Source organism: Garra rufa, chromosome 4, assembly GCF_049309525.1.
Source record: "Garra rufa chromosome 4, GarRuf1.0, whole genome shotgun sequence".
NCBI lineage: Eukaryota > Metazoa > Chordata > Actinopteri > Cypriniformes > Cyprinidae > Garra > Garra rufa.
In genome coordinates, this window is record NC_133364.1 from 48,277,043 (window position 1) to 48,402,867 (window position 125,825).

The window sequence follows — 125,825 nt, forward strand, 5'->3', positions numbered from 1 at the left end:
TAGTTAAACTAAATAAAGTGCATTGCTTTAACAGTTATCAGATATAAAATCAATAACACAAATAGATCACCTTAAAACAAAAGTTGCACACCTATTACTTGAAATTAGACCTTAATTCAAGAATCTAGGATGAATAATATAACCAAAGAATTATGCAAAGAAGGCATCGCAGTTGTCAAAATAGCAAAAACCATAAAACCACTGTAGAACAGAAAGTGCACTTGAATAAAGGTAAATAATGGTATGCTGAAAAGGGTTCTTAAGTTATCATAGTTTCGTAGGCCTACCTAAAAGCCAAAATGTCCTTTCTGTATTTCACCATATCATTGTCACGGTATGAAGAGTTATTCAGGTGTAGCAAACCGTTGATCGTAAAAGTGCTGCGCTTCCTCCGGCGTGTTGAAAAGGAATGTTTCGTCGTTATGACGAACTCGTAGCCTTGCGGGATGAAGCAGCTGGAATCGCACATTCTTTTGATACAGCAGCTGTTTGATATTTTTAAACGTAGCGCGTTTCCTGGCGAGATCGGCGGAGATGTCTGGATAAATCCTCAAAGTCGAGCCCTTGTATTTTGCTTCATTCTGTCTGGCCCATCTTAGCGCTTTTTCTTTCTCCTGGAATCTGTGAAAGCATATAACCAGTGGCCGCGGAGGTCTACCTTCCTGTGGCTTTGGACCAAGCGATCGGTGCGCTCGTTCTAGTTCGGGAGGCTTTTCAAAAACGTCCTGACCCATAACTTCCATTAGCATCTCGGACACGAATTTGACAGTGGATTGGCCTTTCTCACTGTTTTCTGGAACGTTTAGGATCCTGAGATTTGCTCTCCGTGACCGGTTTTCCAGGTCATCAAGTCGATCCATAAGCGTCGCGTTTTGTTCTTTTAGAGTTTTGATCGTTTTTTTCGGCCGCAACCAGCGCCGAGAAGTTATCGCTCGCGAGTGTCTCCGTGGCACACAGGCGGGTCTGGAAGCCTGCCAACGATTCCGTTAAAGCATTCACCGATGCCTGAAGCGGCACCTTTGTTAACTTGTTTACCAGTTGGTTCATTGAGACACCGTCGTTATCTGCTGGGGTTTCTTCAGATTTCCCTGCGCTAGCCATCGTAGCTAATTTGCTAGCTATGCTGGTTCTCGTTGTTGGCGGGGCATTTACTGCTGCTTTGTGCTTGCTCATCTTGCTGTATCAGTATATTTGTACTAAGCACTTATTTTACACTTATAGAAGTTTTTAGATTACTTAAATTGGATTGTCAATTTATGTATAATCAGAAAATATCGGGAGCTCTGTCAACACGCGTCTTCACCTCACATTGCCAAACCGGAAGTCCTTTTTATATATATTTTTTGTCTATTTATATTTACATATGTGTATTTTCTTGTTCTCATCTTATTTTTATGGTCTGTGTTTTTGTTGTTGTCTCTGTGTACTGAAAGCTAATGACACTGAAACAAATGCCTTGTATGTGCAAGCATAATTCACCATAAAGCTCTTTCTGATTCTGAATCAGGCCAGAGAGGTGTTTGTTTGTTCAGTGTGGCAGGCAGAATGCAGGATGAATGCAAGTAGAGTAAGGTCTAGCACTGTTTCAAGGTGTATGCTGGCAAAGATGTCGTCTCTTTAAAATGACTTGTTAATGATGATCACATGAACCCCAACAGCAAAATGACAGAAAGCCCAATCCCTGCCTGTTTGCAATAAGGGACATCAGTCAAGGGGAAGGAACAAGGTATTTACAGATAGATTTCCACATGTGATTTGCATCTGCATAACCTGGATCTGCTAATTGTTCATCTATCAATTCACCTGTATAATCTGTTGTATTGGAAGCACAAATGTGCAGCACATTTTAGATTTGGTTTACAAAATTAATGTTCAGTCATTAAAACTTATTTTTTTGTTCCTAAAAAATGTAACTTTCTGACCCTCAGAAGACACTTCATAACACTGCTAAACAGACTTCTCACAGGGAAAGAGAAAGCAGACACTTATTGAATGTTATTTTATTTTTTATTTTTTTTATGGATGAGGAAGCAAATATTAAAAAAATATTTAAAGATTTAGTTTTAATAAAAATTTTGTAGAAAGGGTTTAAGTATTTGTAATTGTTTAATGATTTTAATAATTTTTTGCTCATGTAATTTTTGAATCTGTGCTGTGGATTTAAACTATAGTTTTTGCTGACATACCAGCTTTGAGTTGAGGATTATTATCTGCTTCACGAAGCCAATGCTGAGTCTGACACGTCTCACCTTTATGACGCGGTCAATAGTGTCCTCCAGCGTTAAATGATGTTGGATCATCAGATACGCCAGAAAGAGTGCTGGAGAGCGTCTGGTATCATCTGTGCAGTACAGTAACACCTTATCTGAGGAAATAAAGACAAGACACTCAAACTCATTCCTAGACACTTTGTCACTATAGCACACTTGATGAAGTGATAGATGATAAATAGTGTGTTTCAGCTCTTACTCTCTGGGTTACTGAGGGCCTTGTGGATGAATTTCGCAGCTGGGACGAAGTGTTCGTCCATTACAGACTCACCATAGTAAGTGACGTTCATGCCTTCGTAATATTTCGCCCCAGTATTAGCCTTTTCTAGCAGGTCTTCCTTGCTTGGCTTTCCTAACGATATCTTCAGACTCTTCTTTACAGCCGCAGCGTTCAGGATGTGAGTAACACCCATCTCCTTCAGTCGGACTCGGTCCATTGCTGACAGAGCGGCTGACACCTTGAAGGCAGTGGACCAGCACCTTATCTGAGGAAACAAACAGAACGACACTCAAAACTAAATCATTCATAGACAGTTTTCTCTGTAAAACACTTGATAAATGGCCATCATTGAGTCTGTCCTGTGTACGTCCATAACTGTCTGGTTTGGTTCAGCTACTAAATCTGACATCAATACTGCCCTCCAAAGGCAAAGCGCAGTAACTACACATTTGGTCAAAACTGAGTTAAGGCTTAAAATGGACTATGTGACAACTGTTTTGTCTTGTGGCAAATTCTCCTGGTTAAATTGTGTCCCGTCTCAGAGAAATGAGTTTCAACATGTTTGACTAGCTGGTGTAAAAACTTTAAAGGCATTTTTCTCAGATTCAGTGTTGGCGTAGTTACTGCACTTTGCCTTTGGAGGGCAGAATAGACTACAACGGACAGTTAGGACTGCTGAGAGGATTATTTGTGCTCCCCTGCCCAATCTCCAAGATCTTCACATCTCCAGAATGAGGAAACTTCACACTCAGCCCATTCTCGCTTCAAACAAAGCACAGTTTTTCTCGCCACTATATTTCTACTTCTGTATATAATGCAATGTTTAATGTCAACACTGTGTCTGTACTGGAAACTCCTGTCTTAAAGTCCAATTCCTTGTGTGTGACCCACAAACCAACAACAACTGAAGTCAGCTGCAGTAAAGGCCTGGCAAAGCACCACAAAGAAGGAAACCCAGTCTCTGGTGATGTCCATGAGTTACAGACTTAAGACAGTCATTGCCTTCAAAGGATTCTCAACAAAACATTAAAATAGAACATTTTATTCATGATTATATTTATTTGTCCAATTACTTTTGAGCCCCTGAAAATGGGGGTCTGTGTATAAAAATGGTTGTAATTCCTTAGCATTTTATGTTATATTTTTGTTCAACCCCTTGAATTAATACTTAAAGTCTGCACTTTAATTTCATCTTGATTGTATCATTTTTAAACTATTCTAGTGGCATACAGAGCCGAAATTATGAAAAGTGTGTCAGTGTCCAAATATATATGGACCTGACTGTATAAACAAATTAGGGGTACAGCAATGGGTGCTTGTTTTGCCCCTAATTATGCAAATTTATGTCCAGGACTTTGGGAAAAAAGATTTGTATTTTCGGATTCCAATCCATATCTTGTGAAGATTTATAGATGATGTCATTTTGATTTGGTCAGGCTCAGAAGTAGATTTGTTAGCTTTTCATTCATACTTAAATACTACCAATGTACATTTGAAGCTGAGTTTGGATTTTTCATTTACTCAATTTTTTTGGATTTAAATATAATTAAGGATAACAAAGGAAAATTGCATAACTATTTTTTTAGAAAAGAAACTGATAGAAATACTATCTTAAGAGCAGATAGCTTCCATCCCCCATGGTTGACAGATAACATCCCTTTTGGCCAATTTCAGAGGTTAAAAAGAATTTGTGATAAAGAAGGAGATTTTGAAATCAAGGCCCAAGATATGGTCCAAAGATTTTAAGAACGAGGATATACAAATAGTGTCATATATAAAGCATAGCATACAATAAATAAAAATATGTCAGTAGAGAAGAATTATTGGTGCAAAGGCAAAAATCAAGTAATTCTGAGAATTCTGTATGTTTTGTTACACAATATAGTACGGACAATATTTGTTTTAATTAAATTCCAATTTTTATTATATACTGAGTTTATTTGTATTATCTTATTAGATAAAATTTTTGTATATTTTTAAATAATTTTTCTATACATTATTTATTTCATTACTTCCTAATAAAACATTTATTTAAAAAAAAAAGCTACAACATGCTTTTAAAACTAATTATTTGTTTATTGGGAAGTAACAAAACATTAAAAAAATCTAAATAAAAAAATATATATAAAAAGTATATCTGATAGAAATATATAAAAAATACAAATAAACTAAGTATATAATAAAAATTGGAATTTAATAAAGTTATTCGTTTTAAAAGTCTGGTAGGAAGCAATAAAAATATGAAGAATGCATAAATTATATATAAAAATATATAAAAACAATACAAATAAACAGAGTATGTAATATAAATTTGAATTAAAAAATTGTTTTAAAAGCATGGTTTTAGCCTAGTTTTAAAATAAATGTTTTATTAGAAAGCATTAAAAATATAAAAAAAGTATAAAAAAAACAAAAACAAAATCTGTACACAAATGATATCTAATAAAAAAAAAAACTATATATAAAAATTATGGCCGGGACTTTAATTTAGATTAATTAATTACATAAAACTAACGCGTAAATTTTTTTTAAAGCATTTTAATCGCACTAAGTTTTGCACCGTGGAACGTTTCTCACTGGATGAGATTCGGCTATGAAGGTAAAACAGTAGCAAAACTCGAGAGCTTGCTTATTTGAATGTGAGAACTTGTAAAATTAATATTTGTATTTGTAAGTTGAAATTTATACTCACAGCTCTGATGTGAAAAGCTGCATCTATCGATTTGCACACACAGATAATACTCAGAACACCTGTGTTTTGAATTCGAAGTTGCAGATTAATAGTTACAAATGTGTAAAGTGTCATTCACATAAACAAAATGACAGGCACAAATGTGTACTACACATTTATCTTTGCGCTTTACTTCAGTTTCGCCATACAACCACAAGTCGGCACTCACAACCTCTCAGATCTGGCAGTACAACTTCAAATCCTAGCGCTTTGACTTTTGCTACTCTTTTTGCGATATTCCTGTAGCAAAACTCACTCGTGCACTTGTAAATGCAGACTTGAGAGAGCAGAGTCGGGGGCGGGGCGGGGCTGGGGTGGGAATGAAGTCATTTTATTGGTCGATGCCTCACCAATGAACAACGCCAGCCACAATGCAAACATTTGTATGCATATGTATCAGCTATTTTTTTAAACGCTTGGAAAATATTTTTATGAAATATCATTAGTTTTACTGGTTTTTATATATCAGCAAAAGCGCAGCAATGTCGTTTAATTAGTTGGAGCCAGCCAACGAAGTGGGACGTTTTGTGCGCGATGACGTCACTACACAGAGCAGCTCGCGCCGTTTTGGTGGTGGTGGTCGTCATCGTCGTGGTCCATGGCTGAATCGAACAATCCGAGGGTAAAGCCCCGCTCACACTACAGGAGTTTTAGCCCGATTTTGCCCCGATTTTCCCCTCCCGAGAATCGGATCAAAAATCTTGTCAAGCACCTCGATCGGCCCCGATGTTCGGCGCAGATTATCTTGTAATGTGAGGCTTTCAAAGATCGAATCTTGTACCTCCCGATCTGCTAGCACACAGATCGGGGCTGCTCCGATCAAATCAAACATGTTTGATATTTAAGATTTTAAAACGCGATGATGACGCTATGTGCTTAAATCAGTACTTTCACAACAGCCAATGCGTGACCGCAAAACACATGTCGTTCGATAGTGGAGATGGAGGAAACTGCTTCTTTGGTTTTTTTTTTTACACTGTCTTGTCTGTATAATGTGTCGTAAACGTACCACAACCGAGAAAGAGGAGCTCTGCTGAGGTGAAATTGTTTTGAATAGGGCTGTGACGGTGGTTGCGCAGTGTTTTATATATATATATATTATAACGTTCGTCTATATAGGCCTATATATAAATACATTATGTATATAATTTTGAAACGCACAATAAATGAGGCTCAAACATTATTTTTAGAACTAAAGACGTGCCTGTTTATCTTAGCACTTTAGTCAGTGAACAAGAAGCCTAAAAAACGTTGAAATAAATCGAAGAAATAATACATTTAAATAAGAAAGTAGCCTAAATACGAATGATAAATAGGCTATTAAACAAACATTCGTTGCAAAAATGTCGGACAGCTCATGAGAACTACTGGCCCGAGTCCGACTGGAACCTGTCTTTTTCCCTCTTTCTCTTCCCCATTACACAGATGCTGTCTTTAATAGCAAAGTGATTGCATTTATTTTCGTTTCTTTAGTTTATAAAGATAATTTAGAGATATATTTGGAACACTTTTTGTTTGTTCAATTCAAGTATTTGTATTTTTAATGTAACCACTAAGCGACCAGAAGCAGTCAGATCAATTTAGCCTTCTCAAGTCATCACGATTTAAATTAAAATCCATAGGCTATATATAAAAAACTTAAAGCATATCAGAATATTTATTAAATCCTTTAACCTAGAAAAATGTGTGCTAACAGGCACATATCCAATCGTTTGCGGAGATTGAAAGCTGGAGCGCGCTTTAAGACATGGATTCGCCATTGCAAGGTGAAACTTAATTTTTGCTCATAAAGGCAAGAGTAATATATCATCCAGGCTTTCTACGCTTTCTGATGTCTTGGTGTTAAACATGAGCGCTTCACAATAATTAACCGAAACCTATGTAATTGCCTCACAGACACGATTAATTTATCTATAGAAAGCTTTAAATTATTACTTCACTACTATAAAACGAAATAATTAAAATCGAAAACAAAACTCTTTCATTATAGGCCTAATCCATAAGAATGCATTTAGGATGGCGAGTCAGGATCTCAACTTCATTTTTGCGACACTGACTATTAATTACTTGAAACATTTATTAATGTTTGAGCTTCATTTATTTTGTATTTCAAAATTATATACATATGCCTATTTATATAAAGACCTATATAAACAAACGTGTAATAAATAAATAAATTATTATTATTAATTCGAATATCTCCTTAATTTTTGCCCCGACACATTCATGGTAATTACTTTTTCTGGAGCCATTGAGACCATCACATACCAGGTGAGTGCAGAAAGCTGCTTGCACAAGCTAACCTATATGTAGGCTAAACATTAGTTGCTGAAATGACGATTGGCTGTGTGAGATCAGGAGAGGCGCTTTCTCCGGCATGATAATCCTAATAATATCTTGTAGTGTGTGATGCGCCACGATTTTCAAATCTTGTAGTGTGTGCATGTTTAAGAATTCTGGTAAAATAATCTGCGAAGATTCTCCTTATGTGTGCGCTGCAACCAGATTTCATAATCGGTTAGGATTTTAAAACTCCTGTAGTGTGAGCGGGGCTTAAGTTTATCTTTTAAATATATATATATTTTTTTACCGTTCTAAAGAATAAAATACTTATTACGTTTTCCTTGAGTGATATTCTGTATATTAGGCTACTAATGAATACCACTTTGGGTAGGTTTAAGGGTGGGTTAGTGTGTAAGGGATGGGTCAACAGTGGTAATTACAGACATTAATTACAAATGTAATTACATATAGTTTAAAAAAAAATAAGTACAATGTAAAAACATAATAAGTACATTGTACAAAATGATTAATTTAAATCTACGTAACTTACATAGTTAAGGCCACCTAATATAAAGTGAGACCCCACTTAAAGTTAACGTTTTGCCACAGGTAGTTCTAAATGCTCAACATAATTCATAATTCTAGGCGTTTTCTCTGATAATATAAAATATTCAATATAAAATGTAAAGTGAAAATTTTTAAATAATCCACAAGGTTTTTAGCTCCAAAGATTTTTTTTTACCTCAAGGTGTTATCACATAAATGGCCGATTTACTGTACAGTAGCCTGTTTATTACCACCACTGTTGACAAAAAAAAAAAAAAAACTGCATATGCTGGTTAGGTAGGTTTTGAAACCTGGTTTATGCTGGTAATGTGCTGGTCATAAGATGGTTTAGGATGCTCATGTGCTGGTCCTTAGCTGTTTTAAACTGGCCATGTGCTGGTCCTAAGATGGCCCTTAGCAACTAGCTCCTGCTCAGGACCAGCACATTACAAGTTTAAACCATACTTCAAAATCTACCTAGCCAGCATATGCTGTTTTTTAAAGGGACATCCCATGCCTTTACCTGTTTAAAATTCTACAGCTTAATAATACAAATTGTTTTAGATGTATAGTTAAAATGTATGTATAACTTTAATATTATTGAATTGTAAAATAATTGTAATGTAATTGTTTCAATTAATATATTAATATTATTATCTTTCAGGAACTGTTGTTGAACCATTTATTACAACGGCTTCATACTCGTATGTCACTTTGGCTGGAACGTGTTCCTCTTGACCTTGACTTCTTGGAATTTACATGTTCTCAGGAGCTGGTCATTTTTAGTGCCATCTCAAATCAGGTACCCATTCCACATGAACTGTATGATGCACTTTATCAGGTACACCAGATGGTTGTAAACAGCACTAACATGGATGCACACGTCATGGTTTCCCAGGAGAAAGGAAACAATGGTCGTCCACGGATTGTAATTTCTAAGGACTCTGTATCCCAACTAATTACTTTAGGATTGCCTGTGACATGTATTGCAAGGTAGCTAGGGGTGTCCAAGTTCACAATTCATAGACGCATGGTGGAATGGGGATTGTCTGTGAAGGCAACCTACAGCAACTTAACAGATGCAGAGCTAGACTCACTCGTGGCAACAATCCACACAAGGAATCCGAATGCAGGTTACAGAATGATGATGGGTCTGCTGAGAGCACAAGGTCATCGGGTACAATGGGACAGAGTTCGTTCTTCGATGCATCGAGTTGACACTGCAAGCATTGTGTTCAGGATGTCACAGTTAGGATGTGTGGTTAGGAGGACATACTCTGTCCCCAGCCCAAAGTCCCTGATGCACATTGACACAAACCACAAGCTGATACGGTAAGTTAAACATAAACACTGCATTTATTATATACTGTTTGCGCAATTCAGTATTTGTGACAGAAATGTACTTTTTCAAGGTATAACATCGTGATATTTGGAGGTATCGATGGCTTCTCCAGGAAGGTAAAGATAAAGAGACTGCTTAATTAAACTAGAAGAGTGATGAATTAGTGAATGGTAGTTAATTTTGATTCATAAACTTCTTAAAACACATACCAACAGAAGAAGCATTGAAATAACTTGCCTTTTAGGCAACAATTTTTTGTACTTATCATAATACTTTCTAACAATGTAAATGAAAATGGAAAACAGGTATGATGTTTTTTAAAGATATGTTTATTAATGTAGATAATGTATCTTGGTGTGTCAAACAACAATCTGGCTTCTATGAGCCCTCCTGGATCGGCTTCAAATTAGCCCTCTGCAGATCTATGTTGTATAACTTCCTCATTGATGCATTTATTGTGAATAATGTGTAGGTTTAAGTATGTGAGTATACAGATGGATATGTATAAACTGTATAGACTACTTAGATATATAAATGAAAAGAAACTGACAACCATACAAGGGAAGAGGGTGGGGGGTGGGATGGGAAATGTTTGTGTAATATTTGTTTTTGTTTAGTTTTGATTTTGTTTATTTTATTTATTTTTATTTATTTTCTGATGTTCAAAATTTGAAAATTTTCATTCTTTGTACTTAGGATGTAAGTAATGTAACAAACTGTAGATCCTTTGTACACTCTATTTACATCTTGTAAGTAATTATGTTAATAAAAACAAATCTTTAAAAAAAAAAACAATCTGGCTTCTACAACACTGTCTTTCTTCCGTGAGGCAGTTCAGAAGTTTGGATTTCCACTGAGGTAAAAATTGACTTTTTTGTATGAAATAAGTGGAATATAGTTTTAAAGTACTGAGCTGATGTAAAAATAAATACATAAATACATATAACCCTGGAAGGTTATGTAAACATTGTATGCTGACACATTATTTGTAATCAACATATTTTTTGCCAGGGTTCGGGGCGATCATGGAGGGGAGAATGTAGATGTGGCCTGCCTTATGTTCTCTGTCCGGGGAACAGGGAGAAGTAGCTTTATTGCGGGTAAAAGTGTTCATAATCAAAGGTAAATTTTAATATTATATGATATATTTAACCTATGTGCACTGTTCATTTAGGGTGTAATACTATGACTGTTTAGGGTCACTAGAAATACAGACAGTAATCAGTTTTTGTTGATTTAAACATCATTCACCTTTTTGTACTGAAACTTGTGCAATAGAAATTTCACAACTTAATAGTGAATAGACATTGTAAAATCAGCATTATAACAATAAAAAAATCCCTTTAAACATTAAGCTTGTTTTAGTACATGAATATCTGTTTTTGCAATTATGCCACATTGTTGTGTTATCAAATTATTATTTGAAAATAGTATTCATTAAAACTTTAAGGTGTAGTCTTCCTCTCATAAAGATTATAAGATAATTTACCTGGGCTTCTGTTATAGAGCTGACCATGTTGAAACATTTTTCTCCCCTCACTCCTTTGTTTAAAACAGAATTGAGCGATTGTGGCGGGATGTGTTCACTGCGGTTACCTCCCACTTTTACCACGTTCTGCACCAACTAGAAGAGAATGGGCATCTTGATCTGTCCAGCAGTCTTCACATCTTCTGCTGTCACTATGCCTTCATCCCACGGCTCCAAGCCCATCTCAATATATTTAGAGATGGATGGGACAACCACCCTCTTTCATCAGAGGGCAACCTCTCTCCTAATCAGCTGTGGCAACTGGGGCAGCAGTACCACTCTGAAGAATGTGATGAGGTAGGCATGTGGTTTATTTATTTATTTTTTATCTATTCATTTGTTTTTTTTTGTTTTTTGCTAATTTATAATTTCTTAGATTCTACAGATTCCACAAATAGACTGGGAAAGCAGCGGTCTTATTCCCAGTGACACAAGTTCTGCCATCCAGGTTCCTGAAATCGAATGTCCACTGAGTTCAGAGGAACTTAATGAACTAAAGGCTGCTGTGGACCCAGTGCAGCCATCAGAAAATTTTGGGGCAGATGTTTACATTGCTACACTGCAGTACATGCATAGCATTGGCTACATGTAAGATAGTTGAAGTATCAGTAATTGAGATAAAACGACAAGAAAAAACACAAAGAACAAGTCAGTCTTGATATTTTATTTTTCTTGAACTGGATCAGACAATAAATGTATTCATTTTAAGCAGTCTTTTGTCTTACTGCAACTGAAGCTCCCTCAAAAAAGCTCTCTAAAGTTTAAATGTTGAACTAGTAAATGACAGAACAATTACAAGTATCACTTTAACACAATGTAAACAGTTTGAGTCATTTAATATTACATATCTAAAACAGTTTCTTTGAACAATTTCAACATTTTAAGTAAAACAGAAACATAACGTAATGCCTGAAATAACCATTTAAGATTTGGAACTGAAAGTAGTTCATGCAATTTTATACAAGGCCAAATCCAAAGTCACTAGTGGCAATACAGCTTTCCAGGTGTTTTTTGAATTGGTCATAGGTTGTGTAATGAGCTGGAAGACGGAGAATGCAAAAACAGGTAGAGGATGTAGGGTGTTCTGCCTGTACCACCTTCACCTGCATGTCCTTCATGGGCAACTCCCAGGCCACCCAGAATTTGACCAGCTGCTTCAATTTACATTGATCCGCTAAAATGGAGCAGACGTATTAGTGTTTTGATAGTTGTCTTGTTCTCTATGTTACAATACACATGCAAGTTAGTGTTAAGATCTGTAAAATATTAATCAATAACATAAACAGAAAAGGTTTGTCTGTATATGGATTTGTATCAGCACCAGGCAGTTTGATGGCCAGTTTTGCTATCAGGAAAAGTACAAAACATACCAGTTTCCACAAACTGCCTTAGGTACCCTGAAATTCTGCATTGGGTGGTAAATGGGGGTGCATTATCCTCCTCTTCTTCTGCCATGGGCCAGATGATGTTGTTTAAGAGAACCTAATTATAATTTTAGTATTCAATAAGGGCATACTTTAAATGTATAAAACTACACTGGAATTAACATTCTGATAATTAACGTGGGTAGTATAATTAAATAAATCACCTGTGTACTGCACTCAGCCATTGATTGTCTTGGAAAAACCACAGATGCCACATCCGGTCGGGCCTCCAGTAACTGTCATACCATTGAGTCTTTCAATCCTTCTCTGAGCTGTTTTACTTGTCGCCAAGTTCGTGTCAGCACCTGATTATGACAATCATTTGATGAATCCTATTTGACTGACCATTAATGTAATTAGGAAACAAAGGTTGTGTTAATGGATTATTGTGGTTTGTTTTGCTTTCTGTTTTTACAGTTTTTCATATAAACACATACAATTCTAACTTACTGCTAGACTGCTGAACCCTTGCATGAGGAGAAAAAAAACACTTACTGCATGCTGAAGAAGATTGTGTAACAGCCAAGTGCGGTTGGTTGTCGTCAACACTGGAAGGTCCCAAGATATTGCCAGCTGGTTAATGGTTGCCTTCTCATCTTCAGTAAAATCATTCTTTGAATCACCTGCAGCAAGCTTTATAAATAGTGAAAGAATACAATGAAATATACAAACTCATTTACCTCTATCAATTTGGCATCTACCAACTTACCATCTGTATTGTCTCCCTGATGTCAATGTCAGCCACATCTTCAATTGTGATGGTTGCTGTCTGTGGGGAGCCACCTACTAACACATGTATAATGGCTGGGCTCACACCTGCTAATGAAGGCCCACCATGGAGGAAAGAATGGCCAATAATCCTGCCTGCCATCACAAACAAGTCACTCTGCAAAAGGACTTGGGAAGTAGATGGAATAAGGTGGTCTGCTTGGCCTTCAAATAATGCAGTGCCACTTCCATTTCCTGTTTGTAAAGCAGAAAAGCCCAAAACATTTGAGAAAAATGGACACCAATGTTTACAAAATAGTAACTGACATCTTTTTATAAAGTTTTTTTTTTCTTTCTAAACCTGTATGGCTGTCCTTTGCAGATCACAAAAGAAGATATTTGTCAAAATCGTATATTTTGTTTTCTATACAATGGCTCCAGAAAGATACTGTGGCTTTAAATTGATTGTTCCTTCTGATTGACAATGCAGTAGAAAAGACCAACATTCAAACTATCCAAAACATGGAGAAAGACAGCCATACAGGTTTTGAACAACATAAGGGTGAGTATAACATGAGACATTTTGTGGCAAACTTGCTCTTTAAAGTTGTTGCATAGATAAGAGGAATCCATTCTGCAGCTTGTGCATTGCCATGCTTAAAAAATGGCGCTGAACACCATCCCCAGAGGCAACATCCCCTAAAAAAATAGTAAACTTTAAAATTACAGGTAAACAAGGTATATCATAAAAGGTATAAATAATTAAAGCAATATAGTGTATGGCATAAATGAGACAGTCTGTTATTAAAGTCCCCCTGAAATCAAAATTAAAGTTTTTTGGCTTTTAGTATGAATATATTATCCTTAAGATTATCTATAGTCTAGTGTGCTTCAAAACAACGACAAAATTCGCGTTTACAAGATATGGGCATTCAAAACTTACAGTCTCGTCACTTCCGCCAATATGAATCAAGGATTTGGATGATATCACCGTGCACTTCAGTTTCTCATCAAACGTTCTGTCCAATCAAATGCTCTCTAGAGTCCGTAGTGTCCCGCCCCCTACACAGAGACGCGGAGCAGATCATAAGCGCTCATATGTGCGGTCGGCATGTATTAAACTACACAGCCTCAGGAGGATAATGATCACTATTTCATTTTAGCAAGTTTCATATTGAATTTGTGGGGTAATTTATTAGTCTGTGGCGGTCATAAGCTTACAAATGCGGCTTTACCGAGCTCAACGGCTCTGGCCCGAGCAGATAGAAATGGAACGCTATTGGCTATTCAAAATTAGTGGGCGGGGCTGGGTGATATGTTTTTGTTTCAGTTAAAAGCACGTAAACGCATAGAATAACGCTGCGTGTTTCAAGGCACTTCAGTGGACCTTTAAGCATTTTAAACATTAGTATTACTGTTACAGTACCTTCCAGTCTGCATTGGAGAGGTCTAGCCCAATCAATTTTGGGGACCTTGTAAAAATTTATTATTCTCCCTTCCTGGTCCTCCATGTCTTCTCTAATATCAATTCTTACTTTCAGTGGGGGCTCATCTTCTTTTTGTCGAAGTGTATACCGCCTGTAGAGTTTTGCTGCCCTTTCTGGAACCTCAATCCCCTTCCAATCTGCAGCCCCCAAAAAATCTCATGGTATAGTATCATGGAAAGAACTTTAATATCAACTTTTTACATTATGAGAAAATAAAATACAAAATCCATACCATCACACACTGAAGGTACACTTTCAGCTGAAACAGATGCTCCCGGTGTTAAATGATTAGGATCAAGATGGAGAGTAGTGCTTTGTTGTCTGCTACTGCTTTGGGATGGTGTTGAGGCACTTTCATCAACAGAATGTCCAACCATAATCGAGGTAAAACTTTCAGGGAAGCTACAACAAAATACATAATCATCCATTGCCCATGTAGGCTTTAAGGAAAGTTTTAAACCTAAACAACAGAATATCTTTAAAAGATGTAACATAAGCCTAACGTGAATTGGTCACAGTCTAAAATGATCTCAAGTTTGAGATTTTACCAATTTTCTTCAAACCTGAACTTTCATAATTTTTATATTTTCTAGATATAGCAGTAGATCTATTTCATATTTGTTGTGAACAGAAAAAAACATCCTCTCCCTACACAGCTATAATTTCTACAGTACCTTTCTCCACATGTGCTTGCATGATAAGGCATCACTTCTGCAGAAAATTCTTCTCCACATATCGGGCAGGCATCCTAAAGAATGAGAGAGACTCAATATGACATCAGACAGGTGTACATAACTGGTACGGACTGCAACTTTATGTTTTGTCTTGACCTCACTTTCAACGTAGATAACCTCTTACCAGACAAATTACATCTGAATCATGACTCAGTCCTTGTGCCTCTTCATTTTCTTTTTCAGATTCAGATTCTACCTGGAAAACAAAACAAAACCAAAAAAATTCAGATTCTATTTATATTCAATATAAAAAGGAGGATCATTAAAACTATGGCAAAGGCCAAATAATAGATATACTTAAAAAATAATAGATGGCTATATTAAAAAAAAAAATCCATGCAATAAGTGTGACTGAAGGTAGCAGCTGAGACCAACATATATACAGTAAACATCTATATAGCTCAAGAAACCGAACAATACACCTGACCCTGGGACATAAAATAGATAACTAACCTCTTGTAGTGGACTCTAAAGACACTTTTGATCTGTTTTAACATATATACTTTTTCAGTTTTTGTGAATGACACTGAAAAATAACTTACAGTATTATTACTCTGACAATCCTCAAGGTGACATGGCAGCAACTGTAATGGGACTGATGAACCACAGGTCATGCAGATGTTTTTGGGCATGTTCTGAAATTCAGGTGCATCATATGGCAACGGGGTTATATCAATTTCTTCTTGGAGGGGGACGATATAGATGACATTCTTCCCATTGTTAGAGGAAGCTTTCAATATTTTTGCTGTGTAGCCCTGGGAACCTTGGGGCAGAGAAGTAGTTTTCCTTTGTCCACTGCCCCCTTTTAAACATACACATAAATAAACAATAACAATACTGGTAAAAGGATTAAACATGAAAATGCGTTTTGTTTCATAAACTTACCTGAGGCTTTTTGGAGCAGCCAACCACCCCTTAAATTGTGTAACTTTGGATACTCCTGACAGAGTACTTTGGTTATCTGGATATTAAAAGGCATAGATGTAAGTAAAATACTTAATGCAAAAAAAAAAAAAAAAGTGCATGTACATTGTAGTACATAATGTAAAAATATAGGAACAAAAACTTAATATCTTTTATGTTTCCAAAAACATGTGACCCTGGACCACAAAACCAGTCATAAGTCTGGTCATAAATCAAGTTTTTATATATTTATGGTAGAAAATTTACAAAATATCTTCATGGAACATGATCTTTACTTAATCTGCTAATGGTTTTTGGCATAAAAGAAAAATCGATCATTTTGACCCATACAATGTATTTTGTATTGTATGTTTTGTGGTCCAGGGTCACATATTTAAACATGAAGTTTTGCACCATGGCTCACCTCAGTATGATCAGCATCATCTGGAATATTTACAGTTCTTCTGCCTAGGCCTGCTTGTAAGAGGGCTATTTCATCTTTGGGAGTCTTTTGGGAGATTTTTGACATCAAGCAGAACTGGAGTTCTAAAAACTTCACTGATGTAACTCTCGCAGGTTCAGGTGCCATTTTCTTCATTCGTTTACGGCCTCCATTGTAAAGTGCTGGAAAAGCTCTTTAATAAAACAACAAAATATGTGCAAATGAGTAAAGTTATTATTAAATTAACACTTGCAGGAACAGACCATTTGCAGTGTAGGCTAAAATAGGAGACAATCAAACATTCAATTGACAATTAATGGACACCTTCAACCAAAACAACTCTTAGTTCACTACTCAGTGGTACAATTCCCCTTTAGCAACCTGGATTTATGAGCCTTGCTTAAGGCTGTATAGACCAATTTGGAGTAGACGTCACAGTTGCATCATTTGCAGCTGTGTGCACATTGTGGTGGCAGAAAAACAATGGTAACAAGTGAAGGGAAACAAGTAAAATCCATGGAATAAGAGAAAAAAAATGTATTGCTGTGCCTTTGGATATCAGAATCAGAATGCAAATAATCTTTATAGAATACTATCATCAAAGAGGCCATTTGAAGCTAAATGCAGACGTTTAAACAGACATACTATGGATGAAACCCTATTGTATTAGCCCTACAATTACAGGATATAATATTATTTAAACCTATATCATTTTACATAACATTCACCTACTTTATCTCACAATTTAGTTTTTTTTTTCCTCTGTATAACCTAACAATAGTGAGTTTGTAAATTTAGTGCAAAAGAGAGAATGATGAGTAGTTTTTCCTTTTCAGAATTGTCAGATAAAATCATGTAATTGCGCAAATAGTTAGAATTTTTTAATTTAAAGTCAAATTAATCTTTTTATTTAATAATTATTTTATTATTTTATTATTTATTTTACTGTCATTTTCTGCCACCAGGGGGGTGTTCCATAAAACAAGTTTACCAAATAAGCCAGGCTTATTTCAGTTAGTCTGACTTATTGTCACTTGATTTGGCACAAAATAAGTCAGACTAACTGAAATAAGCCTGACTTATTTGGTAAACTTGTTTTATGGAAACCCCCAGATAGGCTCTGCCCATTAAAAAAACTCCCCATAATTAAAAAAAATAAAATAAATATGAACACTTGACTACGAAGGGGGCTTTGGGTACACAATTCCTTACCTTTGCATTTCTCGTTGAACTGTGTTTGGCCTACTGACAGCCTGGCCAACCCCAAAGGAAGCACTGGTACCAGGTTGAGGTGCCACGGTGGGAGAACTGTTGGAATTCTCCTGTGCTTGAGGGCTGCTATGCTTTTGGATGCAGCTAAGCAGATTCCTTACAGCACTTTCTATTTCTGAATTCTGCTCCTGTTAAAAGAAAACATAAGTGCATTCACATGATTAAATGCAACAACAACAATAATAATAACAATAATTTAATTATTAGCAAGAAGTGACCCACCCCACACGAATGGTATTGATTCTATTACAAAGAGGTTGGTCACGAAGTATCTTGTTTTTTTATCAGTAAGTTACTCATGGTGGGATGTTTAAAAACACTGATCATAAAATGCAGATATTTTTCAGAATCTTTCATGTTAGCTTAAAAAACATGCTTAATGCATTGTAAAAACTGTCATTTTTATAAACATAATAAACATTTAGGCAATTATTGTACTATGTACATTTATTTAACAATTTAATTAACTAAAAATACATGACAAGGCACTTATATGTTTTAACTTTGCAGTTATATATAACAGTCTATAACTAACAATACTAAATGTATAAAAAAAATATAAAAAAATAAAAACTTACCCTCAGATTGTTTGATGCCGCCATCGCAATCCATCGACCACCACCACCAAAACGGCGCGAGCTGCTCTGTGTAGTGACGTCATCGCGCACAAAACGTCCCACTTCGTTGGCTGGCTCCAACTAATTAAACGACATTGCTGCGCTTTTGCTGATATATGAAAACCAGTAAAACTAATGATATTTCATAAAAATATTTTCCAAGCGTTTAAAAAAATAGCTGATACATATGCATACAAATGTTTGCATTGTGGCTGGCGTTGTTCATTGGTGAGGCATCGACCAATAAAATGACTTCATTCCCACCCCAGCCCCGCCCCGCCCCCGACTCTGCTCTCTCAAGTCTGCATTTACAAGTGCACGAGTGTACGGAGCCCCTTACGTCACCTGTAGAAGAAAAATAATTAATCCGTGGGGACGGTTTTGCAATTCGTTCCCTCAGTTTATAAACCGTTCTCACGAATTCTTAAACTGTTCCCTCAGTTTAACAATTCGTGCCCACGGATTAACAAACCGTGCCCACGAATTTCCAATCCGTGCGCTCAGATTTTGTAAACCGTACCCTCGGATTTTGAATCCGTACCCACAAATTCATAATCCGTGCGCACGCCTTCGCAATCCGTTCCCACAGTTTGTAAACTGCTCTCACGGATTTGTGGCCCCGCCCCCAAATTCAACCAGGACACCTGTTTATATGCTGGATGCATTGTTTTGCATTTATTAAACTTTATTTCTCAGTAGGCTATATGAGACTATGCAACACTGACAAAACAGAGTTTTTAGCTTTATTTTATATTAATCACCAATAGATTAGCTGCCAAAACATCATGTGTTTTAACCTATTGGTTATTAATAATAAACGATAAAAAGAAGCCTGTTTTGTAAGTGCGGTCATGGTACCAAAATAAAAGAATAAGTGAAGAGCGCTGTTCAAACGGCTTTGTTTTATATAATATTTTTCAAAATATAAAATTACCTGAATTTAAAAAAAAAAACGAGTTTTGGAGAGGAGAAGGTAAAAAGCAATACAAAACAAATAATGTACATGTTACCATTCCTTTGCTCTCAAACTAAATGCAATGTAATAATAGGCCTTATTTAATAATAACATTAATAGTGCAGCATGCATCTAACTCTGGGTGAAAAGCTTATCATAATCACAAATCCGTGAGAGCAGTTTACAAACTGTGGGAACGGATTGCGAAAGCGTGCGCACGGATTATGATTTTGTGGGTACGGATTCAAAATCCGAGGGTACGGTTTACAAAATCTGAGCGCACGGATTGGAAATTCGTGGGCACGGTTTGTTAATCCGTGGGCATGAATTGTTAAACCGAGGGAACAGTTTAAGAATTCGTGAGTACGGTTTATAAACTGAGGGAACGAATTGCAAAACCGTCCCCACGGATTAATTATTTTTCTTCTACAGGTGACGTAAGGGGCTCCGTACGTACGAGTGAGTTTTGCTACAGGAATATCGCAAAAAGAGTAGCAAAAGTCAAAGCGCTAGGATTTGAAGTTGTACTGCCAGATCTGAGAGGTTGTGAGTGCCGACTTGTGGTTGTATGGCGAAACTGAAGTAAAGCGCAAAGATAAATGTGTAGTACACATTTGTGCCTGTCATTTTGTTTATGTGAATGACACTTTACACATTTCGTCACCTTAGAATTATAAGGTTCTATCTGACATTTTTGTCAAAAATGAGTTATTCACATATTCTTATTCTGTGATAATGTATTTACATTATTTGATGTTTCTTTTGTAAGCTATGTACATTTGGGGCCTTTTTTTAGAAAACAAAAATGGTTTTATCTACAGAAGTCTATGGAACACAAAAACTTTGAAGCTCAATATCTCGAAAGTGCTCAGAATGCAGATAGAACCTTATAATTCTAAGGTGACGATTTGTAACTATTAATCTGCAACTTCGAATTCAAAACACAGGTGTTCTGAGTATTATCTGTGTGTGCAAATCGATAGATGCAGCTTTTCACATCAGAGCTGTGAGTATAAATTTCAACTTACAAATACAAATATTAATTTTACAAGTTCTCACATTCAAATAAGCAAGCTCTCGAGTTTTGCTACTGTTTTACCTTCATAGCCACATACCTACAAACCAAGAAAAACCACGTAAAACTTAAAGACCTGCTGTCAGTGAAGAACAAATGGACATGTGGCACAGTCTTTCTGACAATGATGAGGCACCACTCATCTTTGCACCTAAGCGGCCTCCTGGACCACAGCTGAAATTCGATGAGCTGCTTTCTTCAATCCAGCTTTTTCAGATGTTTTTCAGCAGAAGTGTGGTCTTGGAGATAAAAAAAAAAAAAAAAATTCAACTTTGGGAAAAAATACAAATGGTTTAACAAATTGAGGGTTATGACAAAATTTGGGTGAGTGAACCTTTAAAGCTCAGAAACATTGCAAGTGTAAGATGCATATTTATGAGCTCATTTGTAAATGTTTACATTTTTAATATCTGAAGTAGATGCAGCTTCATGAGCTTTGAGAACCTCTTATTTTTTTCAGTGTTTTGTAAACATTTGTAAAGGTTTCATATTTTAAGTGTAGAATGCACTTTCGTAAGCTCAAGGTATCTTGTGAGAATAGTTAAATTCCAGTGAAATGACACTAAACAACGGGTAAAGTAGCCTTTAACCACAGTTAACTTACATTTTGTTTTTGACACTTAAAAATTTGTTTCACATTTAAACTGTTAAAATGCAGTTTCATGAGCTCAAAGTATGAGCTCTTGTATTTTTGCACCTTACATTTGTAAATATGTTTACATGTTTAATATTTAAAGTGGATGCAGCTTCATGAGCTCTACCTCTTGAAGGTTTTTCACTCAAACATTTGTAATTGTTTAACATTTTAAGTGTATGATGCAGTTTGGTGAAGTACTACTTGTTTTTGCATCTCTGTAGAGGTTTGTAAAAAATCTTTACATGTTTATTATTTGAAGTGTAAGATGAAGTTGCATGAGCTTAAATGTGAAATTACTCTAAATACTGGAAAAGTAACCCCATTACTTAAATTGAGTTTGAATGTATTATATATTTAACCTTGGAATGGCTAAGAGACAGTCTTTGAGTTCTGAGTACCTTTAGTGAGAATAGTAATATTCAGATGACATTAAAGACTGGTTTTAGTAACTTCAGTTAAATTACATTTCATGGTGTTTTTTACGGTGTTGCACTTTTATGAATGTTTATTATACAGAGGTTCATCAGTTTGTATCTTATGAGAATTAAAGGTGTAAGGTATGTGAAAGTGTTTTCACAATATTGTAGATTTAATTTAATTTAAATATACATTTTTAGATAAAACAAAAAAGTATGTTTCTACTATTAGGCCAATAACATGGTTTGGTAGACTTTTTTTTTTTTTGAGTCCAGTTGGTTGAACAAATTATTTCTCATTGAGCCAATGTTAACACTGTTGCCACAATTGATCAATTTCATTTGCAGAAAGTGTGTTGGGCCAATTAAACATTTTAGATGTGATGCATTACTACAAATTTGGGGAGTTGGGGAGGTCTGCATTTTTTATGTAGATAAAGATAAATTCAATCATAGAAAAATAAGATACTCAAAAATTTAATTATAAGCACAAGAAGACAAGACAAGGAGACAAGGGTTGGGGAAAAAATCTGGCCGTTGTGGTGTTCACCCAAGGATTCAGGAGTCTGTTTTCCTCTTTTGTAGTGATTCTTTAAGATTCTGCTGAAAGGGATTATACGAGAAGGAAACTAAAATACATGGTCTTCAGCAGAAATTGCAAAACCACACTGCATGTGGTAAACTCACCAGTAAGACTGAATGTCAACATCCAGGGTGCTCAGCTGTGTTGTACTGTTGGCATTCAACGAAACGGACCCCACTTCAGAGGTAGGCCTGCCTCATAGAGGGAGCCCTAGCCTGAGTGATAGTGTCTATCACAGCCTGGGGAAGGCCAGAGAGGTCTACCTGACATGCGGGTTCCACAGATCGAGACACAGAGCCAGATTGTGGCCATCCCTATGTGCAAGGTGAGTGTGATTGTAGTAAAATCATGGTTATTTTGTAGTTACCATGGTTTTACTCCAAATCCTATAGTAAAACCATAGTTAATTTGCGGTAAATCAATGGTTACTTCTGTGGTTACTATGGTTTTACTACAGAAATGATAATTAAACCATGATTCTTGTACTAAAACTATTGTTAATTTAGTATTTACAATGGTTTTTCTACAAATCCTTTCATTTATTTTGTGGTTACTATGGTTCCACTACAAAAAATATAGTTAAACTGTAGTTACTATAGTAAAATCATTAATTTTCACAAAGGTGCATTAATTAGGTCAACCAGAACCAAGACAAACCCGCAAAGACTTCCAGAAGAGTTCTTGCTCAAATTGCATTATCTCAGATTCTAAAAGAACCACTGACTGACCATGTTCGAGTCCAGCCCTGGCGTAGAACTGCCTTGAGAAGTTAGGTGGGTCACTGTGTGAAGCCTTAGACTCCGTCCACATGAAGCCGGTGCGTTCCCTATCCGATCTTTTTTTTCCTCGTTTTTAAAAAATTTCGTAAACACGGCGTTGTCTCCAGAAATATCTGCGTACACACGAAACCACTGAAAACGGTGTAGTATATATGCCAGACCAGTATGGGGCGCTGTAATTCTGCCATAGAGATACACTATATAAGGAGAAGAAGACTTTGAGCATGCTCATAACCTTGCATGCTGTATACGAAGCAAGAAGAAGAATCGCTTGTTGCTCATAACAGTTGCATAGAAGCAATAGATTTTGCTGTAATAAAGTTAGTAGGCTTAGTAGCAACACGAACACAATCATGTAGTCCGCCATTATTGTTGTTGCTGTTACATGTGACGCAGCTGACACGTGATGTGATGACATCATTGTTTCACAAAATATACGGATTGGCTGTACACACGAAACCGCAAGGGTGTCATTGTCAGATTTATCCACTTTGGGACCCGGTTTCAAAAACACCGGATCCGTGTGGATGAAACGCCAATACGATAAAAAAATTATATGTATAAAGCGAAACGCGTCTCCATGTGGACAGGCCCTTAATCTTCTATGGAGTTCACACCTCTGGGAGGTCAGAGAGCCAATGGTAAAATTCAATGTAAAGTTTATAACCAAGGTCTTTTGTATGTGTACCAGGATTGGGTGTTTATGCAAAACTACTAAAGGTTCTTAAAGGGGTCATTGAATGCAAAACTAACTTTTAGATGTTGTTTGAACATTAAAGTGTGTTGGCAGTTAGTGTACATAACCACTAGCCTAGAATCTAGACGCGCCCCTAGCGGCAGCAAATTACATTTGCTTCCAAGGGCAGTCTAGTTACTCCCAGTTCACTTGAGATTTCGACAAAATCCAAGATGGACCAGGCCAATCACGAGTCAGTGGGCGGGCTTAACATGATGATGACTGACCTGCGACCATAAGTTCTGACAGACATTCTCTGGTTTCGTGAATTACGCGTGGGGATAGAGCGATGGCTGCTGCTAGCGAACAACTTTCTTTTGAATCGGCTTTGGACTTGAAGTTAAGCTTTTCTCTGAGAAAAGAACAAGAAACTGCACTGAGGTCGTTCTTACAAAAGAAGGATGTATTTGGAGTTTTGCCAACAGGATACAGCAAAAGTTTGATCTACCAGCTAGCTCCGCTTCTTTGTTGCTCTGATTGGTTGTAGCGCTATCCTATTGCTTGGAGAGGGAGTTTGAAAGACAACCGTTTACCCCACCCCTCCGGTTGAGCCCTGTCTATGGAGAGTGCCCAGACCCTACATTTATGTGGGGCTGGCTTGTCAGGCTACACAACCACACTACAATGATAAAAGTCCACCAGTGGTATTTTTTCATCTTTAAAGTAATACCCCCTTTTTTTAAAATCGGGTCATTCTCAGCTTCTTGTCGTTGTGACGAAACACAGTTGATTGACATGAGCATCTAACCTTAGACCCGCCCTCACCGAGCTGAAAAAGTCCTAATACAATTGCCATTGTGTGCAGATGAAGACTCTAATTGAGCGATTGAGGTGTTCTGTTGTTGGATGTCATAATGAACATAGCAGTAGTCATTTACTCCCGACATCTGAGCCACTGAAGACACAGAGGTCAACATTGGGGAGGGGGGGGGGATAAGCAGAGCTCGGTGGCATTTAAAGGGGCCATGTCTTAAAATGAGCTGATATTTCGCAGAGCTGATTTTGACAAGGTAAAAGACTGTTTTTTTACACTACTATTGAGAATTTTTAACCAAAAATGAGTATCTTTTTAGCAAGTCGACATGCGAACTTTCGCAAATTAAACTGAAAGTAAGATCCAGATGCTTAACACAACATCATCTTCATTAAACGTAGTGAGAATAACTTATGTTTCTAGTGCTGATGCTGCACTCTCTTCATATTGCGATCTTATTGAATTTAGCTGATGATGAATAGAATTCAGCCCTTATTTATGTCGCTCGACCGTAAATTGCTTATTTGACCTGATCTCCGTTAAATTTATTTATGGCATGAGACATATGGTCAAGTGTGAATAGAAACTTTGTAACAAATCAGATAGATAGCCTATCTTCTTTATGCGACTGTTTTAAAAATTGGATAAAAAGCTTGCTGTGACACAAATGTGTTACAAATGTCTCAATCAAGACCTTGCTATTTTGATAAACGAGGTCTAATAAATTGTGAGTTTTTTTTTTTTAAACAGTTGCGGCGGGTTGATTTTTGAAAGTTTGAAATATTGCATACATTCCATTTGGCTGAAATGCTTGTATTGAAACATTTTGCATTCTGTGATAAAACTGTGGTAGATATTAGTTTTGTGAAGGATGGCCACTGTGGTACACTCTTAAAAATAAAGATGCTTTAAAAGGTTCTTCAGCGATGCCATGAAGAACCATTCAGTCAAAGGTTCTTTAAAGAACCATCTCTTTCTTACATTTTTATAATCTGAAGAACCTTCTTACGTCAATAAAATTCACAAATAAATTTATGGAACCATTTTAACAAAAAAGGTTCTTCTATGGCATTGTGAAGCACCTTTATTTTTAAGAGTGTAGGAAGCTTTTTAGCTGTGTTTATGATCAATCTCTATAACAGTGACTGTAAAATATGTAGTTTTGGTATGGAAATGACATATTTTGATACCAAAACTAGGACCCCACCCCCCACCCCTCGTCCTACGTCCTCTTTTTTGAAAACTAAAATATGGTCACCCTAGTCTTATGTATGAAATAGAGTGCAGTATGCAGGACCAAGTGTGTTGCATAAAAGAGTAAGTGTGTTTCATAATTGCAACTAGAGTGCAAAGCAGCGCTTTTGTTTAAGGTATGGGGACATGTGTTTGAGGTATGGTAACAAAAGCTTCAAGTTGTGTTACTTTAGTCTTAGCATGGCTCTATAGTGTTCAAGCAACGGGCAAAAACTGTAGTAACTTAATAATATTTGTGGAATTGAATAGTCAGAAGCTGTTATATCTTCTGAAATTTTAGCATGAAATGTCAAACAGTTCTGCAAAATTAAATAAAAAATAAATTAAATATTTGATGAATAAATGCATGACCATAAATGGCCCCTGCATAAGACTTGCATAAGCTTGTGTAATATATACATTTACCTAAAGCAAAGCTTAAAAGGTTTGTTGATTTTCTATCTAAACTTTGAACCTTGTTCAGTCACAGATTACATCAGTAATGTTATCTGTGACTAAACAAGGTCCAAAGTTCAGAGCTGTTGTCAGTTTTTATTAAGTATATGCAACATCCTTCTCTTTATGAAAAGGGGAAGTTCCTCTTTTACTGAACGTGCAGAAATTCACTAGACTGAATGTAATGTAATGCTGCGTTCCAGGCAGGTTTTTCAACTGGTAAATCACCACTTCAAACCACGACTCACAACTTTGTTGCGTTCCAGGCAAGTCTCTATTTTTCCACCGTGTACTACTTTCATAAACACTGCACCCATTAGGGCTTACATTGTTGTTTCGCGGGCTATGTTACGTCAGAACTCGTAACTGGGAGTACATCGATCTAGTACGAGTTCACGAGTGGGAAGTCACGGGTTTGACTGCCATTCCAGTGCACTTTCACTGGTAGAAGGTTGGAAAAACATGGGTTACGGGTTGCCTGGAACGCGGCATAAGATATAAGTACAGTCAACAAGTCATTATTGCAAAATAAACGCCAGACACGATGAGGAGTCGAGTTATCTTGCATAGAAGCATGTAGCATTAAAAATGTAAAAGCAACTGACAATTCAGTAGCCTATTTGAGCTTCATAGTTGCAGATTAAAGTGCCCTTTTACAGAGAAAAGAAGTGATGCATTACTGGTGGAGAATGCGAACACATGATCATAATTTTTGTCTACAAACCAATTTTCAAAAAAGTTGGGCCATTTTTCTTTTGATGAGAATTGGTGACTGTGGATGTCATTCGAATATAGTGAACTTACTGTCATGTTCAAGAAACCAGTTTGAGACGATTTGAGCTTTCTGATGTGGTGCATTATTCTGGTGGAATAGTATCACAAGGACAACACTGGTCATAAGGGGATAAATATGATTAGCAATATAATTTTATTATTTTAATCTTTAAAATGTAATTGATTGTGTTACTTGTTTCTTTGTAATTAGTTGAGCTATGTAGCAATTTCATTGTACATATTAATTTATTAATTTAGTAAATTAATGTTTACTATAGCCTTTATATCATAAATAATTACAAAATGAGTTTTTTTGTAGTGTGTTAGTATAGCTTTTTATGTTTGTTTTATAACATATATATTAAAATGTGTCTATCAAAAATAGCAAACCAAACTTGCATTTATGATCATCCTTACTTCACCCCTCTGATGGTCAAAAATATGACAGATGAGCAGGAAAAGTGAGGCAGTAACAGATGTATCTGTATCTGCACTGACAGAATGGTTATTCTCATAGTCCTGTATTCATTTTGTTCTCTTCTTGCTTGTAATAGTGTGATTTATTTTTTTTACTTAAGACAAAGTTTATGTTTCTAATAAAACATGTTTCAAGTCACTATTTCACTATAAATTTGTATATACAGTAATGGTATGCAAATATATCTGTGGAGCTTTTAGTGGAAAGGAGTTATTGACACGTCAAAGCTATAAAGAAACATGGATAAATGAGTAGTAAACAGCTTTCTCTGTTTGTGTTTACCTCAAGACAGAGATAACAATAATACTAATAATATTTTCACATACTGTATTTTTATTTAAATACATTATTCCACACAGTATTTTGTATTTTTTATTTTACACACACTTTCATGTATTTTTTGCCTCTGCAATTAGGTCATTCAACTGTGCCCTGAGTTACAGATTATTTGCAAAGAGCCTTTGAGTCGTCTCCCACCACAGGGAATCCGTTTTGAGTCACTCTCCCATTCTTTACTGTAATATAATTTTTATTTCATATAATTGATAAGCGATTATGTCTCCAACAAGACAGTATATTGATTGACAGGTTTCCATCACCTGACCCTGTTTTGTTTTACTGAACTTGTGCCATTAAGGGGAAAATGCATTGCAGTGCACATCGTTTTTATATAATTAATACTTAGCATGTTTTCAAATGCAAAAGAAATTGCATTGACCAAACAAAAATATATATAAAAAACCAAGATGCTTCCAAAATTTTGTTCACTCGCCTAATGTTTTTTCTCTGGCCCAGTCTGATCAAACGAAGCCCAGTTGGATGGAAACATGCCCAATCTGGCAACACTGTTCCTGGTTTTGTGTTTTGAGTGTCATGTGAAAACCAGGTTTGTCTGTAAAGTCACAGATAATAAAATGTCCACTAGATGTCAGTGTCAGACAGACATTCTGAGACACTCTTACAGACAAGCAGTAAATAATGTACAGTAATAAACTGCAACCTAATTATTAATACACTTGTACTGTAAAATTGAAAACTGTGTTCAGATTTACAGTTCCTTAACCCTCTGGGGCCCGGGGGTGTTTTGGGGCCCTGAAGAAGTTTTGACATGCCTTGACATTTGTGCTTTTTTCAGTATGTTAAAAACATATTAATATCCTAAATCTAAATACATTGTATTTAGCACAAATTGGACTACAAAAATATGTAAGCAACATGAATGTACACTTTTAAGTTTTTGAGAAAACAATGTTTATGCGTGCATTTTGAAAAACTAAATTTTTGAAGTCACTGAAATAAGGTCATCTAACACATACAGAATATTTATTCTCGGGACTTTCGAGAATTGGATGTGGTAGGCTTGGTTTTTTTCTACCAAATGATGTGAAAATCATCTAGTTCACTTGTTTTCACAAAACAGTATATAGATTTAAATTTTTGAAGACACTTTTTGTTTAGAGTGGCTGTATGCGAGAAGGCGTGAATCATCATGAATAATGCTGTGATTTACACCTGAGAAGACAAAGACCTGCATAATGAGCCGCATAATGAGCCATTCAGTCGGATGTTGACTGAGAGGAAACAACAGAAAGAATAAAGGAAAAATGAAAGGACAAAATACATATATTTAGTTTGAAGCGTATTTTGAATATATTTAACTATCACACAAAATAACTTGTCTTTCACTTGTGAGTGCAGTTAAACTTTTTATTAGGAACAAAAGTAATAAACACAGAAGTCAAGATGTCGAGGGTGCAATATCCAAATCACTTGCAGGAAACTTGAACACAGGAAAACGGGGAACAGCAGAAACTGCAAAGAAAACAAGTAGATGTGAGCAACACAATGATCTGACAAAGACAGAGCTAACATGGAGAAAACACATACACTACCAGCCAAACTTTTTATTATTAAAAGTTTTTTTTTTTTTTTAAGTGAGCAGTTTTTTTTACATAGTAAACCTATTTCACAAAATTAGATAATTATTTTTCTTTAAAAAAGTACCTTTGACTGGTAGTGTATAGCATAGGCGTATAACAGTTAGGTGCAAATAAAACAGTGTGAGATAAATACAGGTGTAAGGTTTGTAATGAAGTGATACAGGAGAAACCATACATCTTCTACCTTTCATACAGATTACTTAAAAAGAGAATAGTAGTTTTTTATTTGAATTGGTTTATGTAAAAGTAAACATTTCAAGCTTTCTACAAGTAAATGCATTATGTCTGTGAGGCACGTAATCACTTAGATTTAGGTTTCATGCACGTTAGTTTCATTTATGTGTCTGTGTAAAGATATAACAGACAGTGAAGGCAGAGCGCGTGCCCTGACTGTTTTCTTATTTTCATAAAAGCACAGTGTATACAAATAAAAATATACCCTCTACAGTTTCGAATGATGTATTGGTTGTATTTGTACGATCAAAACTGACGGAGAATTTTACATTCTTTTCGGAGTTATTACAAAAGCATGCCTCAAATGCGCCAGCACGTTTTTCGACCAAAGTTGAAACATCCTGTCATCCTGAGACATTTAGATGCAGTGAAATGAAACATAATTTATAATGTTTCACTTGCTGTAGTCAGGAAATACAGTTGGCAAAAAGTCTTAACTGGTAAAATGTGTGCACATTCTGTCACAGTAACAACTTACAAATATAAAAGAAAAAAACTTACTTGTGTAAATATCTCATCTGCTGGTTCACGCCATGTCTCATTTAATGTTCATCTTCTGAAGTAAGTTTTATTCCTGACAGCCCGTCTTCTTCCAGAAAGGACTAACTTGAAAGAAAAGAAACTGCTTTCTCCTTTGTTTACTGTGATGTGGGCGTCTACTTTTGGCGCGGCGCCCTCACGTGGACGATTTGAATATGAAAGACTGGAATCGCTCCTGGGCGTGATCTAATTAAAACTAATGAAGCAGACAAGAGAGACTGGACATCGTGTTGGTTTCATACGGATTACTTTATCACAGAATATTTGATTTCAATAAACATTACTTTATTTGAAAGTATAGATATCAAACTTTCTCTAGACATATTGCTCATGTCTCTGTGTTGTGTATTGGCTGAGTTATAGTCTATTTTAATGACGCGTTTCTGAATGAAGATCACGGAGATCAACGCGGCAGACAGCACACCCTTTTTGTTTTCTTTATTTTGTAAAATCACAATATTTTTTTGGTTTTGTGAGTATATACAAATAAAAGTAGACCCTTTACAGATTCGATTGATGTACTGCTTTTATCTGTACAATCAGAAATGACCGAGTAATTGAAGTTCCTTTTGGGAAACTGCCACAAAACGCGTATACGCGTGTTTGGACCCCAGGGGGTTAATTCCCCATCAATATCTTCACTTGCGTATCAAGAAATATGTCGTAATTTCAATGATGAATAGGGAATCCTTTTTTTCTAACAGAATCAATAAGAGCTTTATTGTCAAATGTGTTTACATACAAGGAATTTGTCTTGGTGTCAGGATCCTCCAGAGCTGAAAATGCAGACATGGCGCAGACATACTTATTATTTGGTTCCTGAAGTCCGGTAACACTTTACAATAAGGTTGTATGAATTAGCATTAGTTAATGCATTAATTAACATGAACTAAGCAAGAACAACAACTCTGTTCAGCATTAGTTAGCATTAGTTAACGTTAATTTACACGTTTATAAATGCATTTATTAATGTTAACAACTAAATTAATTAATGTTAGTTAATGCATTAGTTAACATGAACTAAGCGTGAACAACAACTCTGTTCAGCATTAGTTAATCCTAGTTTACGTTAACTTACACCTATAGTAATGCATTTATTCATGTTAACAACTTAATTAATTAATGTTAGTTAATGCATTAGTAAACATGAACTAACAATGAACAAGGCATCTGTTCAGCATAACTTAATCTTTGTTCAAGTTAACTTATTGATAAATTAATGTGTTTGTTCATGCATTATGCCTATGCCTGTAAATAACTGTATTTAATTAGACTACATACAGTATATACACATATGTTTATGTAGAAGCTAACACACAAACAATGGATAAACAATACTACCTCCCCATTTGGGCTATTGGTAAACTTGGAAACCATCTCATCAGATAATGTTTCTCATGTTTGTGGACTGTTTATTAACATGACTTACCATTAACAACGTTTTTATTAAGGGAATTTGTGAACCTCATTGTAAAGTGTACACTAGTCCAAAATTAAATAACATTTAACTAACATTTGTTAACTAACTAATGTTAACTAATGCTAAACAGAGTTGTTGTTCATGCTTAGTTAATGTTAACTAATGCATTAACAAATGCTAATTCATACAACCTTATTGTAAAGTGTTACCAGTTTGGGTACTCATTTTGTGGTTGCATGGAGCTGCACATTAACTTGTGTTTAAAAATGTCAATTATGAAAACAGGCAAAACATTCTGATTACAGAAGTGATGATAATTATTTTTTTAGATAAAATGAATAATCATTTGTTGTCTGGGCTATTGCTGGAACAGATACTGTCTGTAATGATTGTAATGTGAAATGTTACCTTTCAAAACAATTAAACTGGTCAATTTATAAGACTTTCAGCCAATATTTATTTTTTCTGCACATCCTGAGAGTTTGTGCAGCTCAGATCTGCAGCTCTCTGACACTATTTATTCATTCACATTATTTATTTATTTTTTTATTTCACACTATATATATATATATATATATATACATACATACATACATTTTCAAACCATTTTTAATCAATTTTATAATATATAATTTTAATAATATATATTTCAAATAATTATGAATCATTTACTAATGATATGATTATTTACAAAAAGATACGATTTACAAAAACATATTTTTGGATGACATGTTACTATCACTTATTAATAATATACAAATGTATATTAATGTTTAAATGATTAGTTATTCATTAACAAAACACTTTAAATTACTTATACCTGATCATTATTGTAAAGTGTTACCAGAAATTTGATCAAAATGGTCTGAAGTCACTGTCACAATAAAGCTGTAAAAACTGTGCCGATCATGAAGTGCTTTTTCCAGACAGATTTGGCAACCTTGCTGACAAAACAGAAGTGAGAGAAGATTGTTACATGCGGTGTTTTCACTTGACCGTTTGAGATTTTTCATTGTTAAAAACTGATCATCAAACTGTCTTTGTTATTTGCTGATGTGGGAATTTACATGTAAATAATGGGAAACCAAGGACACTTTGAGAACTTGTCTAGTTGCCAAACATTTTGATCAAAGCAAGTCTTCTGGTGTGGAGCACAAAGGCACTTCCTTATTTATGTAAGTAAGCATAAAACATTAACTTAATCATGAAACACTCAAGAAACATGATTAAATATAGACAAATAGGGAATGTAAGACTATAACATGTTTCACTCTGATGTTCTGTAATCAATGTTTTAAAACTTTTATTGAGATAATGATCATTTTAAAGTAGCATACTGTTGTTACCCTATAGGTTGTGTTTTACATTGTAAGTAATATGAATTGTACAATTTCATTTGCATCAAAAAGCTTTTTTTTCTTACATAAAAAAATGTGTGTGACATGTAACATGAAGTGAGGACTCTATCTTCTCAATTTAAATAACTCTAATATAGCAGTTTTATAATTTCTGTTGAACTTGACTTTATATAAACTAAGCAATTTTACAGCTATTTTGCAATGCTTAAAACTAAAGTAAAACTAGAATGGTACTGATGTTAATCACTTTCAATTGTAAATTATGTTTAAACTTAAACAGCTACAAAATATATGACATGATAAAACAAATACAGTTAGATGCACCCAGCATGTATGTAGAAGATTATCTGAGAGAGAATCGGACAGAGAATGTTTAGCTTCATAAAGGAAGAAAAGAAAAGAGAGATGCCAGAGGTTGACTTGTCAGGACTTGAGTTTCACCTATGGCTCATGTAGAAAGGAAGAAAAAAAGTAAAGAGCAAAGCAAAGAGCCAAAAAAAAAAAAAAAATAGACAAGAGCGAGAGAATCAGGGTATAATCAGGGTATCGTTTTTTTTATTTAATATTAAAAACAGAAAAAAAAAAATCATTTTTTGAAAAAGCAAGAATCATGGTTTGAATGACTGATTTTGTGACTGATTCATAAATACTTGTTTCATTACTGGAGGAATCAACGTTTTTTGAAGGAATCTCTTGAATGAATGATTCAATGACAAATACATTTTTAACAGTCACGTGTTGCCACCTAGTGGCGAAACAATGCAATTGACACAAACATTATTTGAAGCACCAGCTACTTTCAAAAGATGACTTGTTGCTACCATAGACATCAGTGTTTATATCTGAATTGTTATTTAGAAATTAGAGCGTGGGTGTTTGAATCGAGATTGCAATCTTTTAACGCTTAATCATGCAGCTCTAGTAACAACTGTTTATGATCAAACTTCATATCCATATGCAGATCGCACTGTATTTTGTAAGTGTTAGCATGCTGTATGGCTAATATGGCTAAAGTTCCCATTGTTTCTGACTGTATTCACAGAGAGCAGAGCTATGTCATTATTTATTTTTAAGTAGCAATAAATGTGCATTTATGAATTAAACAGACGGTGAGCATTTTAAGGTTAAAAATGACAACATAGCTCTGGTCTCTGTGAATACAGTAAGATAACACAAAATTAAAATTCTAATGAATGTTAAAATTTATTACTTTATTGACAACAACATAACCTGCTATTGTAACTATTTACATGTACATATTCGAAGAGGATCAATATTCTGTTAATTTCTTTGTAAAATAAAAATAAAAAATGTTAGGACATAACAACTAATAAACATATAACCAATATGCATTTCAATGCAAAGTAAAATATGGAAATGTATGAAACATATAGGCCTAAATCAAAATCGCCAAAGTAGTCATGCTGTAAAATCATAACAAATGCATTTTCCACTTGGGCTACACTTAAACAAGGCATGTGGCATAATTTACTGATGCTAGAGGATCGTTTATTTCCTCGCTATTTGATCTAGCACATCTACTCCAACCTTGGTTCGATTATAGTATGTGACTGTCTTTGGGTCAGCCTTTGGCCCACTTGTGATGGCAACATCTGTGTGGATAATGCTAAGAATGCAGACATTTTTCCTTTTTTTTTGCATAGAAAGACTGTGAGCATTGCATTGGTGTTTTTAAGCACCACTGTGGTAAATAGCGGCCTTTGTTCTTTTATGGACGGCGGGAGCTCTCATCTGCTTCTTATTCACTGTGCTGATGAGGCCTGTAGTGCCTTGGCCAGTTAAAAGGAAAGTAAAAATTGTCAGTGGTGATGTTCCTTCCCTTCCCCAGGTAGGGCTCAACTATTTTCAACACCACACCGTCTCTGAGTCAGTCCCTGTGTCTCGTCCTTGCAAAGATATGGTGCACTGTTTACCATATATTTGGTATCGATATCAGCATAGAGCCAGAACTTTACAGAATTTATCAGGTTTGCTTGCTATATACTGAATGAAGCTACACCTTGCTTTTGTTGGAAAGAGCTGCTCATCAACAGTTTTGCTGACACTGGGCTTGTAACAAGCGATGCTGTTCTGGATAAATTTCTCCCAAACTTCGACCACTAGTGCAAACTTGTTCACTTGCACCCATGTGTGTCTGGTCTCCTTTTTTATCAGAATTCAGGAATCAGAATTTATTTCATGGAATCTATTTCAGGACATGGTCTTTTTGAAAAATGCATAGCCCCAGTCGACCGATCACATGCTCGCCAAGTCCATGCCTTTTCCACCTTGTGCGCCATGAACATAGATGACAGCAATAAAGGCCTTTAGATTATCAACTGTCAAATCCCATGACCTGTCCTCCTTGACTCTGTGTGCCTCAGCAACAGCGCAATCCCTGATATTCTTCAACATGCCATCATAAACCAATCCGAGAAAAGTGGTGAGGGCATCTTCAATGTTGCACTTTGTGTACGCAGTTGGGCCTGCAGTTTCTGTCATGATATTTTGACTTTGTAGCCATCCTCTGTTTTTCCACTGTATAACAGTCCACATGGTACTGTCTTTCACCATTTCATTTATCTCTGCTAATAGTGGATTTAGTGTGACAGCTTCTTCATCCAGTGGTGAGCTGAGTGTTCTTGTGGTTGGTACAGCAGGTACAGCTGATGATTCGGGATTTTGCACTGTCGCCAAAAATTATAGCCTAATTAGTTTGTTTTATTTCTTGAAATAGCAGTCTTATCTTGATGCGTATAGGCTAATAATAGTTATAATGTTAACGCTAGCATAATAATTATAATAATAATAATAAAGGCTATTTTATTGTAATATTACTATTGATAACAGCCAGGCTATATAGTCTTCCTAGAATCAGCGTAACATACCTGAAACAGTAGGAGATGGAAAGGCAGCAGTTGTCGAATTGTATGTTTTCATTCTTTTTTTTTTATGAGCGGAAATTAAGAATCACCTAAGAATCCCTCTCAGAGTCAGTGTCAGATAAACTTTCAATTGACTTCCAAGAGACATCACTATCTGAGCCAGCTCCTCCGTCAAACTCAGCACCATCTACACTCTGGAGCCAAGGTTACAACCTCTGTTGCAATTAATCTCTTTAATGCTGACATTTCTGAGGTAAATCTAAGTTCTTAGCGTACCAGTGGCATAAAACGACAAAAAAGTTGCTAGGCAACAGTAACGCACATCTTCAAGTAGCAAGCACTGTAATGTATGTGGTTAATTTGACCGTTATGGCCATTCAAGGTAGAAACACTTAGAATTTTAATAAAATAGGAATAGTATAAGGAAATATACACACATTTAAGAAAAATCTGAGTATTATAGTTGGGTTTTATTTCAGCAAAGTTATTACATTACACATTTTTAAAATGGTAGTTGTAGTGTTAAGAGTGAAAGAACTTCAGATCATTTTTTTTTTTTTTTATGGACCTGCAGCTGTGAGTCAGTAAAGGATGATGGCATCTCTTAAAGAGCTGCTTGTGGACTCACTGAAGGAGCTGGTAGAAGCTGAACTGAAGGAGTTTCATTGGCGCTTAATGAATGCAGAACATAAGCAAATATCAAAGTCTGAAATGGAAAAGGCAGATGTATTTGACACAGTGGATAAGATGGTGGTGTGTTTTGGACCAGAAGAAGCCGTAAATATCATGGTGGACATTCTAAGAAAGATGAGCAAAAATGATCTGGCCAAACAGTTGGAGAATGAACACAAGCAAGGTAACATTTAATTGTGTTGTTAAAACTGTAATGTGATTAAATATTCACCAGTGTGAAGGTTTGACATAAACCTTTTTTCTCTTTGCTCTGCTAATGTGTTTGTGGGATATTTTTTTTTCTTAGTGAGTAATTCTCTCTTCCTCTCTCTCACAGCTCAGGCTGAGGGCAATATAAAGACATTTGTCCCTTTTGGAGGTGATTCACAACAGATCTGGAGTAAATAACAAATACTGCCTGTAAATGGAAACAAGAGAAAATATAACAGCAAGCAGCAATTACAGGGCCAATAACATCAGTATATAGAACAGAACAGTGTTTCTCCAGTGATATCCAGTTCGCAATAGTATTAAAGCCTTAATTAAATGTCTTTTAATGTGATACAGTTTATTAAAGTTGACCAATAGGTGGCACTGTCACCAAAGTGATTTAGTATCATCAATTCATGATTGCAATCACACATGCAAAGATTCATTAAAGTAGGTTATTTGATGTGCCAGAAGATATGGAAACCATTCTTCAGCTTTTAGTAACATTAGTCAGCATGGCCTAAATTAAAAAAAATATATATATTTTTTCTCAGTCTTATTTTTTTATTACAGAGCTGCAAAACTTCTTGAAAACTCACAAAAACAACATGAAGAAAGCAAAATATATTTTTGAGGGCAACAAAGAAAATGACACGGATCTCAAGACTATTTACACAGAACTGTTTATCACAGAGGGCGATATGAAAGATGTCAATCACGAACATGAGATTCTGAAGATTGATGATGCTTTCAAGGACAAAAAAACACAGGACAAACCTATCAAATGCAGTGACATATTTACTGAGCTGAAAAAACACAATGAGCAGAAGATTGTGCTAACCAAGGGAGTCGCTGGCATTGGAAAAACTGTCTGTGTGCACAAGTTCATCCTGGACTGGGCAGAAGGAGAATCCAATCAGGATATAGACTGTATATTCCTGCTTTTATTCAGAGAAATCAACTTGATTAAAGACAAAGAGGTCAATCTCCATGAGTTTCTGCTGAAATTTTGTCCTGAATTGAAAGACCTGGAGAAATCAAAGTTATATAAGGACTTTAAGCTAGCATTTATATTTGATGGGCTTGATGAGAGTCGATTGCCATTGAACATTAATGGCACTTTAAAAACACTGAACACTGTTGAGGAAAGATCATCTGTAGATGTGCTGTTTACAAGTCTGGTCAAAGGAAATCTGCTTCCATCAGCTCTTGTCTGGGTGACATCACGACCAGCAGCAGCCAATCAGATACCTCCTCAGTATGTAGGTTTGTTCACAGAGGTGCGAGGATTCACTGACCAACAGAAGGAGGAGTACTTCAGAAAGAGAATCACAGATGAGGCTCAGGCCTCCAGAATCATCTCACACATTAAGACGTCTCGTAGTCTTTACATCATGTGCCACATTCCCGTGTTCTGCTGGATCACAGCCACAGTACTTCAGGATCTCATTGAAAACAATGCAGAGAACATCAGCACAACACTCACTGAAATGTACATTCACTTCCTGCGGATACAGATGAACATGAAGAGTCAGAAGTACGATGAACAAGAAGAAACTGAATGTGCAAAGCACTTACAGTTAAATAGAAAGATGATTTTGAAGTTAGCCAAGTTAGCATTTGAACAGCTGAAGAAGGAAAACATTGTGTTCTATGACAAAGATCTGAAGGCATGTGGTATTAATGTAAGTAAAGACACTGAATTCACAGGAATGATTGCTGAGATCTTTAAGAAGGAACTTGGACTTTATAAGACAAAAGTCTACTGCTTTGTGCATCTGAGTGTTCAAGAGTTCCTCGCTGCAGTGCATGTGTTCCTCTGCTACCTGAACAAGAACAAGCGAGAACTTCAATTTTTCTTTGAAGATTCACAAACAACAGTCATACAAAAGCTTAAATTCTTTTTTAGAAAAGTTAAATTTCATGACTTAACAAAGAGAGCCACTGATAAAGCAATGCAGAGTAAGAGAGGACATCTGGACCTATTCCTGCGGTTTCTCATGGGAATATCATTGGAATCCAGTCAAAATCTGCTCAAAGGCCTGATCAAACAGACTAAAGACACGAGTGTGAGCATCAGAAAAATAAGTGCACACGTTAAACAATTACAAAAACATGACATCTCAGATGAAACTTCAGTCAACCTATTTTACTGCTTACTTGAGCTCCATGATCATTCATTATATGAGGAAATCCAGAGTATTTTCAGTTCAGATGAACCAGGAAGAGACCTCTCATCTTCAATGTGCACAGTGCTGACCTACATACTGCTGATGTCAGAGAAGGTGCTGGATGAGTTCAACCCAAAGATGTTTACGTCATCATCTTCAAACTACTCAAGACTCGTCCCAGCTGTAAGATGCTGCAGAAAAGCCCTGTAAGTAATTTCGCTGACTGCTGTTCAATTAAATGTTTTGTTCTATATCATTAAAAAATTAAATATCAGAATACCATGTGAAATATTTCCCCTGACTATGAAGAGTAGAATTTGTGTTTGGAGAAAAACTGAACATCAGAAAATAATATGGCTAAAATAATTGTTTTGGCAGATTTGACAGCTGTGGTTTTGATGAAGCATGCTGTGAAACTGTGTCTTCTGCTCTACAATCATCAAACTCCCATCTGACAGAGCTGGACCTGAGTAGCAACTACCTGCAGGATTCAGGAGTGAATCTGATTTATGATGGTTTGAATAGTTCAGACTGTCGACTAGAGATGCTGAGGTTTGACATTCACTTTCACTGAATGACTATGTTGAAATATGTGGATAAATTGGTGTTTCATAACTATAGCTAGCAAAAATTTTTCCTCTCTGTATTGTATTTTGATTATATAACTGCCATTTTCTCCAAGAACAAAAGGCAGGCAATGCCTACTCAAAAAACTAATGAGAAAATAATCAGGGTTCCCAACTAGTGTTGCTTTTGTCAATGAAACTTATGACTAAATATCGTCGTCAACAAACCTTTATCACGTGACGAAAACGAGACGAATAAAGATGAGACTAAATGTGGTTCACAAAATAAAATCTATGCTAAAATGTCTATTTTTTTGTTGACGAAAAAGAGATGAAATGAAATGTTATAAAATTTGATTGATATGCACATATCCAGTAGCCAGAGCTGTATCCCTTCTAGCCTAAACCGTGCAGATGCAGGCGACGTCACTTCCTCAAGCCCCACTCGCAGAATTATCTAGAATACGACTACAAACAAAGTTAAGTCTGACACAGATGAAGGGACCGATGGCCAGCCAGCCTGGGTTCATCTTTGGGAGAAAAAGAAGAAACGACACAAACATTTTATTTGCACTTTTAGTAGTGATGGGAAAATGAAGCTTTTCGAAGCACCGAGGCTTTCCCCTCAACTGTATGGTAAAAAGGTACATTACTTGAAGCTTTTCCACATGTTGCACACTAATGACATCTTATGGTCAAAGTTGGAAAAAGTTGCTTTTGCGTCTCAGATGTCCAAGCAATTTTTGGTCAGTTTCATAAAATAAATCAACTTGTGCTACAAAAACCATAAGAAATAAAAAAATTAAAATCTAATTTTACTTACACAAGGTATAAATTAATTGATGTGTAAATAAACTTATAAAATAGAAAAAAAGAGACTAAAATACCATTTTCATTTACTAAAACTAGACTAAATTTCATCAGTTTTTGTAGACTAAAACAAAAGACATTTAGTTGACTAAAACTTGACTAGACTAAAAAGAGTATGAACGTGACTAAAACTAATAAAAACCGGCCGCCATAAACTGCACTATTCCCAACCATCTGTCACGGATTGGCCAGGTTCCACACCCTCAGTCACACCCAGATCACCGTCACCTGAATTCTAATCACCATCACCTGCACGCCATCATCACAGTCACCCTTAAATACTCACGCCACACACCACTCAATGTCCGGGCTCGTTCCAACGAAAGCGGACTGTAGTGTCTCTCTTCCCAAGAGTTTCGCTATCTAATCGTTACCTGAAATTACTTACCTGAACTCTGTCTCGTTCCAGTCTTCCAAGTTCCAGTCTTCCAAGTTCCAGTCTTCCAAGTTCCAGTCCTCCGAGTTACCGTCTTCCGAGTGTCCCAAACATCAGCTCAAAGTGGTGTGTGCCGTAAGCCATCATCCTCTCCGCCCAAGGGATCAGCCTTCCATTCCCCGCTGCACGAATCCTATAAGGAAGGACAGATTCATATTCAGCACCAGTTCACTCGACTCCAACCTCTCCACGTCTGCCATACTCACCAGCTATTGGATCTTCTCACATCACCGGCATTGCTGCTTTCAATAAACTAATATCATTGTTTCACTTACCTTGTTGTCCCGTCTGCTTCCTAACAGAAGCCCGGACCCGAAAACAGTCAGCAGCATGAACGTACAAGACCCATTTCAAGAGTTGGTGGATTCACTCCGAAAAGTCCTTCTGGCTTCACCATCTGTCACCCCTTCCGCACCGCCGCTAGTCACGCCTCCCAGCACTTCTTCGGATCCGCTACCATCCAGTCCCATGGACCCGACCAGCGCCATACGATGGCGGGGCGGAGGAGTGCAATGGATTTCTTCTGCAGTGTTCTCTAGTTTTTACAATGCAACCTGCGCTCTACCACACTGATCAATCTAAAATTGCATTTATCACCTCTCTCCTCACAGGACCAGCGCTAAAATGGGCAGACTCAATTTGGCAGCAGAATGGACCGATCACTCGTTCCATCCAGACCTTTATTACTCACTTCAAGGAGGTCTTCAGTCGCACGGATGGAGAAATATCAGCGGGTGAGCAACTGTATCATTTATCTCAAGGATCTATGTCTACTCAGGAGTATGCCCTACGATTCCGCACCCTCGCTGCGGCCAATGGATGGAACGAGCGGTCACTGCTGACCACTTACCGCCTTGGTCTCGAGCCTCGCCTTTGTCTCCAACTCGCTGCCCTAGATGACGCTATGGGGTTAGAGCGCTTCATCCAACAGTCCATCCGATGTTCAGATCGCATGCAATCATATCACTCAGAAACCTCGACTACTGCACTCCTCCGCCCAGCGGACATCGCCAGCCCTCCAGAACCAGAACCCATGATACTGGAGTCTGGTAGACTATCTCCCGCTGAGCGACAGAGGAGGCTGACCCGGGGTTTATGCCTCTATTGTGGTGCTAGTGGGCATATCAGACTGACGTGCCCCCTTCGTCCTGTTACTGCTGCGGTGAGTGTCATCCAGTCAGACGTTGAAAAAATTTATCCCTTGTCTACATGTGTGCAGTTAACCACTTCCACGTCTTCCATCGTAGCCCACGCCCTCATCGACTCCGGGTCAGCGGGCAATTTCATCTCGGGGAACCTCTGTCGCCAGCTCCAGCTCCGAACCGAAGCTTCGTCAAGCGTCTACCAGATCCAGCCCATAACCCGTTCCATCACCACAAGACCACGGATCCACCGGAAATGCCAACCCATCTACCTCCAGATCGGAGTCCTTCACCAAGAGGAGATTCAGTTACTGGTTCTGGAGGGCGCCACTATGGACATCATCTTGGGGCGCCCGTGGCTGGCGAAGCATAATCCCATCATCTCCTGGGGCAGTGGAGAAATAATCCAGTGGAGTCATGACTGCTTTCCCGAGTGCTTTCCTGAACTTCCACGTCCAGTTCCGAGACCCATGCCTGTCAATACCACGTCAATTGAAAGTCCCCTGGAGAAACGTTCTACCCAGATTCCTGAAACCTACTTCTCCTTCCAGGATGTCTTCTGCCCCAGGAGAGCTTCCCAGCTGCCGCCCCATCGGCCATGGGACTGCGCCATCGACCTGATTCCAGGCGCCCCTCTGCCCAAGGGAAGGATCTACCCGTTGTCACTTCCGGAGAGTAAGGCCATGGAGGAGTACATCCAGGAAGCATTACACCAAGGTTACATCCGTCCGTCCAAGTCCCCAGCAGCCTCCAGCTTTTTCTTTGTCGCCAAGAAGGATGGAGGGCTGCGGCCATGTATTGATTACCGCGTTCTAAATCAAGGCACCGTCAAGTTCAAATACCCCCTTCCTCTCATCCCTGCGGCCCTGGAACAACTAAGGTCAGCCACCATCTTCACCAAGTTGGACCTCCGCAGCGCATACAATCTGGTGAGAATACGGAGGGGGGACGAGTGGAAGACGGCCTTCGTGACCCCTACAGGGCACTATGAATACCGGGTCATGCCCTATGGCCTGGTCAACGCCCCCTCCGTATTTCAGAACTTCATCCATGAAGTCCTCCGGGAGTTCCTTCACAAATCTGTGATAGTCTACATTGACGACATCCTTGTGTACTCCCGGAGCGAGACCGAGCATATCCACCACGTTGCGGAGGTCCTCCAGAGACTCAGGGAGCACCAGCTCTTCCTCAAGGCGGAAAAATGCTCATTTCACCTTCCATCCGTTCAGTTTTTGGGTTACATCATCGACCATGAAGGTATCCGCATGGACGAGAGGAAGGTATCATCAGTCACATCCTGGCCACAACCATCATCTATCAAAGAACTACAGAGATTTCTGGGCTTTGCCAACTTTTACCGCCGGTTTATTCAAGGATACAGTCTCATTGCCACGCCGTTAACTAACCTACTCAAAGGTAAACCCTCCAAGTTATCCTGGAATCCCGAAGCCGCCGCAGCCTTCCAGTCCCTCAAGAGAGCCTTCACTAGATCACCCATCCTGCGACACCCTAACCCTGAGCTCCCTTTCGTCGTCGAGGTAGACGCCTCCATTAACGGCGTGGGGGCAGTGCTGTCCCAGCATCAAGGTACCACCAAACTACTCCATCCATGTGCCTACTTCTCCCGGAAGTTCAACCCGGCGGAGAGGAATTACAACATCGGCAACAGGGAACTCCTGGCCATTAAACTTGCCCTGGAGGAGTGGCGACACTGGCTGGAGGGGGCCAATCATCCATTCCTGGTATTAACCGACCACAAAAACCTCCAGTACCTCCGTGATGCCAAACGCCTATGTCCACGCCAGGCCCGCTGGGCACTCTTCTTCTCACGATTCCAATTTACCATCTCCTACCGTCCCGGTCCAAAAAATGTCAGAGCCGACGCCTTGTCCCGAATTCATGACTCTTCAGATGTCCCTGAACCTTCCTGCAACATCCTCCCAGACAATATTATAGTCAGCCCCATAGAATGGTCAGCCCCTCCAAGTGTCGCTACTCCTGTCCCTCGTCCTCCGCCGGGCTGTCCCCCTGATCGTCGCTACATCCCCAGGACACAACGGGTAGATCTCATCCGTTCCATCCACACTTCCCTGGGCACCGGGCACCCCGGGACCAACAACACCCTCTCGCTGTTGTCCGAACGCTTCTGGTGGCCTGGGATGGCAAGGGATGTGCAGCGTTTTGTCAAAGGGTGCCGAGAATGTGCCATGTCCAAGAATCCCAGACACTTACCAGCAGGCAAGCTCCATCCCTTGCCGATCCCGAACCGCCCCTGGTCACACCTGGGAGTCGATTTCATGACGGATCTGCCGGAATCGGATGGAAACACCTGCATCTTGGTGATTGTGGACCGCTTCTCGAAGTTTTGCAAGCTCCTACCCCTGAAAGGACTACCCACTGCCTTCGAAACCGCGGAGCTCCTGTTCAACAATGTCTTCCGTCAGTACGGCATACCTGAGGATGTGGTATCAGATCGCGGTCCACAGTTCATCTCCCGTCTTTGGAAATCCTTCTTCCGGCTCCTAGGTGTGACCGTCAGCCTCTCCTCTGGCTACCAACCGCAGTCCAACGGCCAGACGGAGAGGAAGATCCAGGAAGTGGGGCGGTTCCTCCGGACATTCTGCCATAGCCGCCAGAACTCCTGGAGCCAGTTCCTGGGCTGGGCCGAATACGCCCAGAATTCACTGCGGCAACCATCCACCGGCCTCACACCATTCCAGTGCGTCCTCGGGTTCCAGCCACCTCTATTTCCCTGGAATGGTGAACCATCTGAGGTCCCCGCAGTGGATCACTGGTTCCGGGAGAGCGAGAGGGTCTGGGACGAGGCCCATCACCACCTACAGAGGGCAGTCCGCAGACAGAAGACCTATGCGGATCGGAGGAGGACTGCGGCTCCTGAATTCAGTCCGGGTGAACAGGTTTGGTTGTCCACCCGAGATATCCGTCTGCGGCTGCCCTCCAAAAAGTTAAGTCCCAGGTTTGTTGGTCCCTTCCAAGTCCTGGAACAGGTAAACCCGGTCACTTACAGACTCCAACTCCCTCCGGAATACCGTATCCATCCTACATTCCACGTCTCCCTCCTAAAACCATTTCACCCACCTCTCACTTCCTCCACAGAGCCTGGCCAGGAAGAGGAACCTCCTCCCCCCCTGATGCTGGACGACGGCGCCGTCTATTCCGTCCGGCAAATCCTCCGGTCTCGTCGTCGTGGTGGTCTCCTCGAATATCTGGTAGACTGGGAAGGGTATGGACCTGAAGAGAGGTCATGGGTCCCAAGAGAAGACATCCTCGATCCCACGCTCACCGAGGAGTTCCACACAAATCATCCGGAGTTTCCTGCACCTAGGGGACGAGGGAGACCACCACGGCGCAGAAGACTTCAGCCCTCAGGAGCGGGCCCTGGGGAGGGGGGTAGTGTCACGGATTGGCCAGGTTCCACACCCTCAGTCACACCCAGATCACCGTCACCTGAATTCTAATCACCATCACCTGCACGCCATCATCACAGTCACCCTTAAATACTCACGCCACACACCACTCAATGTCCGGGCTCGTTCCAACGAAAGTGGACTGTAGTGTCTCTCTTCCCAAGAGTTTCGCTATCTAATCGTTACCTGAAATTACTTACCTGAAGTCTCGTTCCAGTCTTCCAAGTTCCAGTCTTCCAAGTTCCAGTCTTCCAAGTTCCAGTCCTCCGAGTTACCGTCTTCTGAGTGTCCCAAACATCAGCTCAAAGTGGTGTGTGCCGTAAGCCATCATCCTCTCCGCCCAAGGGATCAGCCTTCCATTCCCCGCTGCACGAATCCTATAAGGAAGGACAGATTCATATTCAGCACCAGTTCACTCGACTCCAACCTCTCCACGTCTGCCATACTCACCAGCTATTGGATCTTCTCACATCACCGGCATTGCTGCTTTCAATAAACTAATATCATTGTTTCACTTACCTTGTTGTCCCGTCTGCTTCCTAACACCATCCTGGATAACCTGGAATTTTGTAATGCAGTGTTTCAGTTATAAGAATGAAATAATACCTTAACTTCTTTAATGACTTAAAAAAACATGTTCATGTTCATTTAAAAACATGTTCCATTCCTTATGGATTTGATTGTTACAACATGTTTATATTCACTTTATTAATAAAATCCTCAGCTTTGAGGATTATATTATTCTTGGCTCTAGAACAGATTCAGTGCGTTGACAGCTTGGCAACCACTGTTGAACTGGATCAGTTTGATTCATGAACATTTTGCTGCAGTGTTGAGCACAAATGCACAGAAGAGTCATTTACATTTACATTTATTCATTTAGCAGACGCTTTTATCCAAACCGACTTACAATTGGGAATACAACAAGTGATTCATCCTAAGGAGGCAGATCAACATAGGTAGTGCTCAAAAATACCATATACCAGACGTTGTTAGATGTGTGCATTCTATAGAGGGAGGATCAGGAAAGAGAGGAGATCAATTTTTTTTTGTGTGTGTCAAATAGTGTCAAAAAAAGATGGGTTTTCAGCAGTCGCTTGAAAACTGTTAAGGAGTCTGCATTCCGGATAGAGGTGGGAATATCATTCCACCAGGAAGGAACGTTGAAAGAGAATGTTCTGGAAAGCGATTTAATGCTTCTCTGTGGTGGTACAATGAGGCCTCTTTCACTAGAGGATCTCAGACTTCTGGAGGGGGTGTAGATTTGAAGTAGTGAATAAAGGTAAGCAGGTGATGAGCTGGTGGCTGTCCTATAGGCCAGCATCAGTGTCTTGAATTTGATGCGAGCTGTAACCGGTAGCCAGTGCAGGGATATGAAGAGAGGTGTGACATGGGCCTTCTTGGGCTCACTGAAGACCAGCCGTGCTGCTGCATTCTGAATCATTTGTAGAGGTCTGATTGTACATGCTGGAAGACTGGCTAAAAGAGCATTGCAGTAGTCCAGGGTCTGGACGAGGAGTTGTGCAGCATGCTCTGTTAGGAAGGACCTGAGCTTTCTGATGTTGTGCAATGCAAACCTGCAAGATCGAGCAGTTTTAGCTATGTGGTCTTTAAAAGTCAATTGGTCATCAAACATTACACCAAGACTTCTGGCTGAAGTCGATGGGGTAATTGTTGATGAACCTAACTGGATGGAGAAGTCATGTGGTAAAGTTGGAGTGGCAGGAACGACAAGGAGCTCAGTCTTTGATAGATAAAGCTGTTGATGGTGTTCCTTCATCCATGCAGAGATATCCGCCAGGCAGCCTGAGATCCGTGCAGCTACCGATGGGTCATCTGGTTTGAATGAAAGATAGAGCTGTGTGTCATCAGCATAGCAATGATAGAAGAAGCCATGTGCCTGTATGATGGGGCCCAGAGATGTCGTATATATGGAGAAGAGGAGGAGTCTAAGAACTGATCCCTGAGGAACCCCAGTGAACAGTTGATGAGTTTTGGATACCTCCCCTCCCCAGGCCACCCTGAAAGACCAACCAGAGAGGTAGGATTTGAACCAGTGAAGTGAAGTCCCTGTGATGCCCAGCGATGAGAGGGTGGACAGGAGGATCTGATGATTCACAGTTTCAAAAGCTGCGGATAGGTCCAGCAAGATGAGTACTGATGATTTGAAATCAGCTTTTGCAGTCCGCAAGGCTTCAGTGACAGACAGTAGTGCAGTCTCAGTTGAATGGCCACTCCTGAACCCTGACTGGTTAGCATCCAATAGATTGTTCTGTGAGAGGAATAAAGATAGCTGGCTGAAAACAGCTCGTTCCAATGTTTTTGCTATGAATGGAAGGAGAGAGACAGGTCTGTAGTTGTCTATGAGTGAAGTGTTATGTGTAGGTTTTTTGAGCAGTGGGGTTACCTGGACCTGCTTAAATGTAGTGGGGAAAGTGCCCGTGAGAAGAGATGTGTTGATGATATGTGTGACCGCCGGTAGGATTGTAGGAGAGATTGCTTGGAGAAGGTGTGAGGGGATGGGATCTAAAGGACATGTCATCGGATGGCTGGAGAGGAGAAGTTTGGATACTTCTGCCTCAGAGTGGGGACAGAAGGAGAAGAGGGGAGTTTCAGCCATGGGTGTGGTCAGTTTTAGTTCCTGTGTGTGTGGAGATGAGAACTTATTACTCATAGATGTAGTTTTAACAACATAACATAGTAAGTATTTGTATGTATTTCATATACATCAGTGGTTCTCAAACTTTTTTGGTCGCGCCCCCCTTTAAAACTTTTAAAAAACCTGGCGCCCCCCTCCCAAAAATACCTATCCCACCTAAGACTAATAAATGATTTTACTAAACTTAATGAAAAATTAATGCTTTCTTAGTAAAAAAAAAAAAAAACCTACAGAAGAAAAACACATGCAACACTTGAAATATTAAAAAAATAGCACAGGGAGAATTCTCTGTTATTTATTTACATATTTTTGTAGGTTTCATGCTGTCCTAAGGCATAGCAGGGCTTGAAATTAACTTTTTTACAGTGCTACCACATAAAAAAAGTTCGAGCACAAAAAAATATAGGAGCACCCAATTTATTTTTAGTAATGTACCGATCTTGATTCTTCATGGCTGATTCTGATTGCAGATGTTTTACAAGCAAATTGATTCCGAAAGCCTTTTTTATATATTTATTTTACGCCTTGAACAAGGGACAGGAATTAATGAAAATATGAGTACATGAACAAGATCTTTATTTTCTCTATTATAAGTACAGCCCTTTAAATTAGAGGCAGCCACTGCATTTTTAAATAATCTACAGTATAAATAACAAAAAATAAACGACACAGTTCTTTCTTAGTCGTGAAGACAATAAATGCAGCCATAATCAAAGTAGGCTACTCTTTCAATATTCAAAGTGCAAATAGACAAAATTTTCCCACCATGATACAGAGTTAAAGACAACTACACAACTTATTATAGCCCACATTCTAATAACAGCTTAGATATTTTATGTAGCCTAATTTGCACGCATTGGGGAGTCGCTCTTTAAACGTGGGGTATTAAAATTGTATTGAAATGCTTGCGCATTTTACTTTCGGTTTCATTTTAACGATCGCGCGAATCAGCGGCGCTGAGCGTGCATTCTACAATACAAGACATTACTTTTACAAAACCATTTGAAAGTGGGTGGACACAAACAGGATTTTGAAAAGCCCCAAGTGGAAATTACGTCCCTGCATGAGCTGAACTCTGCCGCTGAGTTATCATTTGTGAATGTATGCCGAGACTGAGGCGCCAGAATGCCGCAGTTCAGCGGAGCGCAGTGTCAGTGACATCTCTGCTGGACACGATAAAGTTGCAAATAATTTTAACTTTGAAGCTCTGCATTGAGCTTTTGAATGACCAGCACCTGCCTGGGTCTGTGTGAATTCATCTATGGTTTTCTCTTCTCTTTCACACACCGCTCCATCTCCCACAAACAGGATTTTGAAAAGCCCCAAGTGGAAATTACGTCCCTGCATGAGCTGAACTCTGCCGCTGAGTTATCATTTGTGAATGTATGCCGATTTGTACAGTATACCGAGACTGAGGCGCCAGAATGCCGCAGTTCAGCGGAGCGCAGTGTCAGTGACATCTCTGCTGGACACGATAAAGTTGCAAATAATTTTAACTTTGAAGCTCTGCATTGAGCTTTTGAATGACCAGCACCTGCCTGGGTCTGTGTGAATTCATCTATGGTTTTCTCTTCTCTTTCACACACCGCTCCATCTCCCGTTTGATACGTCCTTTGGCTGTTAACGTTTTTATATTTATTTTTCTGCTGATGGCCCCCGCCCCCCGCAATACTCGTGCGCACCCCACTTTGAGAACCACTGATATACCTAGAGTTATTAGCTTTACCCTCAGGAGTTGTGATGTTGTGACATTTGTGTTTACTGAAGTTACTTATGACATTAATGAATAAAAAGCAACACTTTATATTTAGTGTTCAGTAAAAAACTATTTGCAAATTATTTGCAAACTATAGTTAATCAATAGTTTATAAACTGTTAGTACATTAATAGACTATATACAAACAGTAAGTTCTTCATTCATTGTCACTGTATTTAACAATTTTTATTGTTTAATTAGCTCATATATAAAGAATAAGATAATTCTTTGTAAACAACTGCAAATAGCTCTCACTTTAGATTAGGTCATGGTATTTAAAAAATTGTTATTAATTGCATTAATATTAAGAGATTTTTTAAAATGTACAAATACATTAAGCCTATGACCAAAATACCAAATGTTAACATTCTTTTTAACATAAACTTTAAAAAAGGCATAATCCTGTCAATATGAAATACATATAAATACTTTCTATATCATGTTGTTAAGATATGTCAGTTAGGATTAGGGGTTAGCTTAGAGGGGACAGGATATACAGCAGGGTTTTCAAACTCGTTTTAGGGTGAGGGTGCACAATGATTTGAAAGGAGATTCTATGAGATTCGGCCCAAATTCTCCTTTTTTCATAGAATCTCCTTTCAAATCATAGTGTCATGAGAATCCTTATGTTTCTTGTCGTTTGCCTTTGTTTTGCACTGCTTGTCATTTGGTTTCTCCCTCTGTCTTCCCCCCGTCTGTTTGTGATTATTTGGTTTAGTCCTGTGATTAGTCCTCGTTTGCTCATTATCTGTATCACCTGTTTCTTGATTAGTTTGCCTTTATAAGTATGTCTTTGAGTTTTGTCTTTTGTCGGTCATCAAATGTAGTATGTGTGTGGAAATCCCCTGTCTTCTTACTTTGAGAATCAAGATTAAAAGCGTCTATCAATCAAGTTTGACTTTCGTCTCGTCTCACCAGCACCGGGCTATAACAGTATGACCGACCGAAACTGCAGCGCTGAGGAACGCCTGTGGAGCTTGAGGCAGAGCGGTCGGGAGTTGGAACGGTATGTGGAGGATTTTCTTGAGCTTTATCATCGGGTGAGCTGGCCCGACGCCTCCATTGGCATTGTGTTTCTGTTGGGGTTGGATGAGGATACAATACGTTGTGATCTCTCTGTCCATGATTTTTCGTTTGTCGAGTTAGTGAGTATTATTCTCTGTTTAAATGGCTCTGGTTTCGAGGTGGAGCTAATAGAGAACAACAATCCGATCCGAAGTCCAACCCCCTCAGAAACACAATACAGCGCACCGGCTCACCCAATGCCAAGTGCCTCTACATACCGGTCCAACAGTTCAGACCGCCTGCCTCGCCCTAAACATCCGGCAACCATCCAGAGCTCCATAGGCTTCCTCAGCCTAATACCGCTGGCCACAGATCCTGATCTTCCGGTCGAGGTGACCGCTACCCCTGAGACCTCAGTTAGGAAGGCCAGCGCTCACGATTTCCCGGCCGAGAGGGTCGACATAATGGACAATGTTGAAGAGGATCTAATAGACTGGTTTGGAGAAATAATTTCCTACCCTCCTGAATCCCCGCTGGTTCCGCCCAGCCGTCCTGAGTCTCCGCTGGTTCCGCCCAGCCGTCCTGAGTTCCCGCTGGTTCCGCCCAGCCGTCCTGAGTTCCCGCTGGTTCCGCCCAGCCGTCCTGAGTTCCCGCTGGTTCCGCCCAGCCGTCCTGATCCTCCGCTGATCCTGTCCAGCCTTCCAGAGGCTCCACTGGTGTCGCCCAGCCTGCCTGATCCTCCGCTGATCCTGTCCAGTCCTCCTGAACTTCCGCTGATTTCGCCCAGCCCTCCAGTGACTGCGCAGCCTGAGCGCCCTCCAGTGACTGCGCAGCCTGAGCGCCCTCCAGTGACTGCGCCGCCAGGGCGCCCTCCAATGACTGTACCGCCAGTGACTGCGCCGCCAGAGTGCCCGCCAGTGACCGCTCGCCCAGAGCTAACTCATTCTGTGTCTTCGCTGGAGACGCCCAGCCTTCCTGAATCTCCGCTGGGGTCGTCCAGGCGTCCAGAGCCCGCTCCTCAAGGGCGCCGTCCAGAGCCCGCGCCTCAAGAGCGCCGTCCGGAGCCTTCGCTGGTCCCGTCCAGCCGTCTGGAGCCTTCGCTGGTCCCGTCCAGCCGTCCGGAGCCCTCGCTGGTCCCGTCCAGCCGTCCGGAGCCCTCGCTGGTCCCGTCCTCCCTGGTGTTTCCGTCACGGCGCGGGACGCGCCTACCGGGAGGGGGGGGTAGTGTCATGAGAATCCTTATGTTTCTTGTCGTTTGCCTTTGTTTTGCACTGCTTATCATTTGGTTTCTCCCTCTGTCTTCCCCCCGTCTGTTTGTGATTATTTGGTTTAGTCCTGTGATTAGTCCTCGTTTGCTCATTATCTGTATCACCTGTGTTTTCTTGATTAGTTTGCCTTTATAAGTCTGTCTTTGAGTTTTGTCTTTTGTCGGTCATCAAATGTAGTATGTGTGTGGAAATCCCCTGTCTTCTTACTTTGAGAATCAAGATTAAAAGCGTCTATCAATCAAGTTTGACTTTCGTCTCGTCTCACCAGCACCGGGCTATAACACATAGTGCACCAAATTACAATTTAATTTGCAAAAAAAGGGGCTTAAAAATAGAGATCTACTGTAAATTAGAAGTCAAGTCAAGTCACCTTTATTTATATAGCGCTTTCAACAATAAAGATTGTGTCAAAGCAACTGCACAGCATTTAAACAGCACAATAGTGTGTAAGTAATGCATTATTGTAAACAATCAATTTTCAGTTAAAGGCAGTTCATCAATGAATTCAGTGATATCATCGTTAGTTCAGTCCAAATGGTATACGATGTCGCTGGAAAGTGTCCCCAACTAAGCAAGCCAGAGGCGACAGCGGCCAACAATAAAACAGAAGAAATTACTAAATTATTAGAACATTACTATACCCCTGTGTACACAATGACCACATTCACCCCTGCCACCCCCATTCCTTTTGGGCAAAGGGACGAAATGATCACTGGTTTGTGCTTTGTGAACATTTTCTCGTCTTGCGCGGCGGCACCACTGTGATTCAAAGATGTACCGGGAGACGCGCGTCTATTAGACACCGATCGTCACTTCCAAAAGGCAGACATTCCCATTCAGAGTCAGAATCAGCAAATAACATTTCCAACATTTGTTTGTGCTTCGTGAACACTCTCGCCTTGCACAGTGGCACCACTGCTCTGCAAAGACGTACTGTGAGATGCGCGTCTATTAGACGGCCGATCGTCATTTCTAAAAGGCAAATATTCCCCTTCAGAGTCAGAATCAGCAAATAACATTTCCAACATTTGTTTGTGCTTCATTTGTTTGTGCTTCGTGAACACTCTCGCCTTGCACAGTGGCACCACTGCTCTGCAAAGACGTACTGCGAGATGCGCGTCTATTAGACGGCCGATAGTCATTTCTAAAAGGCAAATATTCCCCTTCAGAGTCAGAATCAGCAAATAACATTTCCAACATTTGTTTGTGCTTCATTTGTTTGTGCTTCGTGAACACTCTCGCCTTGCACAGTGGCACCACTGCTCTGCAAAGACGTACTGCGAGATGCGCGTCTATTAGACGGCCGATAGTCATTTCTAAAAGGCAAATATTCCCCTTCAGAGTCAGAATCAGCAAATTACATTTGCAACGCATCCTCACAGTACAACTTTTTATCAGCCTGTTGGTGCTTTTCTCCTCACAAATCTGACAATTTAGTCAGACACTCTGAACTGTACTGCTTCCGCATCAATGAAGATCGCTCACGTTCTCTGTTATTTCTTCCAACACTTTGAATAGGAACATGACATAATTTTGGTCTAGAGTCGAAGTGCTACATGTCTGCCATCTAGTAGTAGGGAATACAAATGAGCGCATGGCGCTTAGAGGGTTAACAAAAAAAAACTAGATTGCATTTGTAATGCATTAGATTTGGCATACGCACGCATATATACATACTAGAGGTGCGCAGATGAGCTGAAACATCACTCGAATCCGCAGCTTCAAATAAATTATCCCGCACCTATATTTTTCTCTGATTTGGCTAACCGCACCCGATCTTCCTATTACAGTTATTCTTATTCTTAGTTTTGCATGATGATACGATGAAGGGATGGTTCATTTTAACAGCTATTCTGCACATCGCGGCACACCCTAATTACTCATGCTTTTAAGGCAAATCCACGCTGAAAAGAAGAACGTTAACTGACATATGGACGTGACTCTCCGCAATCTCTGATGAAATCCGTAGGGTTTTCTCTATATTAGAGCCGTTCTGAACTTACTATTTGAAAGCATGATCCTTGAGCTCAAAAGTTTACAGGGGTTCACCAGTTTAAGAAATTTCAGATCTTAAAATTCTGTTTCTTTTCATTTTTAAGCTGTTGTTTTAGTTATAATGTACTGATTAAAATTAGTAATCAATAATAATTATTATTTTACCACTCGCCAGCCGGACGGAGCGGGCGCGGGCGCAATCATCAAATATTTAAAACAAATACAAATGAAATCGTATGCCTGATGAAAAAAGTATTTAAAACAAGTTGATATTTTAGAAAATGTAGTTAACACTTAAATCATTATTGATTTTTCTCATCCACCCACAAAAAATCTGAATGCATTTTTTTATTAAGTTACCCGACCCGCGAATATAACCGCCATCTGCAAATCACTAATACGTACATATTATGATTAATTAATTCCTGCTTCCTGACACCTGACATCCCTTTTCCTCAACCAGTGCATCAACATCAGCATCCAAGTATGTTGTGAACGTCGGTCCACTCATCAAGTGCTACAGAGAAAGCAATGAACATCTTAACTTTGTCTTTCAGCTGATGGTTCAAGTCTCTTGCAAGGTCCTCAATTCTTTTAGCCACAGTATTTCTTGACAAGCTAATACTGGCAAAAGAAACATCCACCCTTCTAGATCAATTTATCTTTTTTTGGACATTTTTAAAATCGCGAGTGCTTGCCACACATCTTCAGTTAACCGACGTGTTTGAAATTTGATTTAGGCGCCGCTTTAGAATGCGCATGCGTGTTAGAGGTTCCTGCTGAAGCTCAATAGAAGCACGATTAAAGGATCAATGATAAAATAAACAATAAAACCAAAGACAATATTGCCGCAAATACCCATACATACCAAACGCATTTATGTAACAATGACGCTGAGGCGGCATTAGAATCCATATGCGGAAGTTTATTGCAAGTAGCAAACAACAAATACGTGAAAACAGGCAGAGGGTCGATACCAGTAAAACAGTCTGATCTTTCAACAATCCAAGGAATAATCCAAGAGACATTAGTGATAAACCAGGCAGAAAGTTCAAACCTTGAGATCAGTCCACACAAGCAAACAATCCAGAAAGGGAAATCCGTGAGATCAATGGTCAGAGAACGAGGCAGAATCATACACATGCAGGCAATCAGAAGATCAGGAGAAACGCTTGGTAAGGCAGGTTAACTGGCAATACTTCGCAATGTGCAAGCACATGTTCACAGCTTAAATAGTTCCAAACAGGAAGTGAATGTAGAAGCAGCAGAGGGAGTGCTTAGTCTGTACTCAGGTGATGGCTCCCTCTGCTGGCTTGGCATTACAATTTAATACTACTTCTACTAATAATAATAATAATGATAATAAAAAATATTTAATATTATTGTTCAAAGCATCCCTATTATAAAGTATTATTCAGTACAAACATGCACTCTAGATTATAAACTATATAGCCTATCTGATAAATTCACAATAATTTGTTTTGTTCATTTCACAGGCTGTGTGGGTGTCATCTCACTGCTCAGTCCTGTGAAAGTTTGTCTTCAGCTCTACAGTCCTCAAACTCTGTCCTGAAAGAGCTGGATCTGAGTAACAATGACTTGCAGGATTGTGGAGTGAAGCTTCTTTCTGATGGATTGAAGAGTCCGACCTCTAAAATGGAGATATTGAGGTTTGAGTTGGACATACTTTATTATTTTTTATTTTAAAAAAATCACACTGTTAATATTAATTATGTATGCAAATACTGTGTTCATCTTGTTCAGATTGTCCATATGTAATCTCACTGCTCAGTCTTGTGGGAGTTTGTCATCAGTTTTACAATCATCAAACTCTGTCCTGAGAGAACTAGACCTGAGTAATAATGACCTGCAGGATTCTGGAGTGAAGCTTCTTTCTGATGGACTGAAGAATCCAAACTCTAAGATGGAGATATTGAGGTTTAAGTTTAAAATACATTATTTTTTAATTATTAAATAAAAAACACAATGTTAAGAATAACTTTGTATGCAATTACTGTGTTCATCTTGTTTAGATTTTCCACATGTAATCTCACTGCACAGTCTTGTGGGAGTTTGTCATCAGTTTTACAATCCTCAAACTCTGTCCTAAAAGAACTGGACCTGAGTAACAATGACCTGCAGGATCCTGGAGTGAAGCTTTTTTCTGATGGACTGAAGAATCCAAACTCTAAGCTGGAGATAGTTAGGTTTGGGTTTAAAATACTTGATTGTGATTTTTTTTTAAATAAATAAATAATGTTAAAATTAATTTTGTATACAATTACTGTGTTCGTCTTGTTTAGATTATCCACATGTAATCTCACTGCACAGTCTTGTGGGAGTTTGTCATCAGTTTTACAATCCTCAAACTCTGTCCTAAGAGAACTGGACCTGAGTAACAATGACCTTCAGGATCATGGAGTAAAGCTTCTTTCTAATGGACTGAAGATTCCAAACTCTAGCCTGGAGATATTGAGGTTTAAGTTTGAAATATTTGACTATTTATTTCTTAAAAAAAACCCCACAATGTTAAGATTAATTCTGTATGCAATTGCTGTGTTCATCTTGTTCAGATTTTCAGCATGTAATCTTACTGCACAGTCTTGTGGGCATTTGTCATCAGTTTTACAATCTTCAAACTCTGTCCTGAGAGAACTAGATCTGAGTAATAATGACCTTAAAGATCCTGGAGTGAAGCTTCTCTCTGATAGACTAAATAATCCAAACTCTAAAATTGAGATATTGAGGTTTGAGTTTTAAATACTTGATTATTTATTTATTTAAAAAATCAAAATGTTAAGATTAATTATGTATGCAATTACTGTGTCGTCTTGTTCAGATTTTCCACATGTAATCTCACTGCACAATCTTGTGAGATTTTGTCATCATTTTTACAATCCTCAAACTCTTTCCTGAGAGAACTGGACCTGAGTAACAACGACCTGGAGGATTCAGGAGTGAAGCTTATTTCTGATGGACTGAAGAGTCCAAACTCTAAACTGGAACGACTGAGGTAAACGTTTTTCCATTAAATAATTAACAAAACAATCACAATAAATGGCCATTAAATTTTGTCAACAAATGTTGTATCTGCTCTCAGTGAAGTGCCACAAGAGACAAACATATTTGCAGTCATTTGTTTTCATGTTTACACAGTCTGTAGATGTGGATTATATTGAGATTAAAATTGAAAAATGGTCTGAAACAATTACTGAACAAACTGGAAAACTGCTGCATTTTCAAGAATAACTTCTGACAGCACTGCAGTTCAGTTTGAAGTAAATGCTGGTTGCTTAACTCATCTCTGCCAGTATTGAGTTTGGGCCATTTATGACATGGATTTGAAAATATTATTTAAAAATAATAGTTCCCTTCCGGAGGGAACTCTACGCTGCGTCCTGGTGGACACTATGGGAACTGCCTTCAGCATGACCGGTTCTGAAACAAATGTATGAAACAACGACAGTGAACTTGACACTGGCCGGCGCCAGCCTATGACATCATCATCAGGCGCCTGCTAGTATAAAAGCAGGTGCCTGAGAGCACATTACCATCTTTTTGTCTTCAGAGTCCTCTGTTCTAAACGAGTGAGTACAGCGATGCCTAGAGAAAAACTGTTTAGGAAGTGTGCGGATCCGTGTCAGAGAAATCTGACACTTGATGACGCACACGACCCTTGTTTGGTGTGTTTAGGTGTAAGAGCACGCGCGCTCTGCTCTAGAAGAGCGGAGCGCGTTCATTGTGAGAGTTTCACTTTGAAGAAACTCCGTTCTCGTCTGGCCCTTTTCTCGAGGGAATCGGGCCATCCATCTGCCCCACGCTGCTCCGGTCCCGCCACAGCTGAGGCTGCTCGGCGGCTGAGATTGCGGGGCTCACAGGTGGAGCTGGCTGACGAGTTTGAGAGAGCGTTTAATCGCTCGCGCACGTCAGCCGGAGGCGAGAATGCGCTGCTAGCGGATAATGTGTTGTCTCTCACATCCTCCGGTTCTGCAGCGAGTGCTCTTTTGGCTTCAAGCCAGGGCGAGCAGGAGGTTGAAATGGAACAAATATGAGCTCGTTTGAGCCCATGCAGCCTCCCTGCCCCGCATATGAAGAGTTGATGTCTGTTATGGACCGCGCGGCTGCCCGCTTGTATCTGCAGTGGAAGCCCGCGAGGGAAGAGGCCGCTCTCGGCAGACTAGACGAGCGGTTTCTTCCGGGCCATGACAAACTCAACTCCTGTGAGCCTCCCATTCCTGTGAGCCTCCCATTCCTTCCTGATCTGCTTAAGAGATCGAGAGGGAATGGGACAGGCCATATTCAGCCCGCATTCACAGGCATCGGCATGTGAATCATGCTGATGTCGAGGGAATGCATGGGCGCGGATATGTGACGATGTCTCTCGCTGACGGTGGCGAACTATCTCTCAGAGCGAGGGACATCGACCCTGAAGGCTCCAAAGGCACATATGCGGCAGTGGCCGGTGCTCCTCTGCACACGATGGCAGTGTTGCAGAGGCGCACCAGGCTGATCTGCTGAAAAATCGGGACCGAGCCCCGGGGGTTTGCATCCCTTGCTGGTCCACGCCTCCACCTAAACACCGGGGGGAAACCAGGCCCGTCCTGGCCCAAGGGCCAGAGACGAGGCCAGGTCACCAGTGTGGGGCTACCTGCCCCTCTCTTTTCCCCTTGACTCCGGGGCTGGGCCAATGATGAGACTGAGGCTCCATCTGTTGGCCCGGTATGTGAACAGTAAAGACAGCCCCACTGACTACCCCCAGGTTTTGAGTGTAGAGGCGCCACGGCACCTCCATTCTTAGAGTTGCACCCTGGAAGGCACAGAGCGTTGCCAGGCTTCCTTTCGGCGAAGCCTCCACTCCTCGGGAAATCTCCACTTAGACAGGCCTGCCGCACAGGCTATTCGGCCTCACAGGCCGTCGTCAGTGTCAAGTGTAGTTAGGTCATGGGACCTCCACTCCGTAGATTCCCTCTGAGCAGAAGCTCCACTCGGGTAGTTCGGGTTGCATAGGCTATGCAGCCTCACTGAATACCCCCAGTGTCGAGTATAGGCTTTTCCTCCGGGCGTGAGTGTAGCCAGGTCTCCCCTCACTGAAGGGCTAGTGAGACCTCCACTCCTAAGAGCTGGTGGACTGAACGTTGTCAGGTTTCCTCTCTTTCTAGAGAGTCTTCTGTGAAGCCTCCGTTCTCCAGAAGCTCCGCCTCCAGTACTTTTAAGCGTGAGTGTAGCCAGGTCTCCCCTCACTGCAGGGCTATTTGAGACCTCCACTCCTAAGAGCTAGTGGATGGAATGTTGTCAGGTTTCCTCTCTTTTCAGAGAGTCTTTTATGAAGCCTCCATTCTCCAGAAGCTCCGCTTCCAGTACTTCTAGGCGTGAGTGTAGCCAGGTCTCCCCTCACGGCAGGGTTATTTGAGACCTCCACTCCTAAAGAGCTAGAGGATTGAATGTGGTCAGGTTCCCTCTCCTTTTTGGAGAGTCTTCTGTGAAGCCTCCGTTCTCCAGAAGCTCCGCCTCCAGTACTTCTGAGCGTGAGTGTAGCCAGGTCTCCCCTCACTGCAGGGCTATTTGAGACCTCCACTCCTAAGAGCTAGTGGATGGAATGTTGTCAGGTTTCCTCTCTTTTCAGAGAGTCTATTATGAAGCCTCCATTCTCCAGAAGCTCCGCTTCCAGTACTTCTAGGCGTGAGTGTAGCCAGGTCTCCCCTCACGGCAGGGTTATTTGAGACCTCCACTCCTAAAGAGCTAGAGGGCTGAACGTTGTCAGGTTTCCTCTCTTTTTAGAGAGTCTTCTGTGAAGCCTCCGTTCTCCAGAGGCTCCGCCTCCAGTACTTCTAGGCGTGAGTGTAGCCAGGTCTCCCCTCACGGCAGGGTTATTTGAGACCTCCACTCCTAAGAGCTAGTGGATGGAATGTTGTCAGGTTTCCTCTCTTTCAGAGAGTCTTTTATGAAGCCTCCATTCTCCAGAAGCTCCGCTTTCAGTACTTTCAAGCGTGAGTGTAGCCAGGTCTCCCCTCACTGGAGGGTTATTTTGAGACCTCCACTCCTAAAGAGCTAGTGGATGGAATGTTGTCAGGTTTCCTCTCTTTTCAGAGAGTCGTTTATGAAGCCTCCATTCTCCAGAGGCTCCGCTTCCAGTACTTCTAAGCGTGAGTGTAGCCAGGTCTCCCCTCACTGGAGGGTTATTTTGAGACCTCCACTCCTAAGAGCTAGTGGATTGAATGTTGTCAGGCTTCCTCTCTTTTAGAGAGTCTTTTATGAAGCCTCCATTCTCCAGAAGCTCCGCTTCCCCATCTATACCTGTAGCACTGAATGTTGTCAGGTCCCTAGAGCAGGCGTCCGCCCTGCCGAGACATCCATTCCCTAAACTCCGCCCCTTATGGTCAGGGCGTTTATGAGCTCCTTCACTTAGAGAGCTAAGTGTAGTAGGCTTCCTCTAGGCCTCCACGCTTGAGAGTTGCGTGCACAGGTAGCCGGGCTAGCCGTGGCAGGTCACTGGGCCCCAGCGACTCTCGCTGATGCAGGGGTGATTTCCTTCTTGACTCCTCATTCAGTCAGTTTAATCACCTATCCCTCGGCATGGCGGTGTTGGTATAATCGTTCCCATAGTGTCCACCAGGACGCAGCGTAGAGTTCCCTCCGGAAGGGAACGTCTCAGGTTACGTAGGTAACCCTAGTTCCCTGAGGACAGGGAACGAGACGCTGCGTCTCGTGGCCATGCCTCGGGCCCTGCACATACCTCCGTCAGACAAAAAGATGGTAATGTGCTCTCAGGCACCTGCTTTTATACTAGCAGGCGCCTGATGATGATGTCATAGGCTGGCGCCGGCCAGTGTCAAGTTCACTGTCGTTGTTTCATACATTTGTTTCAGAACCGGTCATGCTGAAGGCAGTTCCCATAGTGTCCACCAGGACGCAGCGTCTCGTTCCCTGTCCTCAGGGAACTAGGGTTACCTACGTAACCTGAGACGTTTTTGTTGTTGTTGTTGTTGTTGTTGTTGTTGTTGTTGTTGTTGTTTTTTTAATATTCACTCTTGATTGTTTGCCTAATTATGTTGCAAAATGTTGAGTAGTGAGCTTACTGATAAAAATTTACTGTTTGCAGTGTCTGTAAATCATAAAGCCCTGCCTGAGGATTAAAAAAACCTTTTAACTTGTCATTCAAACAACAAACTGGTTGGTGCATAATAAATTTTAGCAGAGCAGAACGAAGAATGTCAAATAATGGGGGACAGTTTGTCCGTATCTGATTATTGGTGAGGATATGTGCTGCTTAGTGTCTATGTTGGTTACAGTTCTGGATTAAAGTTAAGTAAACAGAGTGTTTTCAGTTTACACACATTTAGATTGAATTTGCCACTCTCATGACCAGTCTGACTAGTTAAATGCACAATAATCTAAATAAATTACAGCTGAAGTAACAAAAATAAAAATGACAAGTAAAGTGTTCATTGTGGCATTACATTTAAATCTGCATAATATGATGTGTTATGTGTTATATTATGTATTATATTATGTTATCTTTTTATGTGTTTTTACAGTGTTAAGTAATCACACACAATTCTGTTGAGGTTATGAATTCAGGCATTGAGGTATTGAGATTAGTCATAGCTGAAAATGAATTTATGACATGACACTCATTTCTTGTACTTGCCTAAAAAGACAGGTTTTTGATGAACATAGGTAATAGATTACAATAACATAAGGCTACTTCTGGCTTTACCCTGCAATCAGTGTATTCTTCTGAAAATGCTTAGTTGTAAACGTCATGATGCCTTAACATTTGTTTAATCATAAATTATGTCAAAAATAGTAACATTGTTGCAATGTTGCAAAACAACTAACTTTTCACAACAAAAAATAGCAATGTACAGTGAGAGAATTTCAAGATTCACAAGTCATTCATTTTAGAAATAATTGAGACCATATTTAAAAATATTTTGATAAATTCAAATATTTTTCTATTAATAAATTAGTCTGCATTTGTCTATTTTGACAAATTATATAATTCTCCCATCCAGTTTGCATAAAAAACAATACAATTAAATTCTGAATTATTTTTTTGCAAATAGCACTTCCTTTATAAACTGTCACTCACTTCAGTTCAGCGTGATTTCTATTATAATCAGTGAACTCAAAACAAATCTGGAGTTTTGAGTGGTGAGTGGATTGTAACTTGAAGACAATGGTTAATCAGATATGTTTAATAAATAAACAGATATGTGTGTCGTGTTTGGCTCAAATGCTCAACGCTACAATACATGGGTCACACTTTAATTTATACAGTTCTCACTATTGACTGTGACTTTTGCCTCTATAAACTCCTAATTACTGATAATTAATAGTAAGGTAGTTGTTAAGTTTAGTTATACTACGGGACAGTTGAATGCTGGAATCTGATTGGCTGATGAACGTTTCAAAGTCTGCAATTATTTTCAGGGAAATGCACAGCTAAATTAGCTCCAGGCAGGTCTTGACCGCATTTTATGTCCATATCAATTCGCCAAACGATTTCAGTTATTTTAAAGGTCCTTACAGCCCACAACAGGAACAGAATCAAAACCCACAACCACACTGAATGATCCTGCCTTTACGCAAAATACGCAAGCTAAGTAGGGCCCCGAGAGACATCAGGGTGCTCTCTTACTCTCAAAGATGATTTATTTTTAGTTTTGTTTTGAAGTGGGTCAGCGGTTATCAATACATGAATGTTCATTTCTGTGGTTTGATGTCGCCCTTTCTACATAAAAATCAGTCAAATCATGTAATGTGAATGTCGTACAGTCTCTTGCACGAGACAAAAAAAAACATATTGAAAGCATACCGAGCTGCAAAACAATGTTGAAAGACACGCAGACCCAGGTAATTCGCAAAAACTTTATCTCTCTCTCTGATGATGCACGGGACAATTTTGGGCAGTGTTGCCATCAATGGGCAAACAGATGAGCCACAGGGCCTACAACAGATCTAAATTATGCAGATCGAAATATGTTACCCATTCTCAATGGAAAAGTGCTCAAAAAGTTGCCCCATGTATCATCAGCCTCTCTCTTTGTCTGTCTGCTTTCTCTCTCTTTCTCTCTCTCTCTCTGTGCGCATGTGCTGAGCGAGTGGGCAGCAGAGGCGTGAGTGTGCTCCTTTTCAATTTTTTTTCGAACTTTTTTTATATGTTGTGTTTTGTTTTGGGGCATTTGTTGGTATCTTAGTGGTGTGTTTTAAGCAAGCTAGTGTTTGTGCGGCGGCGGGCGGGTGTCGGCTCGCGTGCAAACTGTGTCCGACTATAGACAGCTCTGTGGAGGACTGCGTGTTGGCAGTCAGAGGAATAGTCGGTTATGATAGTATAAAATCTGCATCTAGAATGAACAATGGGGTTGTGATTTTTATTGCGGTGTGGATAAAGTTGCAACGATTGTTGAACAAGGTGTAGTAGTTAAAGACACGTTTGTTCAAGCACTGTTGTTAGTCCCACGAAAAGGATTGTTTTGTCACAAGTTCCTCCGTTTATCGGAAATGAAATGTTAGCGAGAGAACTTTCGAGACATGGGCAACTAATGTCGCAGATTAGAACAATTTCTCTCGGATGCAAATCTCCGTAATTAAAGCATGTGGTTTCATTTTATGATCCTAAAAGATGATGTAGAGTTAAATTTGGTGCTCAAGTTTAGTGTGGAGGATTATGATAACAGTGTGTATGTTTCCTCAGAAAAAACGAAATGCTTTGGATGTGGAATCGAGGGTCATCTCATTCGTTCTTGTCCAAAATTAAATGCTGAAAATATAAATAGGAATGTAGGACAGGGTGAATCAAACAAATCTCTAGAAAAAGATAAATCCAGTGACACTCAGAGACATGTTTTGAGCAAAGCAAATACAACCCAAAGAAAAAAACAACTTGAACAAATGTTTTTTCAAGGACAAAAATCAAATGAAGCTCAAGGAGCAGAACAGGATTTATTAGAAAATCATAAACAAAAAACAGATAAATGTTCTAAATCTCAAAAGGAAAAATCAAGTGAACAGAATGATCATCAGGAACAGAAACAGTTGGAGCCTACTGAAAATAAGGGAGTAAAACAGAAGGAATTAAGTGTTATTCAGGAAAACAATCAAAATGTTTCAGATAAAGAAAAGAGGACAAGTAATGGTCAGCTTTTTAGCTTAGCTGAGAACAGTCCACAGGAGTCTGAAATGGAGAGATAAGCCCCCTCTGGTGCTCAAAGGGACATGGGGAGGACAGGATGCTCTTTGGCTGATGATAGTGAGATGCTTGTTGATGATACCTCAATCAAAGACAATGAAAGAAAGAGAAAACTTGGAGATGGGGGTCAGCTTTCTGTTAAAATTAAGAAATTTCCCCTTCAAGAGAGCTCACAATCTTTTGATAGTGATGTTGCGGTGGACTCTGATGAAGGCTCTTTAGCCTCTTCACAGTCATTATCCCAAATTAAAGGTGGATACACTATGGCGAGCATCAAGAACTTCCTAAAAAATACTAAAGGAGCAAGAAATATAAAAATTGAGACAGCTTTTCCTGATTTACAACTTTTTATTAATTCAGTTAGGAGTTGTCAAAAACGAACTGAAAATGGAGGAGAATGCTTCACTGATCAAGAATATTATCGCTTAAAGAAACTTGTTCTGAAGGCTAAGAGACAATTAGAGGATGGCGATTATGGGTAATTTTTCTTATTTGTTTTTGTTTGGTTTTGTTTTTTTTTCTTTTGTTTTGTTTTATGAGTGAGTCAAAATTAGGCAGTCTGATTTTAAAAGGAGCTAGAGATGAAAGAAAAGAGCTTTGTTTTTCAGACTGTGCTCGCTTAAAAAATTAGATGTTATTTTTGTACAGGAGACACAGCACTGTTGAAAATGAAGTTGACTGGAAGAGAGAATGGGAGGGTAATGGTTTCTTTAGTCATAATACAAGTAATAGTTGTGGAGTGGGGATTCTTTTTTCTAAAAGTTTTATTCCCCAGTCTCTTGAGTGTGTAGGGTCGATTGTTAAAAATCGGAGCAAATCATTATTTTAAGTGATGTTATTAAAGACTGTAGTAATGATGAATTTTTATTTATAGGTGGGATTTGGGATTGCACAGTAAATAGATAAGTCAGAAATCATGTGGAGCCGCACTCTACCTCTCGCAGTCGATTAAATCAACTGTTAGAAACTCAAGAATTGTATGATATTTGGAGAAGCGTAAATGGCAATCAAAGTCAGTACACTTGGACACACTGTATAAACAATTTATTGTCTATGGCCAGACTTGATCGTTTTTATTGTTTTAAATACCATTCTAATGTTGTTAAAAACTGCTTTATAAATCCTGTTGGTTTTTCGAATCAATCACTTGTTGTAGTTTGTGTTTTTATTAAATGTGTGAAGCCCAGTAGTGCCTACTGGCATTTTAACACAATGTTATTAGAAGATAAACATTTTAAATAAATATTTGTATCTTGTTGGAAAAACCATCAGAGTGAAAAAAATTAGTTTACGTCCTTGCAGCAGTGGTGGCACTTTGGGAAAAGTTAAAATAAAACAGCTGTGCCAGCAGTATAATTGTAATGTAACCAAAGGTTTAACAAATTCAGTGAAAGAACTGCAATCTGAAGTACAGAAACTTCAGGCTCAAGTAGAGATGAATCAAAATCAAAATGTTCTTGAGGCTCTTGAGATTAAGAAATCCATTTTAGATAACCTCTTAGGAGTATCAGCTCAAGGTGCATTAATTAGATCCCATTTTAAGAATATTATGGATATTGATGTTCCTTCACACCTTTTTTTGGACTAGAGAAGAAGAATGGTCAAAATAGACTTATTCAGAGTTTAAAATCTGATTTGGGGTCTTTGTTGTCTGATCATATAGCCATTCGTAAATATGCTGTTAGTTTTTATAGAAATTTATTTAAATCTGAGCATCAAGATTAGCAAAAGATAGCTCAGAGTTTTTATACTGGACTTGTCCAGGTCAAAGAAGAGGATCATGCAATGTTGGAAGCAGATATCTCCATGGATGAACTGTATGCAGCCTTGCAAAGTATGCAGAGCAAAAAAGCCCCAGGTTAAATGGTTTGCTGGTAAATTTTTATAATTTTTTTTGGTCCGTGATTGGAGAGGATCTTTTGTCCGTTCTGAACAATAGTTTATTAAACAAATGTTTGCCTTTAAGTTGTAGAAGGGCTGTACTCACATTGCTGCCAAAAAAAGGTGACTTGCAACTTATAAAAAACTGGAGGCCTGTGTCTTTACTTTGTACTGATTATAAACTACTTTCCAAAGTACTGGCAAGTAGACTTACTAAAGTAATTGATCAAATTATTGGCCCTGATCAGACTTATTGTGTTCCTGGCAGGTTGATTTCTGATAATATTGTGCTTATTCGTGATCTTTTTGAAGTTGCTAAGCTTTTTGATCTCAAATTGGATTGGTCTCTATTGATCAAGAGAAAGCATTTGACCGAGTTGAGCATAAATATTTATGGGAAACAATGGTTGCTTTTGGTTTTACTTCTGGTTTTATTAATAAATTAAAAATGCTGTATTATAATGTTCAGAGTGTTTTAAAGGTCAATGGCGTTTTGAGTGCTCCCTTTCAGGTCCAGCGAGGAATTAGACAGGGTTGTGCTTTATTCCCTGGCTTTTGAACCTCTATTACAGAAACTCAGATCTGTTTTAAAAGGTGTAATTTTCCCAGGTTCTAAATAACGTTAAAGTTATCTGCATATGCAGACGATTTGGTTTTTCATAGTTGATAATCAGAAAGATATTGATATGTTAATAGGTATTTTAGATCAATATGGCATGATTTCTTCAGCCAGAGTAAACTGGAGCAAAAGTGCGGCTCTCAGTTTAGGAGGAGTGCTTGAAAAGACGCTTATGTTGCCGGCAGGTTTAATTTGGAAAACGAATGGGGGTATAAAATTATTTAGGTGTCTTTTTGGGTGAGCAGCCTTTTGTCCTTAAAAACTGTGAGAGGTGAAGGGTTGTATTTCCAGATGGAAGTGTATCTTACCCGAAGATGTCTTACAGAGGTCGGGTTTTGATTTTTATTTAATCTGATCTCATCTACTTTATGGCATCGTTTGTTTCATACTTACCCATGTCTCTGCCTCCTTCTGAGTGTGACAGAAGACCAGACCACACCGAAATGAACACGGAAGAGACCGCTGCACCAGACCAGTTTACTGAGTTTGTAAATACCTTAAAAGCAGCGCTCACTCCACCTCCCGCGCCGCCATCTGCCTCAGGTCGTCCCATGGCCATACCATCTATGTTTGCTGGAGAAGCGGCTGAGTGTAGCGTTTTTTTACTCCAAGTCGAACTCTATATTCAGATGCAACCACACCAGTTCCAGACCGAAAACGCCAAGGTAGCTTTTCTCATTTCGTTATTGACTGGTAAAGTCCTCCAATGGGCAAAAGCAATTTGGAATGCTAATAATCCGATTATCAACTCATTTGAACAATTTACGAGTCATTTCAGTGAAGTTTTCAGTACAACCACGAGCGAACTCACCACCTCAGATCAACTTTTCCGGGTACAACAAGGTTCTTCTTCTATCAACGAATACACACTCCGCTTCCGCACGCTGGCAGCAGCTAGTGGTTGGAATGAGATCGCACTGAGGGCGCCTATCGGAACGGTCTAAACCAGATATTTGAGCAGCCATGGCTTTGTACGATGACTCCATCGGCCTGGAGGCCTTTCTACAACGTACCACCCGGGTGTCCCAGCAACTAGCTGCTTGCCAACCCCCCTTTACCGCTCCTCAGTCCGCTCCGGTGGCAGCTTCACTTCCAGTACCAGAACCCATGGAAATCGATTCATCACGTCTCTTCTGCATGGAACTAATCACTTCTGCACATCTTCACCAAAACTGTCCTGTCCGACCTCCACACCCGATGGTGAGTACTATTCATTCAGAAATAGACACGGCTCAACTTACACTACTTCCTGTAACCGTTCATATTGCTGAACGTACCATCTCTCTCTCTGCTTTGGTTGACTCAGGCGCCTCTGGCAACTTCATCGTGAAAGAATGTCTAGATCTTCTTCACCTCCGGCCACAACGTCATCATCCTGAGTTTTCAGTGAAAACCAACCAAGGAAAGCCACTCGGACGTGGGAGGATTTACCATTCTTCACCTACTGTCACATTGCAGATTCGATTATTTCATCAGGAAAGGATAAAATTTCTGATACTGGAGGATTCTACCGTGGACATCATTCTGGGCCGTCCCTGGTTACATCTCCACCATCCCGAACTCCACTGGGATCCGTGCGACATTATTGGATGGAGTAAGCATTGGATCAAGAACTGTATTTCTGAATTACCACAACCTACCTCTTTTCCCATCTCCATAGCATCCACGAAGATTGAGAGTCCGGACATTCACGATCCCACTGAGATCCCAGCGGAGTATTTGGATTATCAGGACGTGTTCAGTAAGCAAGCTGCCACCCATCTTCCTCCTCATCGGCCATGGGACTGTGCTATCGATCTGCTACCTGGTGCTCAACTACCCAAGTATATATATATATATCCCCTGTCCAACCCGGAGCGCCAGGCGATGGAGGAATACATCAGGGAAGCTCTTGCTCAGGGATTTATCAGACCATCCACCTCTCCGGGCCGCTTCCAGCTTCTTCTTCGTGGGTAAGAAGGATGGAGGTCTCCATCCATGCATCGATTACAGACAGCTCAATTACCAGATTTTGCAACAACCATACCCACTTCCACTTGTCCCTGCCACCCTCGAGGAACTCCGTGGTGCTCACATTTTTACTAAGATGGACCTGCGGAGTGCTTATAACCTTGTTCGTATTCATGAGGAAGACGAGTGGAAGACAGCCTTTATAACACCTACAGGCCACTATGAATATCTGGTCATGCCATATGATCAGTCCCTCTGTCTTCCAAACATTTAAGAAAGAGGTGTTCCAGGAATTCTTACATCTATTCGTTGTGGTCTACATAGATGATATTCTGATTTATTCCCGGAACATGGCAGAACATCGCCAGCACATCGCCAGCACATCCGTCAGGTCCTCCAGGTTTTGCGTCACCATCACCTCTATCTGAAGCTAGAAAAATGTGAGTTCCATCAATCCTCAGTGCAGTTCCTGGGCTACAACATCAGCCCCGAGGGTGTGCAGATGGATCAGGGAAAAGTACTCACAAACTGGTACCATCAAAGAACTGCAAAGGTTTCTGGGATTCACCAACTTCTATCGAAGATTTATCCATAACTACAGTTTCATCACCGCTCCGCTGACCTCCCTCCTACATGGCCAACCCAAACATCTCGGCTGGAACACCTCTGCCCACGAAGCCTTCCAGAAGTTAAAGGAAATCTTCAGCACTGCTCCTCTGTTACGCCATTCGAACCCAGAAAAAACATTTGTGGTAGAAGTCGATGCTTCTTCTGTGGGAGTTGGAGCAGTGCTGTCACAAGCGGCCGAAGATTCCACTATCCTCCATCCCTGTGCCTATTTCTCCAAGAATCTGTCTCCGGCGGAGCAGAACTATGACATCGGCAACCGAGAGCTACTCGCCATCAAGCTCGCCTTGGAAGAGTGGCGGCACTGGTTGGAGGGGGCTAAACGTCCTTTTCTGATCATCACAGACCACAAGAACCTTCAATATCTCCGGGAAGCAAAACGTCTTAACCCCAGACAAGCTTGGTGGGCTCTATTTTTCACACGATTTCTATTCAAGATTACCTACCGCCCAGGCTCCAAGAACATACCTGCTGACGCTCTATCCAGACAATTTCCAAACGAAGACCCCTCCGACCCTGAGCCCATCATTCCACCTCATCTGTTCGTTAGCCCCATCCAATGGGATATTTACACCTGGATCCAACAAGCCACTCTCCAAGAGCCAGCTCCGCCGGATTGTCCAGAAGGTAAAATCTACGTACCCAGCTCCCAGCGTCAACACCTTCTGGACACAGCTCATCAGTCTCCGGGCTCTGGACATCCAGGTAGCAGATGGACCCTCTCGCTCCTACAGTCTTGTTACTGGTGGTCCAGTATGACCCAGGATGTCATCAGGTACGTCCAAAGCTGCTCAGTCTGTGCCACATCTAACTCTCCACGTCATTTACCCACAGGAAAGCTGGTTCCACTCCCCATCCCACAGAAACCCTGGTCTCACCTCGGGGTAGACTTCGTGACGGACCTCCCAGACTCTGAGGGCAAATCCTGCAAACTAATACTTCTGCCCAGACTACCTATGGCCATGGACAACGGCGAGATCCTATTCCAGCACTTCTTCCGTCACTTTGGTCTCCCCGAGGAGATTGTCTCAGACCGGGGTCCACAATTCATATCACGTGTCTGGAAAGCATTCTTTAAATCTCTTGATATTTCTGTCAATCTCTCATCAGGGTACCACCCGCAGACCAATGGCCAGACTTGGAGGAAGATCCAGGAGCTTGGACGTTACCTCTGGTCATACTGTTCCAAGGACCAACACAGCTGGAGCAGGTTCCTCCCGTGGGCCTGGTACGCGCAAAACTCTCTCCGCCATGACACTACAGGATTAACACCTTTCCAGTGCGTACTCAGTTTTCAGCCTCCGCTGTTCCCCTGGACGGAGGAACCCTCAGACGTTTCAGCTGTTGTCTACTGGTTTCGAGAGAGTGTGGGACTCAGCTCATCGTCATCTTCAAAAAGCCATCCGTAGACACCAGAAGGAGAGCCACTCCACAATACCACCCTGGGGACAAGGTATGGCGAAGGACATACGGTTGAGGTTACCTTGTCGTAAACTGAGTCCCCGCTACATTTGTCCGTTCGAGATCCTGAGGCAGATTAAGGAAGTGACATACCAGCTGCAGCTTCCTCCCAGGTACAGAATTCACCCCACCTTTCACGTGTCACTTCTAAAACCTTATTTTCCCTCTGCCACCACTGGACACCACTGGAGCTGAAGCTGGACCTCCTCCTCCTGAGTTCCTGGATCAACCCTCCGTGTACACTGTTCATGAGATCCTGGATTCCCGACGTCGAGGAGGGCGTCTAGAATATCTGGTCGAATGGGAGGGGTACGTCCCGGAAGAGAGATCCTGGGCGGCCAGAGATGACGTTCTCGATCTGCAATTCCTCACAGATTTCCACCAAAGCCACCCAGACTGCCCTGCCCCTCGTGGTCGAGGCCGTCCTCGACGTCGTGTGAGGGCGTCAGGAGCCGCCCCTGGAGGAGGGGGTAATGTCAGGCATTTACCTCAGTCACCCCTGCAAACCACACCTCCTGAGACTCCACCCATCCGCTCCAACTCACCTGATTACTAATTACTCACCTGATCCCAATCACAATCACCCTATTTATACCCGGACTGTTCACAAACACTTTGTCTGGTCTACGGTGCACATGCTCTGCGTTCCTGCCAGACCCATCCTTTTGGGGTACAGATACTCCCAGAAAAAGAGGGAACAATGCCAATTGTTCAATTTTATTTTGGGAAGAGCTAAGATGGCCATATACATGAGTAGACGAAAAAAGATAGAAGGTTCCTTGGATGTCGATGTTGTGTGTATTGTATTATGTTAAAATGTTAAAAGAAAAAAAAATTTTTTAATTATAATATATAGGTGAGTGATCTAGAATTTTTTTTTTCTTTGAGAATTGCTGATTGTTTTATGTTTGTATAATTGTAATAAAGTATTTGTAAAATCTCATATCTCTCTCTCTCTCTCTCTTTCTGTGTGTAATAACCTCATTATTAACTGCATTAGTCTGCTATTAACGGCTCAGTCCGCCGTTATAAGCTCTAAAATGACGTTTTGGAATTAACAACGGAGACGTGGGATGATATGTATCAGAAGTTATTCCTACACCGAAAGACCAAAAAACCAAAAACCAAAAACCAAAAACCTGACAAATATCTTGAAATAAATAATCTGAACAATGTCTTGAGGTATGGTAACCATAGTATAAGCAGAATAACTGACCCCAGTCCATTAAAATATTAGAAAATAATGCACACCCAATGTGTAACGAGTGTCACCACTTTAAGTGTGCATTCTTTTCTAAAAGTTTAACAGCCTATTGTCAATTATTCCTATTGTATTGTGTAGGAATAAGTGTAGTATGCTACTAACATGCTAGTAAAGTAGTACAGTGGGGTGAGGGGGATTAATTTATTATCAAGTAAAATCTACTATCTATTTAATTTAGAAGTTGTGTGTAAAATAAATGTATAGTTCAGTCACTAAACTCTGGATTGTGCAGGCTGACAGTTATTAATGTAACTGATGATATTCACAGTGTTAAACGACTTGGCACAAGCTGATTGGTTCATGTTGTATCAAGATGGCGCTGCGACAATGACAATTAAGATGGCAATCAAGACAATCATGACAATCAAGATGTCGCCGCGGTTGGTAGCCTCTGTGCTTAGCTCTCCAGTTTTTTTAGTGTGAAGCTGTCACGGATTGGCCAGGCTCTAACACCAGTCACACCCAGCGATCACAATCACCAGCCTACTGATGAGCACCACCTGCACCCAATCATCACACAACCTACTTATACACACACACCACAGTTCAGTCATTGTCCGGGCACGTTGATACTACACGGACTCATTGTGTCTCTCGTCTTCGAAGCCACAATCTATACTTACCTTCAAGTACTTACCTGTCTCTCTTGTGTTCCAGTTTTGTGTTTCCTGTGTCTCCAGCCCAATCTGCGGTGTGTGCTCATCCGCGTCTCGTCCAGACACATTCCCTGCAAAAGAAAGACCAGTTAAATCATCGGCTGTGCAACAAGTCACCCAAGACTCTGTCGTCTTTACTCACCTCTCTGGATCTGCTACCATCTTCGCTGTTTCTGCTCTGCTGTGCTATAAATAAACACCTTGAACTGTACTTACCTGTCTTGTGTGTCTGTGTGCATAACAGATGCCCGGACCGAGACAACAGACAGCATGAGCACAACGGATCCATTCCAAGAGCTGGTAGATGCTCTCATGAGGGCTCTCCAGCGATCTCCAGTCACAGCCACACCTGTCACCACTACCGGATCGTCACCATCACCGAGCACTTCTTCTACAGTTCCTTCCAGTCCCATGGCCAGACCGGCGCCCTACTCTGGCCGGGCGGATGAGTGCAATGGATTTCTACTTCAATGTTCACTGGTATTTGCTATGCAACCCATGTTATATCCCACCGATCAATCCAAAATTGCTTTCATCATTTCATTATTAACAGGAAACGCTCTACAATGGGCAGACACGTTATGGCATCAGAATGGGCCAGCCACACAATCCATCCAAGCTTTCATCGCTCACTTTAAGGAGGTTTTCGGTCAGTCTGACAGTGATATAACAGCAGGAGACCAGTTGTATCATCTAAAACAAGGTACTATGTCCATACAAGAATACTTACTGAAATTCAGAACCCTTGCAGCTGCCAGTGGATGGAACGAGCGGTCACTCATCACTACTTATCGGCTGGGTTTGGAACCGAAACTACGCATGCTACTAGCTGCTTTCGATGATCGAGACGGATTGGAGAAATTTATACAGTTATCCATCAGATGTGCTGACCGAATGAATGCTTATGGACCAGACATTACCGCTGCCACGCCTGCACTCATCCGTCCGCCAGAGAAAATGATCCCTCCAGAACCAGCTCCAGAACCCATGATATTAGAATCCGGAAAATTATCAGCTGCTGAGCGGCAGAGGAGGTTGACCCGGGGTCTCTGTCTATACTGTGGAGCCAGTGGACACCTACGATTGAACTGTCCTTCCAGGCCAACAGTTACCAGGGTGAGTGTATTGCAAATGGATGTTGAGAATTTACACCCTCTGACCACCAATGTACAATTGTTTACTGCCTCGTTTTCGGTGTCTGCCACAGCCCTCCTCGACTCCGGGTCAGCCGGCAATTTCATCTCGGGGTCCCTCTGCCGCCAGCTCAAGCTACGCACTCGTCCCACGACAACCAAGTACAAAATACACTCTATAACAGGAGAATCATTATCCCCTAAACAAGTGCAACGGAAGACAGAGGAAATTCACCTTCAAATTGGCATACTTCACAGAGAGAAGATACAACTACTGGTTCTGGAGGAAGCCACCATCGACATCATCCTAGGGCGCCCATGGCTGGTGAAGCATGATCCCATCCTCTCTTGGGGCTCAGGTGAAGTATTGCAATGGGATGAAAACTGTTTCAAAACATGCTGTCTTGAAGTTCCACGTCCTGTCAAGAAATCCATTCCTGTATATATCTGTATATGTCAGTCGAAATTCCTACAGCCCATCAGTCTGTCAAGATTCCAGATATCTATTCAGAATTCAGCGATGTCTTTTGCCCCAAGAGAGCTTCCCAGCTGCCTCCTCATCGGCCATGGGACTGTGCTATTGACCTGGTTCCCGATGCACCGTTACCTAGAGGGAGGATCTACCCGTTGTCACTTCCCGAGACGAAAGCCATGGAGGATTACATCAAGGAGGCGCTAAATCAGGGGTACATCCGGCCATCCACTTCCCCAGCAGCATCCAGCTTTTTTTTCGTCTCCAAGAAGGATGGAGGTTTGCGGCCATGTATTGATTACAGAGCTCTCAATAAATACACCGTCAAGTTTAAATATCCCCTTCCTCTCGTCCCTGCGGCCCTGGAACAACTCCGTTCAGCACGCATCTTCACGAAGTTGGACCTCCGCAGCGCCTACAATTTGGTAAAGATACGTGAGGGGGACGAGTGGAAGACTGCATTTGTGACCCCTACAGGCCATTATGAATATTTGTTCATGAGCTACGGTTTAGTAAACGCCCCCTCCGTATTCCAAAACTTCATGCATGAAGTGCTCCGGGAATTCCTCCATCGGTCAGTCATAGTGTACATAGACGACATCTTGATCTATTCCCAGAGCGAGGCCGAACATCGCCACCACGTTGCGGAGGTCCTTCAACGACTGAGAGAACAACATCTTTACTTGAAGGCCGAGAAATGTTCATTCCATCAACCAACTGTACAATTCCTCGGATACATCATCGATCACCACGGAGTTCGCATTGACGAGGGGAAGGTGGATGCAGTTGTTTCCTGGCCAGAACCCAAAACCGTAAAAGAATTACAAAGATTCCTGGGATTTGCAAATTTCTGTCGCCGATTCATCAAGAACTACAGTCAGATTACCAGTACTCTCACCAATCTCCTCAAGGGTCATCCTCGAAGTCTCGTCTGGACCACAGAAGCATCTACAGCCTTCAACAAATTAAAACAAGCCTTCACTCAAGCTCCACTTCTCACTCATCCGGACCCCGACCTCCCTTTCGTCGTTGAAGTGGATGCCTCTACCACCGGAGTTGGAGCAGTATTATCCCAACATCACGGTACCCCTGCACGCCTCCTTCCATGTGCTTACTTCTCGAGGAAGCTCACCCCGCCTGAGAAAAATTATGACATCGGAAACCGAGAGCTGTTGGCTTTCAAGCTTGCCTTAGAGGAGTGGCGACATTGGTTGGAGGGAGCTCAACATCCTTTTCAAGTCCTTACTGACCATAAAAACTTGCAATACCTCCGTGATGCCAAGAGACTATGTCCTCGTCAGGCCAGGTGGGCTTTCTTTTTCACCAGATTTCAATTTACCATTTCATATCGCCCCGGATCTAAGAATGCACGTGCTGATGCCCTATCTCGTCTCTTCGAACCTGAGGAAACCACGGACACTCCTATGAACATCATTCCCTCCAAGATCATTGTCAGTCCCATCGAATGGACATCCCCTCCAGCAGTCGCCACTCCTGAACCCAGGACTCAGCCGGGCTGCCCTCCAGGATGCCAATACATTCCACGCTCACAACGGGTAGATCTCATTCATACCGCTCACACCTCTCTAGGTACCAGTCATCCAGGGGCCAACAACACTCTCTCGCTATTGTCCGATCGCTTCTGGTGGCCCAACATGGCAAGGGATGTGAGAAGGTATGTGTTAGGATGCAAGGAATGCGCCATGGCCAAGAGTCCTCGTCACCTTCCTGCGGGGAAACTCCATCCCTTGCCTGTCCCGAACCGTCCCTGGTCACACCTAGGAGTGGATTTCATGACCGATCTTCCACCATCTGAAGGAAAAACCTGCATCTTGGTCATCGTCGACCGCTTCTCCAAGTCTTGTCGCCTCATTCCATTGAAGGGTCTTCCTACCGCATTCGAGACAGCCGAATGTCTATTCAACCAGGTGTTCAAGTACTATGGAATCCCTGAAGATATCGTTTCCGACAGAGGCCCACAATTCATATCCCGTGTATGGAAGGCTTTCTTCAGACTCCTAGGTGTGACCGTAAGCCTCTCGTCCGGATATCATCCGCAAACTAACGGGCAAACCGAGAGGAAAATCCAGGAGGTGGGACGGTTCCTTCGGACATTCTGTCACGGTCACCAGAACTCCTGGAGCCAGTTTCTGGGCTGGGCAGAGTACGCCCAGAACTCCCTGCGGCAACCGTCCACGGGACTCACACCCTTCCAGTGCGTGTTGGGATTTCAACCACCACTTTTCCCGTGGGACGGAGAACCATCAGACGTATCCGCAGTGGACCACTGGTTACGGGAGAGTGAGAGAGTCTGGGACAATGCCCATCACCATCTTCAGAGGGCAGTGCGCAGAGCCAAAACCATCGCGGATCGACGGAGGATTCCAGGTCCTACCTTCACTCCAGGTCAAAAAGTCTGGCTCTCCACCCGGGACATCCGCCTGCGCCTGCCCTCCAGGAAACTCAGTCCCAGATTTGTTGGTCCCTTTACAATCTTGGAACAGGTCAATCCAGTCACATACAAATTACAACTACCACCTCAGTATAGGATTAATCCTACATTCCATGTATCACTTCTCAAACCCTGTCACGCTCATTGATGAATTCCATGCTACTTACCCTAACCATCCTGCACCTTGAGGAAGGGGTAGACCACCTCGACGCCGGAGAGTTCGGCCCCCAGGAGAGGGCCGTGGGGAGGGGGGTAATGTCACGGATTGGCCAGGCTCTAACACCAGTCACACCCAGCGATCACAATCACCAGCCTACTGATGAGCACCACCTGCACCCAATCATCACACAGCCTACTTATACACACACACCGCAGTTCAGTCATTGTCCAGGCACGTTGATACTACACGGACTCATTGTGTCTCTCGTCTTCGAAGCCACAATCTATACTTACCTTCAAGTACTTACCTGTCTCTCTTGTGTTCCAGTTTTGTGTTTCCTGTGTCTCCAGCCCAGTCTGCGGTGTGTGCTCATCCGCGTCTCATCCAGAAACATTCCCTGCAAAAGAAAGACCAGTTAAATCATCGGCTGTGCAACAAGTCACCCAAGACTCTGTCGTCTTTACTCACCTCTCTGGATCTGCTACCATCTTCTCTGTTTCTGCTCTGCTGTGCTATAAATAAACACCTTGAATTGTACTTACCTGTCTTGTGTGTCTGTGTGCATAACAGAAGCTTCATCAGCGTGGATTCAGGATGTCACTGCCAGGCATACATTTGGTTAATCTCTGCTCTCTACCAAACAAAACGGACAAACTCCTTCTGCTCTCCCGGAAAAATAAGGACTTCTCACACTCTGCTGCTCCGTGTTTCTCGGAAACCTGGCTGAACGCTCCTATACCGGACATCGCGATTCATCTACATGGATTCAGCTGTTTAGAGGAGACCACAACGCAGAATCGACGGGGAAATTGCGCGGTGGCGGGACGTGCTTTTACATCAATGAGAGGTGGTGTACAGATGAAACCGTGTTAAAGAAAATATGCTGTTCTGATGTTGAATCGCTTTTCATAAACTGTAAGCCGTTCTATTCGCCACGAGAGTTTTGCTCGTTCATTCTCGTGAATGTGTACATTCAACCATCATTCTTGGGGATTTTAATAGAGCAAATCTCTCCCGTGAACTGCCAAAATACAGACAGCACGTCACATGTCCCACCAGAGACAGTAATATATTGGACCACTGTTACACCACAATAAGGAATGCATATCACTCTGTCCCACGGGCAGCTTTGGGACTCTGATCACTGTCTGGTTCATCTTATACCAACCCACAGGCAAAAACTTAAATCTGCTAAACCTGTAGCAAATTCTGTAAAGAGATGGACCAGTGAAACAGAGCAGGTTTTACAGGCATGTTTTGATCGTATTGATTGGAGTGTTTTTGAAGCTGCTGCCACCGATCTGGACGAGCTTACAGAGACTGTTACTTCATATATCAGTTTCTGTGAGGGTTTATGCATTCCTAACAGGACTCGCTTAACTTACAACAACGACAAACCATGGCTCACTGCAAAACTCAGACAGCTCCGTCATGCCAAAGATGATGCTTATAGGAAAGGGGACAAAGTCTTGTATAAAGAGGCCAAATACATACTGGAAAAGGAGATCAAAGTGGCAAAGAGAAATTATTCCGAAAAGATAAGGAACCAATTTTATTCCAGTGACTCTTCATCAGTGTGGAAAGGTCTAAAACACATTACCAATTACAAGACACCATCCCCCAGCACTATGCAGAATCAGCAACTGGCAGACGATCTGAATGAGTTCTATTGTAGGTTTGAAAAAACACCATTTACACCTCCAACATCACCCCTCTCCCCCACTCCTGCAACTCCCATTCAAATCAGTGAAGATGAGGTGCGCCAGATCTTCAAAAAGAACAAAAGAAGAAAGGCACCAGGCCCTGCCGGTGTGACACCAACCTGTCTGAAAACCTGTGCTGATCAGCTGGCCCCCATTTTCTCACAGATCTTCATTAGGTCTTTGGAGTTGTGTGAAGTCCCGGCCTCTCTGAAATGCTCGGAAATCATCCCCATTCCAAAGAAAACCAAAATAACAGGACTTAACTTGAAAAACTGGTTCTTGCTTATCTGAAGGAAATCACCAGACCCTTACTGGACCCCCTGCAGTTTGCTTATTGAACAAACAGGTCTGTAGATGATGCCGTGAACATGAGTCTACATTTCATCCTGCAATCTGGACAAATCAGGGACTTATGTGAGGATCCTGTTTGTGGACTTCAATTCAGCCTTAAACACTATCATCCCAAACCTCCTCCTGCCCAAACTAAATCAGCTCTCTGTGCCCACGTCGATCTGTCAGTGGATCAACAGCTTCCTGACAGACAGGCAGCAGCTAGTGAGGCTGGGAAAATTCTCATCCAACACCCGTACTATCAGCACTGGCGCCCCTTAGGGTTGCGTCCTCTCCCCACTGCTCTTCTCCCTGTACACTAATGACTGTACCTCCAAAGACCCCTCTGTCAAGCTCCTTAAGTATGCAGACGACACCACACTTATTGGCCTCATTCAGGACGGTGGCGAGTCTGCTTACAGACAGGAGGTAAAAGAGCTGGCTGTCTGGTGCAGTCATAACAACCTGGAGCTCAACATGCTCAAAACTGTGGAGATGATCATAGACTTCAGGAAAAAAAACCCTGCTCTCTCCCCACTCGCCATCATGAACAGCACCGTAAACACAGTGGAGTCATTCAGGTTCCTTGGCAACACCATCACACAGGACCTGAAGTGGGACATTCATATAGACTCCATTGCTAAAAAAGGCCCAGCAGAGGCTGTACTTCCTCCGCCAGCTGAGACAGTTCAACCTGCCACAGGAACTGCGGAAACAGTTTTACTCTGCTATTATTGAACGCGTCCTCTGTACTTCAATTACCATCTGGTTCAGTTCAGCTACCAATTCTGATCTCAGAAAACTACGTCAAATAGTCCGGACTGCTGAACGAATCATTGGTACAACCCACCCTACCCTTCAAGATCTTTACTTATCCAGAGTATGAAAAAGGGCTGCCAAAATTACTCTGGACCCTTCTAATCCAGCACACTCGCTTTTTGAACTGTTACCATCCGGTCGGCGCTACAGAGCACTGAGCACCGAAACAGTTTCTTTCCTCAGGCAATCCATCTCATGAACACTTGATCGTGGAACATACAACACAACACACAACACTATACACTCTTCATTCATTTTTCCGTTATTTATTTAAAGCACATACTTACTTCCATTCAAATGTCTTTGCTATTTTTGCACATTGTCTGTCTTACATACTTGTATATTGTTCTTTTTATAATATGTATCGTCTTGTCACTGTCATTCTGTAGCACTGTGGAGCTTCTGTCACTAAAACAAATTCCTAGTATGTGTAAACATACCGGGCAATAAAGCTCATTCTGATTCTGATTCTGATTGTATAAGCAGCCAATGAGCTTAATACTTTACTTTTAAATGGCTGGTTATCATTCACTTTACAGCATGCTTTCAGAGTTTCTTTTGCTACTAAACAGCTACTAAATAAATTAGCGGCCTCACTTCTTATTTCAGTGCATTTTTGCATTTGTCAGTATTACATATTTCAACTAGAAAACAAACAGTGGTAAAACTACAGAGGTTATTCGAGAGGACTAATTTCTAAGCATGTTGAGTTCATATAACAGCAGCAGAATAAAATGTCAAAGTGTCAGTAAAGTGAATTAGGATTGCCTTATTTGCCCAAAACCAATGTTATGTGATTGGTTTGCAGTGGCGTTTCACAGTTTAATAACCATTTTAGTCAAGGTAAACCCATACAGAAAAAAATTCAAATAACAGACAACATTTTAAAAAATTTAGGCAAAACACCAATTTAAAGCAGTATTACACTTGTTACACAAACTGTTTTTATGCTTAAAGGTGCCATAGAATGGACTACTGCATTTACCTTGGCATAGTTGAATAATAACAGTTCTGTACATAGACATGACATACCATAAGTCTTAAGTTTCCTTCTTCTTATATAATTCTGGCATTTGCAAAATTCCAACATAACACAGACTATAACAATATAGTCTTGGGATCATTAATAGTCACGCCCCCAACATTTGCATAGCTGAATTATGTCACGTATCAGTCGTTCCTCACTCTACTCATCATCACAGATCACCGTCACCTGGATCCAATCACCCGCGTACCTGTCCTCAATCATCCTCTTCACTATAAAGCCACTCTCCACACACCACTCATTGTCCGGGCTCGTTCTAGTGAAAGCGGACTGCTAGTGTCTCTTTGCGAGTCTCACTATCTGGATTACTTACCTTATTGTACTTACCTGATCTCTGTCTCGTTCCAGTCTTCCAAGTTCCAGTCCTCTGTGTCTTCGCAGTTTCCAGTCGTCAGTGGTGTGTGGCCGTAAGCTGACTTCCGCGTCAGCGGAGGGTGGCGGATTCACGAACTCTCAGTACCCCTCCGGCTTTCGTTCTTGGAATCCTCCAGTCTCGCCACCTGTAACAGAAAGGACCTGTTATTCACTTCACGTTTCCACCCGGCTCTGAAATCATCTCTACAAGTCTTACTCTCCATCATGAACTCTCCATTCACCTCCGGCACTGCTGCTTGAATAAATAAAACATCACCTGTATTATACTTACCTTGTTGTCCCGTCTGCTTCAAAACAGGAAGCCCGGACCAATAACAGTCAGCAGCATGTGCAACCACGATCCAGAGCCCAGTCAGCAGCTATCAACCTTCAGCACGGAGCGCCAGCCAGAGCCCGCCGCAGCCGCAGCGCCAAGATCCATCGCATTTAAAGCGACAGAGGACGTCGCGACTGACCAGGTGTGTGAGCCGGCTAGCGTCACCGTGGGGATACTCGTGGAGATCGAGGGCTTGGAGGAAAGCCCCGCCCACACTCCTAACCCTGAGGGTGAGCTGAAACTGCACTGTGGAGGTTACTTTGAGGAATTACTGGAGATATTTGAAGCAGATTTGATTGATTGGTTTGGAGAAATAATTTCCTACCGTCCTGATTCCCCGCTGGTTCCGCCCAGCCGTCCTGATTCCCCGCTGGTTCCGCCCAGCCGTCCTGAGTCCCCGCTGGTTCTGCCCAGCCGTCCTGAATCCCCGCTGGTTCCGCCCAGTCGTCCTGAATCTCCGCCAGTCTCATCCAGCCTTCCAGAGCGCCCTCCAGTGACTGCGCCGCCAGAGCGCCCTCCAGTGACTGCGCCGCCAGAGCGCCCTCCAGTGACCGCTCGCCCAGAGCTAACTCCTTCAGTGTCTCCGCTGGAGACGCCCAGCCCTCCTGAATCTCCGCTGGGGTCGTCCAGCCGTCCAGAGCCCGCTCCTCAAGAGCGCCGTCCAGAGCCCGCTCCTCAAGAGCGCCGTCCAGAGCCCGCTCCTCAAGAGCGCCGTCCAGAGTCTCCGCTGGTGCAATCCAGCCTTCCAGAGTCTTCCCCGGTCTCGTCCAGTTCTCCAGAATCTCCGCTGGTTCCGTCGAATGCTCCAAGATCTCCGAAGTTCCCACCCAGCCTCCCTCTCCCGCCTCCACGCAAGCCAGCCAGTCCTCCAGCCCTGTCTCCGCTGCCGCCCGTCTGTCCCACAGCTCACCCTCAGGCAGCGCCACCTAGGAGTGTGGTTCCATCGTCGGACATCCAGGCTCCAGCTGCGCCAAGGCGGATCATTCCCCAGTCCCTGCCTACATCCTCCGAGTCCTGGACTCCACCTCGGTCCTCCGACCCTTCGGCTCCGCCTTGGCTCCTGGCTCCCTCATCTCCACCGTGGCCCGTCATCCCACCAGCTCCACCGGGCTCCCTCGTCTCTCCGGCTCCGCCTTGGTCAGTCGTTGACCATCCGTCGCCTCAGGACTCCACTCCTCCAGCTTCACCTCGTCATTCCGTCCCTCCGGCTCCGTCAGGCTCCTCCTTCCCTCCAGCTCCGCCTATGTCCTCTGTCGCTCCGGTGTCACTGCGGTCTTCCGGAGCCCCAGCTCTGCCTCGGTCCCCTGAGCCTGCTGCGTCACCTTGGCCCTCCAGACCTGCGGTGTCACCCTGGCTCTCCGTCTGCTCGGCTGCTCCTGGCTCATCTTCTCCAGATGCTTCGTCTCCGTCGCTCGTCCCCAGGGTGTCGTGGGCCAGTTCTCCACCATGGCTCCTCCCTCCCTCGACTCTGCCCTGGGGTGTCATCCTGGCTGGGCTCTGGACCACCATCCGGCTCCTCCTACTCCTGACTGCACTCTGGCTCCTTCCTCCCTCCACTCCACCCTGGTCTCACGTTCCAGATCACATGTCCAGCTCCCTTTCGTCACCTGCTCCACACCCGCCTCCTGAACCCCCACCCTCCCTCCGCTGGTGTATCCATTTCGGCGCGAGGACGCGCCGTTCCGGGAGGGGGGCCATATGTCACGTATCAGTCGTTCCTCACTCTACTCATCATCACAGATCACCGTCACCTGGATCCAATCACCCGCGCACCTGTCCTCAATCATCCTCTTCACAATAAAGCCACTCTCCACACACCACTCATTGCTCGTTCTAGCGAAAGCGGACTGCTAGTGTCTCTTTGCGAGTCTCACTATCTGGATTACTTACCTTATTGTACTTACCTGATCTCTGTCTCGTTCCAGTCTTCCAAGTTCCAGTCCTCTGTGTCTTCGCAGTTTCCAGTCGTCAGTGGTGTGTGGCCGTAAGCTGACTTCCGCGTCAGCGGAGGGGGGCGGATTCATGAACTCTCAGTACCCCTCCGGCTTTCGTTCTTGGAATCCTCCAGTCTCGCCACCTGTAACTGAAAGGACCTGTTATTCACTTCACGTTTCCACCCGGCTCTGAAATCATCTCTACAAGTCTTACTCTCCATCACGAACTCTCCATTCACCTCCGGCACTGCTGCTTGAATAAATAAAACATCACCTGTATTATACTTACCTTGTTGTCCCGTCTGCTTCATAACAAATTATCAGAAGTTCTGTGGGTAGGCTATTGTGAAAAAACAAAGCGAGTCCAATAGCAAAAACAACAGATCACGGAAATATTATACAGGATTATAAATGCAGGGATGGGTTGGTGTCTGTGCTCAGAAAGCACAGACTCCAACCCATCCTTGTGCTCTATGTAGATATCAGAGAACAATTAAAAATATTGTATCAATGTATTCCATGGCACCTTTAAACCCCTTTTCATCTTTGCACACGCTTACACGTGTATTTGTGGCGCACATGTGATGCAGAAGGGAGTATCAAGATGAATGAGCGCTCACTCTTAAAAGGGCTACATCTCTATTTCTCTCATAACATTTGGGTCAGCAATAGTTTAGTTTTTTATGAAAGTCGTATTTACTAATAGTTTAAAGATAACGATTAATGGATGTACATTGCAGCATAATAATAGGGAACTTTAACATTTCTTAATGGTACTGTAAAACAACACCCTTTTTTACCTTGCCAAAAAGCATTTTTTTTCGAGCAAGTTGTTTTGTTGCATACACCTTTAAAAGCTAATGAGCTCTACTCACTCCGTCCCTCTCTTCCGTGGGATGATGAGCTTTTCTCTTAAAGATTGTAAATTTTCATGTTAACTTGCTAACCAGCACGTTATTAGGAAAGGCGATTTGCAAAGATTCATAAAAAAAGGTATACTTACTTCTTCTCTGGGTGAAGCTAGATCACAAATGATCCTCACAAATACAGATGCATTTAGGTAGATAGGGGGTGTGATCCCTTCAAAAACAAATGTAATCCTCTGCGTCTTGAGCGGCTCAGATATCAGGAGTAAATGACTACTGCTATGATCATTATTACATCCAACAACAATACACCTCGATCGTTTAGGAGACATTCTTGTCTACATCTGCTCCAGCTCACTCAGGGCTGTACTGCAATAAAACGACAGTGTCAATGAACAATTGTGCAAGTGTCCTTGGCCTGTGTGATGTGACACTGCCAGGAATCTGTGAATGGCTTAATTTGAGAAAAGTGGAATTATTTTAGGAGATAAAGAAACACTGGGTGGATTTTTATCATTATAGGGGGGTTGTGTACCCCCACTGCCAAAACACATTTTTGTTCAAACATGTAAAAGTGCTTTTCTATCCGTTGGCGTTCTTAATATTCTCCTTGCGATTCCCATAATTAACTCTCTAATGCCACCACTTGTCCAAAATGTTACTCATGTTTATGCTAATATCTTTTGAACCATAAGGCACAGAAGGAAATTTCTTTTGAAACCTTGGCTTATGCCATGTCAATTGAAGTCCCAAATTGATCTGCTGCATAATTATCAGGAGATTTTTTTTTAAAAATGGCTATTTTTGCTTATAACTTCTCAAGGGTTTGGCTAAAAATTGTCCCTGTAGATTTGGTGGAGCATGCTCGAACCACATCCAATTTTCCCATGTAAACCATTTTGGGCATCAGCCATTTTGAATTTTGTTGTAAAATTTTATATTTTACGAATGCATTGACATATCGTTACGAAACTTGGTATGTGTCTTTGGCACCATGCCCTGACAGTACTCAAACAGTTTAGAGGCCCCTTGTGGTCAAAAGTTATAATAACATTTTGAAAAATGCTAATATATTTTTTTTTTTTTCAAAATATTTTTATTAACATTTTGTGCAGATACAACATCTTATGTATGCAAAAGTTAGTAATCCACAGTTCTGCTTTTTGTCTCACCCCCAATCCCCCTAACATCCCGGATACAAAACACAAACAAATAACAATAACACTGTAAGTGTGGTTATTAAATGATACAATAACTGCACAAAGAAAGAATAAAACCAAATAAATAAAATAAAACAATAATAATACTAAATAAACAAAGGTTAATCCTCTTCTGCACTGTCAAGTGACAGATCAATAGTATCAACATAATTCAGTAAAGGCTTCCATGTTTTATAAAAAGTTTTTAAAGACCCTTTTAATGAAAAACGAATTTTTTCCAACTTTAAAGACAAAAGAATTTCTTTTATCCATCTATCATATGAAGGAGGCGACGCATGTTTCCATTTGAGGAGAATAATCCTCCTAGCCAATAGCGTGGTGAAAGCAACAACGTCTTGTGTTGTTGAAGGCAAATTTGGGTTAACAGAAATTCCAAAGAGAGCTGTAAAAGGGTTTGGAGTGGCTGATATGTTAAAGGATTTTTCAAAGGTATCAAATATTTTAGACCAAAACTCTGCCAATCTTGGACAAGACCAAAACATGTGGGTGTGATTTGCTGGAGATTGCTGGCACCTATTGCAAGTGTTACTTCTATCTGGGTATATCTTAGCTAATCTAGCGTTAGTGTAGTGTGCTCGGTGAAGAATCTTGCATTGCATCAAATTGTGTCGGGCACATATAGAGGAAGAGTGTACTAAATCGAGCATATGATCCCACTCTATTTCACTTATAGTGACCCCCAGCTCTAGTTCCCAAGTCTTCTTGAGTGATTCAGAAGAGTCAGAATTTAAAGAGTCTATTGATTCATAAATGACAGAGATTAGCCCTCTTCTGTCTGGGTTAAGAGAAAGAATGGTGTCCATTTTTGAATCAGGATGAAGATTAGGAAACTGAGGAAACTGATTTTGTACAAAATGTCTAATCTGAAAAAAACGAAAAAGATGGGTTTTAGGAAGATTGAATTTTACTGACAATTCTGAAAATGATAAGAATATACCTTTGTCATACAAGTCTTTGATGGTACATAGACCCCTAGAAGACCAGTCACGAAAAACAGAATCAGAACATGAGGGTAGAAAAGATAAATTGTTTACTATAGGTGAAAGAGCTGACGGCCTGATTAACCCAAAATGCTTTCTAAAATTAACCCATATTTTAAGAGTATTGGTCACCACTAAACTGTCTGAGACATTTTTACTCTTTATAGGAAGTTGAGAGCAAATCACTGAATGAAGGGAAAATTTTGAGGATGATGATTCTATTTGGGCCCAAATAGGATATTCAGGGACTCTTGAAGTGTTAGTCCAATACAAAAGCTTGTTAATATTACAGGCCCAGTAATACTGTTGAAAATTTGGTAAGGCAAGGCCCCCTTTCGACTTTGGAAGTTCAAGAACCTTTCTTCTTATCCGAGCATATTTACCGCTCCATAAAAAAGAGTTAGTTGTCTGATTCAAAGTAACAAAAAAAGACTTATTAATATAAATGGGTATTTGTTGAAATAAATATAAGAATTTGGGCAAAATTGTCATTTTAACCAAATTAATACGGCCCATTAGCGATATTGGAAGAGAGGACCATCTCTTTATATCTTCCTTATAAGCATCTAGCAGAGAATTAAATTTTTTACTGAAAATAACTGTGACTGATTTGGTGATGAATACACCTAAATATCTGAATCCTTCCTGAGCCCACTTAAAAGGAAAATATCTTTAGATAATGTCTCGGCTGCTACATTGATTGGGAACAGCTCACTCTTTTGAAGATTTAATTTGTAACCAGAAAATTTGCCAAACAAATCCAAAAATTTGTAAGATTGGAGGTAATGATGATGCGGGGTTTGTTATATATAAGAGAAGATCATCTGCATAGAGCGACAATTTATAAGAGATTCCAAACCGAGTAATGCCTTTAAACCTTTCCTCACTTCGCAGCCAAATGGCCAATGGCTCTATAGCCAATGCAAATAATAGAGGCGAAAGGGGGCAACCCTGGCGTGTACCTCGGCACAAGGGAAAGGTTTTAGAATGTGTTGCATTGGTGTGTACAGATGCAACAGGGGAGGAATATAATAATCGAATCCATGCTATAAAATTTGAGCAGAAACCAAATTTACTTAAAATGTAGAACAAATACTCCCATTCAACCCTGTCGAATGCCTTCTCGGCATCAAGGGATAATATAACCTCGGCATTGTCAGAACTTGAAGACAGGATAGTATTAAAAAGTTTTCTGGTATTATAAAAAGAGTGTCTACCAGTCATGAAGCCTGTCTGGTCAGGGGAAATTACAGCAGGCAGCACTTGTTGAAGGCGAAGGGCAAGGACTTTAGAAAGAATTTTAAAATCCACATTTAATAAAGAAATTGGTCTGTAACTACTGCAGAGCAGCGGATCTTTATCTTTCTTTAGTAATAATGAAATAGATGCCTCAGACATGGTTGTTGGTAGTCGACCAGAGAAAAATGCCTCGTTATATACTCTTTGTAGAATTGGGGCTAAAACAGAAGAGAAAGCCTTAAAAAATTCGATGGTAAAGCCATCAGGGCCAGGAGATTTACCATTTTGAAGTGACTGAATTGCTTCTTGTACTTCCATAGTAGACACAGGCCTGCCCAAATCATTTGTGGAACTATCATTTACGCAAGGGAATATTAGTTGATCAAAGGGGGTTGGATCACTCCATATTTTTGGGTCACATTCTGAAGAATAAAGATCTGTGTAAAATTTTGAAAAAATAGAATTAATTTCCTCTGGGTCAGAAACTATGTCACCCATAGCAGATTTAACTTTGGGGATCAGTCTAGATGCGCGGACAATCCGAGATTGAAATGCAAGTAATTTTCCAGCTTTTTCTCCGAATTCAAAAAAATGTTGCTTGGCACTCAACAGTTGTTTTTCAACTTTATGAGTAAGAAGTAGATTATACTCTGAATGTAGTTGAAGCCGTTTTTTGTAAATTGTGGGTGAAGGGGTCAGAGAATATTGGAGGTCTAACTTAGAAAGTTGGTCTGATATTTCTACCATCCTGACATTCTCAGATCTCCTCAACTGACAGACATATGAAATTATCTGTCCACGCATATAAGACTTAAATGCTTCCCACAACGTGCTACTGCTAACAGAGTTATTGTCATTTATTTTAAAATATAGATTAATATGAGATGTGAGAAAATCTTTGAAATTATTATCAGAAAGTAAATATGAACTAAATCTCCATTGTTTAAGATAAGTCCTGGCTTGTGGGAACAGTAAATCCAAAGAGGTGGGGGCATGATCAGAAATTAATATACTATGGTAGTCACAAGAATTGACAGAGTTCATCATTCTGTTATCCAAAAGAAAGAAATCGATTCGTGAATATGAATGGTGAACGTGTGAAAAAAAAGAGAAGACTTTGCTAGTTGGAAACCTTGATCTCCAGGGATCTGACAGGCCTATCTGTTTGGTATAAGACTCCAAAAGTCTGGCAGAGTTGGATAACGTGGACTGTTTTGAAGAAGACCTGTCCAATATTGTATTTTGAACCAAATTAAAATCTCCCCCTATAATTATATGGTGACTATCAAGATTAGGGAGTACAGAAAAAAAATGAGCAAAGAATGTATCATTGTCCCAATTGGGACCATATATACATGCTAAAACAACTGGGATTGTTTGTAAAATTCCAGACACAATCACATAACGACCATTCGGATCTGAGACCACTGCTTCTGGTTCAAAAGCAACATTCTTATGTACAAGAATCGCTGCCCCTCTTGCCTTGACACCGAATTTGGAGTGAAAACAGTGACTAATCCATGCACTCTTAATGCGAGACACGTCTGGAGTGCGAAGATGCGTTTCTTGTAAAAAAATTACATCTCCTTTAAGGGACTGTAAGTGTGAAAGAACTTTTTTGGTCTTAACAATACTATTTAAACCTTTTACATTCCAAGAAATAAAACGAATATTTATATTTGACCTTGTTGTATTACCAGCCATTTGAATCATGAATATCTACTCTAGGATTCTGAACCATGTGATGCAAAATGCGGATACAGACAGAGGAGGAAAAAAAAAAAAAAAAAAAAAAGAAGAGGGAAAAAAAAAAGGAAAAAGAAAGGAGAAAAAAAAAAAAAAAAAAAAACATCCATAAACATGAAACAGTGCGTTACCCCTTAATCTCCCCTTAAACAATTGAACAATAACTCACGTACCTCTATGGATACCTTACTTCCTTTTTCACTCTAATCTAACCTGCAAACCTTGTGTTTCCCCAGTAACACATTTTAACCCCAAACGCAAAATAATATACATAAATATATTTTTACAGCCCATCGAAAGAAGCGTGTTCTTCAGCCACAAAGCTGGTAGCGTAACAACGCCTATACAATTTTTAGGCAATTCAAAAACAGTGTCTATTAAACCCGAACGGATGCAAAACGTCTGCTAAACAAGACAGAAGAGAAGGGCCTCGTAGAACAGATAACCATAATCTGTATTAAATCAATACAGCTCCCAACTTACATAGTTCCAATAAAATATGTGTCCTTCAGCATACGGTCGCGCCGCTGCTTTACCATTCCAATGCCACAAATGTCAGGTACATCAGATTATTGAGAACCACCGCGTTGAGAATCCAGATACCGCTTGCCTTCCTCCGCCGACGTAAACCATTTGTTGCTCCCTTCTTTGGTTGTTATACGAAGCCTCGCAGGATACAAAAGGGCCGGTTTAAATCCCTGTTTGTACATTTCGGCCATGACTTCACGAAACCGAGCTCGCTGCTCCATTACTTCAGGGCTGTAATCTTCGTAGATTGCGATTGGTTTCCCTTGATATTGTAGTTCGCCCCGCTTTTTACGTGCCTCGCGAATAACTGTATCTTTTAGCTGGTAGCGATGGAAGCGGACCACAACAGCTCTCGGTCTCTCCCCTGGTTTCGGTTTAGTGGTGAGGGATCTGTGCGCCCTATCTAGCTCTGGGGGGGAAGTCAGAATCTGATCGCCAAAAACTTGAAAAAGCAGCTCGGAGAAAAAAGTCGTTGGCCGTGGACCTTCTATCGACTCCGGCACTCCGATGATCCGTATGTTGTTCCGTCTACTCCGCGCTTCCAGATCGGCGGTCTTGGCTTTGAGCTTTGCGTTGCTCTCCGTTAATGCTGCGAGAGAGGTTTCAAGAAGTTCCACACGCTCATCCAGCGACTCCGCATGTGATTCTAGCGTGGTAAGTCTCTGCCCGTGATCGGTAACCGTGGCTTGTAAACAGTCAAGTTTAACTTCTAATGTTGAGATCGCAGCCTTGAACTCGGCTGCTAAGGCCTCTCTATGTTCTTCCAGCAAATCTTTTAAAGCCGCCATGTTCACTTCGCCTGATGTCGCGGACGCCTCGGCTTTCGCGGTGGCTTCTTTCTTAGATGATTTCGACGTTTTACTTGCCATTTTAGTCAGGCACTGTCATTCAAAGGTCGTCTAGTTATTTCTTATAGTTTGTCTGAAAAGATCGATGGGGTAATTGAAGAAATAAACGAAAATTAACGGGGAAGATAGACAAACACGTCTACTCCATTGAACTGCTAACCGGAAGTCTCCGAAAAATGCTAATATTTTGATCAAACATTGATATAAATATAATTCAACATTGATACCAATTATGCCATAATTTGGATGAACTTCCTGTCCACGATTTTGATTAATGTTGAAAACCTATATTTTCGAACCTCTAGACCATTGGTCCGATTATCAACAAATTTGACTCAGATCTTGCTGGCACAAAGTTATGGATTTCATATCAATATGCGAAACAGTTTTAGCTTAACACATCAATTTGCTGAAAAGGCGCAAAACTGCAATGAAGGCTGTATCTCTGGAAAGCTTTGACACACATAACTTTGCATGTGACATTGTCACCTCACACTGACCATGCCACATCAATTTGGTAACAGTGCCACCTATCGGTTAAGAGTGATAAATCATTCATTAATATTTCATATTTATGAAAATTCCATAAATACTAATAACTTTTGATTGCATTAGCCTATTGCAATTAAACTGGTCTCAAAATATTCATTGAGTCATGCCATCAACAAACATACCACACTGAACTTCCTTTCCTCTGTTTTCAATTATGTTGAAAAATTACTTTTCTTACTCCTCCACAACCGTTTGTCTAATTTTCACCAAAATCGAATAAGATCATCTTCAGAATGTGCTGACAAAATGTTATGGATTTGTTATTGATAGTTGAAACCAATTTTCATACAGCACCATTACAAATTTGAGGCATAATGCAAAAATGTCTCTAAAGGCTTTATCTCTGACATACTGAGACCAAACTTTGTGTCTGTAACGTATCTGGTCTTCCCTGTCATCATGAACTCTTGCACCACACTTCATGGACTACAATCCCCATAAGCCACTGCACCAATCACTGCACACATCTGTTCCTCATTTCCCACTGATCTGATTGCTGCAAACACCTGTTTCACATTTACTGACTGCATTTAAGCCACTCTCACACACAGCCACCTTGCGAAGTCTAATTGTTCCAATGGTCATTATTCTAAGCGTGTTTCTCTGGATTGGATTGCCTGTGTATGACTCTGGACTGTGTACCCCGTTTTTGATTCCTGCTGCCTGCCATTTGCGACCACTGCTTGATTATTGAACTGTTTCCCGGATTACCTACGTTGTTCCTGTTTCCTGGCGTTTACTCCTGCTTGTTGACTATTCTAATAAAGCCTTGCAAATGGATCCGCACGTCTCTGACTCCTCCTTGTGACAGAAGACTTCGCCACACCCGGATCCAGCGGCTTTATTCAACCACCAGCATCACAACATGGACCCAGTCGACCAACTTCTGCTCCTCCGACAGGAAGATCTTCCCATTGAGGATTATTTACTACAGTTTCGTAGGTTATCACTTCAAGTACCTTTGTATGATGAAGTATGGCTGAGGGACGTATTCCGCTTTGGACTCAATGAACCCATTAAATCGCTGTTGCCTGGAGGGGAATTTAAGTGTTCGGTGGAGGACTTTATGAATTATGCGTTGGTGTTATGCGGCTCTCCGCTTACTGTGAGAGCTCTAGAAGAGCCACAGCACAAGAGGTCTGCTAGCCCAGAACCACAGCAGCCACACTTTACCACGGGGTGGAAAAGGCTAATTTCTAGCGTGGAGGACCCACCGCTGCTGTCGGTTCGAGCAGCTGGTCTCCCAACCAGCCCTCCAGTGACTGCGCCGCCAGAGCGCCCTCCAGTGACTGCGCCGCCAGAGCGCCCTCCAGTGACTGCGCCGCCAGAGCGCCCTCCAGTGACTGCGCCGCCAGAGCGTCCTCCAGTGACTGCGCCGCCAGAGCGCCCTCCAGTGACCGCTCGCTCAGAGCCTGCTCTTCCAGAGTCTCCGCTGGAGACGCCCAGCCCTCCTGAATCTCCGCTGGGGTCGTCCAGTTCTCCAGAGCCCGCTCCTCAAGAGCGTCGTCCAGAGCCCGCTTCACAAGAGCGTCGTCCAGAGCCCGCTTCACAAGAGCTCCGCTCCACTCCGCTGGTTCAGCCCTGCCTTCCAGACACTCCGCTGGTTCCGCCCAGCCTTCCAGACACTCCGCTGGTTCAGCCCTGCCTTCCAGAGACTCCGCTGGTTCCGCCCAGTCTTCCAGAGACTCCGCTGGTTCTGCCAAGCCTTCCAGAGACTCCGCTGGTTCCGCCCAGCCTTCCAGAGACTCCGCTGGTTCCGCCCAGCCTTCCAGAGACTCCGCTGGTTCTGCCCAGCCTTCCAGAGACTCCGCTGGTTCAGCCCAGCCTTCCAGAGACTCCGCTGGTTCAGCCCTGCCTTCCAGAGACTCCGCTGGTTCCGCCCAGCCTTCCAGAGACTCCGCTGGTTCAGCCCCGCCTTCCAGAGACTCCGCTGGTTCCGCCCAACCTTCCAGACAATCCGCTGGTTCAGCCCTGCATTCCAGAGCCTCCGCTGGTTCCGCCCAGCTTTCCAGAGACTCCGCTGGTTACATCCAGTCGTCCTGAGATTCCTGTCTGCCCGGTTCTGGTCACGGAGCTCAAGCATGGACTGTTCCCACCCACCCTCCCTGCTGCTCCAGTCCTGCCACCTCTGTCTCCTGATAGTCCCTCTACTCACCCCCATCCCACCTTCGTGGCAGAGGACTTGCCGTGGGACTGCCAGTCGCCATCGGTGTCCAGACTGAAGGACCCCTCACCATCACCTCCAGTCTCAGAGTCCTGGACTCCACCTCGGTCCTCCGACCCTGCGGCTCCACCCCGGCTCTGTGCTCCCTCGTCTCCGTTGTCGGCCGTCGGCCCAACAGCTCCTCCGGGCTCCATCGTCTCTCCGGCTCCGCCCCGGTCAGTCGTCACCCCACCTTCGCCTCTGGACTCTACTCCTCCGGCTGCGCCTCGTCACTCCGTCCTGCCGGCTCTGTGGACCTCCTCCCTCCCGTGGGCACAGCCTCGATCCTCTGTCACTCCGGCTCCGCTGCGTACCTCCGGACCTCCATCTCCGCCGGGGTCGCCAGAGCCTTGGGTTCCGCCTTGGCCCTCCGGATCCTCTGTGTCGCCCAGGACCATCGACTCTCCGGTTCCGCCTCGGGCTCCACCGGCTCTACCTCCGTCGGTCGGCCCCATGCAGGAGCCAACCCTTCCTCCTCCATGGCTTCTCCCTCCGTCGGCTCCGCCTCATTTCGTGGTTCCAGTACCACTACATGGACCTGGCCCTCCATCCCTCCCCCTGTTCCGCCTCCGCTCCACCACCCTCAAGATGGTTAAGGTGGTTAGAGCGTCTGGAAGCCGCTCCTTGCGGAGGGGCTATGTAACGTATCTGGTCTTCCCTGTCATCATGAACTCTTGCACCACACTTCATGGACTACAATCCCCATAAGCCACTGCACCAATCACTGCACACATCTGTTCCTCATTTCCCACTGATCTGATTGCTGCAAACACCTGTTTCACATTTACTGACTGCATTTAAGCCACTCTCACACACAGCCACCTTGCGAAGTCTAATTGTTCCAATGGTCATTATTCTAAGCGTGTTTCTCTGGATTGGATTGCCTGTGTATGACTCTGGACTGTGTACCCCGTTTTTGATTCCTGCTGCCTGCCATTTGCGACCACTGCTTGATTATTGAACTGTTTCCCGGATTACCTACGTTGTTCCTGTTTCCTGGCGTTTACTCCTGCTTGTTGACTATTCTAATAAAGCCTTGCAAATGGATCCGCACGTCTCTGACTCCTCCTTGTGACAGTGTCATTGTCACCTCACACTGAACACACCACATTGATTTGATAACAGTAATTGTTTGGTCAAAAGTGATAACCCATTAAATCATATTACTAGTGGTTGTTTTCATGATTTGTCACCCTTTTCGACTTGAAGAGACAGTGCATATGTAATAGGAGTTATAGACATATCACGTAACTTGCTCAAGATCATTTGTGCATCTTTTTGTGCATATATTACTATATAATATTGTTTATGTTGTATAAATATCTGATTCTCATATAGCATAATTAACCTACTAACCAACTAGCACTTCAGTTTACCTGTGTTCATTCAGCTCTTCAGCTACAACACACACAACTTAAACAGCAATGCTGCTATTTGAAACAGTGGTATTCATTTAAGATACTTTTTTAAAAATGATTGATACATTATTAATAAATAATTTTATCATTATATCATTGTCCATGTGGAGGCAATTTAATTTATTCATGACACATCAATTGTTATTCTTTACACGTAAGTTAACACTTTATTTTAATGTGTCCTTGTTGCAAGTTACATGTACATACTATTATAATAACAATTAATACATAATTACATGCTTAGTAACACTAAGCCAAACCCTAACCATATAGTAAGTACATGTTATTAATTAAAGGTGCAAAAGGTGATTGTCTTCAGAAACCTTTTTTTGTTATGCTGGTTGAAAGTCTCCCAATAGTAATTATTAAGTTGAGTGGTCTAAATGTATTTATATATTCTGTGGAAAGAAGAAATGTTCGTCTAATTAAAATGTTTGGTCCAAACATTATGATAGGCTGTCATACCTGCCAGTCAATATATGTATTTGTATATCTCTGCACACCCTGTTCGCACAGACATCATATGTCATCAACGCATTCACGTATGGCAGGCAAACATAAAAAACCTGAACTTGTAATAATTTTACTAATTGTACTATAAAATTTTCTTACAGTTAATGACATATGATGTTGTAATGGCCATTAGAGAATTTATGTTAGTTCTGTGGGAGACTGACAACTGCACATGTACATAACGTGTGTCTGTACATTCTGGAAAGGTAAAGAGATGACTCGCTCTACTGACATCTGTCTCTCTTTATTTTATTTATTTCCTTTCTGTTTGTGACCTGAGTTGGATGCATGCTTGTGTAAATTTTACCTTGCTTGATCCCCACGTACGTGGACTAGTGTGTTGAGGCTTGATTATTATTACTTGCGTAAAATACACCATCTTCTTGTCTCCCATGCATCATTAGCAATACAGTTTTCCTATTTGGGCTATTGAACATTTCAACTCAGTGTTATAATGCATTGTAGTAATGTTGTCTCAGGTCATCTAGTCTGTCTCTGTAGATGTGTTTGGGGGAGTGGGTTTGGACGGTGATTTTTCAGGGAGGGTGGGGCATTTGCTTTCAGTGCTATCAGGCTAAAGTTAGCATATCCAAAGATCTCCTATTGCACCTTTAATATTACTCAGTCCTTAAATGTACAATTACATTGCAACAAGGACATCTTAAAATTAAGTATTATTGTTTAATTTATGTTGAAGTGTTTCTTTTAAAGGCATATAATAGTAAGACTTTGTAATCAGACTCTCAAAAATTGGTTTTAGATTTTAATTTGAATTTTATTTGAAAACGATGTAAGATGTTAAGATGTATACAAGATTAAAAATAAATTAATAAAACAATTAAAAATAATTCTAAAGTAGTGATTTGGGCCCCAAAAAATGTCTTTCACTGCCCCAAGGTTGAAAGGACCGACTCACTGGCACGAAAACAGTCCAGCGGTCTGGTTGAAGGTTTGCTGCATGTTCGGTCTTTTTACAGCGCTTCAAGATTTAGTTTGTATTTTGATCTAGCTCCGTTCTAATCTGACTCCAATTTTAAGTGATCATAAAGTTAGTTGTTTCATAATTTAGATAACCGATTATTTTGGACGTGCTATACTTTCAATTATTCGTTCATTGGGGACCTAATGTCGTCTGAGTCTGGCGTCGGCCGGAGCGCCAATCTCGTAACACAAAATCGCCAGCCTGATAATTACTCAGAGGTTGCTGGGGACTAATATCTTCTTGTCAGCTGCCTACTGCTTGCTTTTACAAAAAGTATAGGTTATTTAGTCTTTCCCATACACAACTTGTTAACTCCAGTGATAAGCAGAAATCAGGAGGTCTTCAGAGAACGTGCCTACTGCTCCTGTTCATTCCTAGCCTCCAGTTTGTCTTATCCTGGCCGTATATTTATGCGCACAAAAGCGTCCTCACAATTTACTGGTCATAATGATTTCAGGACGTATCAGAATAGCCAAATACAACATTTTATTTGTCAGGTACAAATGTATCATGCCAATTACACAAGTAAACAATGAGAATCCAATTCAATTTCAATTTAGATAAATACATAACCTCAATAACCCAAAGAAGTATCTAAGAGTGGGAAATGCATACCTGATTATCAGAGAGACACACTGCAGCATGAGAGACTTGGAGATTTAGCTCCAGCGACTCTGGCATACAGTGGGGGTCATTTGGCTACAAAATCCCCCAGTACTGTTTCACCACTTGCCTTATATACCAGACCAACACAAACAAATCTTCTAATGAGTTGACCTTTTGATCAAAGACCTTTTGATGTGTCAGGAGGTCTCGCAACCCAAGGGTCGCACCTTGCCCCTAAGGGGAAAACACACCCCTCAGTAGCAAACCCAATTCTTATGGAAGTTTTCAATCTTTCTTACAATATATGTGACTGCTATGAAATTGAGACCATTTTACCAATCGCACAGAGACCATTAGAACGATACCAAACATGAAGGAGAAAAACAATATATTCACAAGATATAACATGTGGATGATCTTACTGATTTCCAGCAAAAGCTTTTGGGAAGAAAGGTGAGAGAGTGGGAGAAGAGAGGGGGGTAGGTCAGGGTGGGGTTGTTTGCTTTCTCTTTGAAGATCGATTCTCCTGATTACAGTAGTTTTATTGCTTTCTTGCATGGCAGCTGTTTTGAGTTCCTGTGTTTTAATTCCATGAGGAGATAATTTCACTCCTTACAAGGTCATGGAATAGATTGCCTATTACCATTAGATATACTTGTCAGGATGTCACCTCAACCACACACTAGAGTCACACCCTCAGAAGAACCTCCCACTCGTTCAGGATCACCTGAGTACTAATTACTAGCACCTGACTTCACTTACCACACCCTATATATACGCACTGCATTCAGTCACTCACCATCTGGTCTACGGATCACACCCCTTGTTATGCTGCTCCTCTGGATCCAGTTCGGACTCTGTTTCACTCCTCTGTGCCGGCTTACCACATTACCATCACCCAAGGACTGTTCAGATAAGACTATCCATCTCTCAAATCAACATTGCAATAACCTGAAACTTACCTGCTGTTTTAATAAACTTACCTCATTTTTATATACACTTACCTCCGTCTCTGCATCCGTCTGTGTGTGTGACAGAAGACCAGATCGTACCGAAATGACCACCGAAGAGACCACTGCACCAAACCCTTTCACCGAACTCATCAACGCTGTCAAGGCGGCTCTCACACCATCTCCACAGCCGCCATCTGCCTCAGGAAGTCCCATGGCCATTCCTACAACGTTTGCTGGAGAAGCGGCTGAGTGCAGCGGTTTTCTACTACAGGTCGATTTATACATCCGGATGCAACCACAACAATTCCCCACGGACGATTCCAAGGTAGCGTTTCTTATCTCTCTGTTAACCGGCAAAGCATTACAATGGGCCAAAGCCATCTGGAATGCAAATAATCCCATCATTCATTCTTTTGAGCAGTTTACCAGTCATTTTTCCGAAGTATTTAGCACCACGACCAGTATACTCACAGTCTCAGACCAACTCTTCCGGCTACAACAAGGATCTTCTTCGGTGCCCGAATACACTCTTCATTTCCGCACGCTGGCGGCGGCTAGCGGCTGGAACGAGATCGCTCTGCTAGGGGCTTACCGACAAGGCCTTCATCCAGACATTCGAGCAGCCATGGCGCTGTACGACGATTCCATCGGTCTAGAGACTTTTCTACAACGAACCACTCGAGTTTCCCAGCGACTAGCCGCCTGCCAGCCCTCACAAACCGCTCCTCAGTCCGCTACGGTGGCAGCTTGTCCTCCAGTACCAGAACCCATGATTATCGATTCCACTAGACTCTCCAGGACAGAACGTCAACGCCGTATCACCTCTGGACTCTGTTTGTATTGTGGCCAACCCGGTCATTTTCTGCACAACTGTCCAGTCAGACCCCCACGTCCAGTGGTGAGTACAATTCAATCAGAAATACCGACTGCTCAACTTACCTTAATTCCAGTAACAATTCATACTGCCGAACGCCATCTCTGTTTCTCTGCTCTTATTGATTCAGGTGCGTCGGGTAACTTCATCTCCCAAGACTGTCTAGAGAATCTTCAGTTACGCCGACAACGACACTATCCAGAATATGCTGTACGAACTATTCAAGGAAAACCACTGGGACGTGGGCGGATTCGGTATTCATCACCAACTGTCACTCTGCAAGTAGGATTGTTTCATCAAGAAAGGATTAAATTTCTGGTACTGGAGCATTCCACCGTCGACATCATCCTCGGTCGTCCATGGCTACACATCCACCATCCAGAACTCCGCTGGGATCCTTGTGACATCATCGGCTGGAGTAAGCACTGTCTCAAGAATTGTATGTCCTCTCAACTACCTGTTTCTGGATCTCTATCCATAGCTTCTACAAAGATCGAAAGCCCCGATACTACCATCTCGGTCGAAATCCCAGCGGAGTACATGGACTACGAGGATGTATTTAGTAAGCAAGCTGCCACCCATCTTCCTCCACACAGGCCATGGGACTGCGCTATCGATCTGCTACCTGGAGCTCAACTACCCAAGGGACGGGTATATCCACTGTCCAACCCGGAGCGCCAGGCGATGGAGGAGTACATTCAAGAGGCTTTAGCACAGGGATTCATTCGCACATCTACCTCACCGGCCGCTTCCAGCTTCTTCTTCGTGGGTAAGAAGGATGGAGGTCTCCGTCCCTGTATAGATTATCGACAACTCAATTCTCAGATAATTCAACAGCCTTATCCACTACCACTCGTTCCTGCCACCCTCGAGGAACTCCGCGGAGCTCGCATCTTCTCCAAGCTGGACCTGCGGAGTGCTTATAACCTCGTTCGTATTCGGGAGGGAGACGAGTGGAAGACGGCCTTTATAACACCAACTGGCCACTACGAGTATCTGGTTATGCCCTACGGTTTGTCCATCAGTCCCTCAGTCTTCCAAACGTTTATGAACGAGGTGTTCCGGGAGTTTTTACATCAGTTTGTGGTAGTCTATATTGACGACATTTTGATTTACTCCCGGAACCAGGCCGAACATCGCCAGCACGTCCGTCAGGTCCTCCAAGTCCTACGTCAACACCACCTATTCCTGAAGCTGGAGAAGTGCGAGTTTCACAAGACAGCGGTACAGTTCCTGGGCTATAACATCAGCTCCGAGGGTGTGCAAATGGACCAAGAAAAGGTGCAAGCCATTCAAGATTGGCCTCAACCTCACACCATCAAGGAACTACAAAGATTTCTGGGTTTCTCCAATTTCTACCGCCGGTTCATCAAGAATTACAGTTCCATTACTGCACCTCTGACCTCCCTCCTTCGTGGGCAACCTAAACATCTCAGTTGGAATTCCCCTGCCCTCGAAGCTTTCCACCAACTAAAGAAGATTTTCAGCACTGCTCCTCTTCTGCACCACCCGGATCCGGAGCGTCCCTTCGTGGTCGAAGTCGACGCATCTACCATCGGCGTCGGAGCAGTGCTGTCCCAAGCGGCTGGTGACTCCTCACTCCTCCATCCCTGTGCCTACTTCTCCAAGAAGCTGTCCTCGGCGGAGCAGAATTATGACGTAGGCAACAGAGAGCTATTAGCCATCAAGCTCGCCTTGGAAGAGTGGCGTCACTGGCTGGAAGGGGCTAAACATCCAGTCACGATCATCACCGATCATAAGAATCTCCAATATCTCCGAGAGGCTAAACGGCTCAATCCAAGACAAGCCAGATGGGCCTTATTCTTTACTCGATTCCAGCTGAAGATTACCTACCGTCCCGGATCAAAGAACATACCCGCAGATGCTCTATCTCGACAATTCTCCAGTGATGCCCCCATTGAACCTGACTACATCCTTCCCCCTGAGATCATTGTTAGCCCCATCCAGTGGGACATCGACACCTGGATCCAAGACGCCACTCTCCAAGAGCCTGCTCCGCCTGAGTGTCCAGAAGGTAAGATCTATGTCCCAAGCTCCCAACGACAACACCTTCTGGACACGGTACACCAATCTCCGGGCTCTGGACACCCAGGTAGCAGAAGGACCCTCTCGCTGCTCCAATCTCGTTACTGGTGGTCCAGTATGGCCCGAGATGTCATCAGGTACGTCCAAAGCTGCTCAGTCTGTGCCACAACTAACACCTCTCGTCATTTGCCCGCAGGAAAGCTGGTGCCTCTCCCTGTCCCAGAGCGACCCTGGTCCCACCTCGGGGTTGACTTCGTGACGGACCTTCCCAACTCTGAAGGCAACACCTGTGTGCTCGTTATCGTGGACCGATTCTCCAAGGCGTGCAAACTGGTCCCCCTACGAGGTCTCCCTACGGCCTTGGAAACCGCCGAGGTCCTCTTCCAGCACGTCTTCCGTCACTTTGGTCTCCCCGAGGAAATAGTATCGGACCGGGGTCCTCAATTCATCTCTCACGTATGGAAGGCCTTTTTCAAATCTCTCGGTGTGTCTGTCAATCTTTCCTCAGGATATCATCCGCAGACCAACGGCCAGACTGAGAGAAAGATCCAAGAGCTGGGACGTTACCTCCGGGCCTACTGTTCGGATGACCAACACAGCTGGAGCAGGTTCCTCCCGTGGGCCGAGTACGCACAAAACTCCCTACGCCAAGATACCACCGGCCTGACACCCTTTCAGTGCGTACTCGGTTTTCAGCCTCCGCTGTTCCCCTGGACGGAGGAACCCACTCATGTTCCAGCTGTAGACTACTGGTTTCGAGAGAGCGAGAGAGTGTGGGACTCAGCTCATCGTCACATCCAGAGAGCCATCCGTCGACACAAGGACTTTGCCGATGCTCACAGGAGACCTACTCCATCATACCAGCCTGGAGACAAAGTGTGGCTCTCCACCAAGGACATCCGGCTAAGGCTACCCTGTCGCAAGCTGAGTCCCCGCTATATTGGTCCGTTCGAAATCCTGAGGCAGATCAATGAAGTCACATACCAGCTTCAGCTCCCACCCAGGTACAGAATTCACCCCACCTTCCACGTATCACTCCTGAAACCATTCTTTCCCTCTGCCACAGAGTCCACCGGAGCTGAAGCTGGACCTCCTCCTCCAGAGATCCTGGATCAACCGTCTATTTACACCATACGAGAGATCCTGGATTCCCGACGTCGAAGGGGACACTTGGAATATCTCATCGACTGGGAGGGGTATGGACCTGAAGAACGTTCCTGGGTGGTTAGAGACGACGTACTTGATCCTCAACTCCTGGCTGATTTCCATCGAAACCACCCAGATCGTCCTGCCCCTCGCGGTCGTGGTCGCCCTCGACGTCGGAGTAGGGCGTCGGGAGCCGCCCCTGGAGGAGGGGGTAATGTCAGGATGTCACCTCAACCACACACTAGAGTCACACCCTCAGAAGAACCTCCCACTCGTTCAGGATCACCTGAGTACTAATTACTAGCACCTGACTTCACTTACCACACCCTATATATACGCACTGCATTCAGTCACTCACCATCTGGTCTACGGATCACACCCCTTGTTATGCTGCTCCTCTGGATCCAGTTCGGACTCTGTTTCACTCCTCTGTGCCGGCTTACCACATTACCATCACCCAAGGACTGTTCAGATAAGACTATCCATCTCTCAAATCAACATTGCAATAACCTGAAACTTACCTGCTGTTTTAATAAACTTACCTCATTTTTATATACACTTACCTCCGTCTCTGCATCCGTCTGTGTGTGTGACAATACTCCTACTTAAAGCTATTTTAAGAAATTATTACTATTGCATAATTAATGCATTTTGTTTTGTACTAACCAGGTATACATTTATTTTTTATTTTTTACTTGTATAGTTGTAGTTTTATTACCCCGCATTAATTGCATGCACTTTTGGTATTAAAAAGGTGCTTTATAAATCAAATTTATTGTCATTTCTGCTGTCAGTCTTCGCCTGCATCTTTGCTGATAGCATTCCATTTTATTTCTCTTTTTTGTCTCAATATTTCAGTTCTGTTTCCTTTTTTTTTGCAAATAATCTGCTCTGTGCTCAGGCTCAGCATGCTAACATTGTCTGTAAAGTAGATTTGTACGGTGCCCGCCAGGGGACACCTTCGGTTCACTTATGTTTGTCGTGGCCACGACATAATATCACGTTCCCACGAGTTAATATGACGTTCCCACGACTTAATATCTCGTGGCCACAACATAATATCATGTTCCCACGAGTTTATATGTCGTGGCCACGACAAACATAAGTGAACCGAAGGTGTCCCCTGGCGGGCACCGTAGATTTGTGCTGAATGTTTTATTCATCATTAAGCGTAACTGTTCAGTAAACGTAATATTATATATAATATAAAGTAACCATTAATGAAAAATCTCTGAAACTGGAAAAAGTAAATTGGCATTTTGGCACAAATCTCTTGTGTGGGTGGGGGTAGCAGTAGATTAGATTAGAACATTCAGTTTGTTTGAAAATCTTATCTTTATATTCTTTCTTTCACTACTTTGTTGACATAAGATTTCAGAACAACCACTATTGTTTGTGTCAGAGATTTCGTCGCCTTAGAATTATAAGGTTCTATCTGACATTTTTGTCAAAATTGAGTTATTCACATATTCTAATTCTGTGACAACTTATTTACATTATGTGATGTTTTTTTTTTTAAGTTGTGTACATTTTAGGACTTTTTATTTAGAAAAGAAAAAGGTTCTATCTGCAGAGTCGAACTATAACTTGGTTCTATAAGGTTCTATCTGTGAGCCAATCAGCACTTCGAATGCAAACAAGAGGACCAATCAGGATCAACTTTCTTTGTCATGTCACCGGACTGCTCCATAACAGCAGGAAAGATTAAACGTAAAACAACAATTGCACGTCTGTAGAATCAATGAGTGCAATTCACATTTATTCCTCAAAGTGGCACTGTTTAAAACATAATGATGGCGTGATTTTTTTTTACTCATAATTACCGCTACCGGCATTATATACATTACCGGCATAAAACAAATAATAGTATCTGCAACTGGCTTGAATGGCTTTACTGCAAGCAATTGCATAATGTAAAGTACATAATGAAATATAAGTGTCACTGTCATTTGATGTTGAATGTGGTCAATAGCGATCAAACTGTTGTTATTAAAGATGTTGAAAACGATAGTTTTGCGAATATGGTTGAATATGGCTTTTTGTGGAATAAAGTCCTGGTCAGATGGATTAGAGAAGCTGATTTTTTTAACTGTTTCTGCAATAATGTCTTTAATTACCCACTATAATTATAAAATTAACATCTGCTCTGGACAAAATATTCAGCACTGCCTTGTATGCCTTAACTTAAACAAGAAAAAAATATTTGTCCTAAAATATGAAATAAATGTAATAAAGAAAGCATTAAAACATTAAATTCTCATACATGTTGACACATTGTTACAACAGTAATTTATGTTTTAAAACAAATTATAAGTAAACTACATTTATTTCTTGAAAATTGTTGCTTTAATTAATGTTTTGCAAGATAGAACCTTATAATTCCAAGCAGAAAACGACTTTTTAGAATTAGAAGGTTCTATCTGCATTTGACCTGTTCCCAAAATCCCCATTTAAAAATCTGAGAGGATTTTGATATTGTACATTTATAATACATTTAGGGTCTCTGTCATTCTCATGTAGGAAAGAGACTTGTTCCCCATATCATTTTTACTATATAGAATGCAAAAACTTTGAAGCTCAATATCTCAAAACCACTCGGAACGCAGATAGAACCTTATAATTCTAAGGTGACGATTTATCACAAATCCATCCCTTGGCTTTCCATCAGCTCACCACCAGATTTCGCTCTTCCTTTATATTGATTTTTCTCACTACACAGACTTTTACATGTCACCCCGGACTACAGTTCCCATCATCCATTGCACTGATAACACACACACAGCTGCAACCTCTCTCCTAGTGGTAGCACAAATTAATGTCAAATGTTGTACTTTTTGTACAAAATGAATACATTTTAACTGGCAACGCACAAAAGAAACATCAATTTGAGATATGTATATTTGAAAGGTAACTCGTCTTTTTCTTACTATAAAATAATTTTAGATAAAATCTAATAATATGAATATGATTTAATGCACAACTACAGAGAGACAGTGCTTTAAAATGAGTAACACCACAAACACAGAAGTTGCCTATTGGCTAATTCTGGCATGTAACACCACATTTTTTGCATTAAAAAGTGACAAAAAGTGTTTCCACACTATTTTTTGCAACATTTAAACTATTGATATAGAATTTATGCGCTAAAGTTAAACTGAAAAACCTTTTGTATGGCATTTACAATAAATACATTTTAAAGCTTTAAAAAATTTTCACAAAAAATCATTGGATGAAAACCTGGTGTTACGATACTTGCAAGAACGGGCAACATGATGACGGAGTAAGGAAGGAAGGTTATGCAGGAACACACCTACACAAAGTAACGTTAAAGCCAAACAAGGAAAAAGGGAAATCAAACAAACTTATATGGGGCAGATAATTATAACAACAGATGGAGGAGATCACACTAACGAGCAGGAAGAACCAAATATGGGCATAGGAGAAACCAAACAGACAGTCCAACGGGGGGAGAGACCATGGGAAAAACCAACACATACAGTAACACCAGGCTTCTGTGGCACTTTACTTTTGCATTTAAAAGCAACATATAAAAAGTCCAGTGATTTGGGGGAATCTTTGTTTCCCTTCCGGGAACTCGAGCCGCGTCAAGGAACGCTATGGGGAATGCCATTGGCGGGCCGCACTCTGAATCATGTCTACAACCAATGAAATGACGGGAGTGACGTCACAGGCGCGGTGACGTCATCGACCAGGAAGTATAAAGCACGTGCGTTTGACACCCGCGGCAGCTTTTGTCATTCAGCGAGAGCGCTCTGTGTCTGTCTGTCCCGCCATTTTGCTGTTTTTTGTGCCAGTTTGCACACTTTTATTTGAGTAAAATGGCTTCTAAACAACCTTTAAAAGAAAAGAAAAGTTTGGTGGCAGTTAAAAGACATAGACAGTGTGTCCCTCCCTGCCAACGCTTCATTGTTGGCGGGGATACACACAGTCTATGTGTGGTCTGTTTGGGAGCGGAGCACGCACAGTCAGCCCTCGAAAAGGCTGACTGCCCGCAGTGTGAGCGTCTTCCGCTGCGGGTGCTCCGTTCCCGGAAAGCCCTCTTCGAGGAGGGGGCTTTCACCAGCGTTCCTCGCGGGTCTGGCACTCGTGGGGCTAGCAGCTCGACCTGCTGGAGGGTATGGAGACGGGTGATCCCCTATCTCCTCCCTCACTCAGCGGCGCGAGCGATCTCCTTTTGGATGTGGAAGCCCGCACTGTGGTTTCTTCCCTCCAAGAGGAGGTCCCAGAGCTTCTCATATCTTCCTCCGAGGAGGTTGATGTTGAAAGCCTGGAAGGACCACAACCGCCACCCCGTTCGCCTCACTACGAGGAGCTCGTGGAGGTGCTGACCAACGCGGTAGCCAAACTAAACATCTCTTGGCCCGCTGAAAAATATCATGAGCCGCAGCGAAGCAGACTAGATGATCGCTTCCTGCGGACAAAGTCAGCACCTCCCAAACGGAGCCTTCCCTTCTTCCCTGATCTTCACAAAGAACTATCTAGATCATGGGAGAAGCCGTACTCCTTCCGCCTCTATAACCCCACCGAGAATTATGGACGGGAGCAGCCTCAGCCGTCAACGAGCTCCTCGTACAGAGAGGCACAGAAACAGAGCGTTGCCGCCCGTGATCCTCCGGCTAGACCTAGAGGGCGGGGCCGGCAACGCTCTAAGCCGGGGGAAGAGGCCCGACCTGAGGGTCGTCCTCCAATCGAAGAGGTCCTCGGCTAAGCGGCCCTGACGGTTGTGCCTCAGGGCCGATGAGGGCAGCCCCTCTCGAGGGGGTTTGTGCAGGACCACAGAGTGTGGTCACCGAGCCCCCTCGGGGCCCTCAGGAGATCTGTCAGCTAACCCTGCCAGTGTTACAGGGCGCGGCAATCTCCCGCGAACCTCATTCTCTAGCTGTTCCGCCCGGAAACGTAGTGGCCCTAGGGAGTTCGCAACCCCCACGGGGGTCTTCAGAGAAGCTAGTTCAGGAGTATCCTGCCAGCACGCTGTTACAGGTCCCCGAATTAGTTCCTCAAACAAATCCAGAAGCCAGTCTTGAGAGGCTGGTTCCCTTAGTAGATTTTCTGGAAGCGTGGAAACTACTGCCGAATGTCTCCACGTGGGTCCTGCGCACTGTAGAGAAAGGTTACTGCATTCAGTTCGGAGCCAAGCCGCCACCTTTCAGCGGGGTATTCCCAACTCTGGTGAGCCCCGAGCAGGGTCTGGTAATGGAACAAGAAGTAGAAACTCTTTTAAGGAAGGAGGCCATCGAGGTGGTCCCTCCTCAAGACAGAGAGTCCGGGTTCTACAGCCGGTACTTCATCGTTCCCAAGAAGGATGGAGGGCTTCGGCCCATCTTAGATCTCAGGCAACTGAACCGCTCAGTAAAGAAACTGAAGTTCAGAATGCTCACTATCAAGCATGTAGTGTCACAAATCAGGTCCGAGGACTGGTTTGTCACGATAGATCTAAAAGATGCATACTTCCACGTCTCCATCCTTCCTCAACACAGGAAGTTCCTCAGGTTCACTTTCAGGGGCAAAGCCTACCAATACAGAGTACTTCCTTTCGGCCTAGCTCTCTCTCCCCGCACTTTCACGAAGTGTGTGGATGCTGCTCTGGCTCCTCTGCGACTCCAGGGCATCCGCATACTCAACTACATAGACGACTGGCTCATCCTAGCCAGCTCGGAGCAGTTAGCGGTTCAACATCAAGGTGTTGTTCTCGCTCACATGAAAGCATTAGGGTTGAGACTCAACGCCAAGAAAAGTGTACTTTCTCCATTACAGATCACCACTTACTTAGGCGTGGTGTGGGATTCGACCACGATGCAGGCACGAATGTCACCTGCTCGGATCGAGTCGATCCTTACTGCAGTAAATGCGGTCAAGCTAGGCCAGTCACTCACTGTCAAACAGTTCCAAGTACTGTTAGGTCTTATGGCAGCCGCTTCCAACGTGATACCTTTTGGACTGCTGCACATGAGACCACTGCAGTGGTGGCTCAAAACCAGGGGGTTCTCCCCGAGGGGAAACCCGTTTCGCAAGATCAAGGTCACGCGGCGCTGCCTACGTGCCTTGGCCATGTGGAAGAAACCCTGGTTCCTCTCTCAGGGTCCGGTTCTGGGAGCTCCTTGTCGCCGCGTCACGCTAGCGACGGACGCATCCCTCACTGGATGGGGAGCGGTCATGAGTGGCCGCTCAGCCCAAGGCCTGTGGAGTGATCACCATCTCTCCTGGCATGTAAATCGCCAAGAGATGCTAGCCGTGTTCCAGGCCCTGAAGTGTTTCCTTCCAGACCTAAGAAACCATCACGTGCTGGTCCGTACAGACAGCACTGCGGTAGTTTACTACATAAACCATCAAGGAGAGGTCCGCTCACGCCCCTTGTACAAGCTGGCGTACCGGATCCTCCTGTGGTCTCAAGGAAAGCTTCTCTCCCTGAGAGCAGTCCACATTCCTGGACATCTGAATGTGGGAGCAGACGTCCTGTCGAGGCAGGGGCCGAGGCCCGGGGAATGGATGCTTCACCCAGTAGTAGTGAAACAGATTTGGAGAGTGTTTGGCCAGGCTCAGGTGAACCTCTTCGCGACTCGAGAGACATCGCAATGTCCCCTCTGGTACTCTCTAGTTCCTCCAGCTCCTCTCGGACTGGACGCTATGGTACAGACGTGGCAGAGGCTTCGTCTGTACACCTTTCCCCCGATCGCTCTGCTCCCGGGAGTTCTGGAAAGAGTACGCCGGTTTCAAGTATGGCTGTTGCTAGTAGCCCCGTACTGGCCGGCCCGAGTATGGTTCTCGGACCTAGTCTCCCTCCTCGACGGCTCTCCGTGGGAGATTCCTGTCAGGAGGGACCTTCTCTCTCAGGCTGGGGGAGCGATCTGCCACCCCCACCCAGAGAGGTGGAAGTTATGGGTGTGGCCCCTGAGGGGGCACAACTCATAGGAGCGGGTCTCTCAACCGAGGTTGTTGAGACCCTTCTCCAATCCAGAGCTCCCTCTATGAGGAAACTTTACGGCCTTAAGTGGAACCTGTTTGTTAGATGGTGTCACGAACACCGCTTTGACCCAGTTAACTGCCCGGTTGGTACAGTACTGGAGTTCCTACAAACTCGCCTTTCCACAGGGCTAGCTCACTCCACCCTGAAGGTGTACGTGGCGGCTATTTCTGCCTCTCAGTGGGCAGAGATCCCTTGGTCATTCGTTTCCTCCGCGGTGCACTCAGGTTGAGGCCTCGAGTGAAACCGAGGGTTCCTACATGGGACCTAGCTGTCGTGCTAGAAGCTCTATGCAAGCCTCCATTTGAGCCCATAGAGGAGATCACAGATCGCATGCTTACCATAAAGACAGCGCTTCTGTTAGCTCTCACCTCTCTAAAGAGAGTTGGGGACCTTCAGGCCCTTCCAGTGGCCCCTTCTCATATTGACTTTGTCCCTGGGATGGCCAAAGCTTTTCTTTACCCAAGAGTCGGGTACGTACCGAAGGTCCCGTCCCTAGCACCACAGCCTATCACGCTACATGCGTTCTATCCTCCTCCCTTCTCGGAGCCGGATCACAGGAAGTTCAATTGCATGTGCCCAGTCAGAGCATTAGATGCCTACGTCCACAGAGCTGCCCTGTGGCGCAAATCAGAACAGCTGTTTGTCTGTTTCGGCCCTCCAAAGAGGGGCTTCCCGGCTGCTAAGCCTACTATTAGTAGATGGATCATCGATGCCATATCTACAGCTTATGAGTCCTCTGGTCTCCCATCACCGATCGGAGTCAAGGCTCACTCCACTCGAGGCCTGTCAGCCTCGAAAGCTCTGGCGGCAGGTGTCCCCATTCAGGACATCTGCAATGCTGCGGGTTGGTCCTCGCCCCTGACGTTCGTCAGGTTTTACGAACTCGACCCCAGAGCCGCTCCAGGCTCCTTCGTCCTCTCGACTTAGCGGCACTAAGTCCAAAGAGATAAAGAAAGAAATCAGCCATCTCCCTAGCCAGGAGGAGACTTCTCAAGGCGAATGCACCTTGAGAAGTCGTTCTTTGCCATATCCTCCTCTTGTGCCTGAGGGCTGAGGAGTGTTTCTGTATCCTCGTGGGCCTGAGGGCCGAGGATCACATTACCTTTTGTCCATGGAATACTAGACAAAGGCTCTTCCTCTCGCGTCCTGGTAGGGTTACCAGGCCGAGCTTATTCAGTCCCTCTTGTTCTGGCGGAACTCCAGACAAAGGACTAAGACTCCTCGAGCGCCTGAGGGCCGAGGAGTGCCTCTCTCAATGGCTTACGACCTGGCAAGGCTAACAGACCAAGTATAGTTCGGTCCCTCTTGTTCTGGCTTTCTCCCAGACTAAGGACTAAGACTCCTCGTGTGCCCGAGGGCCGAGGAGTGCCCCTTGCACTGGCTGGCGTCCAGGCAGAAGGTCTACCATTATCCTCGTGTGCCTGAGGGCCGAGGATCATACAGCCCTCTTGTCCGCGGAATGCTAGACAATGGCTTATTCCCCTCGCGTTCTGGCAAGACTACCAGACCGAGCGTATTTCGGTCCCTCTGGTTCTGGCCTTTCCCAGACCAAGGACTAAGATTCCTCGTCTGCCTGAGGGCCGAGGAGTGCCTCCTGCACTGGCTGGCTACCAGGCAGAGGCCCCTACTGTCTTCCCCGTGTGCCTGTGGGCCGGGGATTGCAGTGCCCTCTTGTCCGCGCAATGCTAGACAATGGCCTATTCCCTCGCGTCCTGGCGGAGCACCAGGCCGAGCTCTTGAGTCCCTCTTGTTCTGGCAGAACCTCAGACAAAGGATTACCTTCTCCTCGTGAGCCTGAGGGCCGAGGAGTACCTCTCACTCTGGCTGGCGACCAGACAGAGGCTGACTACCTCCCTGGGCTGAGGTCCATTTCTCCCTCTGCACCTTTCAATGTCAGGCAAAGGTCGAGAACACTATCCTCGTGTGCCTGAGGGCCGAGGATCATATCACCCTCTTGTCCGTAGAATACTAGACAATGTTTTATCTTCCTCGCGTTCTGGCAAGACTACCAGACCGAGCGTATTTCGGTCCCTCTGGTTCTGGCCTTTCCCAGACCAAGGACTAAGACTCCTCATCTGCCTGAGGGCCGAGGAGTGCCTCCCGCACTGGCTGGCTACCAGGCAGAGGCCTCTACTGTCTTCCCCGTGTGCCCGAGGGCCAGGGATTGCAGTGCCCTCTTGTCCGCGCAATGCTAGACAATGGCTTATTCCCTCGCGTCCTGGCGGAGTACCAGGCCGAGCTCTTGAGTCCCTCTTGTTCTGGCGGAACCCCAGGCAAAGGACTACCTTCTCCTCGTGTGCCTGCGGGCCGAGGAGCACTCTTGAGGTCGAGTGCACTGTCCTTGTGGGTCTGAGGACCGAGGACTACCTTCTCCATCTGTCCGCGGAATGCTAGACAGTGGTTATTGCAGTCCCTCTTGTTCTGGCTACTCCCAGACAAAGGACTAAGACTCTGCGTGTGCCTGAGGGCCGCGGAGTACCTCTCGCTCTGGCTGGCGACCAGACAGAGGAAGACTACCATTCCTCGTGTGCCCGAGGACTACAGGGCCTTCTTGTCCGCGGAATGCTAGACAAGGGCTCTTTTCTTTTCCACCCTGGTTTAGCAGACACAGTGCAGGGTTTGGAAATTATGGGGGCGTTGGTAGTCTCGTTCCCCATAGCGTTCCTTGACGCGGCTCGAGTTCCCGGAAGGGAACGTCTCAGGTTACGTATGTAACCCTAGTTCCCTGAGGGAACGACGCCGCGTCTCGGACCATAATTCCCGCACCCTGCGGCGCTCGCTTCATTCCTAAAGAGCTGCCGCGGGCGTCAAACTCACGTGCTTTATACTTCCTGGTCGATGACGTCACCGCGCCTGTGACGTCACTCCCATCATTTCATTGGTTGTAGACATGATTCTGAGTGCGGCCCGCCAATGGCGTTCCCCATAGCGTTCCTTGACGCGGCGTCTCGTTCCCTCAGGGAACTAGGGTTACATACGTAACCTGAGACGTTATTCTTGATAATGCTAAATAAGCACAAAATGATCTTTTTTGTGACCTATTATTTTATTGAATAATCAGTTTAATATAAAAAGGAACAACTAACAAACTAATGTATTGTGGACTGTTCTTGTTTGTTTTTGTAGGTTGTCTGGCTGCATGGTGACAGAGAAAGGCTGTAATTATGTGTCTTCAGCTCAGAGTTCAAACCGCTTACACCTGAGAGAGCTTGATCTGAGCTACAATCACCCAGGAGATTCAGGAGTCAAGGTGCTTTCTGAAATACTGGAGGATCCAAACTGTTCACTGAAAAAACTCAAGTATGTAAGGTGGTTATGTTTTGGGGTTTTATTGTTTAAACTTGTCAGTGTCTCTTTATATTTATATGAGACTAGAGTTTCTTACGGAAGTCTTAAGCAACCATGCATTATTATTTTTCTTTCTTTTCTTGTGATCTCGACATAACAAAAGTTCAATGATGACAACTCTAAAGATTTTAGCATGGTAATGGTCATGACAATGTTAATGTATTTGGTCTTGGTGGAATAGATCTGCTATGCTGCTGCTGCTGAATTGCTGTTACTGTAGTTGTAGATTATTGCTGCTGCTGCAAACAAGTACAGGAACTTGCTACTGCCAATGCATATGGCGATACAGTACTGTGAGCATTTAAGACACATAGCTGCTGTATACAGGTAGAGCTGGGTAATGTGAAGGGTTTCAGAGGAACTCTGAAAGTGCACTGCAAAGTGAATGCTAACCAGCCATTTAAATGTAAAGTAGCAAGCTCATTGTCTGCGAATGCAACATGAACCAATCAGCTTGTGCCAAGTCATTTACTACTGTAAATATTATCAGTTAATACCCATCAGACTGCACCATCAAACCTAGAGTTTAATGACTGAACTAAACATTTGTTTTCTCGTGATCACGACAAAGAAAATGTTTACAAACATTATAAACAGTTATAAGTTTCCTTCTGTTCACAGCAAATCATCCAAAGTTAAGGCTGTGTTCAGGCTATAAAAATGTCAATCCAAAGACAAATTAATTTAAGATGATGCCTATAACTCTCTCATTCAGCACAAATCCAAATAGTCCCATATTCATGACGTATCTATAATATTATTTATTATGTAACATACTTTATTATGGCTGTGTAGCTACTTCACTTGCATCGACATAAAGCATCATCCTTCACATGGGCTATTTCAGCACAGCGAGGCAGTGGTCACTAGTGTTGCTTTCATCAACGAAAATTATGACTAAATATCGTCGTCAACGAACCTTTATCACGTGACGAAAACGAGACGAGACGAAACGAAAATGCTGGTCATGTGACGATGACTATATAAAATGTATAATAAAATATCGTTGACGATTAAAAACGAGACTAAAAGTTGTTTACAAAATAAAAACTATGCTAAAATGTCTCTTTATTTTCGTTGACGAAAACGAGATGAAACGAAATGTTAGAATGTAAGATTGATGTGCGCATGCCCAGTAGCCAGAGCTGTATCACTTCTAGCCTAAACAGCAAGCGAGCGGCGTCACTCCCTTAAACTCCACTCGCTGAATTATCTAGAAGACGCCCACAAACAAAGTTAAGTCTGACACAGATAAAGGGACCAATGCCTGGCCAGATAGGGTTCATATTTGGGGGAAAAAGAAGGAAGAACACATACATTTTTTCTACAAAAAAAAAAAAAAAAAAAAAGCTTTTCGAAGCACCAACGGGATCAACTGTATCTAAAAGGGTTCATTACTCGAAGCTTTTCAACACGTTTTCGTACACTAATGACATCTTGTGGTCAAAGGTGGAAAACGTTTCTTTTGCATCCCAGTTGTCCAAGCAATTTTTGGGCAATTTCATAAAATAAATAAATTTATGATAAGAAAACCATAAGAAATATTTTACTTACAGAAGGTATAAATGAATTAATCTGTAAATAAACTAAAAAAAAAACAAAAGTACAAAAGATTCTTGTATGCATAGATGATCAAGTAAATTAAGAATATTGTTAAGTTGATTAATATTATTATTCGAAGCTTCTGTGTCTAACTTCACACCATTAATTTTTAGTAAATTGTAGCTTGACTATTCAAACCTTGTTTCTCAGGGGGGTTTTTTCCCTGGCATTGTCATGTGATGCTATTTTATTTATTGTTTTTATTAAATTTTTATTTATGTGTGTGTACTTCTAACATGTTTGGTAGGTAAAATAAATGTTGTAAATTCAAATTAGAACATCTTCTGCAATGGATGCATTTTTCAGCCTATAAGGTAGCAAAAATATAATAAGATAACCTTGTTTGAAATGGGTTTAGCTAAAAGAAAACTTTGGTTTTGTCTATACTAGGTACTTATACTATATTGACTGGGTTAAATAAAATTGCATTACTAAAAATAGACTAAATGTAATCAGTTTTCGTCGACTAAAACTAGACTAAAATGTCATTAGTTTTCGTCGACTAAAACTAGACTAAAATAGTCATGGGTTGTACTGACTAAAATAAGACTAAAATGCTCAGACTTTTAGTCGACTAAAACTTGACTAGACTAAAAGGTGTATGAACTTGACTAAAACTAATAAAAACTAAAATGTCAGGTTCACACAAAGACTAGACTAAAACTAAAATGAAAATCGGCCGCCAAAAACAACACTAGTGGTCACGCTGAATGCAACAGATTGTACAATTGAACAGTGTAACTTTTTGTTTCTTTAACTGTATTTTATTTTGATAATGAACAGGTTGAACAAATAATGAACAGTCTGATAATGTCACAAAAATATGTTGAGGCGTGAGGCACAGACGCAATGGTCATACCTTAATGTGGAGGCGGAGCACCTTCAGAAAAATGCAGAGAACAAATTGCCTAATTCTAAATCACTTTATTTTCCTTGTTCATTTTAGATAAAATTATATATAACAATATATTATAATAATTTGTGATTTTTTATTAGTCATGTAGGATAGGCTGTGATCATGTGTGTTACAAGCTTGGGATGCTGTTATGTGTGTGTGTGGTTTACAAAGAAATGTAGAAAATACAAAAGATTAGGCTACAACACTATAACATCACTGAACTAAGTTATACACATATGTATAACTGCTCTCTCCAGAACTGACTGCTTATATTCACATGAATGCAGCCGGCTGCTTTTACTGCAAATGCTTTATAGTTTCCTGGCCTCTACGTCACCCTGCCTGTGACGTCTCACTTCTCTATTGGGCTGTTTACACATGTGTAAAGGCGCTGAAGGCATTTCCCTAGTGTTTTGATGCATTCAAAGCAAGGGCCCCACCTGTATAATCACAGAGTTGTTGTTTTTTTAACACACCCTTGTTTTGAAATGGACAAAGACAAGCTTGAAAGAACCATTGAGCACCAATAGGGTCGGGCTGCAGACTTGCACTTCAGACACCTGCAGTTCCGCAAGTGACGTCACTTGCAGTCTTGCAGTGCAACTGTGGTGGTTAAATGATTAAAACTAATTTAATACCATAAAATACAGGGTCTGATGGAGAGAAAGACAATACCTGCAAATCCTTGGCCACAGAACAGCAGAATATGAACATAATGCGCAAAATCTCTCAAGTGTTTTCCTCCCATAGAAAATCATTAACACTTAATATAGCTTGTATGTATTAAGAATTAGATTGTGCTATTGAAAGATCAAATTCAATATACAGTTTGTTAATATAATATTTATTTATATAGTGCTTTCCTCCACACAATGTGCCATAATGTAGCATAACGGACTAACAAGATAAAGACTAAATTCAATATGCTCCTCTTCATTCTGAAAACATAACTAATATGTACAGACAAGCAAGACCAAAATAAATGCAACACCACATTTATTTGCATTTTCCCAAACAGAATAATATCTACAGCCCTTTTTGTATCATTATCTTCATCCATTAAGCTACATTAAAAGTTTTATTTATTATAGGCCTAATGATTTTCTAAGGGAGGAAAACATTTAACATGCAATTTAACGCATTGCACTCTGGGATCGTCTACTTGCCTGCACCAAGTTGGTCCTTTTAATATCACTTAATGTATTTGTTAATGTGTGTTCATATCCGCTGGTCTGTATATACTTAGTCAACAATAAGACTTATACTGAATTTTCTCTTTTTCATCTTAGTCTGTTATTATGCCCTATCAAGAATTTTGCTGTATGGGAGGAAAAGTGAAAGTTTGCAAATGATTAGGCTTCCCTACCACCTCCTCCGCACCACCAGAGCACTGCACCACTCTCCTGAGTTTTGATTCGGTCTCAGTCGGACTCCATTTCCCATGCTCCTTAATACCTGGGACTGACACACCCACACATACCTGCACCTCATTACTCACCATTTAAGCCACACACCAGTTCCCCGCGAAGTCTTGATTTGCTACGAAGTCCATAAAAAGGTTTATGGTTTATGTATATTTATTACTGCAAATGGATCTTGTCAGTGTGGTTCCACAATAAACAAAGAAAATGAATTAGTAATAAAAAAGCTAAATGTGCAATTAATGCTAACAGCTCAACGGAAAATATGCTGGGTCACACCAGCTCTAAAATGGGCAATTGTACTGATCACAATTAGCACAATATTTCACAAAATAAGCAATGATACTCTAGTATTAGACTAAATATGTATTAACAGTACATCAACTAATACAATATGATGAACATTGGAAATGCCACTCACGGTCTTCAATGACGCACATTCAAAATCCTCGCAAAGCAAGCTATGACGAGAGTAATGTGTATGCACCATCAGCCTTTGATCAAGATCATAAATAATTTTCCTACAGTTCACAACATGAAAGCGCTGAGGGACGTCATCTTATTTCGAATTCATTCACGGCTCTCATTTGCGATCTAGCGGGACCCCATATTTCTCTCTGTCCATACTGAACGCAGTGAATTTTACAGGACACTCATCTTATTTTAACTTGGCCCAGAACCTCTCACTGTATTATCAACACAAGGAAGAAACAAAATGTAATAAAATAAATTTATTAACAAATGATAGACAAGAGTAATCAACTATTAAATGAATACAATAAATGCAAAAGGCATAAAGTGCATAAGATGCATAAAACGTAGTTCAGTTGGGTGTTGCTATGTCAGAGCTATGTTATCTTGTGGAAAGATAAACTGTTGTTACTCTGAGACAAATAAGGTGAAGAACCTTACTATGCATTAAACAAATAAATGAGCTATTATTTGTTATCAACTGCAATCAGCTATATAATATCTAATGTAAATTAGAAATATCATATACTGATAATAATCAACAATGCCAAGGTCTCTGGAAGAGGTTTGGAAGTGATATTTATGTTCTCTGTGGTTGAGTGAGCAGTCCGATGGTGAATTCTTCCACTGGTTGTGCTGGGAGCAGTCAGTGGGAAAAGGAGCAGGAATCCGTTTCGACAGCCTTGAACATGGAGCGCTGTAGGATGCTGATCTCCTGGAGCACCAAAGGGTCCTAAGATCTGGAATCAGATGTGGCCCTGGTGTAGGTGCTGAAGGCCCTTAGCTTGGAACACGCAAGCAAAGGTACCTGAAGTGAAGGTTTGCTCGCTAGCTTAACCTTGTTGCGAATGTCTTTTTGTCTTTTGCCGCTCTGGGCTAGAGACTCAGAACTTGGTCAATCCGCTTTGTCTCTCTCGGATGGAGGCTTAGGGCGTGCTGCATCTGTTGTTGCCTCGCTGGACGAAGACTATGAACGTGGAATATCTCTTTCCTCACAGGCAGAACATGGTCGTGTCTGCTGCTGCCTCAAAGCTGGAGACTCGAAGCTTGGAGTGTCTGTTTCTGTCTCTCTGGACAGTAGGCTCAGAACAGTTGTGTCTGCTAGTGTCTCACCCTTGCGGGCTGGGGACACAGAAAAAGGAGTGTCTTTTGGAGAGGTACCTTTATACCTTTCCGATGAGGAGGAGATTGCATTTTGGCGCTTCTCCATTTCCATGCTGTGATTGGATGGTTCCTTCAGAGAGGGGGACATGGGGTAGCCCACCCTTCTTTCCTCTTGTGGAAGTCATTTGCATAGTCCAAACACAAAGTTAGAAAAGTGTCAATAATGTTTTACTGGTGCATTTCTCATTTTCCAAAACACAATCAGAAAACATTTGGTCATGTAATGAACATATTAAGTCCAAACATGATGGGAAAAGATTTAATTGTCATGCATGCATTCGTTTGTCCATTAACAGCTGAGTTTGTGTAAGATGTTGCACTACACATCGCTGTCAGTGAGAATACTTATTTCTCTGAATTAGTATAAGATGTGTGTGTTATAGTTCGCATCAGTTCAAGGTTTAAAAACATAGTTATAAATGGATTTGGATGGATCTTTGTGATCTCTCTTTGTTTCACCCATTGCTGCTGCGTCTGGAGATCCTAAGGAATTTTTATGACCGTCACAGGGCCAAACCTTAGGAAACAGTCTCAAGGTGGGTGGAGGGCAGAAACTGCGTCTTGACCAATAGGAAGATCTGTCCTTCCCGGGTTTTGTACCAAAGGTCTTCTTCATGCCCTCTAAGAGGTGTCTGGCAGTTGTCCTGGCATCCTTATCTGATGGCGTTGGACAGTTTGTTTACGTTAGTCCACCAAGATCCAATCAAAATGTAGCAAACCTTTGTCCACTATTTTGGCCAGGGAGGGGCCCTTGCCATTAACTGGGCCCTGGAATGCGTGGTCCACTACATGAAGTTCCGACAGCTGTACAGACCTTTTAATATAAATTACACATATTAAGTGTTAATGATGTTCTTCCCCTACAGAACACTGTACGTTATGCTATTAAATTTTAGTTTTAATCGTTTAACCACCACAGCATATTGTCTCCATTGGCAACACACACGATTTGTGTGATTGTAAGTTTGCGATTGCGAATGACAGTTTTTTTTTTTTCTATTTCTTGTCTTCACCACCTGGCTACTGTTGTAAAATACTGAGAGATTCATTTTTTGAAAAATAATTAAATAATAAAAAAAAGACTGCAAGTATGAAAATGCAAGTGCATGTCTGCAACCAGACCCTTCTCTTTTAGCCCATAGTAAGTCCAATTGCTTCTACATTTGAGCTGAAACGCCAAAGGGACTGAGCAGCACTACTGTTGCATGTGGAAGAAGTTGTGAACATGTTGGTTCAGGGTGAAAAGCTGATTGGAAAACTTATTTTTTTAATCTAAATGAGGAAATGTGTGTGGTATGAGAGGGTGAGAAAAGTATCATTTGCATGAATCTTACACTAAATGAATGAATTGGCAGCCCTGGATTAACTTCCAGAATAAAAAATTGCTGAAAATTTTTCTCACCCCCATGTCATCCATGATGTTCTTGTCTTTCTTAAGTTGGAAAGAAATTAAATTTTTTGAGGAAAACATTCCAGGATTTTTCTCCATATAGTGAACTTCTATGGTGGCCAATGGATTGTACTGTAGGTTAAAAATGCAGTTTCAATGCAGCTTCAAAGGGCTCTAAATGATCCAAGCCGAGAAATAAGGGTCTTATCTAGCAAAACGATTGGTCATTTTCCAAAAAAAAAAAAACAATTTATATACTTTATTAACCTCAAATGCTCATCTTGTCTAGCTCTGCGATGCACATGCGTACATCCCTAGCAACCACCCTGAGTACCTTGGCAAATGCATAGCCTTTTGTTTACTGAATGAATGTGTCTCTGTGTGTTTTCTAGTGTGGATCATGGAGGAGAATCCAAGATAACAGCAGGACTGAAGAAATGTATGTCTACACACAAACACATATAAAATATAACATACAGCTGTGATGATTGTTGTTGTGTTATAAATGTCTCTGATCTTGTGTTCAGATGCCTGTTATCTCACACTGGATCCAAACACAGCACACACTCGTCTCAGTCTGTCTGAAGAGAACAGAAAGGTGACAAACAGATATGAGTATCAGTCGTATCCTGATCATCCAGACAGATTTGATTATTATGAGCAGGTGTTGTGTAGAGAGAGTGTGTGTGGACACTGTTACTGGGAGATCGAGTGGAGTGGAAATGTGTGTATATCATTGTCCTATAAGAGCATCAGCAGGAAGGGAGCAGGTGTTGAGTGTGAGTTTGGACGTAATAATCAGTCCTGGAGTTTGATCTGCTCTTTCTCCAGTTACACATTCAGACATAATAAGATAGATATTGGTCTCCCTGTGAAGCCCATCAGCAGTAAAATAGGAGTGTATGGTTATATCTATAGAATAGGAGTGTATGTGGATGAGAGTGCAGGAACTCTGTCCTTCTACAGTGTCTCTGACACAATGAGCCTCATCCACACAGTCCACACCACATTCACTCAGTCGCTCTATCACGGGTTTACTGTTTGGTCTGAATCATCAGTGAAACTGTGTTGATTAATCAGAATAGACTGGTGAAATATTCTACCCATAATGCTTAGAGCTGCATGATAAATCAGTAACAGTGAGATATTATCGAGTCTTATCATGACATTAATACTGCAGCTCAATTTCTGTCACTCAAATATCAGAATAAATGTGTCATAAATCTTTATACAGACAGTAAGATCAGTGTGTGTATCTGTTTTTATTGTTGTATCTCATCAATCATTTGTTTTTGTTAATTTCAAGATGATTGATGAAGACCATGTAATTAATCTTCTCTATTGTTTTGTACAGCAATAATAAAACAATGAGAAATGAGTTTGAGATCAGATTTTAAATTATGTTTGTATCATGAATAATCAATTCCTCACAACTGAAATGAGCTTCTGACATTATAAGAGTGCTGTATCCAAGCATGTTAACAGAAAGTTGAGTGGAAGGAAAAAGTGTTGAAGAAAAAAACAACCAACCAACCAACCGAGAGAACCGCAGCCTTCAGAGGGTTGTCAAGCAAAATCAATTCAAGAATTTGGGTGAACTTCACATAGAAATGGACTGAGGCTGGGGTCACGGCATCAAGAGCCACCACACAGAGATGAGTCAAGGAATTTGGCTACAGTTGTATTCCTCTTGTTAAGCCACTCCTGAAACACAGACAACATCAGAGGCATCTTACCTGGGCTAAGGAGAAGAAGAAAAGGATAGTTGCCTACTCTTTTCAGATGAGAACAAGTTTTGTAGGGTGGAGAAGCTCATAGCCCAAGTTGCTTTAAGTCCAGTGTTAAGTTTCCACAGTTATTAATAATTTGGGGTGCATAGTCATCTGCTGGTGTTGGTCCACTGTGTTTTTTGAAAACCAAAGTCACTGCACCCATTTACCAAGAAATTTTAGAGCACTCCATGCTTCTGTAATGAATTAAGCTCAAATTTATAATGATTCAAATAATGAATCTAATCGAAAGATTCGAAAATTTATTAAATTGATTCAGAATTAATAGATTAAGCTTCTTAACCATTCGTCCAGCGAAGTGGTTAATTCAGTATACTCTATCAACTATGAGGTTTATATTATGCTCATGGCCAAGATCATAAATAAACCAAAATATTACGTTAGGACATTTTAAAGCTGAAGTAGCTTGGATCTAAACACAGATAGAACTTTTGTGAACATAAAATCAAGACACTTTTCCAATGAAACAATGATTTATTGAACTACTCTACGGTACATGTACTGACCTAGTCAAACACAATTACACACACACACACACACACACACACACACACACAGGTAGTTCATGCAGCGCTGCACTCAAAACCAGGAGGCTCTGATATATCAACCCGTTCTCATCAATTTGCGTATAAATAACACGACTTTACACTTTCCAGTTGCGTGTAATACATACGCCAAAGTCCAATTTCGCGTGCATATGATACGCCAATCCTTCCCATTAACTTCTGTGGAGAGCAGATTCGTACAAATAGCACGCAGCATCTTCTACGGCAGTGACGTCACCTGCGAGGCTCGGTTTGCCCCGTTCACTAGATGCATATACACCTTCAAACAGGTAAGAAAGGCAACAAATTATCTTTTCTTTTGTAATGAGATCATTATTTTAATTGTTTCGCTGCTTCTGCGTCTCTGTACGTGGGGTCATGTGTTAAAATGGAAGCGTGTGCTTTTAAATTAGAACAGTCGGCTGCTGCGTTAGCACAGCTGCTAATATTAGCCTAAGCTAACTTCTAATTGTTGCTGTTTTGAAATAGATAAATAAATAAAACCGTTTTAATTATATTCACGTGGCTAATGACAGCTTTACAGATCAACCAAACCAGTGTCACGTGATAAGCGCGATCATGTAAAAGTCCGCACATTTACCATAGTTTTACCATAGTAACTGTTGCTTGACCATATTTTGTGTAGCCAATGCACAATTCACATCGTTTACCATGGTTTTACCTCATTAACCATAGTTTTACTGTGGTATTTGTTGTTAAAGCCCAACATTTACCATGGTTTTACCACTGTAAGCATAGTTTTACTGTGGTATTTGTTTCTTAAAGCACAACAACCACAACATTTACCATGGTTTTACCTCAGTAACCATATTTTTACTGTTGTATTTGTTTTTAAAGCCAACATTTACCATGGTTTTACAACTGTCAGCATAGTTTTACTGTGGTATTTGTTTTTAAAAGCACAACAACCACAACATTTACCATGTTTTTACCACTGTAAGCATAGTTTTACTGTGGTATTTGTTTCTTAAAGCACAACAAACACAACATTTACCATGGTTTTACCTCAGTAACCATATTTTTACTGTTGTATTTGTTTTTAAAGCCAACATTTACCATGGTTTTACAACTGTCAGCATAGTTTTACTGTGGTATTTGTTTTTAAAAGCACAACAACCACAACATTTACCATGTTTTTACCACTGTAAGCATAGTTTTACTGTGGTATTTGTTCTTAAAGCACAACAACCACAACATTTACCATGGTTTTACCTCTGTAACCATATTTTTACTGTTGTATTTGTTTTTAAAGCCAACATTTACCATGGTTTTACAACTGTCAGCATAGTTTACTGTGGTATTTGTAGTTAAAGCACAATAACCACAACATTTACCATGGTTTTACCTCAGTAACCATAGTTTTACTGTGGTATTTGTTTTTAAAGCACAATAAACACAACACTTACCGTAGTTTTACCTCAATAACCATAGTTTTACTGTGGTATTTGTAGTTGAAGCACAACAACCACAACATTTACCATGGTTTTACCACTGTAAGCATAGTTTTACCATTAACTGTGATTTTACGGTATACTATTTATAAAGCACAGTAATTACAATGCTTGCCACCTTTTATACTTTTTTTATTATTATTTAATTATATAAATTAATTTTATAATTATTGTGAATTATTGTAAATATTGTAATTTAATATTTTTCTGTCTTGCAGTTACATCAGATCATTTACTCCAGCAGCTCTTTAAAGAAAACAACTCTTGTAAATGCCATCACTTGTTCCTATTTTTCTGAAATGTAATCAATAATTAATTTACACATAGTTTTGCTCTCTCTCTTTCTGTGGTCCATTATGACATTTTCATAATCTCATAATTTTGACCAATTCTGTCAGAAAGCTGCTAGAATTAACAGGGAACTTCAACTCAAAGCTCCCAGTGCTGATCTTGAAGAAGTTATCAAGGAGTCTGAACAAATCATTCAATGATTCAACCTTTCTCAGTAACGTTGAAGACATTTAGCTATAACTGATTTGATGTAATGCACACATCCTTATTTAATCTGTTGATAATAACTTTCCTTACAGTCGTTCCTCTTAAATATTTTGGTTCCAGATTATTTTTAGCACATTGTCTCAACATGTATATATTTCTCTTTGTTTCAGCTGAAAGGGAAGACCAAAGGACGCCAGTCATGGGATCTGAATTGGGCCATATTGTGCATTTATGGAAAAGACCAAAGGCAAATATTTCCAAAGGTATGTCAATGTCAGTCTGAGCATCTTGACTGAACTGTAGCATCTAGCATCTACACCAACAGATGATTACATTCTGTTTAATGTTATACATACAGCACTTACAGTATGCTGTTGTCTGCCATTGTTTTCAATGTGTTTGTTGTTCATTATGTGATCACATCTTTCTTTCTGTCTTGCAGTCATTCTTCATCAGCTCTCCACAATATCAGCCCTTCCAAAAGCTTCCACTCTTTCTCTCTCATCTGCTCACAGTACTTTTATTGCCGTCTTCCAGTTTTTGCATGTATACTTATTTTTTAATTTCTCCTCTACAGTCAACACTCACTCCCATGACTGACTTGTCACGTGACAAATCAGATCTTCAGTTAATTTGGCCAAATCAGATCACTTGAAGCTGTTCACATCTAGAGCAAGAACTGCAATGATAAGTATTTTAACCTTTTATTTTTCATACTGAAATAAAATAACATTCTGCTTATTATAAGCATGTGCTGCAGTTATGTTGTCTTCATATACATGCTCAGACTATTCACAGTATGGTGGATTTTGATTGGCTGTCAATGTTTTTATTTTTCTTCATCTGGAAAAATTTGTTCTGGAAGAGATTCCAACCATATTGTTTCTCTGTGTCAAATAGCTGCGGTGTGGACTCATCCTTGGTGAAGAGGCCTTTAAACTGCCTTCAACTAAATCGTCAGCAGGTAATCATATTTAAAGAATTCATATTAGCTTGCTATTAAAGAAAAAAATTCTAATGCTGCTTTCCTCTCACTCTGTTAAATTTGCAGACAAAATTCTTCAAAATGTTTCTTCCTCTTATTCCTTTACTTCCTCACTTACACATTATTTTGTGCTCTGTTGTAAGGTAGAAACTGAGAGTTTGCATGATGGTCTTTTCTCAGACTCTGAATCTTATGTGTATAGATGAACTCAGGAGTCTGCAGGGAACTTGAGCTTGAAGTATATAATTATAACTGCTTATTTTGTGTTTAAACAACAATAATTAAACATGGGGTCAATAAATATTTTCTTGTTTTACAGCTGGAGACCAAAAACGCAAAGAAAATCAGTCACGGCAAGCCAGTCAAACCAGTCCTGATGAATGAGGAAAGAACATGGTCTTCTTGTGCCCAAATAGAAAAGGCAGATTTCCACTGGTATGTATGTAATCAAGCAATGTAGTTCTATGCATTTGATGTTGATCTCTCAAAAGATAACGTTATTGTTTTTCACAAACACATCTTTTTTTCGAGCTCCTAGAATTAGCAAATCAACTGTGGCATCATATCTGGAATTTGGGCGGGAAATGACCGAATATGGTGAGTACTGACACCAGCACCTGTGATCACCAACACTATTTCTCTGTTGACTTATTTATTTGTCTGTTTGTTTGAAGGAGGATGAAGCCAGTTGATGAAGAGATTAATTCAACGGCCATCAGGTATCTGCTGTGAAGACGGACAGCTCTACTGTGACTGCTCAGATGTTACGGCGCAAAAAAGTAAACTTTACAACTGAACAACAAGAGTTGTGGAGGGATTCTTTTGGCCCATACCTCCAACAAGAATCAATGGTAAGTCCAATGCAAAAACTATAAATTCTAATTCTGTATATTGTTTAATGATTTACAACATTCTATACATGTTTTGTCCATCCAGGACATCTAGATCAGGTGGTGTGTGAGGAAAGCACAGAGGACCATCAGAGACTCCAGCCAACTGCATGGATCGCTCTCATTGTTACCATCAGGCAGAAGTTATTGCAGAACCTACACCAGCAGACTGCAAGACAAATTCTTTCCACAGACTGAACTGAACTCGTACCAGTAACACCACACACCACATCATGTACTGCACTCTAACAGTTACACTGTCTGGACTCTGACTCACTGTTATTCTGCACCCTGACATTCTGTTTGCACTAATTCATAC

At 41.6% G+C, this 125,825-nt stretch overlaps 1 protein-coding gene across 1 annotated transcript; it reads left to right on the forward strand.

Moving 5' to 3' along the window:
* Positions 1–36,354: 36,354 nt before the first annotated feature.
* Positions 36,355–120,398, forward strand: LOC141332981 (NACHT, LRR and PYD domains-containing protein 3-like). Its single transcript, XM_073837937.1, has 12 exons — positions 36,355–36,616; positions 36,770–36,832; positions 37,216–39,019; positions 55,435–55,608; positions 55,703–55,876; positions 55,972–56,145; positions 56,242–56,415; positions 56,512–56,685; positions 56,778–56,951; positions 112,159–112,332; positions 119,719–119,765; positions 119,854–120,398. Exons 1-12 carry the CDS (start codon positions 36,355–36,357, stop codon positions 120,396–120,398), a joined length of 3,939 nt encoding a protein of 1,312 aa, XP_073694038.1.
* Positions 120,399–125,825: the final 5,427 nt, after the last annotated feature.

Excerpts from the sequence above, each read along its gene's own strand:
- LOC141332981 (XM_073837937.1), top strand. The coding sequence starts at position 36,355 with ATGGCATCTCTTAAAGAGCTGCTTGTGGACTCACTGAAGGAGCTGGTA. Across the intron at positions 55,877-55,971 it reads TCTAAGATGGAGATATTGAG|ATTTTCCACATGTAATCTCA; the intron begins GTTTAAGTTTAA and ends CATCTTGTTTAG. Across the intron at positions 56,146-56,241 it reads TCTAAGCTGGAGATAGTTAG|ATTATCCACATGTAATCTCA; the intron begins GTTTGGGTTTAA and ends CGTCTTGTTTAG.